This window comes from Phocoena phocoena, chromosome 7 (assembly GCF_963924675.1).
Source record: "Phocoena phocoena chromosome 7, mPhoPho1.1, whole genome shotgun sequence".
Taxonomy (NCBI): Eukaryota; Metazoa; Chordata; class Mammalia; order Artiodactyla; family Phocoenidae; genus Phocoena; species Phocoena phocoena.
The window spans coordinates 5,223,551-5,367,729 of NC_089225.1; the positions used below are offsets into that span (position 1 = coordinate 5,223,551).

A 144,179-nucleotide genomic window follows, 5' to 3' on the forward strand; every position below is an offset into this window, starting at 1 on the left:
CCTCAGCTATCACTCTTATTGTTATATCTGTGTATGGTTTGTCTTTTTTGTTTTCCTGACTACTTTTTAAAGATTATCTTTGGTTTTCAGCATTTGACTATGACATGCCTAGGTGTGACCTTCTTTGTATTTATCCTGCATGTGTGCGTGTGCATGTGCGTGTGTGCATGTGCGTGCACTGGTTTGGGGGGTGGGGGGTAACACACAGTGAGGCCGGACAAAGATCAAGAGAAAAGCTAGAAGAGTTTTACAGTTTTGTTATATCACAGTTCACACCATGCAGGACCCCTTGGGGGGAAGCACTAACTAGGGTTGGTCACTAGGAAGAAGGCAAGGCAGGAACTGTGGGCAAGAGCTTTAACTGTGGTTTCCCCAGGAATGAATGGGTGAGGCAGGGCAAGACTGGCTAATTTGAATATTTCAATAAGCTCTGGAGCATAGGAGATGTCCCTGCATGTCTTATATCCGGCATTGGGCGATTAGGGTGGGTATATAGTGGCCCAGAGTTGAAGAGTCCAATAAGTGAAGTGGTTGAGGGTGTGGACTAGATTGGCTGTTCAAGAGAACTGGCCTTTAGCCAGGGCCAAAACTGGGTCAAGAGAGCATTTTTAAGAAACTGTATTTCTGGAGTCACTAAGGCGCTTGGATCCATGAGTTGTTTTTCATCACACCTTGACAATTTTTGGCCAGTATTTCTCCAAACATATTTGTTAAACTGCTTGATACTGCCTCACAGGTTATTACATATATTCATTTATTATTTTTCTCAATCGTTTTTCCCTCTTTGCTTTTCAATTTGGATAATTTCCATTAACCTGTCTTCAAGTTCTCTGATCCTTTTTTTTTTTTGCAGTTTAATCTTAAGCCTACCCATGAAATTGGTTTTTAAAAATTTCATCTCTCCTATAATTACCCACATCTTCATCCTTTGTATATATCCATTCCTATTGTTTCTTTAACATATTTATAATTATTTCCTTTTTAAATAAATTTTATTTATTTTTTGGCTGCAGTTGGGTCTTCGTTGCTGTGTGCAGGCTTTCTCCAGTTGCAGCGAGCAGGGGCTACTCTTCATTGCGGCGCGTGGGCTTCTCATTGCGGTGGCTTCTCTTGTTGTGGAGCACAGGCTCCAAGCGCACAGTAGTCGTGGCTCGCAGGCTCAGTAGTTGTGACACACGGGCCTAGTTGCTCCACAGCATGTGGGATCTTCCCGGACTGGGCATCGAACCCATGTCCCCTGCATTAGCAGGGGGGTTCTTAACCACTGCACCACCAGGGAAGTCCCTGTAATTATTCTAAAATTCTTATTCAACAATTTCAACATCTTGGTTGCCTGCAGATCTCTTGACTTTTTCCCCCTTGTTTATGTGTCCTAATATTCATTCCTGTTTCTTACGTCTGATCTGTGATTGTATACTGGACATTCTGAGTGATATAGAGACTCTGGATTCATTAATTTTCCCATGAAAACTGTTGAGTTTTAGTAGGGAGTTAAGTTACTATTGGATCACCTTGATTCTTCGAAGGCTTGACTTTACACTTTACTAGAGTGGTTCTATTTTAGTTTTGCCCTTAGACCTAGGGCCTAGACCCGAGTTCAGCAGAAAGCCCCAAATATTTACTGAGCCTCTCTAACTTGGTGGGACATAAATGCCAAACTTTCCCTCCCCAGCGCCAGACATCTTCTGAGCTTTTCCAGCCTTCCAGCTGTTGCTTTGTTTGGCCCTCTTGGAATCCTGCTTTGTTCAAGCATAATTTAGGAGTCAGCCAAGGATTTGAGGGGAGTATGCACGGCAAATTCAAAGCTCTGGCTTCCTCCTTTCTGGGATTTTCCACCTTCAATTTCCAGCTGCTTGGGCAGCCTCTGAACTCTGACTTCGTTCCTCAGCCCTGTAGAACAGCCACTTTTTGTTTTATTCCCTGTGGGCCACATGAGGAATAGTTGCTTAAATGTGGATCTTATCCAGTGTGTTTCTCTGCTTTCAGGGGTTGAGTCCCCTCCAGTTTTTGCCTGTCTCTGGTCACTTTCCAGTGCATTTCAACAATGTATATATATTTACTGGTTGGTCTGATACAATGCTCTTGCCACTGATGGAAGCCAGACTATAATCCAACTTCTTTTTACCTCTTTATCTGGTTGATGGTTATACAAGTGTGTTTACTTTGAAAATCTATCAAGGTGTATGTTTGTGTACTTGTACCTTCAAATGCTATATATCAATAGTAATTTTTTTACAAGAAAAAAGAGGTTTCATGGGGGTACCCAGTTTAAAACCCCTCAGGGGCTTTCTGGTGGTTCTGGATCAACTCAGATCCCCACTCCAGCACCTCGCTCCTGGCCATGACTCCAGCCCCAGAGGTTCACTTGCAGCTCCTTAAATGAGATACACCAGCTCTCCAACCTCACTGTATCCCCACCTCCCTCATTCTACATAGATAACGCCTACTGATTCCCCAAACTTGAGTTTAAGCATCCTCTCCTTGTAGAAGCTTTTCCTGACCACCGAACCCCTCGTTCCCTCCTCCACTGTAGGTGCCCTCTGTCATGTTCTCACAGCCACAAGGTCCCTCTGCCCAACCTCCACCTCTGCAAGCGCTCCCATTACACCAGCTTGCGGTGTCCAGTGAGCACCTGAATGGCGGGAACCGTATCTTCAACCTTAAATCCAGCCCCAGTGTAGGAGCTCAGAGAATTTGCAAAATGAACAAAGTCCATGCCATCCTTCCTGTTATGGTTAGTGCTTCTGGGGCAGCTTGTCTGCCAGATCCTGCCTGGGGCAGTCCCCCAGACTTGGGGACCTCGAAGAGGCCTGGGTGCTCCCCTGAGAATCTAGAGAATTGGCTGCACCTGGACCTAGCTCCTCAGCAGACAAGGCGTTCGGGTAAAGCTCTTCCTCCTGTCCAGGCCTGCTGCTTCTGTCAGATGGAGGGATGGAAGTTCGAGCTCTAACGACTTACCTTTCCTAAGCATAAAAGCTGAATGACGGACCAGATGGTTTTAAAGAAGAGAAGGAAAAGTTTATTGTGTTGAGCAGACCTTATTTTCATTACAGTACCAGGAAATTCATTCTCAATCCATTTCAGGCGCAGAGGGCTCTGTAGACATTTACTGTCCCGGTGCTTGCTCCCGAGCAAGGGGCAGCACCTGGACCTTTGTTGCATTTAATGGAACAGGATTACAGTAAAATAGAAGAGTTACAAAGGTTTTTGGTTTTTTTTAAGTACAGTTTCTTTAAAAATTCTAATATTTTTCTTTGTTTTTTCCATGTTTACCTTATTATTAGCAAAAACAACTGGTTGGAAACCACCGTACTCGATAATCTTTCTCAAATTGCTGACCTTAATGTATTTTGCCATTTTTATTGTGAAGAGGAATTATGTCCATTTCTCTGGAAATCTAAAAGGTGACACGTAAGGCAATGCATAAGTTACAGGTGGGATGAAGGCCTTGCCTCAAACCCTAACTTGTGTCCTACTTCCGTCTGCCACATTTGGCCTCTGTGTTGCTAGGTAATTGGAAAAGACTCAGGAGATGGCCTCACTTTCAGACTGCTTCTGGGGAGCATGCAGGCGCCTGAAGCTGATTTCGTGGTTTGTTTTTATAAGCTGTCAGCACTCAGTGACACCCTGAGAGGGAGAGATCCTCTACTCAGTGCCCTGACTCACCGCCACCCAGAAGCTTCATTTCTGTATTAGATTGAGAGATCAAAGACCAAATAATGAAAGAGAAACTGGTATCCTCCAGATACTCGGAAGTACCAATAAAGACCTGAGTTAATGACGTCGAATTTGTGGAATTCAGTCAGGTTATTACCAAAGTCCTAATAAAGATCCTTCCTCACTACAGCAAGACTGGGAAAATAGGAATTTAAATTAAAAAGGTTATCCCACCAGACTAGACACAAAACAGCAATATTCAAGTTGATTAACCCTCATCATCCCACAAAAGTGTCCCCATAAAAATCAAATGCTTAAAAAACTAATTATTAAAATTACACAATGGAATATATTTAAATAACTTTGCACACAACACACCCTGCATTCATTGTTACCAAGAGAAAGCTTCACCAAAACACTTCCACTTCCATCATATTGATACCACAGCACGAACATTTTACTCAGAAAAATGCACGAGATGTCCTCTTGAAACTCTTGAGTTGAATTATTTCTTTTAATCATCCATGGCAATTTCAGGAAAAAAAGAAAACTGCTTTCAAGTAGCCAAATTTACTCCCAAGGGGGTGTCGGGGAGGAGGAACCACCTTATGCTCGCTGCTGTGAGGGCGGGGTCTGACCCGTTCCAAGTTACGAGGTCAGTAAAGTGGAACTCCCAGCCGAAGGAAACTGGGATTTTCATTTCCCTTCCAGTCTCTTCTGGAATCCGCACTGCTGTCCCTGGCCGTCAGCCCCTTCACTCAGTAATCCTGCAACCAGACAGACGTTGTTCGTTCCATCAGACCTTTCACGAGGCTCATGATATGAGGGCGTGAGGACAGTAGAGTCGATTAAGCTCCCTTCTTGGAAAGTACTACCTGATTTTTATGAAACCTTTGCTCCCCGCCGCCCCCCGAGCTGAGCTCACACAGTACGTGGGCCTACCAGATGCACGTGTGCTTGGCAGGCAGGCAAACAGCTCTCCGTTTCAATCTGAAGTGCCATTTTGACAGCTTCAGCACTCCCTCAGGCGTGTGGAAAACTGCCGCACCAGCGCTCTCAGCGTGGCAAGTATTCAGGACGCTTTTAAAAGAAACGCAGGCACGTCCCTGCAGCTCCGAGAGCAGGCCGCGTGCACCCGTTCTGACCTCCATCAAATATCACTGTTCGCAAGACATAAAAACCCACACTGTTGCGTGTCGTTCTGATGTGTCACATTATGTCACATTGCTCTGGCACTGATACAGAAAAAAAAAGTTTCCACTGTGGCATGATGAAGGGGGAAAAAATCCATTACGTATGAAAAGATGGTTGAGAACAACGTACTGTGAGTAGCTTCCAGAAGCTTGCACTTCTCGGTAAAATCAGTTCATGTTTCTTGTGAAAAATCTATCTTTCCCATCACAATTTGCTTTCATACGGTAGAGAGAACAGACAAAGCTGACCAAGGCCAAATTTTAGTGGCGGTATCATTTCCCAGGGCGCTAGAGGTTCCTTTTGCAAGTTGCTCATGCCACGCGAACCAAGATATTCCTGGCATGAGAAGGAGGGCCCTAGGCCGTTTCAGAAGCAAGCGGGGTCTCGCATGTTTAGGTTCAACTGTTAATAAGACTTAAATTTAGGGTGGTGACAAATAAGGGGCAACGAGGACACACACACACTACACAGAGAACAGATTTCACCTTCCTCATGAACGATACACGTTAAGAGCCCAGGCAGAAAGACGTGGAAAGGTGGCCTATTCCATGTCCCGAGGGAACCAGCGTTTAGAAAGCACATCCCAGTGACTTTTGTTATTTCCCGCTCAACCTCCCAGTAAATGAAGTGGGAAAACGCACAACTGCGCCCGTGGTTGTAGACAGAAGTGGCGGGGGCAGCGGCAGCCTCTCTGAAGACTTAATTAACCCTCAGATGGACCTGAGTGAATGTTTTCCACTCTCATTGATTGTATCCCTTTAGCTGCTCTGACCAGGGGAGGAGCAGCGTGGGGGGAACTCACGCTAGAGCCTTTGTCAACAGCGACACCTCTGAGGGACCTTTGCAGTCTTGGATCGATTTATCTAAAAATCTTTCGGGCTCCCTCCTCCCCAGTTTTTTAACGGACCTACAAACGCACGCTCAAAAGCTCCCTCGGACTAAGAGACTCCCGAGCTAACTTTGGCGTGTGAATATGGAAAAAATTAATTCCTCGATATTTGTCCTAAGACTTTGGAAGGAGGCACAGTCCACGGAGTGCTCTGCTGCCGTGCCCTGCAGCCTGGGCAGCCAGGGGGCAGGACCTGCAGCCTTACAGCCACACAGGCCGACAGCACCCGCAAGACTCCTCGTGGGCGCCTCCCGGCTCTGCCCACCCAGCAGGAAAGGCTGCCGCGGAAGCGCCCTTCTGGGCTGCCGAAGTGAAGACACGAAAAGCCATGACCAAAGGGCCAAACCTGCTTCAAGGTGCAACTCTGTGGAGTCAGAACGGGTGCAACACTGGCAATTTCTGCAAGTCAAAGGCAGCCCACCGCACTAAAGTAAAAGGAATACAGAACAGTGTATAGAAAAAAGTGAATTACACAAGCAGAATCTCTCCCGATCTCGGATCTGGGAGTCTTCCGTAGAGAAAAGCCAAAGCCAACTTCCCCTGGGTCTGAGAGATGAAAATCCTGCGCAGAAGAAGAGGGTAAATGATGCGGTGACCGTCCTGAGGGAGCCCTGAGCCCTTCAGGATGGATCACTACAGGGGCTTACTATGGGTGCATCCAGTAAGGAAATAACAGACTTCTTTTTTAAGAAAGTGGGAAGAGAAAAGCAAAGACTTTCACAACTTAAAAAACTGCTTATAAAACAATTACTTAAAACGTTCACTGGGGCTGGGTGGAGAATAAGGACAACGTCTTCATTTCCAATTAGTCACAATGGTGCCGACGGTCTATAAAAGAGGACGGCCGATCTCCGGTCCCCCTCGCCCTCACCCCAGCGTTCCAGAGCCTCCTACTCCTGACATTTTCCCTACCCTCAGCCCAACCGACCCCCATCCTAGCCGCAAATTAACCTGCCCCGAGCAGAGCCTGAAGACACATGATTATTGGTTGGGTTTCAATTTGACAGTGAACCTGATGCTGGGGAAGGGCACAGGGGAACGCTGGCGCAAACCCCGAGGTGCGCAGACCTTGGGCAAAGCTTCTGATGGCTGATGTGGGCGGCACCTGCCCTGCGGCCCAGGCTGCCGACTGAGCTCCGCTGCCCGTAGGCTGAGGTAAGGAAGGACACGGTGGCTCTGGCTGGTGGCTTCCCGAGACACTGTGGCACGTGTGGGCTCCTGGGTGTGAGCACCACAGGGCTCGTTTTCTTCCAGTTGCCTCTGCCATCTTCCCCTCTGGTTAGAAGCCTGCTCTTTACAGAGTCCCCCAGAGATCAGCCCCTTGTCTTCCTCTGAGGTATGAATCCAGTGGAGCCTTGACTCCAGAGATCCAGAGCCGCCAGCGTGCAGGGGTCAGAATGAACGGTGCGGCACACCTGCCCAGCCAGTTCATCAGCAGTTGTATAGACAGATTGGAAAAAACTAGCATTTAATATAAAAAGTGTTCTTCAAATGGTGTAATTCCCTATCCTCCTCTGAAGATCATAATTCTTCATGTTTCTGAGGTCCTACGGAAAAGGAGAACGATTGAAAAGAAAAGGAATTATTGTCAAGTTATAAAAGTACAGACTAGGGACTTCCCTGGTGGTCCAGTGGTGAAGAATCCACCTTCCAACGCAGGGGATGCGAGTTCGCTCCCTGGTCGGGGAACTAAGATCCCACATGCCACGGGGCAACTAAGCCCGTGCGCCTGAGCCAGCGTGCCGCCAACTACAGAGCCCATGCGCCCTGGAGCCTACGCGTCACAACTAAGAGCCCACAGGCTGAAATGAAAGATCCCGAGTGTTGCAACGAAGACCCGACACAGCCAAAAAAAAAAAAAGTACAGCCTAGGCATTTTCTGGTACGAAACCTATTATTTGTGCCCCTACCTCCGCTGTATCTCTCTTTTTAAATTTTTAGGAGCTTTGGTTTAGTGTGTTTATGTTATATTTTGAAAGCAAAAACAAAGTAAAAAAGACATTTTTAAGAACATGGAAACTACCTGCATACCCCTAACTCCATCTAAATATTGTTTTCACAAGTACAATATTTACTTCTAGGAAAAATGTACATATTTTTAGTCAGGAGTCTTCATTTTTCACTTAGTAACATATAAACATTTTCCTATGTAGCAGTGTAGCTCATTTACTATTTTCTATTTTTGGGTGTTGTTTTTTAGTGCCTTTGGTTTATAAATAATAATAAAATAAATTTCTCCATGTACATAACTTTCTTCTTGCATTGAATCATTTCTTTCAAGGTAAATTCTCGGGAGAGAAATTACTGAGGATATAAGCACTTTAATGGCTCCTGACGATCGACTGACTGCCTTCTAACAAGGACTGTTCTAGCGCACAAAGCTTCAGCAAGGTTCACCCACAACAGGTTCATCACCATCTCCCCCAACAAATGGCATTATCAATATGTACGCTTTTTTCTATGTAGCGTGTATTCATGATAGATCCCTTTAATTTGATTACTGCTTCCTCGAATTCATTTATATTTGTGTTTTCCTCTTATTTAAACAGTATGTCTACATTCTTTGCCCATTTATCTATGGAAATCCTTGAGGTTTTACTCATGAACTTAATTATTTTTATGGTGAATATCCAACCTTTTAGCTGTGATTTTAATATCATGCCATAGTCTTCAGAATCACTCAAGATCCATGTTCTATAATTGCTTTTTGAGAATTCGTTTTGAGCTGAATACATTAAAATCCAGAGCCCAGCTTATTAATGGGTTTACAAAAGGTCACTTTTGTATTCTAATGATTTTTTTAGATTGGCTACCATCCGAGATGTACATATAGTAGGGGAAACATTATATGAAGATTTAGTCCTCAGAATGCTTTTTTTCAAATCAATACGTTCTCTGTCTTGATCCTAAATGTGTTCATTCACTAGCAATCTGACAAGAGATCCCCCAAATAATGTCAGGTTTGGCTTATGTGTCACAAAACTCATGAACCTAAATAACAATAATCACAACGAAAGCAGTCTTTCTTCAAAAAAAGAAAGAAAGAAGAAAAAATGGGCAGCAACTGCATTAATAAACACTGTTTAGAACCCAACTGAGTGAGGAAAGTGAACAATATACACTAGCAGATGTCAGGATGGAAGGATTAAATAACTGTTTCTTCTAGTCCTTTCATTCATGATTCTGCTTTTGCAACAAACAGAAATTAGACAGGCCGAGAAGTGCTTGCCTAAAGCCAAGAGGCTGTACGTACCTTCCCGGCTCGGTTCTTGTGCCGGTGCGTCTTTATGGAGTGCTCCCGATTCCTTCTCCTCCTGAAAGCGTGTCTGTAGCTGTTTGATCTCCTGATCATAGCCCTGCCACTCTGGGACAATTCGAACAGCGGCCTCCAGCTTGGGCTCTTTGGTCATTGGATTATTACACTGAAAACCAAAATAACACACTTCAACTGAGCTGAAGGAAGGGTATGCTACACAGAATTCAAAGGTGTTTCTGTTCTTGGGTTACAGGTCCTTACTGGACAAAGAGAACAATACTGAGGAAGCAAACCATATTAGCAGAAGCAGTGCGGTAGTGAGTGGGCCGTACAAAGCTTCCGCAAAGAAGTTGTGGAGCGCTACTGAAAGGCAGGAAAAGAAACACTGGAAACATTACAAGGCACAGAGTGATCTGGAAGATCAGTGGTAACTTCACCAATTCTAACTAGTGAAAACAACCCCATCACACACTGGAGGATTTGGCTTCCTGCTGAGGTTGCTGTAAGAAGTTCTGCAGTCCCTGAACTACACAGTTAAAGAGAAAGACTAAATTATCTAGTCATCCATCAGACAGGACTAAGATGCAGAAAAGAGCCACCGACAACTTACCAAATCAATTGTTTTTGCCCTTTTCTTAGAGGCATCGTCACACCATGTTTCACACCAAAGCCATTCTTGAGGGAGTGATTTAATTGGCACCTGGTGGATCATGTTATTGGGCAAATCCTGTTCGGAAGAGAAGATAAAACACAACAATCTAAAGTTCTAGGGTAATAAACAACAAGGTCCTACTGTAGAGCAGAGGGAACTATATTCAATATCCTGTGATAAACCATAATGGAAAAGAATATGAAAAAGAAAAAATATACATATGTGTAACTGAATCACTTTGCATTACAGCAGAAATTACCACCACATTGTAAATCAACTATACTTCAATAAAATATAAAAGAAAATGTTTAGAAATAAACTCCTAGGGGAAATTTAAATAAATGCACAGCGAATTAGCTGTTCATTACATATCACATGTCAATCACAAATTTTTAAAACAGAAAAGAGTCCGTACCAAAAACCTTAGAGAAACTAAAATATTTATTTCCGGTGTTTTTAAAAACCACAAAGTTTAGAGGATCCATAAAACATCTACCCACAATAAGCATCTGAAAAACTTTAGCTTAAAACTCACTAACAGCCTGCACCTAGATTCCCTCCATGAGGGCAATTCTAAGAAAAACAGTACTGCCTTCTAAAAGCCAATTAAGCGTCGAGTGTGGCTCTTGTACTTCAGGGGTTTGCTTAAATTAAGGAAGCTCTGAATCCACCTTGTCTACTGAGGCTTGATCCCAAGTAGATGAAGCCCACATGTTTTCTAGCCAGCTGTACTCTATGCTTTGAAGCTTTTCTCTCAGGAAAACTTGTGCGTTTGACACAATAAAATGGTCCATTGTCCAAAGACACAAACAACCAATACGATCCAATAATTTCACTTCTGGGTATATACACAAAAGAACTGAAAGCAGAGACTCAAACGGATACTTGTACACCGATGTTCACAGAGGCATTATTCACAAGTCAAAAGATGGAAATAAGCCAAATGTCCATCAACAGATGAATATCCAAACAAAATGTATATACATACAATGAAATATTATTTGATCTTAACAGGAAGAAAAGTTAGATACATGCTACAGCATGGAGGAATCTTGAAAACATTATGCTAAGTGAAATAAAACAAACACAAAAGGAAAAAGATTGTGTGATTCCAAAAGTACCTGGAATAAGCAAATGCATACTGACAGAAAATAGAATAGAGGTTACCAGGGGCTGGGGGCAGGAGAAAAGGGGTGTTAACTGTTTAATGGGTACAGAGTTTCTGTTTGGGATGATGAAACAGTTCTGGAGATGGACAGCTGCACACTGTAAATGTACTTAATCCCACTGAACATTTAAAAATAGTTAAAATGGTAAATTTTACCACAGTAAAAGATAATCAAGGTAAAATACAGATACTTTCGGACAACAAAAACTGAATTTGTTACTAGTGAACACTAAGTAAAGGACCATCTTCAGGCAGAAGGAAAATGATCCAATATGGAAGCCCAGAAATGCAGGGAAGAATGCAGAGTAACCCAAAGGGTAACTATGTTAGTTCAAATTTAAATAGATACTGACTGTATTAAACAAGAAGAATAACTTCTGGGGTTTAAAATATAGACAGATCTAAAATACATGGCAACAAAGTACTTAGGTTGAGATAAGGATAAATGGAGTAATGAGTTCTAAGACAATGACACTCAAAATGTAGTCTGTGGACTGGCAGCACAGAGTTTGCTAGGAATGCAGATTCTAAGGCCCAACCATATACCTACTGAATCAGCCTGTGGGGGATGGGGCCCAGGGCTTAAGGCTTTAATAAGTTCTTCAGGTGATTTTTTTATATATGCTAAAATTTGAGAAGAACTGTTCTGATGTTTTTACACTGTCTGGGAGATGAGTAAAATACACTAATTAACATTAGCCTTTGCAAAGTCAGAAATGCATACTGTAATCTCTAGGCTAATCATTAAAAAATTACTTTAAGTGTATAGTTTAATAGAGGGAAAATGGAATTATGAAAAAATCCTCAATCAATCTGAAAGAAACTGACAGGAGAAAAAAGAAATACAGGACATATGGAATAAGCAGGACTATGGAGAAGCCAAACTTGTTGGTGATTACATTAACTATAAACGGACTAATGTTCAAATTAAATGACTGTCACAACCACATGAAAAAATAAACCAACATAAGCTATTTATAAGAAACAGAACTAAAACATAAGGATAAAGAATGATTGAGGGGCTTCCCTGGTGGCGCAGTGGTTGAGAGTCCACCTGCTGACGCAGGGGACACGGGTTCGTGCACCAGTCCGGGAGGATCCCACATGCCGCGAAGCGGCTGGGCCTGTGGGCCATGGCCGATGAGCCTGCACGTCCAGAGCCTGTGCTCCACAATGGAGAGGCCACAACAGTGAGAGGCCCGCATACCACAAAAAAAAAAAAAAAAAAAAAAGAATGATTGAGAACAGAAGGATAAAAAAATATACCATGTAACACTAACTAAAAGGAAAAGCAGCATAGCTGCACTAATACTAGATGAAGCACACTTTAAGCCCCTGCCCAAAAAGCATTAACAGAGATAATAAAAGGTTAATTTGTCAGACATATATATGACTTCTAAGTTTTTAGGCACTGAATGATACAGTCTCTAAGCACATCAAGCAAAATTTGACAAAACCAAAGACAAGAAAGATTTCACAATACGGAAAGAGATTGCACAATTCTCTCAGTAACTAATAGAAAAACACACAGACAAAACACACACAACAACATAGCACTAAACCTCACCTAATGGACATACATAGAAAAACATTACACCTAACATCTGCAGAATATGAAACCAGTTGAAATGTTTACCAAAACTGATCATATCTGGGTCAGCTCAACAAGCAAAGCTCAACAAACTTCAAATGGCTGAGATCATACACAATACTTTCTCAGACTAGAGCAACTGGGCTAGAACAAAAAAAAAAACCCTGGAAAATCTCCATGTACATAGTGAAAGAAACAAGAGGGGAATTAAAATATCTATTAATGAAGGCAGTAATGGAGGAACTGAGAAACACAAAAGACATATAGAAAACAAGTAGGAAATTGGCAGATGTAAATCCTACCACACTAATAATTACATTATATGTAAAGGAATTAAACTCTCTAACTGAAAGCCACATGGGCTGCCAGCTCACATCTAACAATTTAAGAGTAACAATAAGTATTACTCAAAATTACATAGAGCGTCAGGAATTCTTATGCTGCTGATGGGAGTATAAATCAGAACTACTTTGGAAAACTGTTTGGAATTATCTAGTAAAGATAAAGATGGACCAATCTGATGACCCAGCAATTCAACTTGTAGTTGTACACACAATTGAAATACGTATACATGTGCATCAACCAAGACATGTGCATAAATGATGATCACAGCAGCATTATTTGTAGAAGACAAAAATGGAAAACAACCCAAATGTACAATAAACAAAACATACTACCACTTCACACAACAATACGGATGAATCTCACTAACATAACATTAAGCAGAAGAAGTTAGACTCAAAAGAGTACATCTTGCATAATCCCACTGAGACAGGCAGAAAAAAACAGGTAAAACTAGAGTGTTTAAGGATACGTGTGTAAGTAGTAATTCAATACAGAAAAGCAATGGAGGGATTACCACAAAAGTCAGGATGCTGGATACTTCCGTTAAAGAGGGTGGCTTCTGGGATGCTAGTAATGTTGTATTTCTAAAACTGGGTGGTAGTACATGGGCATGTGCTTTGTGGTAATTCACTGATGCATATGAATATGCATATATTTATAAATTTTTGTTTTGTACACTCACTTTTCTTTATGGGTGCTATATATCACAAATGCTTAAAAACGTTTAAGGCAGACTTAAGCAAAACAAAATATGTGAAACTATGTATCTAAAACACAAACTATAATCTCACCTCTAAAAAATGTTTAGCATTAATAAACAGTGACTCATCCAAACTTCTTAAAAAACACCATGGTTGCTGATACGGGAAAAAATGGGAAATTATGATACTATATTCTATGCTGTGAATCCTGAGCTAGTTAGTTCCTAAAGAAGAGAAATACACTGACCCTAGTAGGCAGAGAAACAAATCGATCAGATTAGCTGGGTACAAAACGAAAAGATAAGGTAATGGTTCTGAGTGGCAGTGTCCTCCTTCTATCTCCCTCCCCAAACCAACCTCAGGCCCATGACATTTTTCACCATTATGTCCTCTCTTGAGGACAGATAAAAATGTCACACACACACACACACACACACACACACAAATTCCTTTCCATGGAGACATAAAACACTGTCCCAACAGAGAAGTGAGAAGCAAATACTACACTTCATTTTCCGACACAACATTGTATACCCATCACTGAAACGGTTAACCAAAACAATGGCCACTTACTTGATCAAGATTTGAAAGGCTGTTAGGATCCTGACTCAGACCTTGGTACTGTCCCCTGAGTCTGTCACCAGCAGCTATTTTCCTAAACTTCTTCAGATCCACGACATACAATGCACTGGACAGAGAAAATCCATTTGTTATAACCATGGATTATTGCAGGAAAAGTAACCACACTGATTAATGGAACAGATCACTAGGCAAACATTCTGGCTTCTCTTTGAAAAGGTAAGCTGAGGTCTACAGTGGAGCCCAGAGTCAGTCTGTGCTACTTCAAAGATGGCTAAGGAAGTTATTACAAAATCCATATTCTGGTACCACAAGCTCACTTTGTCACTGTTCTTTAAGTAACTGCCTTCCAAAGGAAATCATCTCTGACAAAAGATTCCTAGCAAGTGTCAGCAGATTTGGTAATAAAGACTGATAACCATTAGTTGAAGATATCCTGATGATGTCTTAAATGTTATAGGAAAAGAAAAAACACCCAAATGTTACAGTTCTTTTGGACCAAGAACATAAAGTACAATACTGAAATCACCACACCCCAACATTTATCTCTACACATGCTGCTTCCTACATATCCCCCTACTCTCTAAATCACACTCTGCCCAGAGAAGATAATGTAGAAAAGCAACAAATGCCCAACAGACACATTCACTGTTTAACCTAGGAGTTCTAGGAATTTGTCCTACAGATATACTTGAAATATACACAATTATGTATTTAATTATTCACTACAACATTGTACGTCATAGGGAGACCATAAATAATATATATACTGGAATAATATGTTGATGTAAAAAGGAAAAAGGTCTCTCTCCACATGTGGATATAAAGTCTACTAGAGACATCAAGTAAAAAAAGCAAGGCACAAAACTATAAATAGGATAGTATATATTTTGTGTAAAAAAGAAGTCACAGTTGTTTACCTAAGAATTAAGAAAGTCTGGAAGGACACACAGTAAATTAATAGAGGATTTTATCTGTTGTGGGAGTGGGAACTGGGAAGAAGGGAGACAGAATGGGGAAGGTTTCTTTTCACTGTGTATTGTTTATAATTTTTATTTCTGAACCACATTAATGTATTACCTATTCATAACTTTAAACATACAAAATTACTTATAAAGAACATCAAACAACAGCATTAGAAGCACTCCTTCTTTGGCACCTGATATGATACTTCCGCCCGGATAAGTGACTGGCCCAGTAGCCTGACTTCCAGAACCTGTAGCCGTCCATCTCCCTGCGGCTGTCACAGAAAGGAGTGTAACCATAGGGAGCACCGTCCAAACTGAAATCTCGCAGCTCTTTCAAATCTGTTCGCACAATCTGAAGAAGAGAGGATCACAGTCATCTGTTAAACAACCATGCAGACAACAGGGTCCAGGAGATACAGCAGGGAGCTCAGGGCTCAGCGGCACAGGCAGGAGACCCGGCTCGAGCCTCGCTTCCTCCACTGATTAGGCTGACCGCCCTCACTAGCATGTCAAGACGCTTAGCCTGGTGCTTGGCACAAAGTATTTCCAAGCATTCAAAAAAAAAAAAGCAGAAATAAAACAAATTCATAATTGATACATTGCACAGCCTCTCTGTGACTCAGTTTCCTCATCTAAAATGGAGATCTCACAGGGTTGTTGGGAGGATTACATGAACTAACGGGGAACGATGGGGAATGACGCCTGGCACACAGTAAGTGCTCAGCAAGGATTAAGTGTGATTATATTAGAACTAGGAAAGCGTGCTTCAGGTTGAGCCAGTTGCGATGTAAGTGAGCCAGAGGGGGCAGAATTCCCAAGAGCTGGATGAAGCTCTGTCCAAATGACTTGCACACATTACATCACTTCCATTCAGATGAGGAACTCAGGTTTCAGCCAGCTCAGGATAAGGAGAAAGGCTGTAGGGTAGAAGTACATTTACACTTTTTGAGTTTGTATGCTCTAAAATTTCTAAAATTAGAAATCTTAATTTTCTAAAATTAAGTGTGTTCCTTTTAATTAAGTCAAATCTTGACAGCAGGATGACCTTCTGAAGAGTTCCACATTATCAAGACTACCTACTTGCACTTCCTCTCGCTTACCCTTGTCAATAACTCCTAGCTTTTGAGCAAATAATTGGAGATGATGGCAAGCACTGTGCTAAACTGATGAATTTTCCAATTGTTAGTTTGTATGTTAAATGAACTAAATTTAAGATACAAAACCGCATACACAATGCAATCACAACTGTGTAAAAGAGGCAACAGGAACAAAGATGAAAAGGAGATATGTCGAATACAAATTTTAAAAGTGATCACATCTGGGTGATACATTTCCACATACTCTAAATAATGTAAACTAAGCATGTATTTTTCCATAATTGGAAAGATAAAATCATTTAAAAAAGGAAAGGAAGTCCAATGCCTTTAATACAAACTGCTGAAGCGCAGTCGCTAAGAGCTTACCTGATCGGCATCCACAAACAGGAACTTGTCAACAACCAGCGGGAAGAGCACATCCAGGAAGAGGATCTTGTAACCCCAGATGATGCGCTGTTTCTCAGTCTGCTGATGAAGCCACCGGGGCCATTTGTACTGAACAAGCTCATACTGAAAATTGTATTTGTTTGCCATGTAAGGTATAAACTCCTATTTTGAGATACAGGGAACAACAATCATTTACTTTGATTAAGAAAAACAAGTAAGTCAACCAAGCACGATTATGGCACAAGTAAAACACATTTACCGTATCAGTGCTCTAACGAAGAAATGTGACCCTGACTCACTCGTGACTACATAAAAGAATACATATAAACTTTTGTCAAATCCCCATTTTTTATGGCTTCTAATCACCACATGAGATGACAGAAATCTTTAAGTGAAGGCTTTTAGATAATTAATTTGTGTATGTGTGTCTGTGTGTTTAAGGGAAATGGACTTTATCTGTCGAAACTTGATTTCGGTAGAACATTTTTTTGAGCTTGATTTTAAGCCTTTCTCACCACTAGGTCTAGCCCGGGGAATGACACAGCAAACCCAAGTACTCTGAACAAGGTTGCTGCCATTAAGTCTTTCAGATTCTACATGTAAGTACTTTCAGGGGACCAGAAGTGAATCACTTCTCTCGGAGAGATATTACTGAGTACATTAAAAGCTGCTTGAAGAAGAACAACAACAAAGATGCAAATAAATCAATTTAGATGACAAATACTAACTGATATAAAGCGGAAAACTTTCCAAGCGTGTTTTTGTTTTGCACAGATGATCCTTTACTTCCACAGATCACTGGGTAGTTGTTCATGACAGAACTAACCATCCTTCTCACTGGAAACCTGTACTGTGCTTTCTAATTAAACAAGGACATGCACGCTCAGAGGAGGACTGTTACTCCATGAAAACAAAAGATACAGACTCTCCTCCTATGTTACCCAAGCTTCAAATAAGTCATAATTTTGTGTTCAGTTTTATAACAACTATTCCCCCCAAACAGACCAGTCTGGAAGAATAATCAACATTGAATTATGTGGGTCAATCAGGGTAACCAAATACAAGGAAAATTTTTAAATCATACACATAACGTAGAAGTAGCAAAAAGTATATCACACTGTACGTATGTCCTTACTAGGAATGTTTTCCTTTTCAAAGCCTGAGAAACAAACCTTAAACGTGGGGGACAAGTAATTCTTCAAGAACCAGAATTTCACAGGAGTCTTGGTATTCTTCAGTACTGATAGCATCATTATGCTGTCAAACAAAAGCAAATAATAATAACAATTGTCCAAATCTTTTCAATCTCAACAAAACCAAGGAGAGTCCATCAAGAGACCACTCAGTGTTCTTTGTGGCAGAGCTAAACTGGTGGCTCAATTAGGCAAAGAGAGACCCTGAGTAGGGGACAATGGAAAACTGCCCTTATTCATCTTTACAGTGTTATCACTGGATGGGAAAGAAGGAATACTTATTACCTATAGTAATATACCAAACTGATAGAGGCACATGTTTTGATTACGTTACAGCTTTAAATAAACTGCTTCATGAACTGACACGTTAGTTAGGGTACAAATGTATCCTGGAGGCTGTGCTTAGCTAACGACATCACCCTAAAAAGAAGGTGGAAGAGCCCGGTGGCTCTGCGTCACGGCACTGCCCCCCACGGCCTGGACGAGGCCTGCCAGGGAGGAGAGCGGGGCGAGGTAAGGGGATGGCAAGTGGTTACAGCTTCAGGATTCCCTACTTTGGAAACAAACAAAAGCAAATTTTGAGTCAAGGAATTTAATTAAATTCAGTTGTTATTGACATCTGACATTACTATTCTAGGTCAGATATTATTTCTTGGGAATATGAGGGCTTAACATGAGTAAAATGACATCTTGACTAGATTTGTAGTGGAAAATTACAAGGAAAAAGAACCCTGGCATTAGGAAAGTTACTCTCAGGCAAAGGCCTTCCTGACCACTGACAACAAGACGCCCTGAGGGCCTTCCCCCTGGCGACGGCTGTGTCAACCAGCCCAAGCCTGTGCCTCTCCTCCACTCTGGCTGTGTGACCTCAGGCGAATCCTTCCACCCTCTGAATCTCAGCCTGTCTATAAAACGGAATTAAGATCCCTCCTGGCTCTAACATCCTATGAATCTTCAGAAGGCAGGTCCATGGCCCTATTCTACCTCTAATCTCTGTGTTAACCTCCTAATTTCCGGTTTAAGCGATGCTTGGTGGACAATTAAACACCACTCCTTATGATGTGTGCACAGTGATACTGAAACATGTTTATAGCCTTGTAATAGGTACACAGATGCATTTAGCTCCCCTTCATGAGGCTGGCTGGATCAAAACAAATACAATTATATATGGTAATCTAGTCACAGTCCTTAGAGTGTGTCAAATACACAGAAGTGTAACAGGCAGAATCCCATAAAACACGTACTCCCTAAATAAGAGTCCCGTAACAAAGTCATGCATACATTCTGAAATAACCAACATGACTCACCGAAGAAATCTTTCATAGAGATGACCAGATGCGACAGAGAAAATATTAATGATGTCATCTTTCTCTTGTTTCACTTCCTCAGTCTTCTGTCCTCCCGTAAAGCCCCTGTAACAAGAAAGGTAAAAACAAGAACACTTGAAACACTGGTACAGACACACTGCCCTTTAAGCGGAGAAGGAAGGAGACGGTGCTTCCCCATCCCTGTTCCTTCCCGAGAGCGCAAGGCCCGCAAAAGCAGCCCACAGGACAAGAGGTGGGGATGGCTGCCCAACGAGAGGGAGGCTGCCCACAGGGCCTCGTGTAGCTTCAGGAGAAGACTGGACACAGGCTAGTCCACAGAATGCAAGACATACAATGGAAGGTTAACTGAGCAATTACCACTCAGCTCTCCAAATAGCAGACAAAATCCAACAGCAGTCAAGAACTAGGGCACAGAAGTAACCCCACCATGAGGGGACGATAACCTCTTTCAATTAATCAGTGGGGAACACTCATCTACTCTAAGTACAAGTGCAAGATTGCACAGAGCAGAATCTGAAAAGCCCAAACAGGATTATTATACTCAAGAGAAGGGAGGGATGGTGCTTATGTATCAGTTTTTCCTTAAAAACATTATTTCTTTATGATGCCAGTGTACCATTTGAAGGAGTCCCAAAATCCAGATTCATTCTCATTAGTTCCGTCGCTCAGCAAGTCTTCATTCACCATGTCTGCCTTCTTCTGAACCTGCAATCAGTCACACGTGATGGATCTGATTCCCCCTACTGGGTCTAATAGGCATTAGATGATCTTCACCGGACGTACACTGTGAACACTGTCAGCACTAGGGAGGGAATGATCCCGCCAGCAGGTACAATCCGCCCCGAGTCCAGACGTATTCAACAAACTGTGCTCATCATATCACATGAAAATCTTGAGTGAGGAGATAGCAACCTCTTTTAATTAGACAATAACTGTTTTCGGTTTGAAAAACGGGCAGAGAACCTTATGGTCTGAGTAAAATCAGAAGCACAATTCAGCACGCTAACCGCTAGTTCTAGGGAAAGAGGGCAGCACACACGAGCTCTAACTGTCAGGAAGGAGTCATCTCACGTGACAGCCTTGTACCAGGGCTGACTAGTACAAACAGGGGTCGAATCTTCTCGACAGCACAGGGATCATTTTTCTGCTCAACCGTGTGCCGTCTGCGTTCAGTTTTACTGTGTATAATGATTATTTATCCCATAATATCTTTTACTTGAATTTAAGGCACTAGGAACTTCAAAATTCTGAGAACAGAAAGCAGAAGTGAAAAGAAATTAAATAACGCTACCATTTATTACTGGTGTTGAAATTCTCATTGGCATTCTTTCCAGTCTTCTGAGAATAAAATCATGAATAATAATGTGAACTGTGGCTGTACAAGCAAGCAGTATCTATGAAATCATCTGATGTAAAACGAGACTTGTACTGCTCACTGAGATAACCCAAAAGGTGCAATCTCTCAGGTGAAGAAAGCCACAAACTCATATTTAAAAAAGACATTTTGCATTTCAAGCGCATTCCTATAAACGCTACAGTAAAATTCCAAAGGTGAATTAAAGTCTTGGGCTGGTTTCTTTCTTTTTCCTTCAGCTTTACTGAGATGTAATGAACAAGTAACACTTGTAAATTTAAGGTATACAACGTGATGACTTGGTATAGGTATATATTGTGAATATATAATAACAGCACAATTTCTGGAGTTAATACATTCCATCACCTCACATAGTTTGGGGCTGGTTTCAAGATACGTATTTTTACATAACAGCTACTAAATACCAAGTTACTGCTACTTTCACTAACTTTAATAGAGTGGCTGCCTTAATATACCAAACTCACCTTCACTTTAATGATTTTGCTTTTGAAGTTGCTGAGGACAACAACAACTTCAGCGGCATCAGGTGGAGAATCTGTACCGTCGTGACTTAGAAAAGGAAGGAAGGAAGGAAAGATGGATGTCACAAACCACAGGCCTCAAAATGCAGTAAATGGTCTGATATCAACCCCCCATATCTGTCCATCGTCTTTATGTGATTTCTGAACAAATTATTTTCTCACAATCTGCAGGAAACCCCTTCAAAGCTACGCAGAAGCACTTGTCAAAATCTCTATCCTTACACGTTGAGTGTGCCAATCGGTCACAGCCCAAACGTCCTTCTTGAGTCCCTCTTCGAATGACCTTCCATAGAGTGAGAGGCTCCCGGTGCTGGCAAGCACATCGTGAGCACGGAACCACTGTCTGTGTTCACGAGGTCTGAGCCAAGCACGGCGCCCTTCGATAAAGGAGCGCCTGGGGGCCTGGGTCCCCGCACCGTCCCCGGAAACGCATCACTACTGCTCTGTAATGGACAAGCAGCAAGACATGGCTCTACTTCAGAGTTCTGTAAACGCTTCTACTCTGTCCTTCCTGGAGGCACACAGCCAAGCCTAGGCCCTGCACTCAATCTGGCGCCCATCCTCTGGAGGAAGAACTCTAACGAGCTCTGTCTGCAAGCAGACAGGGCAGAGGAGGAAAAACTGAAAACAGTATTTCCCTACTAATCAACTGTAATGCCTAAAATTACCAGTCACCAAATTTTAAGGTGATAACTACAGAAAGCCACGATAGAATAAGAATTCACTGGATTCACTGTCATCCAGCAGAGAGCAAAGTTCTCAGGCAAAGGTGAGGTCCTGACAGGGAGCATGAAACATTCCAGAGCCTGGGAAGCAAAGGAGGAAGAGGGCCCGCGACTGTGAGGTGCTGGCCACCGTAGGAGGCCTGGCCAGGAAAAGGGCACACAGCAGGGACGGAGTTTAGAAAGACAACACATAAGCTTTTGGGGAAAACATTAATAGGCGAAAACCCTACTATGTACAATGAAGATTTTACTGTAATACAAAAATCTTCTACTTCCTTGGTAAGAAATATGCAGAAATCCACAAAGCTTTCATGTGGGTCAGTAAAGACTATGAAGCTACAATGAAGACACAACAGGATGATGTTTTCAAATAAACTCTAATGGAAACCATTCCCGAAATGAATTGGCAAGAAGTCTTCTCACTTAGATCACACCTTTTTAAAAGGCAGTGTAATATTTTTAAACTAAGAGTCACTTGTAGCAAATCTTAAAGCAAAAAGCAGGCTACCGACGATGCTCTGGGAGTACCTTCTGTACCACCTCAGACCTGGAAAGACAAGTGCTCGCACCAAGGTTCCATGGCCAATTACATGTCTTGTCAATCTGCAACTCACTCAGGGTAGAGAAATATACTATCCAGAGTTGAAAAGTCTGACTGTTCTTCATTTCTTTTCTCCTTTCTTGAAATGACTCACTTTCTCATCTGCCTACGGTTTTCATCACAGTGACAGAATGATTTCATCCTGGGATACTGTTAGCACGAAAGAATGACCGAAGAGTCAAACTTGACTATATATATTGTTAGTATTTACACTGCTTGTTATCCAATTATACCCTGACAAGTCTCCCACATTTAATTTCCTAGAAAAGCACCGTTTCATCACACATACAACTGCAAATTAAATTCTTATTGCCTGGGTAATTGCCAGTGTAGTATTCAATTCAAGCTGATTCTCACTGCAGAATGTTATAAAAAAAAAATGTACCTTCATCATTTAATCCTACCTGTAGATTCTATAAATGTCTTCAGAACGTCCCTTCCTTAGTCTGAGAATCCAAGCTCCTGGGTTGGCTTTTAACTGAAAATAGCCCTAGGACAAGAAGACAAGACAAATTTTAGTGCTCTTAAAAACATCAAAATGCTGTTTCTGAGGGACAGTTATTTCTTTTTCTGAAATATCAGTCCCCTTTATTTTAAATAAGATGGTTAACAAACGAATGCAACTCTCTTAAAATCTACATATTAGAAACACTAGCAAAATACTGGCCCGTCAAGCCAAGAAGCCTGCCCTTTAGCTGTACTTCAGTGAAGAAGCAACACATGATGTGTGAATAAGCTTCAAACCTCAAAAGGAAAAAAGAGAAAGAAGGGAAAAACGCTGTCGGCTCATAAGCAATACTTTTTCAGGAGCCAATCTGGTTAGAGTAGAATATTCTAGCATGTTTTCTTTTAAGTTGTCTTAAAAGAAAAAGTTTTTTAAAGTTGTCTTAAAAAGGAAAAGAAAGTTGTCTTAAAAAGACAAATTCAGTCCATGATGAATTTTAATCTCCCTCATGTTCAGAATGCTAATTGCTCTATCATAAATCGCAGTGCCCCAATTAACATGACTGAGTATCACCACCGGATGCACTGATTGTTTACCAGATTAGCCATAACAATAGTGTCCACGATGACTGGCTGGGCTGAAGTTCCTAAGGTAAACTGCAGTCCCCGTGGGGGCTGGCCGGTGGTGATGTCATAGCAGTGACCTTCCAGTAACAGGTACTCCAGCTCATACTCAGCAGCCACTACGCTGTCCACCTGCAATATCAAAATTAAATGACTTGAAGACCACTCAGCATTAAAAAGAAACAAAGTACTGATACATGCAACAACATGGATGAATCTGAAATGCATTATGCAAAGTGAATGAAACCAGACATAAAGGGCAACATACCATATGATCACATTTATGAAAAATTCAGTAAGAGGCAAAACTATAGGGATAAAAAGCAGATCACCTGTTGCCTGGGGCCAGGGGGAGGAGGAGGGGTTACCTGCAAAGGGGCATGACAGAACCTTTTGGAGTGATGGATGTGCTCTGTATCTTGATTGTGCTGGTAGTTAACAAGAGTACACAATTTTAGAAACTACGATGGGTTGGAAGGAGAGTCAGGAAAAAGGACACAGAAAAAAACAATAAGGAGAATATTCCAAAAGTACAGAGAGGATAAGATGCTAATCTACAAGAGGAGTACTGGGAAAAAAGCATGTAAGGTAAAACTGCCAAATGAATGAACAGATCTAAAAGCAAATAATGGAGAAGACAGATAAAACAATCCTACAAGGATTAGCTCATATGAGAAAAGAGAGAAAGATCAGAAAAACATCAGAGAGCAATGCAAATTCATCTTGGCCTTTGGAATATAGCTGAAAATATTGCTATTCTAAATGCAAACGTCCAAGATGAATTTAATGGCTCCATAATGGCATAAAACCATTCACGTCCTGCACCGACTGCCTAAATTATTGCTAATTTCTTGCAGAAAACAGGATACAACTACAAAGTCTTAAGGCAGCTTGGCTTTAGCTAATTGAAGAGTTTCTACCCCAGGCTAGCTCAGGCTTGGTTTTATGACCCTACCTAACCCTAACAGTGAGCTACTTGGAGCTTAACACGTTACTGCAATGCTCCACATGCTCACGAGTCTCAGGCTCTGCATTTTCAATGGAGTGCAGAGAAACTGGAGGAAGCCTAAGAAAGAGGAGCAAAAACTCTGGGAGATACGGAAAAAACCTACTTTGTTTTTGTTTTGGGTTTTTTTTTTAAATATCTATTTATTTATTTGGCTGCACCTGGTCTTAGTTGCAGCATGCAAGATCTTCGTTGCGGCGTGTGGTAACTTCAGTTGCAGCAGGCGGGATCTTTTTTTTTTTTTTAGTTGCGGCATGCAGGATCTAGTTCCCTGACCAAGGATCGAACCCGGGCCCCCTGCATTGGGAGCACGGAGTCTTAACCACTGGACCACCAGGGAAGGCCCCGGAAGAAACCTGCTTTGCATCTGATCTATACTTCTGTGCACTGTTCTTTAGTGCTTTGTGTGGTCTCTTCAACAAGAGTTGGTTCCTCCAGGGATCCCTATTTGTTAAAAATATGGTGTGTACGTATGTACACATACACACGCACGTGCACACACACTCTCTTTCTCTCTCTCTCTCTGCCACCAACTTAGTACCTAAGGGTTTCTACTTAAAGAAACTAGAATTATTCAACCTCATGATAAGAGGGCTGCTAATTCCTTTGGTAACTATCTTCAAGTTTCCAGTCTCCCAATTCCCAAGAAGACAGAACCAGAAAACAGGCTTCAATTGTAATAAGAGATATTTAAGGCAGACACAGAGACAAATGTTGTTAAAAAGGAAGGAGGCTCTAAGGCACCATAAGCTCCCTGGAAGTGAAGACCATGTCTTTTAATTCCTCTGTTAATATACTCTAAGCTAGGTGTAGAGTGAGGGCTGGGAAGAGACATCAGTGAAATGAAATTGCACTATCTTTGAAAATGGATTAGGGAAAAAGGACCACTTACCTTAGAGACTTCAAATACAGTTATATGGAAATAAATGAAACAGAGAACAGAAAAACAATAAAGAAAAACCAATGAAACCAATGGCTGGTTCTTCACAAATATCAACAAATGGACAAACTTTCAGCTAGACTGACCAGGAAAAAAAAAAGAGAAGAGCCAACTTACTGAAATCAGCAAGGATAAAGGAAACATCACTATTCAATAAAAAAGACTATAAGAAAATGCTATGAATAACTACATGCCAAAAAATTAGATAACCTAGATAGAATGGATAAATTCCTAAGAGACACAAACTTTGAAAACTGACTCAAGACAAAATAGAAAATCTAAACAGACCTACAACAAGAGATTGAATCAGTAATTAAAAAAATTTGCAGGGCTTCCCTGGTGGCGCAGTGGTTGAGGGTCCACCTGCTGATGCAGGGGACACGGGTTCGTGCCCCGGTCCGGGAAGATCCCACATGCTGCGGAGCATCTGGGCCCGTGAGCCATGGCTGCTGAGCCTACGCGTCCAGAGCCTGTGCTCCGCGGCGAGAGAGGCCACAACAGTGAGAGGCCCGCATACCACAAAAAAATAATAATAATAAAATAAATTAATTAATTAAAAAAAATTTTTTTCCAATCAGGCAAAAAAAGTATATAAAAGGCATCCAGATTGTAAAGAAAAAGTAAAACTTTATTTGCAGATGACATGATCTTATATAGGCTTGTATACTAAGAACTACAAAATATTGTTCAAAGAAATTAAAGACCTATATAAATGGAAAGACATCCCATTTTCATGGTTCAGAACACTTAATATTAAGATGGCAATCTTTCCAAATTCATCTAGGGATTTAATGCAATCCCTATTGAAATCCCAGCAGCCTCTTCTGCAGATATTAACAAGCTGATTCCAAAAGGCAAAGAACCCAGAATAGCCAAAACTATCTTGAAAAAGAAGAACACAACTGGAAAACTCACACTTCCTAATTTCAAAACTTACTACAAAGCTACAGTAAATAAGACAGTGTGGTACTGGCCTAAGGACAGACACAGAGACCAATGGAATAAAATTCAGAGCCCAGAATTAAACCTTCACATTTAGGGTTAACTGATTTCCGAAAAAGATGTAAAGACCATTCATTGGGGGAAAGAATAGGTTTTTAAAACAAATGGTGCTGGGGCAACTGGATATCTACATGCAAAGAATAAAGCTGGAACTCTGCCTCACACCATATACAAAGACTAACTCAAAATGAATCTAAGAAGTAAAATGTAAGAGTTTTAAACTGTGAAAGACCTAGAAGAAAACACTGGAGTAAATCTTTGTGACCTGGGATTAAGCAACAGTTTCTTAGATGTAACTCTGAAAGCACAAGCAACAAAAAATAGGTAAATTAGACTTCATGAAGATTAGAAACGTTTGTGCTTCAAAGGATGCCATCAAAAAACTGAAAAGACAACCTGTAAAATGGGAGAAGATATTTGTAAAGCATGTATCTGACAAGAGACTTGTAACCAGAATATATAAGGAACTCTTACAATTCAACAATTAAAAGACAAGCCAGGGCTTCCCTGGTGGTGCAGTGGTTGGGAGTCCACCTGCCGATGCAGGGGACGCAGGTTCGTGCCCCGGTCCAGGAGGATCCCGCATGCCGGCCCGTGGGCCATGACCGCTAAGCCTGTGCGTCTGGAGCCTGTGCTCCGCAGCGGGAGAGGCCACAGTGGTGAGAGGCCCATGTACCGCAAAAAAAAAAAAAAAAAAAAGACAAGCCAATTTTTAAAAATAGGCAAAGGATTTGAATAGACATTTCTCCAAAGAAGATATACAAATGGCCAATAAACACATGAAAAACTATTCAACATCATTTGTCATTAGGACAGGAATGAAAAATGATGCAGTCACTTTGGAAAACAGCTTGGTAATCCCTCAAAAAGTTAAACATAAAATTACCATATGATCCAGCAATCCCACTCCTAAGTATATACCCAAGAGAAATAAAAGCATATCTACGAAAACTTGTACACATATGCTCATAACAGCATTATTCATACTAGTAAAAAAGTAGAAACAACCCAAATGTTTATCAGTGACATATAAATAAATAAATAAATAATAAATAAAATGTGGTGTATCCATACAATGGAATACTATCTGGCAATAAAAAGGAGTGAAGTACTAATACATGCCAAAACACGAATGAACCTTGAAAATAATTTACGTGAAAGAAGCCAGTCACAAAATATATGACTCTATTTAGGTAAATGTAATAGAACAGGCAAATCCATAGAGAAAGAAAGTAGATAAGTGGTTGCCAGGGGCAAGGGGAATGGGGAGTGATTACTTATGGGTATGGAGTTTTTTTTAGGGGTGATGAAAATATTCTAAAATTAGACAGTGGTGATGGCTGCACAACTCTGTAAATATACTATAACTACTGAACTGTACACTTTACAAGGGTGAATTTTATGGTATGTGAATTAGATCTATTAGGCTGTTATTTATAAAAATACAATTATACCTGAACACTACTGTCTCAGAAGCCACCTAGACTGTGATCCAGTCTGTTCAGTCAGAGACTACCACCACTGCATCTTCAACAGGCTTTACAGTAGTGGTTAGACACTGGGAAGCAAAGATAATTCTTACCTCTTCTAAGTAAATGTTATCAAGGTCATATGGCGTTCTGACAGACTCTACCATCCAACTCTCAGGTGTGTTCAAGTTCAGAGTGAACAGAGGAGACTGTGGCATATCCAAAAATTTTGCTATTGGACCCTTAGCAAAGCTATTGTCCGAAGTAAAAGAAATCTCTGCTTCCAAGACATAACGGTAAAAGCTGAAATGGAAAAGAAAGATGTGAATTTTTTTTTCAATGCAACCACAGTCCTTGAGTTTATACGCATCCACCCAGGTAAACAACTGGCTTAAGACAAATTGGATTTGGAAGGGCTTCCTTCCAGACTGAAAAAAGTGTTTCCAAAACTACCTCTTGACCTAAATGTACATCCTGTGGTTGTTGCAGATGGGAGAGGAGAGCAGGGGAGGTGGGGCTGGGAGGGGAGGTCCTTCCTTCCTGCCCTGTTGAGGGATAGGGGGATGGAGGCAGCCGCTGCTGGAGTCACAAGCATGTCCTGAGCACTTGCCTCCCCTGAGTGCTTGCCTCCCCTTGGTGAAAGAAACTCACTTTCCTCTCTCTCAAAAACAAAGTCCTAAATGGTGGCTGAGTTCTCGGGCACGTCCTGAAAACACTGTATGCAATCATTTAAACATTGCTCTTACCCGAGGATAATGGTGAAAGCTGGAACCCTTCCGTCACTTTCAAACACGGCTTCAATTCACTCAGAATCTAACCTATAGAGGCCAGCGCATTCGCAAGGTGGCAATTTACCACAGTCCCCAGATGTGCTACACTATTACTACTGACTGCTTTCCAGGTGACCTGTTTCACAAATGACCATTCCAAAGCTCACAGACTATGCAGATAAGCCTGCCTTCCTTTCACGATACATGCAAATGAACCACATACATTCCAACTTAGAAATGACTGCTCTTCTAAGAAGAAGAAGTATATAGACAAGTGTCTTTCTACACCACAGCACATTTTAACGTAAATTTAATAGCTACATTGATTCAAATGTTTTTAGAGAATTATGTAATTCTGACCAAAACAAAAAAAAAGGAAAGAAAGCAAACCACAGGTGCAAGTGGCCTGGGTTAATTCCACTTTTTTTTTTTTTTTGATTTTTGTCTGCGTTGGGTCTTCGTTGTTGCGCACGGGCTTTCTCTAGTTGCGACGAGCAGGGGCTGCTCTTCCTTGCGGTGATCAGGCTTCTCATTGCGGTGGCTTCTCTTGTTGCGGAGCACGGGCTCTAGGCATGTGGGCTCAGTAGTTGTGGCTCACGGGCTCTAGAGCACAGGCTTAGCTGCTCCGGGGCATGTGAGATATTCCCGGACCAGGGCTCGAACCCGTGACCCCTGCGTTGGCAGGCAGATTCTTAACCACTGCGCCACTAGGGAAGTCCCTAATTCCACCTTTAAATGCTCCCACGCTCACACTAAGTTCTTAGAACTTTTGATTAGTTCTTAGAAATTTAGGAAAACTGAACTTCAAAATAAGTGATTTTTTTCAAATATGAGGTCCATATATAAACCCATTTTGATCCTTGACATTCAATTTCAGCTTTCAGATTGAGTGTGATTTTTTCCAGGGGTTGATTTCTTAACCACTTTGTTTTACCTTTTTAAAGGCATGTCGGAAAGTTTAGATTGGCAGTTCATAAATACTCTTAGATTCATGTTGATCAGCTGAGTTAAAACCTGAAAGAGCAAACCAGATGACAAAACATAAAAATTTTCCCTACAAAGTGACTGACATTTGAGATACAATATTTACACTGTCTCTTCAGAAATGTATCGACGCTAAGTTAGGAGAGAGAACATTTCTTAATATCTCAAGCAAAAATACAAAGATAATAAATGTTATAAAGTCTGCACTGGATAAATCCCTAGAAATCACAGCCCTAGTGCACAATCTAAATCACACATACATATCACGCGGACAAAAACAGGGGAAATAGGTCATTGCAAATAACTGCTCCCCACATATGTGAGGAAGCAAGACAGGCAATGGATATAGCTGTCTACATAAGGAAGAGTTTAAAGGTTCATCAATGCAGCTTACAGACTATCATAGGAAAAAACACATACAAATACCCACAAAAAAGGTTAAGTGATTATATACTTCAATAAAACTTAAAAAAAACACAACTCAAAGAAAAATTGAGGCAACTATATTTTTGGCAGAGTTCTTTTAAAATTTTTTAAGTTGCAATATCTTATAACATATCTAAAAGACATTCTGCAGGGAATTCCCTGGTGGTCCAGGGGTTAGGACTTGGTGCTTTCATTATTGCCAAGGGCCCGGGTGCAATTCCTGGTCGGGGAACTAAGATCCCACAAGCCATGCGACGCAGCCCAAAAAAAAAAGACACATTACAAAAAAAAATGCTAGCTATAAGAAAGGAAAATGATAAAGCAGAATGCTTTTACCTTTTTACTCTTCGCCAATATAAAGTATGGCAAAAATAAATTTAATTCAAAGACATTTGCTCTGAATAAAGATAAATTTTTTTTCTTAGTTACATGAAGTAATCAACCAAACTTGTACCTACTTTCAGAGGTTATTAAATTGTTTTCAGAGCCATTACTAATCTTTATGAAAACATCTGCTCTGCCCAAGATGCCCTGTAGCACTTTCCAATGCCCTTTAAAGATAACTAAGGGAAAACGATGCTCGCAGAGAATCTCAGAGTATGGGACCACTTCCGGTAAATACGATGTGACACAGATGACGGGAACTGCCTCTGCAGTTGTCCCTACCAAAAGCAACGGGGAAAGTCTCTGCGCTTCTCTGGTGACAGGGTCAACGACGGCCACGACATCAAAGTACGTCTCCCCTTCCTTTGGCCTCAGTTTAATTGCACTACAGAGATCAAAAAGATAAAACATTAATCTGGAGGCAAAGAGGAAACAGTTGATTTCTTCGGGGGGGATGGGGTGGGGAGATGACACATCCAACACAACCAATCAGCCCTCTTAACATTTCAAAAAAAACTTTAGATCTAAAACAATAAGGTTACATGGTGGTCAACTACGTGATTACGTCTGCCACAAAGTTTAAAAACCCTCTAAAAGCTTCTGATGTTTGTTTTTGACAGTTACATTATGCCAATTTTTATTTCTTGGCAAAAAGGTTATGAGGAGAGAAGAAACTGACTTTTTTTAAATAGTAAAAGGAGCATAAGAATATTACAAAAACTTGCGAAAGAGTGAAAAAGGAAATAAATAATCATAAAATCTCACCGTCCCAACTCAACCACTTTGTGGCATATTTCTACATAGTCTTCCTTAAATGCCTATGTAAAGATGAGATGCACCTACAGGATATCAGCAATTTTATAATGATTTCATTCCTTCCCCCAAAAGTTTCTTATAAAGATTTTTCCATGTTGTTATACATCAATATCCTGAATAAGAAATAATCTTCGATTTACCAAGTGAACCTGCTGTAGTTTACTCAAGCTATTCCTTATTGCTGGACATTTACTTACTTACTTACTTATTTATTTTTTAACATCTTTATTGGAGTATAATTGCTTTACAATGGTGTGTTAGTTTCTGCTGTATAACAAAGTGAATCAGCTATACATATACATATATCCCCATATCCCCTCTCTCTTGCGTCTCCCTCCCACCCTCCCTATCCCACCCCTCTAGGTGGACACAAAGCACCGAGCTGATCTCCCTGGGCTATGCGGCTGCTTCCCACTAGCTATCTGTTTTACATTTGGTAGTGTATATATGTCCATATTGCTGGACATTTAGGTGCCTTTCAACCTGTAAAGAACTTCTCACATCCAGTTTTTTTCACACTTGGAAATTTCTTGAGAATTAACATAGTCCTAGACATGAGATTACTGAGTCATAATGACACAAATATTTTTGTGGCTAGTATGTCTCATCAACCACATTTCCTGAAGAACTAAACAATTTTACAAGGCCAAGAAATGAACTTCACTACATCTTGTCAGCATTAAGTTATGCAATTTTTTGGTCTGTTCTTAGTTAAGTGAAAAAGGACAACTCCTAGGATTTCTGGGGAGAACATGCATTTCCCCACATGTAATTTCTAGTTACATGGCCTCCTTCTAAAGCCACTTTGACTTAGGTGGCTTAAGAGAAGCAGGAGCCTCTGATACATTTTAAAAAGGAATAAACTTGAAAGGATTTAAAAATACATCCAATTTTCCCAAAACATTAATTGCTTAATCAATGCTTATCTTTGTTTACTCTGAACACTATTTTAATGTGGTTTTGAAATTAATCACCACTTTTATGCAAAAACATTTACCCAGTGGGCTAAAAACAAAGTTCAAAACAGAACATAATAACTAATAAAACTGGGTAAACACAGTTTAAATGGTAATGAAGGTTATTTCAAATCTTAACTGTTTTGGAAATAACCGTCAGAATAGCTTTGTGACTGTACTGCAACACATGCTTTCAATTTGATATTGATAATTCCAGCTACCAATAATTATTCCAATACATTTTTTTCCCTCTAATACAGCTGTTCTCAAAGTGTGGCTCCAGACTAGCAGCATCAGCTTTACCTAGGAATTTGTAAAAAAAAAAAAAAAAAAAAAAAAAACAAATTGTCAGGGCCCAACCCAGACTTACTGAACCAGCAACTCTGGGGGTAGGTCCAGCAATCTGCATTTCAACAAACTCTCTAAGTAAAAGCCAAACTATAAGAGCCTCTGCCGTCAGATAACTTGGACCTCCTGTGGTACTCTTATAATCTAGAAGGAAGAGCGCATTAGAGAACAGCATTATACAAACTCTCCCAAAGGCAACGAGAAGAGGGGTCCCAAACAGTCCTCTAGAGCACAGCGTGTGGGTCAGGCCCCTAAGCCTGGCTGGTTTGGGGTAGAGCTCTGTACGGCATACCCATGTCCTGAGCCAGTGCTCTAGGTGACCCACAACAGACATCCTCAGAAACGGACCCTGTAAGGTCTTTTAACCACCCCCGCATCTCTGCAGCAAAAAAGAGGGCAATTCAAACACCAAGAAAAGAGGAATATTGGTGTGGAAATAGAGAACAATATAAACTGACAACACGATGTTTAAATACACTTGCTGTATTCATCAGAGAAAAGACCAGAATAAGGCTGAAAGTGACAGACACAGAAGCAACATTAGGGGAATCACCCACATTTTTGAGAGGTGAGTAGAGCAAACGTCAAGGAACGCAGCACTTCGCCAATCTTAAGGTATGCAGGAGTCACCTGGGGTATCCTGTTACAATGAAGATTCTGATTCGGGAGGTCTGGACTGCGGCCAGAAGACTCTGCCTTTCCAACAAGCTCACAGACAGTGCCCTGTTCCATGGACCACACTTTCAGGGAAAGTGTATACATAACCAGTAATTCAGACTTCTTGTTTCTTGCCTAAGTAAGAAACTTCTGACTTGAGTATAACAAACACGCATTTAACTAACACGACCCCAATAAAAATAACTTCTCTAATTGAAATTTGCATCATAATAGAATTTGTAACTAGGACATTTTAATTATATATGACTCATGGAGAAAACGATGTGCTAAATAGGGAAGAGGTCTAGCTCAGGTCTTGGCTATGACAGGCAAACAAGACGGCAGGTCAATTAGGAATGTTTCCTGTGGTAGCAACCAGACCATGTCACTTCCTGAAACCATATAGAGTAAAGAGAGGATGGTGCTAGTGGGTAAAATCCAACCAGGGTGATTATTAGCAAGGAGCCACAGCCAGTGAGAAAGGAGAGGATCTCCATTCTAGCCAGGAATCATTAGTTCAAATTTTATACCCACAAGGACTGGCTGTGAGAAAGCACAGGTCAATTAAACCAAAGTCCAACTTACTCCAGACTAATTAAATCAGAGTCATAGCGGAGCAGGATGCAGGCTTCTGCATCTAGAGCCTCCCTGGTGATCCTAAGGTGCAATCAGGACATACACCTTCCTGGATATATCAACTGTAGACATTCTTCCTCAAGACAAGTTAACCTTAGGTCTAATCATGAGAAAACAACCCAGACTGTGGGACATTCCACAAGACAACTGGCCTGGACTCTCAAAAAAGTTAATGTCATAAAAGACCAAAAAAACCCAAAAAACGAAAAAAAACACCCCCAAACTGTTCTAGCTTAGAAGAGACTAGGGACACAACAACTGACTGCAATGTGTGATCTGGACCAAACAAGCAAACAGCTGTAAAAAGTCATTACTGGGCATTGGAGAAATTTGAAAATGGACCGGTATTACATAATATTACTTTATCAAGGTTAAACTGCTGACGTATGCTTAACAGTACTATGGAGATACTCCTAGTACTCAGGAGACATATGCCGAAGAATTCAGGCATGATAAGTAATGATATCTGCGACGTACTTTCGAATGGTTCCCCCAAAACGTGAGTGCATGTATGTTTGGATGCAAGCATATACTATACACACACACGGATAACTGTGGCACAATGTCTACAGTTGGTGAAGCTAGATTAAAGATATTTGGGTATTCACTATAACAGACTTTCAACTATTCTCTAGGTTTGAAACTTTTCAAAATAAAAAACTGGAAAACAAAGGACAAGGACTTCCTTATAATGCTATGCTTATTTTTATTTTACTGAAAACAAGACAGTTTTCAATAAAAGATGAGACAAATGCTCTAACAACCTGTTTATTCTTTAATATCAGAAAATGACAACTGATCGGTTTCATTAAATGCTTTCTGTTTTCTTAAAGGGTATATTCAGAACGATTTCAGATTTATTTAGAAATAAATGTCAACTTTTATGCAACTGATATCTGTTACATGAGTTTTATATATGAATATATATAAAAACCACATGCCGAATTTTCCATTCCTGTAAGAGTCTGTATACACACTTTCTATGGAAAAATAAAGGAGCTGAGGTAAAGGTAAATATACACAAATTCAGCATTGATTCTATACCTGTGTCTGTCTTCGAAAAACTGGTACTCGGTTCTTGCATCTCCTTTTGGTTGAGCTGACAGGAGAGCATCCACCTTCATTACCAAGTCACTCGCCCTGAAAGATGTGGTTGGTGAAAATTTAGCATCTCTTTTACTGAAGGTTTTCCAATTGTTGCTGAACATAATATAATCAACCTAAGTACTGAATGCCAACAAGCTGGTCTGAAGAAAATAAAAGCTTTGTATCAGCTGGTATGAGAAAAAAGTACAGATTTGGTCACTGTTAAGTTTTACAGCCCTGGGGTAGTTGCTGATTTTTCCATGTGTGAAATGGAGATAATGCCTACTTTGCATGGCTCTTGTAAATACTGCACTGGCGAAACATAGAAAATAAAGCACCTAGCTCAGGGCCTGGTCCATAACTCTCCCTCACCCTCTTCTAAATAACTTTATTACTTTTTATGGTCATCAGAGTAATAATTTACCGAAAAAGCATTCAGGAAAAAAATATAAGGAGAAAATGGAGATACACACAATAATAGCATATTCAAGAAATAAGTACTGATAACATTTTAGTTCATCATTCTTCCATATTTTAAAATATATATATCTACATACACAAAAGTGGTGCTATATTATTTGGTAACCTGATTTTTCATTTAATAATATATAATAAACATTTTGTTGGATAATAAGTATAGGGGTACATCAATATTTTCAATGACTGCATAATATTATGGATACATCATAATCTATTTCACTATTACAATCAACATCACGGTAAACAACTTAGAAAAGCATTTCCGCTTTCCCCGCCCCTCCTAACTTGATTTCTAAGCAAGGAAGATCTTGAACTAAATCATGAGACTGAAAAAATGCTCTAATCTGTTGAATTGAGGACTAAATTCCAAGAATGCTAAAATATATTTGAATATATTCGTGAATATATCTGAACTGGAATCAAGCCTATACATTTTCTCATCGAACCAAACAACTATATCAAATTATATCTTTTGATACGTCTCAATACTAACTCTGAATACATATAAAACAGGCCATTAGTTTCCTGTGATGTGTCAACGTTGTCACAAAATATGTCCAGGGATCCTTGGTTCTGTGAACTGGGATGATCGCCACGATCAAGAAGCCCACAGGTGAGCTCCGCAGGGCTGACGATGGCCTCTTGGCTGCAGGTCTGGGTTACGCATGAGGGCTGTGGCTGTCATGCACGACCAAGATGGAGCAGCCCTGGCACTAATGAAAATCTTAGGCAAGCAAGGTTACTCTGAGAACCCTAGTAGTTTTAGCATCAATCTTCTGGCAGCCCCACAACTACCTTATTGCCCTAAATTCAACCAGGACAGACCCAGAGCCATCTCTGGTTGGTAAAAGGCCAAGTCTTCTATGCATAGTCTGGCAACTATATAGTCCACAAGGACTCCCAGGGCCTCCCCCGAAGCCTCCACAGAGACAGGGAGTGGTCCAAGGGACACCACACCAAACCTATGCCTATGACACAGTGGCTTCAAATCAGGGGGTACCTCCTGGCCTGCATCAGGGAAGTGTTTCCTAGGCTAAAACAAGGGGCATCACTCAACAACCAATGAGGTGGAAGGAAACCTCTTTATCTGTAGCCCCAGTTTGGGTGAGATGAAAAAAGATTCCTTTCCGTATCACACAAAACTTGGCAAAGAGATTACTTTCACAGCTATCAAAGTCAACGCTTCACTAAGACGTGCTTCTTGAACTCTGCAGCATCATGGTGTATGAAATAGATGAAGAAATAAAACACAAGAACTTTAAAACTCTATATCCTCAAACGATGCATCAAAGAACACTATCAAGAGAGTGAAAAGTCAACCCATGGAGTGGGAAAAAAATACCTGCATATCATATAGCTATAAGGATTGATATCCAGAATACAAATGAACTCCTACAACTCAACAACAACAAAACAAATAATTAAAAATGAGCAAAGGACTTGCATAGATGTTTTCCCACAGATATACAAATAGTCAATAAGCACACAAAAAGATGCTCAACATCACTAATCATTAGGGAAGTACAAATCAAACCACAAGGAGGTACCACTTCACACCCATTGGAATGGGTGTTAGCAAAAGAACAGAAAATAGTGTTGGTGAGGAAGTGGAGAAATTAGAACCCTTACGCATTTCTGATGGGAAAGTAAAACGGTGCAGCCTCTGTGGAAAAAGGTATAATGATTCCTCAAAAACTAAACATAACCATACATCCTCCAGCTACACATTCATTTGATATTTAATGCAGAAACCATGTGAATATGACTATGAGCTTCAGTTACACAGCAGGTACACAGACCAGTCAAATACTGATTTTTTTCCATTGAGGTATAACTCATTAAAATATATAGACTAATAATAACATTGAAAGAATTAAAATAACAATAAAGAACCAACAATAACCAACTCATCATCACTTTTGGAATATGCAAGAAAAAAACCTCATTATTCCATACTAGTAAATAAAGAAAAAGAAACATTTAACTTGTCTTTTTTTTCCTGAACAAAATAAAACTGAAAGGTAATTAAAGAGGTAATGAGGGAAAGTATTTCTTTACATAAGTATTCCGAGGAAATAAATAAAATCACCTCTCTACTTCTGCATATGTTCGAAATTTTCCACAATCAAAAGTTAAAAAAAAAAAAATCAAACTGGAGAGAACTAATCCAGTTCTTTAAACAGCTGGCTACAAAATAAATTAACTCATTTCAACAGAAGTATAAATAAACACCTGAATTGAAGAACATTATTATATTTTAAAGCTGGAGATAAAAACATCTTAGAATAGGTAGCATGAGGAAAGTCCAATTAATATAGCCCCTGGGACATGAACTGATTCATTTCTTCTATGGCAAAACTTACACATCTTCTTCTACCCGAAGCTGTTGAATATGAGATTTGATTTTCTGTCCTGAAGTTTTTAAGATGATATTTTCTAGGAGGTGGAAATCGTCTTGATTAAAGAGTTCACTGTCCTCCAGTGGCCCAATGATCTGTGAAGAAGAGCAGGGTGGTCAGTGCTGGAATCAGCGGGCTGCAGAGAAGTCCTTGGTTGTCCTCAGGCTACCTTACAAACCAGATCACTTTACAGACCGGAAACACGTTTACATCTAAGTCAAATCAATGAAAAAAGTGAAAATAAAACCCGAATCAACTCATACAGTTATTCACTTATCAATTCCTCAACTACACAGAGTGTATGTAGACTTGAATACTTACAATATTTTTACAGTAAGCAAAGTCTGAAATAAAATAGCAGTATCATTTTCATTAATTCTCACTGAATCTAAATAAGAAAGCCAAAATAGAAACGTAGTGGTAGAGATCAGAGATTTCCCCCTAAGGGCTAAGAGTTTAAAGTTTGGTATGTCCGCCATAGTCTCATTTCCGTGGCTGCAGATATTTATGAAATAGTCCAAGCATAAACCAATTAAGTTCATACAGACTGCACAAACCATAAACATGGTCCCCACACGGGACGAATACTTTATGAATCACAGGTCTTATGGATTTGGGTTCTGAGAACCACCACACTCTCACCACCTTACACAATGGCAGGACAAAATTAAACAGGAGGAAGGTTTCACATAAGGACGCTTATGTCAAAACGAGCAAACTTCCTTTGAAACAAGGGAGCAGAAATGACCATCAGCACTGCACAAGCCCTAATCACCTTTGGAGAAAGTGGCTCTTTCTGAAGAGTTTACTAGCTTCAGAGGAGAATGCTGCCAAGACTGTTCACTGATCTAATTTGAAGTCAACCTTGTCTCAGGACAAAGTTCTCACCCTTCCATTGCTGATCACTGCCCTCTGTCCCTTCTTCAGCTTCAGAACATCCCTGCAGTACATGGCATGAGACAAAATGAAATCCATTTTGGAAGACTCAAAGACCTCTTTAAAAAGACTGAAATCCATGCCCTAGGAAAGTAATTGTTATTAAGGAAAAGTAATTGTTATTAAGAAAACCATAAAAATGAATAATCATATGAATAAGTCATAAAATGCTCTTTTAGTGGAATGTAGTGACTAATTTTAATAATTAACACTACGATGTCTCCGTTCCCCACTCTCTCTCCCATTTTTTCCCAACCTCCCACTTATCAAGTAATGCTTATTTCCTTTTCCTGTTCCTTTATGTAATTGTTCAATTGGCAAACTACAATTCATGACACCTTTATTCTGCATTTTAAAATCTTGCTAATTTCGTCTTTTTTTTAACTGAAATATCAATACATTCATCATTTTATAAGAAATCTTAAAACTACAAAATAGTCAAAAGTATGTAACATAAGTTAATAAAATGGGCTTATGTTGGAAATACATCAAGAGCACATAAGCCTCTAACTCATTAAGTAGCTTCAATCTCTATAAACAAATATTTTTCTTTGTTCTACAAACAAATCAAATATTATCTGTCTTTTAAAACTTACAAAACCAATGGCTTTGTGCTTAAAACATATATAAGCTTATATCATGTACATCTTGAAGCCTAGCAAGTTTAAAAGTGATAAGGGGAATATGGCAGAATTGTTATTTCTTGGTAAGACCCTTCCAATTAAAAAAAAAAAAAAAATCATCTGAGCTCAGAACTAAAATCACAAATCCTGATCATCAACAGGAACAGGACACATCAGCCCATGGGAATGGACTTCTGAAATAACAATACAAGGCAGCCTCGTGCCACACACAGACTTACCCCAACGGAGAACTCCCCAATGTCAGCTCCTGCAGCCAGCGCCTCTGCAGTCTCCTCCTTGGCCATTTTTGTGATGAAGTTCTTAGCAGAGTTAGAGGTCTGTGTTTGGAGAGCTGCCCAGATTGCTCTGGAGACCTGAGTTTTCTCATAACTTATATCTTCACTAGGATTATTGATCATGCTTACTCTAACATTGTTACTGGATTTCTATTTACAAAAAGGGAAATAAGAGTTATATGGTAGATGCCTTGAATTTAAAAAGCAGCATTAACATCAGTCATATCCCATAAGTAGCAAGTAACACTTAAGTCTTTGGTAGTTCTCCTCTGCATACAGAGTAAAATTAAAATGCTATAATCAGGGCTTCCCTGGTGGCGCAGTGGTTGAGAGTCCGCCTGCCCATGCAGGGGACTCGGGTTCTTGCCCTGGTCCGGGAAGGTCCCACATGCCGCGGAGCGGCTGGGCCCGTGAGCCATGGCCGCTGAGCCTGCGTGTCCGGAGCCTGTGCTCCGCAACGGGAGAGGCCACAACAGTGAGAGGCCTGCGTACCGCAAAAAAAAAAAAAAAAAAATGCTATAATCAGGCATTCAAACCCCTGCATGAACTGGCCCCCAGCCTACCTTTTCAACTTCATTTCTTACCATCCCTGTAAATACAGCATACATTACAGACCATCAGAGTCCTGTATCTCCCCAACACATTTTGCATTCTTCTAATGCATGTTATGCCTCACATTGGTATGTGAACCCCAGCTACACCCGTCTTCATTTCCTTAAGTCCCAACCCTCTTGAAGGGCTCTGCTCAGACCCTTCATTCACATGAAAATTAATCTCTTCTTGGGTCAAAAGTCAAGAATCCATGTGGGAGAAGATATCTGGGGCCCACAAAACCAAAAAAGGGCCATGAGCAACATAAAGTCATACTTATGTGTATCTAAAAACATGTACAAGAGTATTCACTGCAGCATTCTTCTAGCCCCAATCTAAAAACAACCCAATTGTCCATCAAACAGACTAAACAAAACTTTGTGGTACAGCCATATGAAACAATACTGCACAATGAAAAAGAACTAACTACCACTACCTGTAATAACAGGGGTAAATCTCCAAAATGTTGAGTAAAGAAACCAAACACAAACAAGTACGTATTATAAGAGTCCATTTAACTAAAGTAAAAAGCAGGCAAACCTAGGATGTGAGAAGAGGGACGGGGAGGGCTAGTGATGCGGCCACAAGCAGGGGCGTGCTTTTAGGACTTCGGTAATTGTTTCTGTACCTGCGTGGTGGTCACATGGGTGTGTTGACTCTGTGACACTACATCCTATTGATTTGTGCATGTCTTTTGAACCTATATTTTACTTCAATTACTCCCTCCCTGTTCTCCCACTTTTCACCACTTGAGCATTTGTCAATTTGAGTTAGAGTGCGTTATACGTGTATCGTCCTTCGCCTGGACTACTCCTGATACAACCGACTGCACCATCCAGTCTGTTCCCTTAGACAATAAAGGCACTCAGCACATCAGTGAAGCTGAAATCACCTGGATATTTCAGTAAGCCTCCTTGGGACACAGAGTGGCAAGGGGACACAGGAGAGGTGTGAAACGTGGACGAAGATCCAATCTGAAACCGCTCAGGAAAAGGAAATGTAACATCTCTCTCTCTGACAGTGACAATCTCTAGAAGGGTTGATTATTTTTCAACCGTTCACCACTGCCCATTCACTCCACTTCTACAGTTTACATGCTGCACAACTTTCGGACCACCCATATGTGCATCCCTCTGCATGCCTACACCTACTTCTATTATACACGTGCTAATGTGCCTCTGTGGTATTTCTCCCATATCTGGACCTCTCTCAATATAAGGACCCTGTCTCTCCCATACAATATACGACACAAACTTTGCAGCATCTGCAGCAAGAACATGAACACTCATACAATAAAAACTTGTCTATGATGACGATCTTATTATTTTTTCCTCTAAAAGAATCTATTCCTGGGACTTCCCTGGCGGTCCAGTGGTTAGGATTCTGTGCTTCCACTGCAGGGAGCCCGGGTTCAATCTCTGGTCAGGTAACTAAGATCCTGCAAGCTGCACGGCACAGCCAAAAAAAAAAAAAATCTATTCCCTTACATAAAGCCAGAATATTCCAGTCTTCTCTGTTTTCTCACTAGCTGCCAGACCTCTGAAAAAACAACGCTTCTTTCCCTCAAGCACCAAAAAAGCAGGATCCAGCCTCCCCACCAGAACATTATCAGCACACATATGCCCATGAAGATAACTGCAGCCTCAAACAAAGATACGGAATGAAGCCGTAGATACTTGCCTGATGTTTAATAGCATCATACAATAATTGCCTTCCAGGAGGGCTATCAAAATCCCCAACAATCCAAAAAGTTACTGGCCTAATAAAAGAATCATCTGTAGAAAAACAAAAACAACATATTGAGTGGGAGGGGAAAAAGCACATCCTATGTTTCAATATTGCTATTAAGCCAAGTAGTTTCTGAAAACCATGCAAAAAATAAGAAAATGACAAGTTTAATAAGGATACAAAGCAAAAGTTTTGAAACTCTGATACTAGAATGAAAGCAGGGTAACCTTCCATGCGGCTTAGTTAAAAACTAAGAACATGCACTTATTAATTCTATTTTGATTTGGGAATCTGTTAGCATGTAAAATCAAAGAGTCTTTGAATGTGTGGATAACATATTATAGTCTTTAATCATATTCATTTATTAACTTTCTAAAATATAATTCTTGGCAAACATTTATACACAGAATTTATCTGCATTGATAAATTATGTTACCCACAGGTTACAGAAACATCCCAATAAAGTGTCAATAAATTCTGAATTACAGTGGTGCCTGAAACCACATAAGATAATTAATTAACAAAAGGAATAGAACATTCTGAAATTTAAAGTTACCATAGATTTCCTTGGAGGACATTCCTGGACAAAAGTAAAGGAAAAAGAGTAGAAGAAAAGAAAATGTCATTTCTCTAATTAATGCCAACTGTAAGAGTCAAATTTTAAATAATGCCCAACATCACCTATGCTTCTTTTCGCTCCTTAGTCCCATTAGGGTTACAGCACTGTTCCAGGACCCCTCAGAACCAATTTCTTTGAGGAAACAAATGGAGCAATTGCCTGTACTTAAACATATATCTGGGAAACCAGAAATTCTCTCTGGGAGAAGACCACAGTAGATAAAAATAGCTGCCTTAGGGACTTCCCTGGCGGTCCAGTGGTTAAGACTCTGCGCTCCCAATGTAGGGGGCACGGGTTTGATCCCTGGTCAGGGAACTAAGATGCCACATGGCGCAGCCAAAAAAAAAAAAAAATAGCTGCCTTACATGACAGTCAGTGCTCTGAAAGGGTAATAAGTGTGACCAGAGGGGAAAAGCACCCGTCTGCCATTAAGAGGATATCATTTTACACAATTTTAATCTGAATAAATAACTCTGCATCAAAATCAGTTTAAAAACGTGCACAAGGATTTCTTGTACCAAGCTGATCTTACAAATCCTAAAAACAATTAACCCAATATTGTCATTGAAGAGACAAGTCAAACCAATTTTCAATCCATTAACCCATTTTTACATAATTCTTTTTCCATTTTGAACCATGAAAAAATTTTTCTTTTTACCTTTAATGTCTAATATAAAATTTATAAAGACAACATCTGAATTTTCAAATATCTATAAAAAATTAAATTTTAAACAGATATCTTCTAGACTCAAATAATTATACAAAGTAATAAAAGAAATTATGGAATCTCTTTCCCAACAGACACTAAAAATTAAGGTTTTTGTAAATATTAAAAAAAAAAAGGAGAAACAAGTTGAATCCAAGGTAAGCCTAAAATGTATTACCTTTCTTGGTCAGATAATTCATACTATTGGCTATAGCAGCAGTCTTGCCTTGGGAATCCAAGACGGTAAATCTAGCATAATCGTCCACAAAAAAGTTATCTGAAATAAAAATTAAAGTAGATTTATAATTAATATGCCTAAATTCAATCTAATGTTAATATTCAATTGATAATCTCATTTGACCATGATATACATTTTAATAAAATGCATGAGCGAAATATATTGTTTCAAGTTTATTGAACAAGTTCACAACATGACCCACCCCATTAATCACATTTTAAGACACAAATAGAAAATGTACACATCTCACACATAACTCTCAGATATGTGTTTGTCAGTTTGATGGTTTAAATTTATTCTACTCCCACTCTTTTCTCTTTACACCTACAGGACGATCTTTTAAAGAGACACTCTTAACTTCATCTCTCCTTTCCATAGTCCATCCCCATAGTAAACTCTTCCCTATCCTATCTGGGGGTAAGAGGGGATGAATGGGAGAGAAAATATTTTTTAAAACTCTTGTTTTAGTTATTTCACATCTACCAAAGTAACATTTTTAACCTTAAGAGAAACAAAAGGTCATTTTTCAGATATGTTTCTTTTCTGATTAGTGCCTATGGGCAATGCTCTTATTAATCATTTCCCCCTCAGATAACTCTTGCTAAAATTCCAGTTTCATCAAGTCATTCCCTTGCTCTCAATACTTTGTAATTTCTTCCTACCTACAAACTGGTCTCCAGCCTGGTATCATAAACCCCTTCTTTATCTCCAGCAATCTTCCCAGGCCTTTGCATTATTTACTCCCCAATACAAATGCCCCGTTTCTTGCAATGTCCTCCAAGCACATCTTGCTTGCCCACTCTCCCATGTATTTGTCTGTCCACCCACTAACCCGTCTATCCTTTCATTCAACAAAGCACACCAAGGGCCTACTAACTGTTCAGTCAGTAGTCTAGCAAAGGTAAGCAATGGTAAATAAGACAGACACTGCCCATGACTTCATGTAGCAGAAGGGAGGAAGCACCATGGCCTTAAAACTGAGTCGCCAGACAGCAAAGGCCAAGAGCAGCGTAGATGATGGAGCTATGACAACTGGGTTAGGAGGATGCCAGCTGCTCTTTCACTGGGAGCTCCAAAATGCTCACCAAGCAAACTGCATCCTTGCCACTGTGGAACAGCATCATTTCACAGCTGAGGACTGTAACACTCAGTGGAGAACGATACCCAAACACAGAACTACTTTTATGGTCCTTATTCATGAGTACTGCAAAGGTAACTCTTTATAATTTAATTTAAAATGATGGCAACGACAAAAACTCAGGACAAAAATTCATAATACTGCTTGCCTTGCTCTACTAATACATCTGGTAAAAAGCACTTTCTTACTTTCTTTTTCAAATATAAGCATACATGTGCATTTTTCCTCTGCCTATATTTAAACATTTTCTTCTGCCTGAAAGGAAAGGAATTTAGTTTCAAGTAGAATAGGGGTAGTTGCAATAAAGTAACAACCATAAACAGATCTATATATTCACTATATTCAACTACAACAACAAATGCACTTGGCTTTGACTTCACCATTACACATATCCTTTCCTCCCCAGTGAGATTTCCTGAGCAAGTGGTAACTCTACTGTGTTTCCAGCAGTTTGTTAAAGCGGCCTTAAGAGTCTCCAGGAAGGCAAAAGGAACAAATTGTACCTGGGCTTAACCTCTTAAAAAGATATTCTTGGGCTTCCCTGGTGGCGCAGTGGTTGAGAGTCCGCCTGCCGATGCAGGGGACACGGGTTCATGCCCTGGTCCTGGAAGATCCCACATGCCGTGGAGCGGCTGGGCCCGTGAGCCATGGGTGCTGAGCCTGCGCGTCCGGAGCCTGTGCTCCACAACGGGAGAGGCCACAACAGTGAGAGGCCCGCGTACCGCAAAAAAAAAAAAAGGTATTCTTGTGGAAACAACCTAAAACACTCATCAACTGAGGCACAGATAAGCAAAGTGTGGCCTATCTATACAATGGAATATGAATCAGTCATAAAAAGGAATGAAGTCCTCCAGAACTGTCAGACAATGAAGTTATATTTATGTTTGTGATTTATGGTATTTATTATCTGAAAAAAAGAAAAAGGAATGAAGTTCTGAGACAGGCTACGACATGGATGAACCTTAAAAACTTTATGCTAAATGAAAGAAGCCAGTCACAAAAAACGCCCAATTATATGAAATATCCAGAATAGAAAAATCCATAGAAACAGAAACTTAATTAGTGGTTGCTGAAGGACAGGAAAAGGGGGAAATGGAGAGTGACTACATCATTTCTTCTGGGGAGGATGATAATGTTCTAAAGTTAGCGTGATGCTCACACAACTTTGAGAGTATACTAACAACTGTGCACTTTACAACTGTACACTTTGAAAGGCTGAGTTTTATGGCATGGACACCAGGGGTCACCAATCCCCAGGCCATGGACCAACACCGGTCCATGGCCTGTTAGGAGATGGGCTGCACAGCAGGAGGTGAGTGGCGGGTGAGCCAGCGAAGCTTCATCTGTATTTACAGCCACTCCCCATCGCTCGCATTACCGCCTGAGTTCCGCCTCCTGTCAGATCAGTGGTGGCATTAGATTCTCATAGGAGCGCAAACCCTACTGTGAACTGCGCGTGCGAGGGGTCTAGGTAGCGCCCTCCTCATGAGAAACTAATGCCTGATGATCTGAGGTGGAACTGAGGCGGTGATGCTAGCGCTGGGGAGCGGCCGCAAATACAGATTATCATTAGCAGAGAGGTTTGACTTGCATGGAGACCATAAATCAACTGCTTGCAGACTCATATCGAAACCCTATCAGTGAGTGGCAAGTGACAATTAAGCTGCATCTGGTGGCAGGCTTTAAGTCAGAATCCGACACTTATTTTAGTCCATGCGTAGCCCAACCCACACCTGAGCCCCAAGCTCAGGGCTTCCACTGATTCTGCATTATGGTGAGTTGTATAATTATTTCATTATATATTACAATGTAATAATAACAGAAATAAAGCGCATAATAAATGTAATGCACCTGAATCACCCCGAAACCACCCCCCACACACCCTCGGTCCATGGAAAAACTGTATTCCACGAAACTGGTCCCTGGTGCCAAAAAAGGTTGAGGACCGCTGATGTACACTCTTTCTCAATGAAGCTTTATTTGTTAAAAAGGCATTCTTAAGTTCTCAGAGTATAGCTACCTGAGATATTTGTCGACATTATCACTGACTGACTGCATAATGAGAAAGAAGATAGCTGCTTAAGAGCTTCAGGACTGTAAGAAAGTCAACAATCTAGGTCCACTCTTACCATCTAATGCCTACATTTAGTTGGCATTTAAAAGGCACTGAGTATGCACAGAAATCTCTGGCATTCCTATATACTAATGATGAAAAATCTGAAAGTGAAATCAAGAAAACACTCACATTTACCACTGCAACAAAAAGAATAAAATATCTAGGAATAAACCTACCTAAGGATACGAAAGACCTGTATGCAGAAAATTATAAGACACTGATGAAAGAAATTAAAGATGATACAAATAGATGGAGAGATATACCATGTTCTTGGATGGGAAGAATCAACATTGTGAAAATGACTCTACTACCCAAAGCAATCTACAGATTCAATGCAATCCCTATCAAACTACCACTGGCATTTTTCACAGAACTAGAACAAAAAATTTCGCAATTTGTATGGAAACACAAAAGACCCCGAATAGCCAAAGCAATCTTGAGAACGAAAAAAGGAGCTGGAGGAATAAGGCTCTCTGACTTTAGACTATATTACAAAGCAACAGTAATCAAGACAGTATGGTACTGGCACAAAAACAGAAAGATAGATCAGTGGAACAGGATAGAAAGCCCAGAGATAAACCCACGCACATATGGACACCTTATCTTTGATAAAGGAGGCAGGAATGTACAGTGGAGAAAGGACAGCCTCTTCAATAAATGGTGCTGGGAAAACTGGACAGGTACATGTAAAAGTATGAGATTAGATCACTCCCTAACACCATACACCAAAATAAGCTCAAAATGGATTAAAGACCTAAATGTAAGGCCAGAAACTATCAAACTCTTAGAAGAAAACATAGGAAGAACACTCTATGACATAAATCACAGCAAGATCCTTTCTGACCCACCTCCTAGAGTAATGGAAATAAAAACAAAAATAAACAAATGGGACCTAATGAAACTTCAAAGCTTTTGCACAGCAAAGGAAACCATAACCAAGACCAAAAGACAACCCTCAGAATGGGAGAAAACATTTGCAAATGAAGCAACTGACAAAGGATTAATCTCCAAAATTTACAAGCAGCTCATGCAGCTCAATAACAAAAAAACAAACAACCCCATCCAAAAATGGGCAGAAGACCTAAATAGACATTTCTCCAAAGAAGATATACAGAATGCCAACAAACACATGAAAGAATGCTCAACATCATTAATCATTAGAGAAATGCAAATCAAAACTACAATGAGATATCATCTCACACCAGTCAGAATGGCCATCATCAAAAAATCTAGAAACAATAAATGCTGGAGAGGGTGTGGAGAAAAGGGGACACTCTTGCACTGCTGGTGGGAATGTGAATTGGTTCAGCCACTGTGGAGAACAGTATGGAGGTTCCTTAAAAAACTACAAATAGAATTACCATATGACCCAGCAATCCCACTACTTGGCATATACCCTGAGAAAACCAAAATTCAAAAAGAGTCATGTACCAAAATGTTCATTGCAGCTCTATTTACAATAGCCAGGACATGGAAACAACCTAAGCGCCCATCATCGGATGAATGGATAAAGAAGATGTGGCACATATACACAATGGAATATTACTCAGCCTTAAAAAGAAATGAAATTGAGCTATTTGTAATGAGATGGATAGACCTAGAGTCTGTCATACAGAGTGAAGTAAGTCAGAAAGAAAAAGACAAATACCGTATGCTAACACATATATATGGAATTTAAGGGAAAAAAATGTCATGAAGAACCTAGGGGTAAGATAGGAATAAAGACGCAGACCTACTGGAGAACGGACTTGAGGATATGGGGAGGGGGAAGGGTGAGTTTTGACAGGGCGAGAGAGAGTCATGGACATATACACACTAACAAACGTAGTAAGGTAGATAGCTGGGGGGAAGCAGCCGCAAGGCACAGGGATATTAGCTCGGTGCTTTGTGACAGCCTGGAAGTGTGGGATGGGGAGAGTGGGAGGGAGGGAGATGCAAGAGGGAAGACATATGGGAACATATGTATATGTATAGCTGATTCACTTTGTTATAAAGCAGAAACTAACACACCATTGTAAAGCAATTATACCCCAATAAAGATGTTTAAAAAAAAAAAAGAGCCCAGGTAGATGGGAATGCAACAGCAATGACTAAAATATAATCCCTGAACTTGAGGTGAAAGACTGATCCCTTCATTATAAAATTTCTCTTAAACTTCTATCTTATCATTTCATCTATTGATAATTTTTGTTTGAATCATTTATTCCATTAGTTGCAAATGATGATATTCATGGTTGCGTGATCTCATGGTTGCAAATGATGACATTCAAATTCTCACATTATTTCTGTGTTTATCAGTTTAATTTCTTTTCTAAAGCAAACTTTCTCTCACCAGCCATTCAATTACTTTGAGATACAACATATATAAGAAAAGCAGAATAATGGCTTTATTTTCCCCTGTCATGGCTCTATTTTAGAATAAAAACCTAATGCTTCAATGGTGAAAAAAAAATAAATAAATAAAAGGCACTGAGTATCTTTCAAAGTTTACAAAGATTTATCCAGGAAGAATTTCTCTCCTTTTGGAGGAAATGCTTGTGAATTTAGAAGCTCATATAATGAACTCAAGGTGAAGGAAACCGTGTCACAATCTTGGGTTATCAGAAATTCTGAACATTACAATCCAATAAATGCAAAGATTCTGCAAGACAAATCAAAAAGGCCCCAAATTGTCCCTGAAATACTCCTTACTTGTTGCTGTTAAATCCAGGTATTCTCGCTCAGCTGTCAAAATCCTAGAGTTGATTCGGGGAACAACATTTGGCTGATTCATGATGTATTCTACCACATCTTGATCATGGGACAGTTCACCCTAGGGGAAAAAAAAAAGAAAACAGGGTGTGGGTGAGATGCACATTAAACAAATATGGTCAATAATAGTTTATTAGGACCTAAAAAATCATTAACTTTATAGTATCTTCTTATGTACTGATAATAGCTAAAAATAGAAGTTACCACGTTATAGGGTCCTGTCAGTGCCAAGCAAGGTACTGTATGTACGGTATCTCTAATCCATTCAACAATGTGAGGAAGATGTGGTACCTATTTAAGAAAGGTTATGAAGAACCTAGGGGTAAGACAGGTATAAAGACACAGACCTACTAGAGAATGGACTTGAGGATATGGGGAGGGGGAAGGGTAAGCTGTGACAAAGCGAGAGAGGCATGGACATATATACACTACCAAACGTAAAACAGATAGCTAGTGGGAAGCAGCTACATAGCACAGGGAGATCAGCTCGGTGCTTTGTGACCACCTAGAGGGGTGGGATAAGGAGGGTGGGAGGGAGGGAGATGCAAGAGGGAAGAGATACGGGAACATATGTATATGTATAACTGATTCACTTTGTTATTAAAAAAAAAAAAAGAAAGGTTAAATAACTTACTCAAAGTCACAGAGCTAATGAGAAGTGAATATGAAATGCAAACCCATGTTTATTTGATCTCACCACAGAAACAAGCAAGCTCTAGAAATTAGTTGAAGAGTTAATACAAGCAAAAATCCATCCTGAGATCTACTCAGTTAGCTTCTCTCTAAAGAAGAAAGCCAAATTAATTCTCTCAGGCGTTAATATACTTAAAAAAAAAAAAAATCACCCCAAGCCTTTTTCAATCTCAGGCATTTCAATCTCAAGTAATCCTACATTTCCAGAGTCACAATTACACTGGGGGAGAAGAAATCATTAACTAAAGAATTAATTAAAGAATCATTAATTCTTCCCTTTATATTTCTCATATTATAGAAATAACTTGTACTGCATGAGGGTGATCTAATGTAAACGGCTGTGGAAACTTGCAAGCTTTTCACACTTAATATATTTCATACAAAACCATATTTCAACATGATTTTCAGGGGGAATAGATGTGAATCAAATATACACAATCAAGTCTTAAAAATTCCACTCAGGCATCTTCTGTGGCTACTTATCTCAAGAGCAGTAACTCACAAATTCTCAAACTATAAGCCAATAATGAGCATATGTGCCAACCGCATAATTCAAAAGACTTACAAAGGTAATCGATGACTTGCTATAGATGTAAGCTCATGTATAAAACTTTGGTCTCTATTACAAACCTGAACTGATTCCAATAAAAAGCCTAACTCAAGGAGGAAATCTGGCAAATCTATCAAAATTTTACATGTACATACCTTCTAATGCAGCTCACCTACACACACATACACACGCACACACAGTGGTTGCTTCCAGAAAGAAAAGATGAATGGCAGGGGAACAGGAACGAATAAGTGACAGTTTCTCTTCATTTATACCTCTATACACATTTTGAATCTCACACTATATCATATGCTTTTATATACAGTGAATTTAGTGCAAAATTTTAAATGTACATTATTACCCTCTGATACAGTTCCAATAATTGGTATTTCTCAAAAAATTACAAAGTACAAAGATATACATATTAGAAGATTCACTGACCATTATTTACAAAAGTGTACATCTACAAGCAACGTCCAACATTAAGGGATAAAATAAATGATTATTCATTCTTAAAAAGGAATAGCAGCAATCTAAAAGTTTTAAGACAGAGTTATGTCCAGAAATGCAGTGCTAAGATACATTCAATTAGAAAAGTAAGCTAAAAAGCTGAAAAATGCACTTATACATATATATAAATCAATATACAGAGACATACAGAAATATTTCTCTAGGAATGAGGGTAAGAACTTTCATTTTTACGTTATATAATTGAGTATTTCCCAAATTTAGTATTTTCTAAATATGTGTGGAAGCACATATAACTTTTGTCATAATATTTAAATTCTTATCTAGCCAAACCCATTCATTTCATGTTTCATTCCTGAAGCTCCATGAAGAACAAATTCCTTAACGAAACTACTGGGACCTATTCTTATTCATGAGGAGACATGCAACCGAATTCAGCCAATATTTTTGTGCGTGTGTGTCTAAACGCATTAACAGTCAGCACAAGAAAGAGCTTCTTTCAAAAATACTGGTTTTTTGGTTTTTTTTTTTTTAACAAATGATGCTGGGAAAACTGGACATCCACATGCAAAAGAATAAAGTGAGACCATTACCTCACAGCACACACAAAAACTAACTCAAAATATATCAAAGACATCAACATAAGAGCTAAACCATGAAACTCTTAGAAGAAGACATTAGGGAAAATCTTCATGACACTGAATTTGACTATGATTTTTATGATATGACACCAAAATCACAGGCAACACAAAGAAAAAAGAGGTAAATAGGACTTCATCAAAAACTAATTTTAATACTTTAAAATTAATATTTAAAATATTATGACAAAAGTTATTTGTGTTTCTACACATATTTAGAAAATACTAAACTTTGTATATATAAATTGTATAAAGTAAAAATGAAAATTCTTCCCCTCATTCCAATCTCTAGAAAAATATTTCTGTGGTCTCCATGTATATTGATTTTTTTTTTAATTATTTGGCCACGCCATGCAGCATGCGGGATCTTAGTTCCCTGACCAAGGATCGAACCCACGCCCCCTGCAGTGGAAGCTCAGAGTCTTATCCACTGGACCGCCAGGGAAGTCCCATATTGATTTATACATAGGTATATGTGCATTTTTCAGCCTACCTTTCCAGTTGAATATACCTTAGCTCTGCATTTCTGAACATAACAACTCTATTCAATACTTTTAGAATGCTGCATAATATTCCTTTTTACAAATGAACAGTAACATTTATTTCATCCTCTAATGTTGGACGTTACTTGTAGAAACTTTCGTGAATCAAAGGACACCATCAAGAAAGTGAAAAGAGAACTGACAGAATGGAAGAAAATGTTTGCAAATCATATGTCTGATAAGGGATGAATATCCAAAATATATAAAGAACTCCTACACTTCAACATCAATTTAAAAAAAAACCCATTTTGAAAATGGGCAAAGGACCCAAGCAGACATTTCTCCAAAGAAGATATACAAATCGCTAATAAGCACCTGAAAAGATGTTCAGTCTCATTAGTCCTTAGGGAAATGCAAATCAAAACCATAATGGGATACCACTTCACACCAACCAGAATGGCTATAATCAAAATGACAGAAACTAAGAGGGCCTGGTGAGGACGTGCTATGGAAAACAGTTCGGTGGTTCCTCAAAATGTTAAACACAAAATTACTGTATGATCCAGCAATTCCACTTCCAGGTATATATCAAAAAGAATTGAAAGCAAGGACTTGCAGATAATTGTACAATTGTAGAATTGAACTAAATGTTCACAATAGCCAAAAGGGGGAAACAACCCAAATGTCCATCAGCATTTGAATGAATAAACCAAATGTGGTATATACATCATTTAATCTTAACAGGAAGGAAATTGTGATACATGCTGCAACATGTATGAACCTTAAAATAAGCAAAACACAAAAGTGACAAACACTGCATGATGCCACTTACATGAAATACCTGAAATAGGCAAACGCATAGACACAGAAAGTAGAATACTGGAATCACAGTAGGAAAAGTTACCTTTATGACATTTAACTTGCCCTATTACTATCTACTTGTCCCCAGCTATGCAGGAGCCTTGAAAACCAACAGCCCTGCAATAAAGGTGAAAACCAGCAGACTAGGAAAGTCTAGCATTCTCTTTATTTGAGCGGAATCAGACATTACTTGGTGCCAAGTACCTTTTTCCTGGAGGTGTTTGTCAAAAACAATCAGGAGTAACTGTTTAATGTCTCCGTTGTTTGAGTGGTGACAGCAGTTGGGTTAACATAAAGCTGGCTAAAAGGAACAGAAGAAAAAGCTAGGGAGTGAGATGTCTATGAGGGATTTTGAAAAGTCCTCACGTTCCTTGGAATCTAAAAGGCCACGTGCATGGTGGCCAGGGGTGTGTACACGCCCAGGAAAGATCTTTGAAGGCCCTAAACTCTTGGCCCTAACTAACCTTGACACTCGAGCAAGCAAGAGTTGAAGAGGCTAAGGCAGAGTTGTAAACCGCCTGGCTGAGGGCCGAAGTCACACTCCAGCATGTACACAGGCACACTTGGGAAAAACTGGGAGACTTTCTTGGATTCATGCATTTGAGAAAATCTCTGTTTATTCATTAGTCGGCCAATAAGCTAACAAACAGAGACTTAAGAGGCTACATGCGATGAAGAATACAGACTTTGAAGAATCAACACAGTAAACTCACTAAACAAACAACAGTTACAACAACAAACCCTGGTAGGGCAAAGACTCTGATTTATGAAGGTGTCACGTTACATTAATTAAAACGTCCAGTTATCAACAAATTTTAAAGACATGCAAAGAAACAAAAGTGTGACCCATAATCAGGAAAAGCAGCAGTTAGTACATACTGTTACCGAGAGAGTCCAAGCATTAATACAGAAAGTTTTAAAATCAGCTATTTAAATATATTCAAAGAACTAAAGGAAATTCTATCTAGCAAACTAAAGGTAAGTTTGAGACTCGTGTCTCACCAAATAGACAATATCAATAAGAAGAAAAGTTATGGAAAAGAACCAAATAGAAAAGCTGGAGTTAAAAAATATAATAACTGAAATGAAATATTCACTAGAAGGACTCAGCAGAATATTTCAGCTGACAGTAAAAAGAATCAGTGAACTTTAAGATACAACAAATGAGATTATACAGTGTAAGGAACAGAAAAAAAGAAACCTGTGGGACAGTAAACAGTATCAATATATGTATACATCAAGAAGGAGGAGAGGGGGCTTCCCTGGTGGTGCAGTGGTTGAGAGTCCGCCTGCCAATGCAGGGCACACGGGTTCGTGTCCCGGTCCGGGAACATCCCCACATGCCGCGGAGCGGCTGGGCCCGTGAGCCATGGCCGCTGAGCCTGCGCGTCCGGAGCCTGTGCTCCACAAGGGGAGAGGCCACAGCAGTGAGAGGCCTGCGTACCTCAAAAAAAAAAAAAAAAAAGGAGGAGAGGGAAAGAAAGGACAGTGTGTAATAAAGAATTTGGCTAGCTCCCTGGTTCCAGGGAGGTAACCTCTTAATCCTGAAATTTCCTGAATGATAGGAGTGGTGTCTTTGTTATTTATGCAGGGCCCCTCAGACCACACCTGACAGTTTATACTAAAAGGGTGATTTGTGGTGGTGGGCCCTCAGGTAGTTTATGCTAACAAGATGACTCAGAATGCAGGCTGCCTAGGCCAGAAAGACAAATCATGTGTTTAGAGGATTGGTGTTTTGAGCGGCAAGACCTCCAGAAACAGGACGGGGGGCTAGAGACTGAGTTTAGTCACATGGTCAATGATTCAATCAATAGTGGCTATGCAGGGATGTCCCTGATGGCTCAGTGGTTAAGAATCCGCCTGCCAATGCAGGGGACATGGGTTAGATCCCTGGTCCGGGAAGATCCCACATGACGGGGAGCAACTAAGCCCGTGCACCACAACTACTGAGCCTGGGCTCTAGAGCCTGTGAACCACAACTACTGAGCTCGTGTGCCACAACTACTGAAGCCCACTCACCTAGAGCCCGTGTTCCGCAACAAGAGAAGCCACTGAAATGAGAAGACCATGCACCGCAACAAAGAGTAGCCCCCATTCGCCACAACTAGAGAAAGCCTGTGTGCAGCAACAAAGACCCAACGCAGCCAAGAAAAAAAAAAAGAATCCACCTGCCAATTCAGGGGACATGGGTTTGAGCCCTGGCCCAGGAAGATCCCAAGTGCCGCGGAACAACTAAGCCCGTGCGCCACAACTACTGAGCCTGCGCTCTAGAGCCTGCAAGCCACAACTACTGAGCCCACATGCTGCAACTACTGAAGCCTGCGCACCTAGAGCCTATGCTCCGCAACGAGAGAAGCCACCGCAATGAGAAGCCTGCGCAACGCAACAAAGAGTAGCCCCTGCTCACTGCAACTAGAGAAAGCACGCGCACAGCAACGAACACCCAACGCAGCCAGAAACTTTAAAAATATACATATATATATGTACATATATATAGTGCCTATGAAATGAAGCCCCAATAAAAACTCTGGACACCAAAACTTGGCTGAAGTTCCCTGGTTGGCAACACGCCACATGTTATCACACATCAGTGAGCTGGGAGGATAATATATCCTGACTTCATAGGGAGAAGACACAGAATTCTCACATCTGGAACCTTCCCAAGCTTTGCTGTGTGCACCTTACTCTTTGGCTGGTTCTGATACATATTCTATGACTATAACAATGCTAATTGTAAAGATAGCACTGTCCTGAGCTCTGCAAGCCATTCTAGCAAATTATCAAAACTGAGGGAATGCCTGCATTTGTAGCCAGTTGATCGTAAGTAACAGTGGCCTGAGGATCTCTGAACTTGGGGCTGGTGTCTGAAGTGAAGACAGCCTTGAGGAGAACTATGTCCTTAATCTGTTAGGACTGTGGCCTAACTCTGAGTAGTGTGGTATCAGAAGTCATTATAGGCCAAAAGACTGTCAGAAGAAATAAAAGGTATTCCCAGATTTGATGGAAAATGTTAATTTACATACATATCTAAGAAATGTAATGAGGGTATATCCATATAACGTATGTTTTTCAATCTCAGCACTATTGACATTTTGGACTAGATAACTCTTTGGAAAGGGAGGTGCTGTCCTGCTTCTTTGGAAGGGGGAGGGACTGACCTGAGCATTTAAGAGGTTTAGCAGCATCTCTGATTCCTGCCCACTAGATGCCAGTAGCACCCCTCCCTTCCCTCAATTATGACAACCAAAAATGTCTCCGGACGTTGACAAATGTGCCGCCAAGCGGGGTAAAACTGTTCCTTCTTATTGAGACCCACTTGTGTGATGGAATACTACACAGCTGTCTTCAAAAACTGAGAATACTCTATGCACTGAATTAGAAAGACTCATAACATGCATTCTGTTAAGTGAAAAAAGCCAAGGTATAGAATAGCTATGTAATTTGCTACCACTTTTAAATAAAGGTTGGGAAGGAGTAAATATTCATTGTTAGCATACAGATACAAAAATGCTTTGGGGGCTTCCCTGGTGGCGCAGTGGTTGAGAGTCTGCCTGCCAATGCAGGGGACACGGGTTCAAGCCCTGGTCTGGGAAGATCCCACGTGCCACGGAGCAGCTGGGCCCGTGAGCTACAAATACTGAGCTCTGCGCGTCTGGAGCCTGTGCTCCGCAGCAAGAGAGGCCGCGACAGTGAGAGGCCCGCGCACCGCGATGAAGAGTGGCCCCCGCTTGCCACAACTAGAGAAAGCCCTCGCACAGAAACGAAGACCCAACACAGCCAAAAATAAATAAATGAATAAATAAATTTATAAAAAAAAAAAAAATGCTTTGGAAGAATTCAGAGGAAACTTAAAACAGCAATTACCTATTATGGGAAGGTGGGTAGATGAATGGCTATATACAGAGGGAAATTTTTAATATTATTTTTTATGATGATTTAATAATCATGGGAATTTTTTAATAATTAAATACACTGATCAAAACTGACAAATCATTTCAGTCTTTCCATTTAGCTCTGTCTTAATAATCATCACTTATAAGGGTACCAGACCTTGATCTCCCTCTCAAGCTACTGAGAATCCTCAAGCGTCCTGAGATTTTCTTTGCCTATACATTGGTTTGGGCTCCTGAAACATCTGTATAGTGAGTCATGTTTTGATGTCTTGAAAAGTGGAAAACTAAGGGAGTGGAAATACTGTAGTTTCTTGTAAAAAACAAATAAGAAAGAAATGTAAAGTACTATAAGTAAGAAAAACTCACGAGTTCCACACCTAGACATGCCCTTGTCATCTGAAAGATGACAGTATTTTCTATACAGAAAATGTTAAAGAATCCACAAAAAAACTCTTAGAGCTAATAAACAATGTCAACATGGTTATAGCATATAAGATCAATATATAAAAATCAACTGCATTTCTATTCACTATCAATGAACTATCCAAAAACTAAATTAAGGAAACAACTACATTTACAACAGCATCAAAAAGAGTAAAATGTAAAATACTAAGGAATAAATTTAACAAAAGAAGTGTAAGACTTCTTCACTGAAAACGATAAAACATCATTAAAAGAAAGTAACAAGACCTAAATAAATGGAAAAACATCCTGTGTTCATGGGTTAGAAGATTCAATATTATTAAGATGTCAATATCCCCCAAATTGATCAACAGATTCAACACAATTCCTATCAAAATCCCAATGGCCCCTTTTTTGCAGAAACTGACAAGCTGATCTTAAGATTCTTATGGAATTGAAAGGGACACAGAAGAGCCAAACCTTTTTTTTTTTAAAGGAACACCAACAGTCCAACCCAAACTTTCATTTAGACAAAAATCATTTCTCCATTACATTAAGGGCATAGTCAGGCTAAAGAATAGCCTTGCTTTCATTAGTAGCCATGTCACACTACACAGCCACGGTCATATTTATGGTGAGCTTGACATTCTCTCTCAGTATCCTAGCTAAGTCCTTTATATTTTTGTAACTAAAGAGCCCAGACTGGGACTTTTTCTAAAAACATTAGAAGTCTGCTCCAAAGGAGAAATGATGTCTCCACCTCCACAAACTAAAGGTTGTCAACACACTGCAAATATTAATATTCCAGTTACAAACTTCCACGAGGAAGGAAGCATCCCCAGCCATCACCTTATTACCAGATGTATGAGTATGTACGTATGTACGTACATGCTTGTGTGCATGTGCATGCGTTCTGTGTATGCATTGAAGACTGGTAACATGTACAGAATCACAAATGGTGGCTAAATCTAAGAGACTGTGGGCTATGTTAATTTTATTTGCTTTTTTGGGTTTCTTTTTGCTTGTATTTTTACGATTTGTCTGAAAGTGGAACAAGTACAAAGCACACATGCAAAGCTGAGCTTTAGGGGCTTTTTGTTGGTTTTAAGCCCCTAATATTTTATTTTCTTTTTCCTTGATCTTTCTCCTAAAGAACAAAGCCCCACATGTCTGATTAATTAAGGTTTCAGTTAGTCAAATTTCACTAGGGATTTCACAAATTTTATAGACAACCGTCTGTAAGCTGAGCTGATGCAAAATGGCAGATGGGGCTGTCTGACCACAGAGAAGAGCCCGGTGTAAAGAGCAGACTAAAAAGCGGAGGTGTTCATTTAAATCAACGTGATTTGGAATCAGAAGAGTTCCTTTCTAAAAACATTCATCTTAGCAAATAGTGAGTTAAAATTTGTGATGTTTATTTAAAACTACACAATGAGTTTTGAAACCGCAAGGGCACGTAATTATCTTGTCTGTAGCTCACTCTTTGAACTCAAATCTGACTTTTTAAAAATATTCATTTTAATCTTCAAACTTTAAATCAATTGTTTTTCTCTGTGCTTGCGCAGTTTCCCACCTGTGAGGTGGTAAACAGGCTAGTGCTTTTTTAAAAACTTTTTTATTTCATATTAGCAATATAATACATATTCATTGATGAAAACATAATACAGAAGAGCCCAAAGAAAAACAATCATCCATAATCTCGCCATGCTGTTCATGAAAAAGCTTCTCATTTGAGGTATTTATTTCCAGCCTAACACACACAAAGACATACACATATACACATACAGACATACTTACATATGAATACACCTACCCAGACACATTCATATATACACAGTAACAGGATCAGCCTGGCCACACTACTTTATAATCCACTTGCCAGAACTTGGCGACATGTTATATAAACATATCTTTAGATATTCTTAGTTAACATATTTTAATAGCTACATTGTGCCCCATCACACTGTTGGATATTTAAATTATTTCTAATTCTTTGCTATCATAATGACTGCTTCACTGTACATTTATATATTTCATATTCATATATGTTTATGTATTTAATATTCACAGAAGAGCCAAACATTCTTAAAAAAGAAAAGCTCAAAGTTGGAAAACTCACACTTGATTATGACAATAATCAAGACTGTGAGGTACTTACATAGAAAAAGGTATATAGGTTAATGGAAAACAAGAGACAGTCCAAAAATAAACCTATACATTAGTGGGCAATTTATTGTTGACAACGGTACCGTGACAGTTTAATGGGGAAAGACTACTCTTTTCAATAAATGGTGCTGGGGCAACTGAATATTCAAAAAGATACCCAAGGTGCACGTCTCAAACTGAACAGGGAAAAAAGAGCTGGAATCCTACCTCACTCCATATACAAAAATTAACTGAAGATGGATCAAAGAACTAAATGTTAAGAGAAAAAACTATAAAATACTCAGAAGAAAACACAGAAATCTTCATGATTAAGCAAGAGTTTCTTACATATGATACAAATAATATAAGCAACAACAACAAGTAAATTGAACTTAATCAAAATTTAAAACATTTGTGCTTTAAAAGACACTACCAAGAAAGTAAAAAGAGAAACCAGAAAATGAGAGAAAATATTTGAAAATCATAAATAATATGGAATTCATGTCCAGAATATACAAAGAACTCTTATAACTCAACAGTAATAAAACATATAACCCAATTAAACACAGGCAAATAATTTGAACAGACACTTCTCCAAAGAGAAATAAATGGTCAATAAGCATAGGAAACAATGCTCAACATCATTCATGGTTGAGTAATGCAAATCAAAACCACAATGAGATACCACTTCACACCCACTAGGCTATAATCGAAGAGACAGACAATACCAACAACTGGCTAGAATTTAGAGAAAATGGAACCTGCATACATTGCTGAGAGGAATGTATAAAGGTGCAGGTGCTTTGGAAAACAGTCTGGCAGTTCTGTTAAAAATTGAGTTACTATTAAAAACAGAATAACTACATTAGAAGGCAATTCCACTCCTAAGTGTATACCCAAGACAACTGAGAACATATGTCTACATTAAAACTTTTACATGATTGCTTATAGCAGCAGCATTATTCATAGTAGCCAAAAAAGTGGCAATAACCTAAATATGAATGGATAAACAAACTGTGGTATATCCACTGGAGGAACTATTATTTGGCCATAAAAAAGGAATGAAGTACTGACACATGCTCCAACACGGATAAACCTTGAAAAGATTATGCTAAGTCAGAGAAATCAGTCACAAAAGACCATATATTATATGAATCCCTTTTTATAAAATGTCCCAAAACAGGCAAATCCATAGAGACTGAAAACAGATTCATGGTGCCAGGGGGTGGGGTAGGGGAAAATGGAGAGTGATTGCTGCTGGGTGTCAGGTTTATTTTAGGGGTGAGGATAATGCTCTGAAATTAGACAGTGGTGACAGTTGCATAATTCTGTGTAAATACTAAAACCCACTGCATAGTCCACCTTAAAAGGCTGAGTTTTATGGCAGGTAAGTTATATCTCAACGATAACTATATATATATAAAATATCTGAACTTTTCTGAGTCAAAATTCCTTACAAGTAGAACAAATATCTCTTAGAATGGCTAAATTCTTAAGAATTTTTAAAATAAAATTTAAGCTTGAAGCCAATAAAATTAGTTATTTCAAAAACAATGTACAGGGGGCTTCCCTGGTGGCGCCGTGGTTGAGAGTCCGCCTGCCGATGCAGGGGACACGGTTTTGTGCCCCGGTCCGGGAAGATCCCACGTGCCGCGGAGCGGCTGGGTCCATGAACCATGGCCGCTGAGCCTGCGCGTCCGGAGCCCGTGCTCCGCAACGGGAGAGGCCACAACAGTGAGAGGCCCATGTACCGCAAAAAAAAAAAAAAAAAAAAAAAAAAAAAACGTACAGAAAGTCTCAGGGATATTTTCACTACAGCAGAACCTGCTGGGAGTCTGCAAATCAATTATGAGTGGTGTATAGAAAACTTTATTGTGTCCTACAGGACTACAAAAATGTAAGCAAACCATTCTCTTTCTAAATCAGCCTTGAAACAGTACTTACCAAGTACACTGCTCTTTGAAAGAAGGTTGTAGTCTCCAGGATTTTGTGCATTGTGATGGTTTCCAACTCATCAGGGTCCAGTTGCTCCTTTTCAAAGGGCATTCCATTGAACAGGACAACAGGCAGTGGACCAACTCCAGTCTGCTCATAGTAGCCTCTTGCTTCCTGAAACACATGGGACCACAAACAGCATATTTTTGTCCTTCCTGAGACAAATGGAACAAAGCATATTTTTCACACATACATGTTCTAACAAGAAAAGAAACAACAACAGAAATATGGAAACCAAGAAACAACTAAAGAAAAATTCTTTTAAAAATGTATAAAGAACTGGGGCTTCCCTGGTGGCGCAGTGGTTGAGAGTCCGCCTGCCGATGCAGGGGACACGGGTTCGTGCCCCGGTCCGGGAAGATCCCACATGCCGCGGAACGGCTGGGCCCGTGAGCCATGGCCGCTGAGCCTGCGCGTCCAGAGCCTGTGCTCCGCAACAGGAGAGGCCACAGCAGTGAGAGGCCCGCGTACCGCAAAAAAAAAAAAAGAAAAAAAATTACTGAGTTTTAATAAAACCACAAAACCTTATAAATCAGGAAGTGGTTGAAGATGGGGATGAGGGTAATTTTAAGCAGCCCAGGGTACCAGACCTGAATTACATATACTACAGCCCAAACTATACAACAGACTTTTGTGCAATGATGGAGATATTCTATCTTCACTGTCCAATGCAGTAACCACTAACCTCGTGTAGCTACTGAGCACATGAAATTAATTAACTTCCACTTTAAAAGCTCATGTGGCCAGAGGCTACTAGAATGGGCAGCACAACTATAGACTTTCATAAATTATTAGTGCTCCTGGGCAGATAACTTGAGATGAAATATTTACACCCAATTCTAAATTTAAAAGGGTCCATATCACTAAACAAGAAGTTACACCTACAGAAAACAAAACAAGGCTGGTGGGAAAACAGTGCTCAAAACTTGTTCTATAATGTACTAAGCTCAATCTTTTGCCTTCTCCAGGACAAATTTGGCAGGGAAGTACCAGGCGAACAAACATATCTGAGACTTTTCCAACAATCGACATAGGTACATTCCCCCAGATATCAACCACAGACCCAAGACTAAGATTTTAGAGTAAAAACTATATTATTACCCAAGATATAAAAATGCTCCTTAAAGCATTCTTGTTAAACATCTTGTAACTGCCATCTTCTGAAAATAGCAGAATTTTAAAATATATAACCATTTTAGATAGCACAAATAGAAAAGTACCTCAATTCGGTAACTAATACCAGTCATCAGCTTAGTTGCAGATCTAGCCACAGTGATAACTGATAGTACAGACTTATCTGATGGACTAACGTGGCACAATGAGAAAGGCCTTCAGGTTGATTTCTGCCATCTCTGTATATCATGGTTAAAACTTTTAAAATGTACACTCCCAAAACTGTTACATTAATTCTGTTCTTTGACATCTCACCTATCTCAAAGAAGTTTATAAAAACTCAATTTAAATATACTTTGAGCTTTGAAGATCAATCTCCCAGGAAAACAAAACAAAATCCACATTATAACTCTCAGTGACTATAAGAAGTAACACTGGTTTTCTCTGAACGTGGCAACTGAGTAAAAGGCAAGAGTGGGAGGGAGATGTTTTGACTATAAACTTTCCATTTTTGCAACTTGCAAGTAGATTATCAGACTAAAACTTAACAGAATGCAAGCCAATTATCAGAGTCACGCTTAAAAATTACACATGAGAATTTCTACCAACTGATCACTAAAAATGTTAATTACACATAATTTTGAAACACTGACTACAAAGTCACGAATGAGCCATTCATAAATGATAACTGAGATTAATAAAGACTCAGCGTTAATATGCCAAATGTAAAATGTTTGCATGAATAAGTTAGAACTTTTCTTACTTTGGCTTTGAAACATATAAATATGCACCTATCAGACTATATTCTCTTCAGTTCAAAAGATCTACTTTAATTGTACTACACAGTTTTAGAAATGATTACTTCTTTCAAATACCAGGCATAGAAGATAACACCGCTTCAGATCTACACAAAAGGTACAGATATTCCTAAGTGTAATAACATTTGCTAACTGCACTCATTCCTCCTTTAAAAAAAAAACTGCACTCGGGCTTCCCTGGTGGCGCAGTGGATAAGAATCTGCCTGCCAATGCAGGGGACACAGGTTCGATCCCTGGTCCAGGAAGATCCCACATGTCGAGGAGCAACTAAGCCCATGCGCCACAACTACTGAGCCTGCACTCTAGAACCTGTGAGCCACAACTACTGAGCCCGTGTGCCACAACTACTGAAGTCCATGTGCCTAGAGCCCGTGCTCCACAACAATAGAAGCCACCGCAATGAGAAGCCCGCGCACGGCAACGAAGAGTAGCCCCCGCTCACTGCAACTAGAGAAAGCCTGTGCACGGCAACAAAGACCAAACACAGCCAAAAATAAATTAATTTTTTTAAAAAATGCAGTCATTCCTCCTTTTTTAAAAAATCTGGTTTTTTTGGGCTTTTTCATATGAGGGGTACAGCTCCTGCAACTTAAAAAATCTTATTGATCATTAGATTCTTAGGACCTCTGGGAATCTCACAACATCCTTCTCTTGAGAGTATATGCCTACTTAAATAGCTAGGTAATTACGATCTGTTCATATGGGAAGGGCCTCTAACCAGTAGAGATGAGGAAAATCTGGGAAAACTATTGAGGAGTTAGGTCTGTGATACTCCCACTTGATTCTTCAGCAAAATCAAGATTTCAATGCATAAAAGACAACGTGTAAAAATACGCTTTTCCCCAATTCGTCCACTACAGTCAATGTTTTTCAAGCAAATCCTTTTGATATAGCAATCATCCACAATAAAAAAGGCAACATGTACTTTTTCTTCAATAGGATGATAGAAAACCAGAGTTAAACATCTTCCAAAAGTGAAATATAAGAAAATTCCATTAATTTTCTCAAAGATTCCCGAAGTGGCCCTTCTTTCCTTTTATTTCACCTTTTCTTTTTCTACAGAGTACTACTCAGGCTGTTTGTGGAAATGTGAAAAATCACTACATGCCCATATCAATATTATTTTATTTAAACAACAAGAAAAGGTAAGTGACTGAACAGAAGGTTGTAATACAATAATGGAAACATGTTCAGTCTAAACCGAGTAGCTCTCATGACCAGCTTCAACTCCAAACCTTAAAACAAGGAGATTTAACACTGAGGCAGGAGTGATGTCAGTATCATGGCTGAATAAGACTTCCCTCATTAGTGTCTCCCCCACAGAAAAACAACAACTTGGCATCTACCCACAGACAAAAGGGTCTTTGTGGGAGCTTTGGAATTCAGCACCATGTGCCAAGTGGCCCGGGAGAAGTGTGGCAGCAGGTAGCAGGCAGACGGACTTTGACCCTGGCTGTGGGCTCTGCACTGATACATGGGAACCCCTGGGAAAAACTATCTTAATCAATCACCCATAGACAAGACAGCCTCTGTGAAGTCCAGGTTTCCAGCAAGAAGTTCCAGGACACCACTGGAGCAAAAAAATATGAATTTGGACACACTGGAGAGGGTAAGAGAACAGTCTGACTTTACTCACATCACCCCTCTCCCAAGGCAGTACAGCTTAGGGCCACAAGAGATCTTCTGAGCCTACGATTTCTCCTACAAGGGACATAAGAGCAATGGCTGAGCACTCAACCTCCCCAGCTATGTGGAATGCTGCCAAAGAGGCTCATTTCTCTCCCGCTCCATCCAGAATACTGATTTGTGAGTGGCATCACCACGGGGGAAGAGGCTGGGAGAGCAGCAGACAGTGCACTCATAGGGCATTTAAGGAAGGCAGATCCTACTTACGGCATCAACAAGCCCACCTATGAGACACCCAGGACACCTCATCCACAGATGACCCCAGATGGCTCATGGGCACCCCGCAGTGCTCTGCACACACCTTACCACCATATACCCACACCCTGTGGCTGGCTCCCAGTGCACAATCCTGACAAGGGCAGCAAGAGTGAGCTCTGCCAGATGGATAGTGAGGACGTACAGAAAGCCAATCCACATCAGTAGGCCAGAAAGAGACAAAAGACTTGAGCTTTAGTGCCACTTTGGGGAAAACAAAAAGGAGGTGGCCTGTCAGCACCCAGCCTGGGGGCAATGTAGAATCAAGAGGAGTTAAATAAACAAGTTCAGAATTCTGCACAAGAGGGAACAACAGCATGGAGCGGGCGTACCCACAGACATTCTGAGAAAGCCTCAAAATTCCAACCTTCCTGAAATGGAAGGTATTTCTCTCCCAAAGCAGAGAGTAAAGACTGGTAGAAGTGACTGCTGCCAGTCACTTCTGGGAGCAACTTAGAATTGCAAGGAACATGAAAAATCAAGAAAGCATAACATCACCTAAGGATCGCAGTAATCTTCCAGTAACCAATCCCGAAGACATGGATATCTGCAATTTACCCAGTGCAGAATTCAAAACAGCTGTTTTTGGGAGACTCGGTGAGCTACGAGAAGACACAGAAGGACAATTCAACAAAATCAAGAAAACAGTACACAAACAAAATCAGAATTTTAACAAAGAGAGCGGGCATAAAAAAGAACCAGGCAGAAATTCTGGAGCTGAAGAATATAATGAATGAAATTTTTAAAATGGTATAGCATTAACATCAGAGTGACATCAAGCAAAAGAAAATAATCTACAAGTTAGAAGACAGGAACTTTGCAATTATCCAGTCAGGGGACAACAATAACAACAACAGCAACCGAAGAATTAAAGAAATGGTATATGGGTAATTTTCAAATTACTGGAGTTCCAGAGAAGATGAGATAGAGAAGGGGGCAGAAAGCTTATTTAAAGAAATAATGGATAAGAACTTCCCAAATCTGGAGAGAGATTTGGATATCCAAGTTCCTGAAGATCATAGGTCACCAAAGAAAATAAATTCAAAGAGAACCTCTCCAAGACACATTATAATAAAACTATCAAAAGTCAAAAACAGACACTCTTAAGAGCAGCAAGAGAAGAAGCAGCTTGTAACTTACCAGGGAAGGCTAACAGTGGACGTCTCAGTAAAAAAGTTGCAGGCAAGGAGTGAGTGGGATGATACATTCTGACTGCTAAAAGAAAAAACTGCCAACTACTCTACCTGGCAAAGTTATCGTTTAGAAATGGAGGAGAAATAAAGACATTCCCAGACAAACAAAAGCTAAGAGAGTTCATCATCACCAAACCTGCCTTACAAGAAATGCTGAAAGGAGTCCTTCAAGCTGAAATGAAAGGACGTTAATTAGTAACATGAAAACATACAACACACTAGTAAAGGTAAGTATATAGTCAAATTCAGAATACCCTAACACTGTAAATATGATGGTGTATTAACCACTTAACTCTATAAAGGTTAAAAGACAAGAGTATTCAATGAAGCAAGAGAGGGCCCTCAACTATGAATTTTGTAGCAATGCCCTCCATGCTCAAAGGGAATGCAGGATGGATGACAGTTGCCTGAATTCCCCTCTAATGATGATGCTGTTCATGCAGAAAACTCCATCTTGCTGTTTTTCAATATAAAGAATATGCTGATGAAAAGCAAAAAAAAAAAGACAAGAGTACTAAAAGTAACTATAGATACAATTTGTTATTGAATACACAATATAAAGAGTTAAGCTGTGATGTCCAAAACAAAAAAGGGGTGGGAATAAAAGGGTAGTTTTTATATTTGATCAAAGTTAAGTCATCAACATAAAAGAGATTGTTTTATCTATAAAATATTTTACGTAAGACTCATAGTAACCACAAAACAAAAATCTACAGTAGATTCACAAAAGATGAAGAGAAGGGAACCAAAGCATACCATTATGGAAAATCATCAGTTCACAAAGGGAGGCAGCAAGAGAGGAAAAAAGGAACAAGGGAAATATAAATCAGCCTCAGATAACTAATAAAATGGCATTGCTATGTCCCTTATCTATCAATAACTACTCTAAATGTTCCTGTATTAAATTCTCCAACCAAAAGGCACAGAACGGCTGGATGGATTAAAAAATAAGACCCAACTATATGAGCCTACAATTCCTTGCAGCTTTAAGGACACAGACTCAAAGTGAAGGGATAGAAAGAGATACACTTACATAAGTGGAAACCAGAAGAGAGGAGGGGTAGCTATATTTCTATCAGACAAAACAGAGTTTAAGCCAAAAACTGTAACAAGAGATAAAAAGGTCATTATATAATGACAATGGGGTCAATTCATTGAGAAGATTTAACAATTCTAAATATATATGCACCCAACATCAGAACACCTAAATATATGAAACGAATACTAACAGATCTCTAGGGAGAAAAAGACAACTATACAATGTTAATAGGGGAATTAAAGATATGGAAGCAGAAAACCATAATTCAAAAAGAGACATGTACCACAATGTTCACTGTAGCACTATTTACAACAGCCAGGACATGGAAGCAACCTAAGTGTCCATCAACAGATGAATGGATAAAGAACATGTGGCACATATATACAATGGAATATCAGTCAGTCATAAAAAGAAATGAAATTGAGTTATTTGTAGTGAGGTGGATGGACCCAGAGTCTGTCATACAGTGAAGTACATCAGAAAGAGAAAAACAAATACCGTATGCTAACACATATATATGGAACCTAGGACAGGAATAAAGACACAGAGGTAGAGAATGGACTTGAGGACATGGGGAGGGGGAAGGGTAAGCTGGGACGAAGTGAAAGAGTAACACTGACATATATACACTACCAAATGTAAAACAGATAGCTAGTGGGAAGCAGCTGCATAGCACCGGGAGATCAGCTCGGTGCTTTGTGACCACCTAGAGAGGTGGGACAGATCGGATGGTGGGAGGGAGGCGCAAGAGGGAGGGTATATGGGGATATATGTATATGCACAGCAGAAATTAACACAACACTGCAAAGCAATTATACTCCAATAAAGATGTTAAAAAATATAAAAAACAAAGATATGGAAGCAACCTAAGTGTCCATCAAGAGACGAATGGATAAAGAATATGCAGTTTACATACACAACAGACTCCTACTCAGCCATAAAAAAGAATGAAATTTTGCCATTTGCAACAACACGGATGGACTTGGAGGGCATTATGCCAAGTGAAATAAGTCTGACAGAGAAAGGCAAGTCCTTTACGATCTCATTTACATGTGGAATCTATAAAATACAGCAAACTAGTGAATATAACAACAACAACAAAAAACGGACTCACAGATATAGAGAACAAATTAGTGGTTACCAGTGGGGAGAGTGAAGGGGGGAGGGACAAGATACAGATAGAGGATTAAGATGTATATTACGGGGACTTGCCTGGTGGCGCAGTGGTTAAGAATCCGCCTGCCAATGCAGGAGATATGGGCTCAAGCCCTGGTAGAGGAGGATCCCACATGCCGTGGAGCAACTAAGCCCGTGTGCACAACTACTGAGCCTGCGCTCTAGAGCCCGCGAGCCACAACTACTGAGCCCGTGTGCCACAACGACTGAAGTCCGCATGCGTAGAGCCTTTGCTCTGCAGCAAGAGAAGCCACCACAATGAGAAGCCCGCACACTGCGAAGAAGAATAGCCCCTGCTCACCGCAACTAGAGAAAGCCCGTGGGCAGCAACAAAGACCCAATGCAGCCAAAAATAAATAAATAAATGAATTTATTTTTTTAAAAACTCTAATAAATTTTTTTAAAAGATGTATATTATATATACATAATACATATCTTCCAGGATAACCTAGAAGAAATGGATAAATTCCTAGAAACATAAAACCTACCAAGACTGAATCATGAAGAAATAGAAAATCTGGACAGACCAATAGTAAGTAAGGAGTCTGAATCAGTAATGAATATCCTCCCAATAAAGAAAAGCCTAGGACCACATGGTTTCCTTAGTGAGTGCTACAAAACATTTAAAGAGGAAGTAACACCAGTCCTTCTCAAACTCTTCCAAAAAACTGAAGCAAACAGAACATATTTTATGTGGCCAGAGTTACCCTAATAACAAAACCAAACAAAGACAACACACAAAAAAGAAAATTACAGGCCAATATCTCTGATGAACACAGATGCAAAAATCCACAACAAAATATTAGCAAACTGAATTCAACAATACATCAAAAGGATCATACAGGGACTTCCCTGGTGGCACAGTGGTTAAGAATCAGCCTGCCAGGACTGCCCTGGCAGTCCACTGGTTAAGACTTCGCCTTCCAATACAGGGGGTGCGGGTTCGATCCCTGGTCGGGGAGCTAAGATTCCACATGCCTCGCAGCCAAAAAACCAAAACAGAAGCAATACTGTAACAAATTCAATAAAGACTTTAAAAATGGTCCACATCAAAAAAAAAAAAAAAAAGAAAGAATTCGCCTGCCATTGTAGGGGACACGAGTTGGAGCCCTGGTCCGGGAAGATCCCACATGCTGCGGAGCAACTAAGCCTGTTCACCACAACTATTGAGCCCACGCTCTAGAGCCCATGAACCACAACTACTAAGCCTGCATGCCACAACTACTGAAGCCTGCGCGCCTGGAGCCCGTGCTCCACAACAAGAGAAGCCACCGCAATGAGAAGCCCACGCACCGCAATGAAGAGTAGCCCCTGCTCGCCACAACTAGAGAAAGCCCGCACACAGCAACGACGACCCAACACAGCCAAAAACAAATAAAATTTTGTGAAATGTATTCTAGGGATGAAAGGATGATTCAACATCCCCACATCAATCAATGTGATACACCACATTAACAAAATGAATGATATAAACCACATGATCATCTCAATAGATGCAGAAAAACCATTTGAGAAGATTCAACACCCATTTATGATATAAACTCTCAGTGAAGTGGGTATAGAAGGGACATACCTCAACGTAATAAAGTCCACATACAACAAATCCACAGCTAACATCATACTCAATGGTGAAAAACTGAAAGCTATCACTCTAAGATCAGGAACAAGACAAGGATGCCCACTCTTGCCACTCATTTTCAACACAATATTGAAAGTCCTAGCCAGAGCAATGAGGTAAGAAAAAGAAATAAAACATGCCCAAATTGGAAAGAAGAAGTAAAACTGTTACTATTTGCAGATGACATGATTTTATGTGCAGAAAACCCTAAGACTCCACCAAAAAATTACTGGAAGTAATAAACAAATACAATAAAGTTGCAAGATATAAAATCAACATACAAAAATCTGTTGCATTTCTATACGCTAGGCAGAAAGAGAAATTAAGAAAACAATCCCATTTATAATCACAATAAATTTAACCAGGGAGGTGAAAGATGTACCCTGAAACCCGTAAGACAGTTCAAGGAAACCAAAGAAGACACAAATAAATGGAAAGATATTTCATGCTCATGGATTGGAAAATTTAACATTGTTAAAACGTCCATATTAAGGGACTTCCCTGGCAGTCCAATGGTTAGCACTCTGCACTTTCATTGCTGTGGGCCCTGGTTCAATCACTGGTTGGGGAACAAAGATCCTGCAAGCCATGCCTCACGGCCAAGAAAAAAATAAATAAAGCCAATTTAAAAAAAAACCACACACACACAACAACAAAAAAGGTATTTCCCTGGCGGTCCAGTGGCTAAGACTCCACACTCCCACTGCAAGGGGTGCAGATTCAATCCCTGGTCAGGGATCCCACATCCTGCATGGTGCAGCCAAAAATAAATAAATAAAATGTCCATATTACCTACGACAATTTATATTACAGATTCAATGTAATCCCTATCAAAATCCCAAGGACATTTTTCACAGAAATAGAACAAAAATTCTGAAATTTATACAGAAACAGAAAAGATCCTGAATAACCAAAACAATCCTGAGAAAAAGAACAAAGCTGGAGGCATCACATTTCCTGACTTCAAACTATATTACAAAGCCATACTAATACAAACAGCAATGGTATTGGCAGGAAAACAGATACATAGATCAATGGAACAGAATGAGAGCCTAGAAATAAAATCAAACATATATGGACAATTTATGACAAAGGAGCAAAGAACATACAATGGAGAAATGATATCTCTTCAATAAATGGAGTTGGGAAAACCGGACAGCCACATGCAAAAAAAAAAAATGAAACTAGACCACTAGCTCACACCATACACAAAAATTAACTCAAAATGAATTAAAAACTTTAATGTAAGACCTGAAACCATAGAAGTCTAAGGAAAAAAAAGGCAGTATCCTCTCTGACATCCATCTCAGCAATATCTTTCTATATATGTCTCCTCAGGCAAGGAAAACAAAAGCATAAATAAACAAATGTAATTATATCAAATGAAAAAAGCTTCTGCACAGCAAAGAAAACCATCAATAAAATGAAAAGACAACCTACTCAATGAGAGAATATATCTGCAAATAACATATCCAATAAGAGGTTAATGTGCAAAATATATAAAGATCTCATACAGCTCAAGAACAACAACAACAAAAAAAACCTGATTAAAAAATGGGCAGAGGACCTGAATAGACATTTTTCCAAAGAAGACATACAGCTGGCCAACAGGCACATGAAAGGTGTTCAACATCACTACTCATCTTGGAAATGCAAATCAAAACCACATGAGATATCACCTCACACTTGCCAAAATGACTATTATCAAAAACACAGGCAATAACAACTGTTGGTAAGTATGTGGAGAAAAGAGAATCCCCTTGCACTGTTGGAATGTAAATTGGTACAGCCACTATGGAAAACAGTATGGAGATTCCTCAAAAAAAATTAAGAATAGAATATGATCCAGTAATTCCACTTCTGATTATTTATCCAAAGAACGTGAAAACACTAATCCAAAAAATTATATGCACTCCTATGTTCATCATGGCATTGTTTACAATAGGCAAGATACAGAAACAACCCAAGTGTCCATCAACAGATGAATGGATAAAGAAGATGTGAGATATATATACACACACACAGACACACATACACACAATAGAACACTTCTCAGTCATAAAAAGAAGACGAAATCTTGCCATCTGTGACAACACGGATGGACCTTGAGGGTATTATGCTAGTGAAATAAGTCAGACGGAGAAGGACAAATACCATAGGATTTCACTTACACATGGAATATAAAAAAGTAATAAACAAACAAAATAAATGAACAAACCAAACCAAACAAAAACAAACATGTAACAAAGTAGTGGATACTGGGGGCGGGGAAATGAGTAAACAGGATCAACTGTACAGTGATGAATGGAAACTAAATTTTTGGTGGTGGGCAAGCTGTAGGGGATACAGATGTAGAAATATAATGTTGTACACGTGAAACTTATATAATGTTACAAATCAATGTTACCATAATAAAATTATATTAAGTTAAAATAAGTGCAAGGAAGGAAGGAAACAAAAACAAACTGAATGACTAGAAAAAAAAAGTGAAACGCTAAAAAACAACTGGTGTTGAATTGGGTGTGGGTAAGACTTGAGAGGGAGATTATAAAATCTAGGATTCTGTACTCAGATAAAAGAGAATGTATAAACAATGCATTATCAGTATGGTTTCTAACGAAATGATAGCTCAGATCTCAAACAGATGAACCAAAGGCCTTGTCCTTCATTCAAAAACATGAAAAAAAGCTGGTAAATAAATACACTTTTTTATTGTTTTAAATTGTTTCAGAAATGTATTTTGATTCCTTGCCTTAACATTTGTTTTCAATAAACTGACCACCTTGTTCCTGCTTACAATAAAGGACCTTCACTATATTTAATGTCTCACTATTATCTTTAAATAAAGATTTTAAAATATTTCCCTATATCCTTATTATGAGACTTTGCCATTCTATTTATTACATTTCCTATTGCATTTCCATCTTTAGCCTAAACAATTAAATACATGACACACATTAGGCACACACATCATACCTGACCAGCATACATCATATACTTCCAACAGCTTTTATCCAGAACATATATCACTCAGGTACTACCAGTGCATTATAAAGAGAAATTATTTTTCAATTGTATAGTTGATAGGCCAGCTAAAAATCAACGATATCTTCACAAAATTGAAATATAAACTATATTTGCAGAGACAGAAAAGTGACCAGGTTTCTAAATTTTTAAATGCTAAGTACCTAAATATTTCACCATCACCACCTTTATTAACAGTAACCCCCAATAATAAGGATACGTAAGGAAAGTATAGTGTTGCAGTCAAATGAGAAGTGCCAGAGAATGTTTACCTTCCGATTCTGATCATAAGCAGAGTCAATCCCCAAAATGCTATTCACTTCCACATATGGATATTTCTTCTCCAGGACACTGACCACATGTTCAACTTTAACTTTTTCTCCAGTCCTTACTTTGTTATATATCTGAAGAAAGAAAAACCAAGGTAACCAACTACACTTTCACATGTAAATTTCAGAGTATTTATTACAAAAGATTTCAGAATGTAGAGGAAAAATGAAAGCAATAGCTAATTCTCTTAAAAAGAGCAAATGGGCCATATTAGCAATTCTCCCTTTTCCATATACTTCCTTATGCCTTCTTATGTTAGAAACTACATATTCTTAAAATGACTCAATCAGTTCATATTCACATAAAGTCCCAAACGCAAAAATGTGTTAATTTTGTAAAAATCTGAATACTTATAAGTAATCCTTGAAATAAGAACTCATGTCCATGAAGTTTAAGGGGAAAAAAAGTTTCAAAATACGTACGGCATAGTCCTTATTTTTAAAAGGCAGACGTAAGACAACAACAAAACCGTGTCTGTACATGTACAGTTAAGCGTCCAGAAGGATGGATGCAAGCTTTTAACAGTGGCTGCCTTTAAGAAGCAGGATTAAGGAGGGCAGAGACAGATTTTTTAATCAAAACACTTTAATATTATTTTTTTTAAGTTTTAATAATGAACATAATTTTTTTTTACTTTTGCAACTAAAAATAAAGAAAAAGAAATGAAAACTCTTTATCCTTTCCTTTATACACACAGCTGTGAGGGGAAAAAACTTTAAAAAACAGACTTTAAAACCCTTATTATCCTCAGCAACTTCATTGGAACTTATTTCATTCTTCAGAGCCTACTGCTAACTAAGGTCCACCACCATTTCTCACAGAGATCACAGCAACAGCTCACCAACTAGTATCCCTGCCACTTTCTTTACCCTTCACCAGATCCATCTCCATACATGCATCAGAATGAGGTTTTAACTGGAGTTTAACTCTGTGATCTGGACACCTATTACCCAGCCTAATGGCCTCAATGACCAATGAGGTTCCCCTCTCCACTCTGCTCTCACAATATTCTGCTCAAGTCATACTAACAACCTGGAGTCACTACTTCTGATTCGCAGCCACTGTTCAACTGACTGCTGTTTTCCCTCCTACACTCAGCTGGGACAACTTCCCACTCCACAAAAATGTCCGTGGCCATCCCTAGTGGAGCGAGGTCCTAGTGCTGCTGTAGCCAGCAGTGTTTCCCACACTGTACCAAATCATCTGTGTGGAGGCGTCCCGCACTAGACTGTAAGGTGTTTGAGGACGGGGGAAAATCTCACTCTTCTTTGTATCCCTAGCAGCTGGTACGGGCCTGGCAAAGGGTGCATCTTTAATAAAAGTTGGCCAAATAAATAAATGAATATTTCAATTAATAAAAAATGCCCCGACTGAATCTCTAAACAGTAAACATAACAAACATAATAAACAGCAGGCTGAAATCATGTTTATGGGTAAAATAAAAGTCATGAAAATAACTGCTTTAAAGATAAGTTTTTCAATAATCAACACTAATCTGTAAACAAAAGAACTATTACTAGTAAACTTTTTATACTCAAAAATAGAAAAAAAACAAGGAGAGTTCTCTGAACTTGAGCAAGTATCTTAAAATATATATATAAAAATCAGGATATTTCACAGTTTCCAATTAAAATGGAGAAAACAATTAATAAGAATTTTATGACTTGAATATTAAACTGATTCCTAACGAAAATATCATGATTGTCTTAAAAGGGAAGAAAGCGAAGTTTTTTTTTATAAACATGTAGAGAACATCACATTCACCGAAAGGCATTAATCAGTGATTTCAAATCGCCAAAAGGCAGAAAACTAAGATACATTAATGTGTTAGTATCTAAGGAATCTTAGCTGAAATCACAACAATCTATTTTTAACATTAGTGTATCAATAAAGGCAACTCTGGAAATACAAAATGCATGAAGTTTGTGTGAATAATTTACCTTTTTCTCTTTCCAGAAATATAGAATCTCCTTACCACATACTGTTTCTTAGAGTAAGTTAGATTTTTAAAAATTATTCGCCATTTTGAACGAAAACATACGTGTGTCAGAGTTTGGAAGGCATGATAATCATCCACTTCTTGGGCAACATAATTATACGCTCTCAGAATAGCCACTCCAGCATCCTGCATCCCATCAACATCTTCAGAGTCATTAACCACAAAGATTAAACCAAGTCTGGGGGAGAAAGGGAAGGGCAAAAAGAAGAAAAAGAAACATCTCGAAGAATGCAACCAGTTAAATAAGGAAAGGCATCCTCTCTTGAAAAACACAGTTCACATCATACTCTAACATGGTTGGCAAAGGCATTCATCACTTGCAGAATAAAATAGCAGGTTCCCAAAGGTGGCTTAGACTTTTTAACTATTAAAGCAAGCTGCTTCAATATCATGAAATGAGGCCATTACTGACGTTTAAGGTATTGCCATAGTTTTAGATGGAGATTTTGTTCTGTTTTTAAATAAACATTAGGGGAAGTGAAAATTCTCAGAATGTGAAAACATATAGAAGGGGGGGGTAGATTTTGAGATTTCATACCAGCAATATGGGCATCATAGGTAAATGGAAAGCATAAAAATATTTACTACTGTCCTTAGGCAAAAAGCTACACCCATGCTGAACTGGGCGATTGGGACTGACATGTATACACTGATGTGTATAAAATTGATGACTAATAATAACCTGCAATATAAAAAACAAACAAACAAACAAAGCTACACCCAAAGTTAAAGTTTATTACATTTTAAAACTTAAAGGAATAAACCACAAAGAGCTACCATTACACATCTACAGACTGGCCAAAAAAACTTGCACTGGCCATTATAGAGGCCACTAGCCTCTATCTTAGAGCAAAAGCAATAAAAAAAGGACAGTCTTTAACTCAAATGGATCACAGACATAAATGTAAAACACAAAATTGTAAAATTCCTAGAAAATAACACAGGATAAAATTAGGTGATCCCGGGTTTGGCAATAACTTCTCAGACCTAACACCAAAAGCACAACCCACAACAAAAAGAACTGATAAGCTGGACTTCGTTTAAATTAAGAACTTCTATTCTGCAAAAGAAACTGTTAACAGAAGGAAGACAAGCCAAGATGAGCAGAAAATCTGTGCAAAACACATATCTCATAAAGGACTGATATGCAAAATATGCTAAGAACTCTTAAAACTAACAATTAAAAAAAAAACAGGGCTTCCCTGGTGGTGCCGTGGTTGAGAGTCCGCCTGCCGATGCAGGGGACACGGTTTTGTGCCCCGGTCCGGGAAGATCCCACACGCCGCTGAGCGGCTGGGCCCGTGAGCCATGGCCGCTGAGCCTGCACGTCCGGAGCCCGTGCTCCGCAACGGGAGAGGCCACAACAGTGAGAGGCCCACGTACCGCAAAAAAAAAAAAAAAACAGTTAAAAATGGGCCAAAGATCTAAACAGGCACCTCACTGAACAAGGCATACAGCTGGCAAATAAGCACATTAAAAGATGCTCAAAATCATATGTCATTAGGGAATTTCAAATTAAAAACATAATGAGATACTACCATACACCTATGAGAATGGCTAAAATCCAAAAAGTACTGACAACATCAAACTCTGGAGAGGACGGGGAGCCATAGGCACCCTCATTCGTTGCTGGTGAGAAGATAAAACAGTACAACCACTTGGAACACAGTGTGGCACCTTCTCAAAAAACTAAACACACTTCTACCATAAGATAAAGTAATCACACTTAGCAGTATTTACTCAAATGTGCTGAAAACTTATACCATACAAAAACCTGCATACAAATGTTTGTAGCAGCTTTACTCATAACTGCCCTAATCTGGAAGCAACCAAGATGTTGTTAACAGGTGAATGAAGTAAAAAAACTATAGGACATCCATATAATGGAATTTATTCAGTGATAAAAAGAAATGAGGTATTAAGCCACAAAAAGACATGGACAAAGAGCTTAAAAGCATACTGTACTGCTAAGTGAAAGAAGCCAATCTGAAAATGTTACATACATCATGATTGTGGAAAAGACAAAAACTATGGAGACAGTAACAAGATCAGTCGTTGCCAGGAGCTGGGAGAGAGGGAGGGAGGGAGGGAGGGACAAACAGGCAGAGCACAGGGCATTTTTAGGGCAGTGAAACTAAGCTATATGATACTATAATGGTGGACACATGTCATTATACATCTGTCAAGATCCACAAAATGTACAGCACAAACAATGAACCCTAATGTAAACTATGGACTTAGTTAATAATAATGTAGCAATACCAGTTAATTAATCAACATCGCTCTAAAAAATACAAAGTCTATTAATTTTTTTTTAAAAGTACAGCCTAAAAATATATGATAAACATATATCATGCTCTCAGGAGGTATGTGTAGAATTTGTGTATGCATGGATGAGGTAGTTGCATGGATGAGGTAGTTGAGAGGGCTTGTTTTTAGATTATAAATTGTCTTTGTCTTTTCAAACCCCTCTTATGACAGGAATCAAATGAGTAAGCGCCAGGCAGAAATGACCTTAATATTATTCTTATGAAAATAAAAATAAGGGCTAGAACCTAGTTATCTCCTCACAAAGTACTTCCCTTTCCCAAGTATTCAACTTTTAAAAAGCGCCAGGCAGAAATGACCTTAATATTATTCTTATGAAAATAAAAATAAGGGCTAGAACCTAGTTATCTCCTCACAAAGTACTTCCCTTTCCCAAGTATTCAACTTTTAAAAAGGGCATCAGAGTTGTTCTGTTAGCTAAGTGCCCAAATCCAGACTACTGTTTCTCCCAGGACCAGTCCCTCATCAAGTACCAGTAGGGAGGCTCTCAGATTTGTCCCCTACTCTCCTCAGTCCCTGCCAACAACTCCGTGTACCACAGCAACTCATACAAAGGAAAACAACCGCTGGTCTGCCTTGGTCTTTCCACCAACTGTTCACAACATGCCTGTGAGTTAAGTGTCTTCTTCTCACCTACCTTTGCAATCTGAAGAGCCCATGCCCTCTTCCTGTCCCTCAATGCCATTCAGTAAATCTTTAATTAATGCCCACTGTGTACCATGAGCCAAGTTCTTTTGCGTTCTTATATTCCCTTTTCATCAAAACATAGCTCTGGCTGTAATCCTCCACCTAACCATGTGGTATTCAGGTTTACATTAAATATTTCATTAAACTCAAAATCTCTGCTTTTCCATCAATGAAAACTCGCTATTTTCTTCAAAGTCTATCTTAAATCCAACTTTGCCATGAAACCTTTGTCCTTCCCAAATATCTGTCTATAATCTTTTTTTTCCCTGAAATTCTAAAGCACTTAGAACTAGCAAGGACATAACCTAGCACTTGACTGAGTATCTTACTGGAAGTAGGCACAGTATTTTTTCCAAGAGGGTAGAAATGTGGTTTATGTTCCACTCACAGCACTTAGCTCAGTGCTGAGTATGGAACACACAATAATGTTAATTAGCTAAAGAGCTCTTTTCTTCTTTATTTTCATGTTTTCTAAGAATTCAAATTTTATCAACATGTAAAATTACCACATTCTATTCAGAATGTGGGAATATCTTAATCCTTATATGTAAAACCTTCAAACATTGTTCTGAGGAGGTACAGTGGAAACCCCAGCCATTTAAGTACCCCGTTGGCAGATTTAGTAACACAAATGAAATAAATGTGCCTGTTTGCATCTATAAAAAGCTGTGTATACATTTAGTCCTTGACAGTCTGACAAAAGTTCTTGGCAAAGCTCCTTATCTCTGCTGAAGGTAGGCTTTGTGAGGTGAACACTTACTTAGGAAAATTCCCTGAGCAAGTTGAGATCGCATGCTATTTTTACACAGGCTATTTATTAATAACTCAATGACGGTAAGATTCTATTCATTGAGAATCAAATTCTCTCCCCCAAAAGATACCGGCTTCATACTGAGCAAAAGATAAAACTGCCCTTAACGACCCCCACGATTAATTATCCTACAATTCAGTAACACCAGACTTGTTAAGAATGACAAACAAAACCTCAGCTAAACGAGATATACCATCCGACTGATAACGGTGTTACCTTAGTGGTATGTGATTACTGAGGAACATCTCAGCTGTGTTAATCAACTCTGCCGTGCTCTCATGAGCAGGATCAACTATGAAAACCTGTAGGGAAGGGAAAGGAAAACATGAAACGACATTTATTCAAATGTTGCTGGGCCAATAAAAATGCCTTAGTCTTTACACTTGAAGGCCACCTTTTTCCAGCTACTTTCGAACCACATAAAAAAGAAGTTATACAAAGAGCAGTTACCCTCCCTCTGTATTCAAAGAATGTGGTACTGAAAGGCTAAGTGATTTTCTCATGATCTTACGCTAACAACATGGGAATTGTATCCAGCTGGCTAATACATGTCCTTTGCTACACCTAACAAGACCCAAAGTTTATTAACTCTGCCGCCTTAGAAAATGGAGATTAGCTTCCTGTGTATTCAACTCGAAGGATCTCTGAATGAAGAATTCATTTAGAACCCAAGTTTTAGACAATAGTAGCTATCATGTATTAAGTTCTCATGATGTACTTTAAAAAATAGTAATTACCCCATTTAATCTCATTTAATCAAATAAAGTTCTCATTTAATAAAGTTTAATAAATTATCTCATCTGGTAAGAGTAAAAGAGATTGAAATTTTGACTGGGAAGGAAAAAAGTGGTTTCAAGAGTGAGGCAAGTATAGAGGATCATTTCCCTTGAAACTTCTGAGGAAGCCAACCTTGGCCATAACCTGCCCCGTCTCTTTAGGAACTACATGAGGTAAAAGAAAGACATGAGAGGGGAAAAGACCGTCAACTGAAACCCCTTTTCCTCTAACTCTCTAAAGCAGTGGAATAAGGATTAAAAAGCAGGAGCTGACGAAGATTTATTTAAGGGAATAAATTGAACTATTAAATTTTAGGGATTAAGATATTCAAGAAAAACGGTAGTAATATATTCATCTTCTGAGTAAAAAAGAACAACTGTCTTAAAACTTAACACAGTCTAAACCGTGAGATTAAGGATGAGGAGCGTTTCCTCATACACTGACACTGCACAGCCCTACAAACGATCAGTACACTTCCCAACCCTTCCACTTTGAACATGGAGCTAGAAAAAGAGCATATCTAGGGGTGGTGGTGGGGAGAAGCAGCTAGTAAAGGAGAGAAGTGAACGTTCCAGATATGACAGAAAGCAGGGGAGAAGGCAAGGAAGAAAGATCACAGCCCAGCAATAAGGAGTTTTACTTACCATGTTGTGCAAGTTCTTCCTGATCTGTCGGATAACACCAGGAAAAGTGGGGCGAAGCAACTCCTGTAGACTAGAAGGCCATGAATTATATCTGCTATCAACCTCCAGGTTGTTGATCCACTACAAAAAAAAAAAGAACACAACATTGTGCATACACTTTAGTCACCATTAGTGAAATTTGCAGAAATAACAGTAAGACTTTAAATTATTTCAAGAAGAATCACATGGGAAAGACCATTTTTGAAAATATAAAGATCAAGTAGAAAAACGAATGACTAAAACACAAGCCACAGAACAGGACAAGGTATTTGCGACCTACTAAATCAATAAAGGACTAGTGTCAAGAATGTCTATAGAAATCTAATATATCAATTTAAAAAAAGGCAAGCAACATGAGAAATGGAAATGAGTCAAGAATATAAATAAGAAATTTACAGAGGAAATTTAAATGGGCAATTAACACAAGGAAAAATGTACACCTTTACTAGCAATCCAAGAAATATAAACTAAAAGCACAATGAAATTTCACACTGATTAAACTGAAAAAAAAAAGTTTTAAGTTTGTCAATATCCATGAATAGGCAAAAATATAGAACAATGGGAATTCTCACCCAATTCTGGCATCTGGAAGTCACTTTAGAGAAGATGACCTAATAAAGTTGAAGCCTTTATTACTACCCTACCACTAAGTACTACAGCTCTAGGTGTCTACCCCAAATATATTCTCACATGTATGCACGAAGAGAGAGGTACAAAAAGAGCCGTTAACAGTACTGCTTATTAACAGCAAAACATTAGAAACAACTAAATCTCCAAAAAAAGGAATGGATAAATAGTATACAATATTTGTACAAAAAGAGCAGGGTGGGGCTTCCCTGGTGGCGCAGTGGTTGACAGTCCGCCTGCTGATGCAGGGGACACGGTTTCATGCCCCAGTCCGGGAAGATCCCACATGCTGCGGAGCGGCTGGGCCCGTGAGCCACAGCCGCTGAGCCTGCGCGTCCGGAGCCTGCGCTCTGCAATGGGACAGGCCGCAACAGCGAGAGGCCCGCGTATCACAAAAAAAAGAAAAAAAAAAAAAGAGCAGGGTGGGAAAGTATGTGTATATTACCTTGCTTATGTAAATAGAGTATTTCTGGAAGGATATACAACGAATTGACAATGCCTGTTGCTTCCAGGGACAGCTGGGTGAAGAGTTTTTTCAATACACACTCTTTTGTATGTCTTAAATTCTAAACTGTGAATTTATAAAAGATATTTTTAAAAATAAGTAAAATATAAAACGTGATAAACTAGATCTATATGTATCAAACTACATAAGCCTTCAAAAAATTACTGAGTAATAAAAATTGTTGAAGGATACTGTTATGGCATTTTTCAAAATTTTAAAACATACAATAGGGAAGAAAATGATCAAGTAAGGTACAGGAGGGATACACGCCCACTTCAGAAGAGGAATTACCTGCAAGGAGGAGAGGGGTGGAACTGGGAAGAGATATAAAGAGGGCTTTGACTGAAACATTTTTTTTCTTCCAAGAAAACATGAAATGATTAAATGGTAGCATTTAGTAAGTATGGTGATGGGTCCTACAGTTGCTAATTATGTTAGTCTCTTTACTCTTCGTAATGAAAAAATTTTTAACAGGAAAAAAATGACATAACAGTATTCATCGAAATAACGGTTACACCACCAAGTGAGAAGTCAAGCAGTGAACATCTACATTCTATATTATTCCCCTTTCCAAACACTTTCCCTAAAATCAGTGCAGGACAGACACCAAGAAAAGGGGACTGGAGAGCTGAGGGTGCCAGGCATGTCTCCATCACCGACCTCACTTCCACCACGACTGCCCGAGACAGCTCTGCTCCCTCTGGTCTCTTTACAGACGAGGAGACAAAGGCCCAGAGACATCACAGAGCGATATTAATCTACATAAATCCTTCAATATAAAATATCAAAGGCCTGTTAAAGGAGGTTGGTAGCTAAAAACTGGTATTTTTAAACAAAATCACACAAGACTTGCGTGCAACTGAGAATATACAAACTAAACACTCTCCCAAGAGATGCTCAGCCAAATTCCTAAAGAGATACAAAAGTGGAAAAATCACGGTCTTAACCACAGTAAACCTAATAGCTCAACTTTCTGGAGCATTTAAGAGCCTACTTTACTATATACACATAGCCGCATATATGCAGTTGTTGTAAAACTTTGATGCCGACGAAAGAGATAAGAGGAATAACTTACCTCTCCTAAAAGACAAATGCGAAAACCATAATAAAATACTTGGCCAGACCACTCCCTGGACACACTCACAGAATACCTACCGAAATAGCAGGGCTCCTGATGTCTACAGCATAGTCGGCCTCAGAGGGCTGGATGTTCAGTTTCAAAACATTATGCAGAGAAACGCCTTCTATTCCCAATCTATGCAGACCCTCCATCACCCGAGCTTCATTCCTCAATATATCAAACAGACTGAAAAAAAAACAAATAGGTATTTAGGAGAAAGGGCTTTAAAAAAAAATTCTCACCATGAGAAAAATATATCAGTTCAAACTCAATGCCCTATCAAACGAGTTGAGAAATCAAAAGAGGGAGCTCTTCCCTTGCTTCCTTTTGTCCAAATATGCGGAACCAAGTAGGCAGGAGTTGCTTCTTGGCTGATGTTTATTTATACTTATCTACGTATACACTGTGTATAGAAATTACCTCTAAGTATAAACACACAATTTGAGGATGAAATAATCCTAAATGTGGATTTTACATTGCATGTTTTTAAAAACACTGAAGTAATCTCCCTGTGATATTTCTTACAACTGCACATGAATCTAAAATTATCTGAAAAGCTTACTAAAAAAACACCAAAAAATATACTAAATAATATATGTTTAATATATGTTTCAATATCAGCATCAATTCCCACAGGCACACACACAGATGATCACAGAAAATGGTCTGGAGGAATTCACACCCAACTTAAGAGGTTTGCTGGGTAAGGAAGAAGACATAAGAAGACTGTTCCTTTATCTCTGCATTATTTAAAACTGTTTACAATAAGCAAGTACACAGTTTGCAATACTCTGGAAAATTAAAGAGATTTTTTTAATAAAAAATAAAAACATGGGCAATCTTTTAATGTGTCCTTTACTAATTTTTTACTAGCTCTGAAAGCAGTATATGGACATAAAAGCTCAATTAACATAATGTGAAAAGTATCTTACTGTGGAAACTGCTTCTTTTAAAGCATTAACCAACCACAGCTTTTGTTTTCACTATTATGAAGCCGCAGTATCAACTGTGTCAATTTTAATATCAAAGATAAAATCAGAATTCTACCTGTCTTCTGCACCCAACCCCCAAAATTCATAAGGAAAATTTAGAGCAACTTAGCCCTAAACCACATTTTAACAAAACAAAAAGGTATCAAATAATATATGTAAGACAGATCACCTTCTGAGACACCAGAGGCTGCATTTTGCATAAACCTACTTCATACTGTTCTCAGAAACTAAAGAACCTGCTCTCTTCTGTTTCTATGGTTAACAGGAAAACTAAGGCTCTGAAAGGGCACCCTCAAAAGACACCTGGGCCTTAAATGTCCAAGGCATCAGATGTACATTAGGATAAAACATGGCCAAGTATCATCCTGCCCATCCCAGCCAGAACATGGGCCTACCTAAATGCACACACTGGGCCTGATAAGTCATCAGGCTTTGCAACCTGTCACATCAAGGAGCAACAACAGTCTGGACATGTCATAAGGAGCCACACGTTATAAAAACTTTTCAGGGTGAAAAATATTATCCATACCTGAATATATCCTGCGTCTCTAAATCAATATGAAGCCCATTGATGAACAGTGCTGAATCTCCAGGCTGTAACCCTAAAGTTCCCTTGAAATACTGAAATATTAAAAACTTATTAAGGAGCAGGAAGAGAATACTTAATAAAAATTTCCACGTTTCTGGTTTTATTATACGTACAAATGTTGACAATGATTAATACAACTGTTTCCTACAATACTGGGGATAGGGAGAGTGTTAAATAAGCCAAGCACGGAGAGTTACTTTTTGGCTGCCCTTCCCTGTCTGTGATGCCAGCCAAGGTTGTGCTAGCAGTCACTGACAGCTGGGCCTCCTGGATGAAGTCCAGGCATGCGATCTAAAAGGGTTTCAAAACCCCACACCTCCCTTAAACTTTCAAACTAAGGCACACCAAGAAACTTTGAGTTGCTGAGCTAAGGACAGCACGTACATACACCCGAGCTCTCCAAGACCACCTCCACGGGGCCCTTCAACTGCTGCTCTCTGACGCGGTGGAATGCATGTGACCATGCAGCCCCTGCAGCCCTCAGACCCGCCTGACCCACTGGAAACAGTGCTTTGATGCCATATCATACACAGCTTCTGTTGGCTTATATCCTTTCCAATCAATTCCTCTTTCTCTGCAAGGAAACTGGAACGGTTGATCACATATTCAACACCACACAGTAGAGAAGAGAAGAAACGTACCAGATACTAGGGACAGAACATGGATCCCTTAGCTCTCCCAGGGCTGGGGGAGAGGGGCAGGGATCGCTGAGCTCCCTTCACTCCCCCTCACTCAGCGGACAGAGAGAAATGAACTCTAAGATCTAGGACTGCATGGGAAAAACACAAAACAATGCAGAAGCCACGGCTTTTGCTTCTCTGCCCTGCCAGGATAAAATGGCAAGGAAGATTAGGGGATAACAGAAATTTGCATCAACAAGAATCAGAATTTCTTACAAGGGAAAGAAAAACTCCACGTCCACTCATGCCCAGGCTGCGAATACAGCACCCTGTGACTGTGGGAAAGACTGACTGGGAACTATGTGAAATGAAACACAACAGAGGATGGGGATCCCATTCTGAAAACAGGGGACTGCACGGAAGTTACCAAATGCTCTGTCCTACTGGGCTTCTACAACTCCAGCAGCCAGACCTCACCCTCCCGGCAGAAGATCAGAAGATCCTTTTCGGGAGACTAAACAGCTCAAGAGGAAAGGTTTAAAGATTCTGTCACTGGAGTTCCCTGGGAAACGACCATACCACCACAGCCTACAGTCACAAAGACGCATCCTTCAGGCTTTCAATCAGTTTTTTATTGCCTCACTGTCTAATATGAGTCGTTAGTGAGAGATCACCAGACATCTAAGGAAAGCCTCTAACATTAAAGACAAGAGAACAAGACAAAAAGAAAGGCAACTTAAGAGGGAACAACAGACCATGCAGAGAAAAGAAAACACATACATGAACCATCGATATCTTCAGAAGGATAAGACAACACCATAAAAAGAATTCAAAAATAACCCTTGTAAATTAAAAATTTGACAACTAAAGAAAGAAATCTCAACAAGTGGTCTGAAAATCCTTCCCAGAAAGTTTAAAAATAAAAGACAAAAGAACTGGAAAACAGGAAATAAAAGATTTTTAATTAGGCCAAACTAGTCAGGGAGATATAACATCTTAAGAATAAACTGGAATTCTAGGAAAACAGAAAAGAGAAACCAAAAAGAAGAAGAAATGCAAAGAAATATGTCCAGAAAATTTCCCAATACTAAAGGAAAGGATTTTCCAGATTTAAAGGGCCCACCAACCACCCAAGAGTACAAAGACTTTTTAAAAAGGCATTATCACTATGGAATTTCAGATTACTAGGGTCAAAGAAAAGACCCTACATGATTCCAGAAAGAAAAGCCAGATCTCATACAAAGGCTTCAGACTTCTCAAAAGCCATAACGGAAACCAAAATTCCAAGGAGCAGTAACTTCAAACTTCTAAATGACTTCCAACCTAGAATTCTATACCCAGCCACGCTGTCAATAAAAACAGAAATGGAAGGGACTTCCCTGGCAGTCCAGTGGTTAAGACTCCACGCTTCCATTGCAGAGGGCGTGGGTTCGATCCCCAGTTGGGGAATTAAGATCCTTCTTGCCGCTCAGCGCAGCCAAAAACAAACAAACAAACAAAAAAACAAAACGGAAAACTGATTTCTCAGAGTCTGAAATTTACCTCACATGCAACCTTTCCCATGAAGAATGATTTGCTGCACCAAAATAAGGGAGTAAACCAAAAACAAAGAAGACATGGAATGCAAGAAATAGGAGATCCAAAAAAAAGAGGTTAAAGGAAGGTCTCAGGATAACTGGTATGTACTAGACATAAAGAAAAACCAGTCCATAGTGAAGCAGATCAAAAATTGATAAAACCATGACAAAAACACAGGGATGGTAGAAAGATGGGTAAAGTGCCAATATGGAGTACTGGTAGACAGTGGGAGAAGTGGGGAGAGCAGTGAAAGAAAGTCAGACCTCATCCTTGTAACAGAAGGCCAATACATAAGATTGGAAACTGAAAAAGTACCAATTTAAGTTTGCTGGAATCTGGAGATAAATATCCAAAGAATCAACTAGGAGTTAAAAGCAGATGCTTCTGGGAAGGGGGTCACACAGGGAGTGAGACATGTTGGCGGGGGTGCTTTTTTCTAAAGAAACAGGTAGCACCATTTGATGCTCTGAATTATATATTCATATTCAACTTTGATTAACTACTGAAAGTATAAAAAGGATTACAGAAATGAATCAAAACACCATCATCTTTAATAAGAGAAGAGTAAAACTATTCAATGTCACTGATTTAACTCACATTTCCGCATCTTTAAAGATATAATACAAAACAGAAAGGCCACTATTTTCCATTGGTTAATACCTTCTGATTCTCTTCCACTTCGGTTCTAAGTTCTGAACTCACGGCTGTTTTTGTTATTGCTCTAAGGAAATAAAAACATTATCAGTGCTTAGTTTAGTATTTGATATAAAAGACTTCAATTTCCCTATACGAAATAACACATTGCTCCATAAATTACAAAAAACTAAATGGAAAAAACCTTAAACCTTTACAATTGATAAATATATTCCTCCTCTCAGATGTGTGTATTTGTTTATTATGTATTTGTTTATTATCACAAGATATAAAACCAAGGAGAAGTAACAGTAATAATTGCACTTTGATGCGAGTGCAATTATTTCCAAGATCTTAGTTAAATATATGTAACTCTATTCCTGTGTATGATCTCTACAGCTCACAGGCTAAGGATACTGTTCAATAAGTTAAGGCGGCAGACTGCTCAAGCTATTTAAGCACATGTATATCTTCAATAGCACGCTTGGTTAAATGATAATGTACTATATGATTCTTAAGTCCTGTCTAAGAAGTATTCTCCCAAGACTAATCGAATAAAAAAATTTACAAAACATCTCATATCAGAAGTCAAAACACCTCATTCAGTGACTCAAGAAAAGGACTGACAATTATTTAAGTTTCTGAAAATGTGGCTTTTAAAACAGGTTTGCCTTGTATTTATGAGATGTGGAGGACCATTATACAATTGAAAGCAATAGCAGAAAAGCAGCATTCAAAATCTTAATCTGTCACTATGAACAAGTCAGTCTCTACGATTCATTTCCTTCATCAAGAATGAGTAAGATGATTGCTTCCCTGGTGGCACAGTGGTTGAGAGTCTGCCTGCCAATGCAGGGGACACGGGTTTGAGCCCTGGTCTGGGAAGATCCCACATGCCGCGGAGCAGCTGGGCCCGTGAGCCACAATTACTGAGCCTGCGTGTCTGGAGCCTGTGCTCCGCAACAAGAGAGGCCGCGATAGTGAGAAGCCCGCGCACCGCGATGAAGGGTGGCCCCCGCTTGCCACAACTAGAGAAAGCCCTGGTGCAGAAACGAAGACCCAACACAGCCATAAATTAATTAATTAATTAATTTTTTTTTAAAAAATGAGTAAGATGATATATAAGAAACTCTTCAGGAAGAAAAACACCAGAGTCCATGCCAGACCCTAAGTTAGTTACATCTACATACATTAAATTTTGTTAACTCATCTAATCCTGAAAGGCAGGTGTTGTTATTTCTGTTTTCCTGCTGAGGAACGTGATTATTTACTAAGTTCACACAACTAGCAAGAGGCAGTGCCAGGAACACAACCTAGACTGCTCTCTTCAACCACACAACACAGGGGCTTGTCGCCTTCTCGGGAAGATGGGCCATTAACGGTACAGTGCTGGTAGTAAGAAAACTTTAATTTCCTAAGCATTTTCATATTTTAATGGCTTCATTTTATGCATAAACATGAAGATAATTAGGCATATGTTAAAAAGAAGAATGTCTCAAAGCCTTATTACTCTATGTTACCTGGCTTTGGTAGGAAAATTTTGACTAAGATCCTTCATAATCACCAGAGCTAACTCAATAGGAGCAGCCAAGATTCGGGCAGCAGTCTGAAAACTTAGATCTGCAACAACATCAAACGCAAGTTAAAGTGTATTCATCTACAGCAATGAGAAAGAAATAGGAAAAAAGCACATTTATTTCCCACTATTTTCTTGGTAACTAAGAATGCCCTAGAATGCCATTTCAAAGCATGCCCATGGTTGAATTGAAGGTTTTACTCACTTCATAGGCCCCTAGAGTGTTTACTGTAGCCGTTCCTCGATCTGCCTGCATAAACACTAAGGCATATACCAACACATTTAGCACAGGATTAATCCACCCCAAATTCTTTTCCTTCTTCTGGATTTACAACATAACACAAAGTACAGCAGAAGACTTTAGTAAATTATGCTGGGAAAGAAAACCTTGATACATAGTTCTCTGGACCAGAAAAGCACACATACATCCTGCCATACTGACGTCCCTTTAACATCCAACTGTGTAATAAATGTATACATATAGAAACACAAAGATTAAAACAAACTTGTTACAAGCTTATGCACCTGGTCACACAAAGAAAGATCTGGTAACTCATCTACAAATATATACTACTCTGCAGAGTGTTATTTGTCTACAAAAGGACTTTCTTCCTTTCTTTTCTAATATATCAGGATTAATCACATGATCCTTAAAATTTGTGAATAAATACAATTAAATTCAAATTCTGTTTTTTTAAATACCATAAAATTTAGAATGATTCCTCTACGTTTTTATTACCTTGCAATTGCCAAACTTTTAAAGGTGCCATTTCATTGGTGCTCTCAACGAGATGCTTTCTCAGTTCTTTCAACTGTCCCTTCAGGTCAGGGTGCAGGTCTCTGAAAGAAACATAAAATCAATCCTTTTCAGGTGTCTTTTCTTTCCCAAAGCACATTTAGAAGTTGACCCCAAATTTATCTTCACAACTCTCCCCACTTAGTAACAGGAAAATTTTTCTTAAGAACCAAGTTAATATAGAAAAGTATAAGTTAATTTAAAAACCATAAAATTTACAGATTAAAAAATGAAATCACTACAACAGCAACTCTCTATGTTGGGGGAGGGAGAGGAGTGGGACTGAGAGTAGGGAACAGAGGGAACCTCAACTCTACCTGCTGTGTTTTACTCACCTTGGTTCTTTCTTTCTTCAAGTAAAAGAAGGTGTTATGTTGCAGGAAAAAAAACCTTGATAAACAATTCTTTGGTACAGAAAAACAAGTACGATAGAAACAGTCAATTCTGGGTGGTGAGTACAGGGCTATGTTATATTATTCTCCATCCTTTCCAGAACCTTTTTAATTTCTCAAAATAAAATTGGAAATACCTTGCTTCCAATCCCAAAATGAGTTTCTTTCAGCTACATGCTCATAAATCCTTTAGTCACATGAATATAATTCAAGCTAACCAAGATTACTGCGTTTTGCTTAGTTTTATCTTGAAATACAGTGCATTCTATTTAAAGTTAGTAAAACAGAAGTTTTCAGAGGCAGAGATAGATCATTTAGATCAGACAGACAGACCGATGGAACAGAGTAATCCTGTTTTTAACACTAAAAACTCCAAATTTCTTAAATGCAACCTGCCAAAAGTAAAATATTTACACAGATCCTTCACCATCCCACCAATCCACTCCAGTTACTACACTTTTCTTCATGATAAAAATACCTTAAAATGGGTCACTTACTTTAGGTAGTTAAATAACTATTCTGAGTGTCCAAAAAGGAAATTGTCTCCAATATTCTACATATTGCTTTGTGCTATAAACACATGAAATCATAATGCTATCCAAAAAACAAACATATAAAACATGAATATGAAAAGGGATGCTGGAAACCTGGATGCAGTAAAAATGGAACCTGACTGCATAGTAATAAGGCCATAACTGATGTTCAATACAAAGAAATGTGCATGTGTACAGGATGAACTCAACATATGCACAGTCACTCCACATCGACAAAGTCATCTCTACTAAACTGTTAGTCTAGCTGTCATTTTACTGGGTCAAATGTTAAAGCTAAAATATATGAAACTGCACCTACACGTACTATTTCTATTAAAAAAAAAAAAAAGCACACCATAGATGTCCTAATTAAGATTTCCAGATAAAGCAGAATTCAGGGCTCTGAACAATGCTCAAATCATAACAGAAATAACTGCAACATTTAAAATAACAGCTAAGAACATTTTTCAGCTATAAAATTCTATTATGCTTTCATAAAATAGTTATGGAATTTTCTTCAGAAAGCCACTTCCTATCCTCTTTCATATAAAGCAAATTGTAATAAAATGTATTTTAACTGAACATACATAAAATCTACCACACCTCCTACTACAACTCTTTTGCAATTTTTCAAACTATGTTTAGTATAAGTAAATAGCTATAAATACAACATTGTAAATCAACTATAATTCAATAAAATAAATTTTTTTTTAAAAAGAGATAAGAAACAAACAAGCAAAACAATAAATAAATAATAGCTGTGCCCTCTCTAACGTAAAATACATTTGATTTTCCTCTGGAAAAGAATGCATAAAACAATTACATTTCTCCTATTATGTGAATCAAAAAATGGCATGTGACTTTATGCTATCAACTGCAAGGTCCAGAAAATAAATCAATGTAAGCCGTAAGCAGGCAGCCATAGTATCATGTAAGAATAATGTGCTTCAGAATTACCAGAAATCATAAACTGTACTACAAACTAACTGGTCATCTCCTCATATCAGATTACATACATAAAGTATTGTTGAGAGATCCGTAACTCAGGCAGTAAAGAGAAAGATGATGCTTACAATGTGAAGAAGGCTGGAGGTTTCAACAGAATAAGACCCTTTCCCAAAAGAATAAACATACCTTAACCTTCCAAAGAGAAATCCTTGAACTTCATCAATAGGATCATTTTCACCAATCACTGTGGTGTTAACTTCAGTTCCTGCAAAAGCACAGCAAATACATGTCTAATCACTCAGATTAGAAAGAAAAGTATTAACTTCACAGAATTTGAAAAAAATTTGAAACACCTGAAACTATAATAGCTTTAAAATGTTGAATACCTCAGCTGACATAGTGGCTAACAAACACACACAATAAATGAGTTTTTGATATATCCTGTGTTCCTGGATAAAGAAAGAATGTGTCTTTCCTTAAACTGTGGAAATTTTTACATGTTAAATATTTCAAAATTAATACCTTTAAAATTATGAATAACGGATTTTTCAATATCAAAATTCTGAGGAATTTGCAACTAGGCAACTTAATCCTAAATATAATGATTGAGGACAGGATAATGAAGTACTAGGCTATCTTCCATGTACCAAAACCAATCATTTTTACCTTTAAAACAAGCTCAAAAGACATAAAAAGATTACGCATAAAACTTGTTGAAATAATGAACTCAAAACCCTAGAATATTACAACAGGAAGTATCCACAGTAAACTGTTCCAAGTGCAGAAAATAATATAAAAACAAACTGTTTGTTAATTATATGATAGCTTAAGATTTCACATTGGGTCACAAATTAATTACTATTTGTGAACTACCTATCATCAATAACAATAGCTACTACTCACTGAACTCTTTTGTGAAAAAAATTCATTGAATTCTTTACCTCTACATCTTATTTTCTCCTCAAAAATACTTCAAGAGGCATATATCATTATCTGAACTCTACAGAGGAAAAAATTAAGACCTAAAGAATTTGTCACCCAACTCAGATATAGCAGAACCAAGATTCAAACACAGGTTCATAATACTCCTAAATCTATTCTTTTTCATTAAAGAAACAAATTCCCCTTTAACTCATATTTAAAGAAAAGAAAACACATTGGTCTTAATTTACAAATTCACCTTTCACCTGAGTATCATCCTTGGCCTTGTACTCAGTGCTCTTAATGGCCAACTCCACACCATAGCCAGAGAGGTAAACAGGCTCCTTCCTGGGATTCTGCAAGCAGAGCAAGTATTCCACCATCACCACTCAGCTCTCCACGCATTCCCACCTAGCTCTTTATGCATCACAGCATACAGAGCCTGACCATGTTAATGTCACATAGCCATCACCTAGGATTACACACTCAAAACATGCTTGAACTTCCATGGGAATCCTTAGATTGTGGATCCTGCCACAAGTGTGAGAACAGGAATTCCAAGGTAGAAACAAAACCAGATGAAGGGGGGGCTTCCCTGGTGGCGCAGTGGTTAAGAATCCGCCTGCCAATGCAGGGGACACGGGTTCGATCCCTGGTCTGGGAAGATACCACAAGCCGCAGAGCAGCTAAGCCCGTGCGCCACAACTACTGAGCCTGCGCTCTAGAGCCTGCAAGCCACAACTACTGAAGCCCACGTGCCCTAGGGCCAGCGCTCCGCAACAAGACATCAAAATGAGAAGCCCACGCACCGCAACAAAGAGTAGCCCCCACTCATCACAACTAGAGAAAGCCCGCCCGCAGCAACAAAGACCCAAGGCAGCCAAAAGTAAATTTTAAAAAAAATTTAAAAAAAAACAAAAAACAGATGAAGGGATAGCGGAAAGGGCAAAGGTCACCAAACCATGTGAAGAAATGGAGAAAACAAAAAAGCAGTTCCGGAACCTACGCAGGGTTGAAAACTGGTGAGGTTTCAAACCCAGAAGTGCTTTGTTGAGACCGTGTGTGTAAATGTGTGTGTGTGTGTGTGTGTGTGTGTGTGTGTGTACATTTTTTTACTGACTTTAAATATCTTCAGGCAGGGTTTGGGCTGACCTAATGTCACAGGCTTACCACCATCCTGAATAAGGATGGCCCTTTAAATACCAGCAATAGGGACTTCCCTGGTGGTCCAGTGGTTAAGAATCCACCTTCCAATGCAGGGGACGCAGGTTTGATCCGTGGTTGGGCAACTGTGCGGCGGGGCAACTAAGCCCGCGCACTCTAGAGCCCACACGCCACAACTAGAGAGAAGCCCACATGCCCCAACGAAGAGCCCGCGTGCTGCAACAAAAGATCCTGCATGCCGCAACTAAGACCTGACACAGCCAAATAAATAAATAAATATTGTTTAAAAAAACAGCAATAGAGCAAGGTGGGGGGGGGTGTCCAAAACTCGATATTGATAAATCTGTTTCTGCTCACATAAATTTTCATTTAAAATTTTTATTTCTTTCCCATGGACTTAACATCCGATATTTCCTGAGCTTAATATGACACAGAAACTTTAAAGGCCAACGATCTTTACATATAAATATTTTAAATGCTAAATGCCACACAAGGTTTCGAAAGCTTAATTTTAAATCAATTCTGCCTGAGTTTACCTCTTTAGAAATCCTTTTTCTATCAAATAAAAAGATGCCAAAAAGAGAAAAAAAGGGTTTGGAAAGGAAGTGAATTCAAGAATCAGTTCCATAGTATGATGACCATATTAAATCTGGACCAAATTAAATATAATTTACATGGTTCATTTTGAAATAGAACGTAGGGAATTCCCTGGCAGTCCAGTAGTTAGGACTCTGTGCTTTCACTGCCCAGGGCCCCGGGTTCAATCCCTGGTCGGGGAACTAGGATCCCAGGAGCCGCATGGCATGGCCAGGAAAAAAAAAAAAAAAAAAAATCAAAGCTGAAATAGAATGTCAATTTTATACAGCCATTTTTTAGGCATTTTGTTTTACATTTCTTCAGAAAGGCAAGCAAAGTACCTCCTATTTGCAAATAACAGATTTGATGAAAGTACTACACTTCCCAAAAAAGTAGTTCAAATCATTTTATAAAGGGGGAAATTATTAGCTGAAGTGCTAAGGTTGTGGTGAGCAAACTAATATTTAAAACAGTTATAAAATAAGTCAATACTTACAGATATATAATGTCTGAATACGTAATTGATTTTGCCTGCACTGCTTTTTGATACAAGTTGTCGGTGAAACTTATAAAACTCCTCAGAGCCAATCTCAGAGTAGAAAATAACCACTGAGCTTTCAGGATTAGATGAAGGATATCTGTGATCTCCTTTGAACAATAAAGGTTTTGGTCTGAAAATAAATATTAAAAGCTTAAAATTGTTAACTTAAAAAAGCTTTTAAACATTAAAAACAGTACAAAATAAAGCTACAGCAATGATAATTTAAGCAAACATTATAAGCATCTTAGTTTTCAGTTAGTAAGAATACTGAAAACAAAACAGGTATGAGTCTTATTTGTTCATAATTAAAATTAACGAATGTACATTATATAAATACTAACCTTAAAATGTAGACTTTGACTAATAATTGCTACCAATTTCCAGAGCAGGGGGTAAAAAAGCCAGAAAAAGGATACACATCCAGCCCTCATAGTACTAAAACTTTAGTAAATTATTCTACCATATAAATAGAATGTAATTACCTTTTTATTTGAAGACTTAAGTGCAAATAATGCAAAAAAGCAGAGGATAAATGTAAGCGTATAACTTCCCAATTACAGCATCTCCCTCCTCTATCATTTTTACTATTATGATCGTCCTATTACTGCATCTGAAATTTAGGTTATCCTCATAAATTTTAAAACTCCCCCCTCAAGAAAACTTCTCTAAGAATGACATCAAGATATTAGCAGATCTTAATGCACAGACTTTATGACCTACCAATCCTTCTTAAGGAGGTATACCTACACGTACTAAGTGGAAAATGCCCCTTATAAAAATAAACCTACCTACCTGTATAAATTTATAACCACAGAAAAAAGTATAAAAGGATATATGCCAATCCATTAAAAATAGTTACCACCTCTCAGAAGAGGAGACATTATCACTCTTTTCTTTATAAAGGTCTGCATTATTGTAACAAATTAAAGAAAGAATTTTTCAAGTCAGCCAATTTTGTTTTCCCCAAGGAAACAGCACTTCACCATGCAGCCAATTTCGAATGTCCATACCTCACCCCAGACAGCTGAGTGCGCACTGAGTTTCTGGTCATCACCCCGAGGAAAAAGCACTCATACCATATGGTGGGCAGAGGACAGGCGCTGAGCAGATAATCTCACTAAAGAAGAGTTTCCCCACCTAAAACACCGCCCGGCACTTCCAGTAGAGCAGGGCAATATCAGAGAGAGAGATCACTGTTATACAATTTCTAACAGCATTGGAGGATGTACAGAGGGGTTACTGCCCTAGGCAGACAGCAAGAGGTACCTATTGTTATTTGTCCACCACAGGAAACCTACCTTTAAGCAAAAAAATTAGCCCACTGATTACCAATTTAATATTCAAATTAAGCTTGCAATTATCTTAAATAGTCTCCTTTGTCTGAAACTAATACTATCCTGAGAGATCATTATCATTAATATCATTACTCCAGGCACTGGCTTTAATACACAGAATATTCTTTACTAAGCTGATGACAAAGCCTAGGTAAATCTCTCCGATACAGTCATTAGTTACTAAGTAACAATAACAGTAAGTATTCTTATTATCTCTATTTCGAAACAAGATGAGGAAAGAAAGGTTATGTAATTTGCCTAAATTCACAAAACTATTTTAAGTGATGGAGCTGGGATTTAAATCTAGTTGGTTCTGGTTCCAGAATTCACATTCTAAACCACTATACCTACGGACTAAAAAACCCGTAAGAAAAATCAGACAGTGGACCTGATACAGAAGAAAGCACAATGAATGCATGACATTTAAATAAAGAAACACACAATCTACCTTTCAGAAGCTGTTAGTAGAAGAGTCTCAAGGGTATCAAAATCACAAGTCCTCTTTCCATGCACTGAAAAAAATGAACTACATCCTTCTGGTGGAGGTTCATCAGCTGCTATCTGTCATTTAAGACACAGACATTTTTAAAAATAATCTCTAACCAAAAACAAGATAAAAACATGAATATTCTAAATAGGTAATAAAATAATAATAAAACAACATCAGTAAAAGCAGAAATTAACATCTACCGAACACCCATTATGTGACAGAAAGAGCTTTACGTTTCACTGCTTTCTTTGTATTATTTCACCTAGTTCCTCCCAATATCATTCCATGAGGTAGGTGTTATTATTATCCCCAAAACAGAACTTTAAAATTCTATCTCAGAAGATATCAAAAGATATCCAGGGGGGGACTTCCCTGGTGGCGCAGTGGTTAAGCATCCGCCTGCCAATGCAGGGGACACGGGTCTGAGCCCTGGTCCAGGAAGATCCCACATGCCGCGGAGCAACTAAGCCCCTGCGCCACATCTACTGAGCCCGTGCACCTAGAGCCCGTGCTCCGCCACAAGAAAAGCCACCGCAATGAGAAGCCCGTGCACCACAACGAAGGGTAGCCCCCGCTCGCTGCAACTACAGAAAAGCCTGTGCGCACGCAGCAACGAAGACCCAATGCAGCCAAAAATAAATAATTATTTTTTTTTAAATGTTACAAAAAAAAAAAAGATATCCAGGGAACACAGTATGTACCTTGTAGAAAACTAAGCCTACAAATGTCAATTGTAAGTGTCAAAGTATAACAATGCAGTCCTAATTAAGTATAATACGCAGATTAATGTGAAGCCCCTCCCTGAAACAGGAAGAATGACACTGAATCTAAAAAACCAACGGGGCCTAAAAAAAGAGTACAGATGGAAAGGTACAATTATCCAAGGAGCACACTAACATATTCAAAGGAAAGGCTGAATGAGACGTGGGGTATGTTTAGAGTGAAATGCACTAACGCCCAGGCACAATGAGATAAGTCCACCTGCAACTTAAACAAGAGGCACACTGAAAAGCATGAGTGTATAGAGATGGGGAAAGGAAAGGACATACTGACAAGGTCTGGGTACACACTAATGTCATTTATGTAACACATTCCTACTGAATGTCCTTTTCTACTGCTGGAATACAAATAATTAAGAACAGATGGGGAGAAATGGAAAGCTTGCTATGAAAAATCAATATTAAAACTTTCCATTACATTTTTCTTCTTTTCTGTAAATTATTACAAAACTTACAAACTTGTGTTTGTAAGTAGAAAGAACAGTACAATAAACCCCTATGTACCCTTGACCCAGCTTCAGTAATTATCAATTCATGGCCAATCTCATTTCTTCCACCTTCCTACCACACTCCACTGGATCATTTGGACACAAGCTCCAAATAGCACTTCATTTATAATGTTTCACTATGTCTCAATAAAACACAGAAGTGTTTTGTTGGGTTTTTTTTTCTGGCCGGCCACACGGCTTGCAGGATCTCAGTTCCCCGACCAGGGTTTGAATCCAGGCCATGGCAGTGAAAGCCCAGAATCCTAACCACTAGGCCACCTGGGAACTCCCAAAACACAGAGATTTTTTTTTTAAAAAACATACTACCATTATCACACTTTTAAAAAAAAGTAATACAGGGCTTCCCTGGTGGCGCAGTGGTTGAGAGTCCGCCTGCCGATGCAGGGGACACGGGTTCATGCCCCGGTCCAGGAAGATCCCACATGCCAAGGAGCGGCTGGACCTGTGAGACATGGCCGCTGAGCCTGTGCTCCGCAACGGGAGAGGCCACAGCAGTGAGAGACCCACGTACCGCAAAAAAAAAAAAGTAATACAATTCTGTATTGATGTCCACCGGCAGCATAGTTTTTCAATCTTCCCAAGTTCTCCCATAAAAACAAAGCAAAAATGAAAACAAAAACCAGTGGACCACATTTATGACAAAACTAGGTGGAAGGAAATCCCCATGATACAAAACACAAAAATGACCTGCGGTTATCAGAGGCCACAGAAGTAGAGGGAAACTGCAGAGATTCTGATGATCCTGAAAACAAGAAAACCCCAAAACAGCCAAAAGGTTTTCACTGTCAAGTATGGTGGGCCGACGGGTTTTGTTTCACCTCGTACAGGTAAGCACAAGGCAGTCTGACCACTGTGAACTCATAACTCACAGGCTAGGACTCCCTTCTAGGAAAGCGCCCCACCTCTAAGGAGAAACTGTTGAGGGCAGAATAAAACTCAAGCAGGACAGAGATAAAAGCCAATAAAAGAAAAAGTCCAAATATAAAAGTGAAAGAGGGGAACAGAGTCAGGAAATTTCAAAAAGCAAAAGCTACCTTTTTTTTAAAAACACCCTATTTTAACACAACATAAAATCAACAGAATAGGGAACCATGCCGACCTCCAAAAGTTAAGGAAAACTAATTTCACATCAAATTGAGCAGAAAAAGTCTCAGTGTCAAATCCCATACAAAGCTATTGCAAGAAAAGGGGAGAGGGGAAAAACAGAGTAACACCCTTATTCTTATAGACGAGTACTGTACAAGAGAAATTTCTGCAATGATAGCAATCTATTGGGAATTCCCTGGTGGTCCAGTGGTTAGGACTCAGCGCTTTCACTGCCGGGGCCCTGGGTTCAATCCCTGGCTGGGGAACTAAGATCCAGCAAGGGCCTTGCTGGGGCCAAAGGAAAAAAAAAAATGTATAGGGCAAACAGTATAAGTTATTCAACAGAAAAGAAAGGGATAGAGGGAGAACCTATAAATTAAGAGACCACTCACCCCCCAAAAAATTAATAATTTTTTTAAAACTGGGCAAGATTAAACTCTATTGTTTGGTGATGAACTCTTGGGCAATGAAATGTTTTTTTAAAAAAAAACAAAACAGCAAATGATTCCAACACAAGAAAGTGATTCCTTTTGAAGGGCAAAAGTCAGCTGTGATGGGGACACAGCACATCAAGGGCTTCCATGGTACCTGGCTAAATTCAATTTCCTGACCGGGGTGAAAATTACAAGAGTGTTCACTTCGTTATAATTCTTTATACTATATATTTCTTGAGAGTCATTTTCTATGCTGGTTTTATTTCAGAATTTAAAAAGAGGTTTTAAAATTAACAATTCTTTTATACCAAACATATAATCAGCATACACACCTTTGATTCTCTTGCTACTTTTTACGAGTTTGTTCAACTCAAAATCCAATAAGGGGCTTCCCTGGTGGCGCAGTGGTTAAGAATCCGCCTGCCAATGCAGGGGACACGGGTTCAAGCCCTGGTCCAGGAGGATCCCACATGCCGCGGAGCAACTGGGCCTGCGCACCACAACTGCTGAGCCTATGCTCTAGAGCCTGCAAACCACAACTGCTGAGCCCAAGTGCCACAGCTGCTGAGGCCCACGCACCTAGAGCCCGTGCTCTGCAACAAGAGAAGCCACCCAACGAGAGGCCCGCGCACCGCAACGAAGAGTAGCCCCTGCTCACCACCACTGGGGAAGAACCCGCGCGGAGCAACAAAGACCCAACACAGCCAAAAATAAAAATAAATTTTTTTTAAAAATCCAACAAGATCCACACGTTGAATTGACACCTTTTTTAATTAATTAATTTATTTATTTCTGGCTGTGTTGGGCCTTCATTTCTGTGCGAGGGCTTTCTCTAGTTGCGGCAAGCGGGGGCCACTCTTCATCGCAGTGCGTGGGCCTCTCACTGTCGCGGCCTCTCTTGTTGCGGAGCACAGGCTCCAGACGCGCAGGCTCGGTAGTTGTGGCTCACGGGCCCAGTTGCTCCGGAGCGTGTGGGATCTTCCCAGACCAGAGCTCAACCCCGTGTCCCCTGCATTGGCAGGCAGATTCTCAACCACTGGGCCACCAGGGAAGCCCCAGTTGACACCTTTTTAAAGTCTCTCTTGAAGCTCCTCCTTCCCTCTTTTCTTTTCCTTTTAACTTGCTTTGTTGACAAAATCAGATTATTTTACTAAAAAGCTTTCCTCATCCTAGCTTTTCCTGACTGTATTCCTGTGATATTGTTTCACATTTCCTATCTGCTGTATTTCCCGTGAACTGCTTTTAGATCTACAGGCTATGATCACACTCAGGGTTAACTGGTTTAGCAAAAACTATATCGCCTCTCTCTTCACCTGTGCTGTATAAATAAAGTCTGGTAGGCAGTTTTTTGTGTAGATATTTTATTTTTCCTTAAATGAAAATAAGTGCAAATTATATTTTTTATAATATGTTATTTGAAGATTTAACATCATCAATTTTGCTTATTATTTATAAACAAATTGTAAATCCTAGACAATTTCAGGTAGAAAAGGTATAGTCCTGTAATACAATGCCAGGACAACTGCAATACAGCCGATCAAGATATGTAACCACTAAAGAATACTGTCACGTGTAAGCACTGAACTCACCTGCTGGAAGGCTTGAATTGTCGCTGAGTAGGAGTGAAGAGACAGACAAAATTTCAACAGATTCTGCTGTAGTCGTGACAGAAACTGAAATGCAACTTCCAGTATTGCATGATAATAGGAATAATCAGTACCTGTCAGGAAGAACATTAACCAAAATAATTCTATATGACTAGAGGTATCCAAATAAGATAGTTCATAAAGTACAAAGCTATGTGTTACAAAAGCATACTGATTGCAAAATGTTACCCCTATACTGTCCTGAACTGCTGTCAAATGCTTAGAATTCCTTGAAGTACACCATGCAATTGGACTTTTCTTCCCTTTGTTCAGACTATTCCCTCTCCCTAGACTGCAATTGTCCCACTTACCGGGATGACTAACTCCTACTTTCTTCCTCAGGAAGAACTCAGCTGTGAGAGCACCTATTCCAGGGAGGTACCGCCTATCCCTACCCCATGCCTCACTGGACCAAGTTCATCTCTTCTTTGCTCCCATAATATTTCTTCGCTCACCTCTTTCACTTAGCACATCACTTACTCATTTATCTACTTACTAACTGCCCCTCCCAAAGAGCCTTTGGGGCCCCAAACCCCGAAACTATGACTTGTCTTTGTAACCACAGTGTCTGCATATGTTATCTATTCAAATAACCCAACAAGACGGAGCAGTGTGATGAGGAAGTACAAGATATTAAAGAATACTAATGAAACTGTAGTTTGGGGAGAAGCATTAAAACAATTGGAACACATTATCTGAGGGGAAAAAAAAACACATGTACCAGTATGAAACAATCCCCAGGATACATTAAACGAAAAGCACAAGGTACAAAACAATGTATATAGTATGCAATTTTTTCTTACTCTTACAAAGAATAAGAAATAGGAATACATACTTATGTATTTATTGTAAAAAAGAAAAAAACACTGAAGACTAAACAATTTAAATGGTTATAAAAAGCCAAGAGAAACAGCAGGAACAAGATTTTTCTGTGTAGAGCCTTTTGTATAGCTTTGACTTTTAAACCACTATTATCTATTCCAAAAAGAAATTTAAGAAAAATATTTCACATTTTAAAAAGCAAAATGGGGCTTCCCTGGTGGCGCAGTGGTTGAGAGTCCGCCTGCCGATGCAGGGGACACGGGTTCGTGCCCCGGTCCGGGAATATCCCACATGCCGCGGAGCGGCTGGGCCCGTGAGCCATGGCCGCTGAGCCTGCGTGTCCGGAGCCTGTGCTCCACAACGGGAGAGGCCACAGCGGTGAGAGGCCCCCGTACAGCAAAAAAAAAAAAAAAAGCAAAATGTAAAAGGTTCTATATGGCATTAGCACCTTCTAAGCAGAAAAAGAGATCAGAAAGAAATATCTTAAAATGTTGCCAGAATGTTAATGGTGACTCTCTTTGGGTGGCGGGACTATGACTAGTATTTCAAATAAAATGTTTAACGTACTTTTATGGTCACTTCCAAGAATTCATACTCCCCTAATTTTAACCAGGAACACATCAGCATTTATATTGAAGAAATTTCATTTTAAACGTCAGAATTCAAAATTCATTACAAAACTCACTTTGATAAATTTGTTTTATCTAAAATTTGTTTTATCTAAACTAAAATGATTTTTTTGATAACTCAAACAACTCTAGCTGACTCCAAATTATGTAACTAAAGCTTACAAATTATGTAACTAAAGCTTACAAATTATGTAACCAAAGCTTGTTCAAAACTTTTATGCACTTAAATCACGAAAAAAGATTGACTTGACTTTTTAAAGATGTATTAATTTTTAAATATCATAAAGTTAAAAATCAATTAGTCAAATATTAACAGCAGTCACATAATTTTTACACATTTTCTCTTCAACAAGGACTTACGCCTGTCAATGTAATACTCAAGGTTTTAACTACTCATGTATCAGCATCTTTGACTATTAATGTTCATACACTATGTAGCTTATATTGAATTGGAAAATGTTTGTGAAAGCTCATCAGAAACTGTAAACAAGTGATACAGTTTACCTTGTCATTAATTTGACACCTTGACACTCCAGTTGTGTGTGGCTGGCATGCATAATGGAAAACATTCTGGGATGGCACTAACTTAATGATAACAAACTTAACAGATAATAGATCAGTTGTATAATTAGTTCATAACTAAAGAAAGTGAATCAAATCTGATGGTTATTAAGTAAATGCTAAATGATTTTAAAAGAATTTGACTCCCACAAAATATTCATGTAGCACTTTCAATAAAAGAACACAAAAGAACAAAAACAAGGGGAGAAACAAAAAAAAAAAAAAAAAATCAAAGGTAGCTCTTATGACCAAAGTTATAAACTTTTTCAAAAATAATTACTAGTCTGTGTTGATTCTGCTGGCTACCATCACAACTCTAGTCATTAAAGATAAAAATGTATTCCATTAACTGCCATGCCACACATACTCTGAAAGAGATCAATTTTTCTAATATATTCCCAGACACCGAAGTCAAAGAAGCATTTGCTTCAATTTTACCGTGATGATCTGATGATCCAATATTTTGACTGGCTTCTACAAAATTCCAAAATTTCTCTTGACTGTCTTCTGCTAAAAACTCACTGAGAGAAAAGGGGGAAATATCAGAAATAAAACAACTTAATGAAATCTTCTAATATAAGCTATATTACTAAGGAGAGTAAAAATAGATTTTTAAGTTACCAAATGTCCAAAGCTTGGCTTCTATTTGATAATATATATTATACACGAACATGTATAACATATATTTTCTAATGATAAGCAAGTCTTACTAGCTTATTAGCTATTAATAATTAGCTTAGTAGTTTATTCACTTAATAGCTTAATAGGTATCCCTAAAGAAACCTAGAATAATAGAAATGTTGTAACAACAGGCAAGTCCCAATATAAAGAAAGGTTATGAAATCTCATTTGTGAAAATGCTGTCAGTAGTAGAAGCAGAATTAGGAAATTGATAATTCTAGTACTAGTTCTGCTCACTCATTTTCTGAAATACCTTGCAAAGAACAAAAAAATATGTTTTCGCCTAAGTTTCTCCCAAGGAAAACATGAACCCTAGAAAAATTTCTAGGAGACTAAAGGCAGCATGTCGTAATCTTTTTACATCCACAAATCCAAATTTTCAAAATCACCAAATATTAGTTTAAAGTTAGCACTGATTTAATAAAATCAGGTCTTAGAACTTAATGCCACCTTAACTTTTTCCTTGACTTTACACTACTGTACTGACCTAAAATAAAATGGCTATTCTACATTTCCCTGCATTCAAGAGCCTAAAATCCCTTAAAAGAAAATGCATGTACTAATTGAATGATTCATGTAAATCGGTAATCTTCTCCTCCAAGGCATACCAATGTAGTGGTGGTCTTTCCCTGTCTGAAAGCAAACTACAGATCTGGATCTCAGCTTACCTAGCCAAAGGAAGACTTTCCCATTACTTGTCAACACTGGGCTCTACAACTCTCTCTCTACTCCACAGCTAGACACGGAAATATGGCAACATAAGAAACATTTCCTGGTAATGCACAGCTTCTCTAAAAATAGGTTTCTGAAAATACCCATCATCATAATGTATTAAATTATTTAGTGCCTCCTTGAGTGTGGCATTTTATAGGCTTTCAAGTAACTGACATAGACATCATACCAACCTTATAACAGCTTATAGTCTAAGAAAACAGGTAGTAAAACAGATAGATTATGATATGCAAGTAAATGCTTTGTATTCTTTGTAAGAATACAAAGTGAGTCTTAGCTTAGATTCCTACAGAGGCCATATGCACATAAATATATACTTTTCATATAATTACAAGAAAACTTCTTAAACGTACATTCTCTTTCACCCCACTGCATAAGTAAGTCTTAAAACGTCTAAGTGTCAAACAGCCTTAAGAAAATTAATTACCAGATCCACTGCAGTAATCCATGGAAGACAGGAACAATACAAGGTATTATTAAAAGGAACACTGCCATTTGTTTATAGTATGCTTAAGTTTGTTTGCTTTTTGTTTTAAGTTGTTTTTTAGCTTCTGATACCTGAGTAAAATATCGATAAAACTTCCAGAGTAAAATATTGATAGTTTTACAGATGACATTATACGATGTCTGGGATTTGCTTTAAAATATTCTAGCGGGAGAAGGTAGGAGGGTGGCGGTGGTGACGGTTATTGGACTTGAATTGACAATCACTAAAACCGGGTGACAGGTAGAGGGAGAGCACATTATATATATATATATACCATTCTCTCCACTTACAAACTTGTTAACTTTCTTAAGGGCACAGAGTTAGTAAATCAAAAATCTGGAATTTACATTCCAATCTCAATCACTCAAATCTATCATACTGCATTCTCAGGCCATTATAATATCTCAAAAAATGATTGTATAAGCACTCAATAGATGATTGTTTCAACTTTAATAATAGAACTTTATTTACACAATATTTCTGTTAGTAAGTACAGCTGCTCAAAACATACTCAGAGCTCTACTTCAATTAAATATATATCACTTTATGGACAACCAGAAAGCTACAAACCCTTCATTAGCATCAGGTCCAACCTAAAAATACACACAAGGGACTTCCCTGGTGGCGCAGTGGTTAAGAATTCACCTGCCAATGCAGGGGACAAGGGTTCGATCCCTAGTCCGGGAAGATCCCACATGCCGCGGAGCAACTAAGCCCATGTGCCACAACTACTGAGCCTGCGCTCTAGAGCCCACAAGCCACAACTACTGAGCCCACGAGCCACAACTACTGAGCCCGCGAGCCACAACTACTGAAGCCCGTGCGCCTAGAGCCCGTGCTCCGCAACAAGAGAAGCCACCACAATGAGAAGCCCGCGCACCGCAATGAAGAGTAGCCCCCGCTCGCCACAACTAGAGAAAGCCCACGTGCAGCAACAAAGACCCAACACAGCCAAAAGTCAAATAAATAAATTTATTAAAATTTTTAAAAATAAAAATACACACAAGAATAGTTTTAGTCCCTAAGGGCCAGAAGCAAGGAAGACAAAATGTCTGTATTAGCTACATGCCTCGATGTGTGGAAAAAGATTCTGTCCCTTCACCCTCCCCCCAATGGACAGTGCTGTGACCCACCATCAATGTCTGCCATGGACCCAGGAGGGAAGGAGAGTGGCCTCAGCTAGCTCTGGAGGTGAATATAGAGTAGTTTCAAAAAAGCACAGCAGTGTTTTTGAGTTGCCTACACGTCCCATTTCCTTGGCAAACTGTTCGCAAATAGCCACAGAAGAGAAGTAAAAATAATGAACCAAAATGGCAAATAGCCAGGATATCATGAAAAGGCGCTATGTTTGTTATGGGTAAGTTGCAGTGAAGGAAACAGTTTACAATAGTCACTTCAACAGAGATCAAAGAAACAGAAAAAAACTGATCAACTAAGGCTGACAATTTTAGCATACGTTCTCAAAAGTCCACAAGTATAGGCCATAAGACTCTTCTAAGACAATACACAAACACCAAGAAATCTGTTAGTGTAAGTGAGAGTAGTGGGGTGTAATCCAGTGAAGAACGTTACGCAGAATATCGTAAAACATCCGTTACGGTTAGTTACACAAAATTATTTAGAAAGTGATAGTAAATCTCAATGACTTAGGTTGACACCAGATGAATCATCCCAAATAAGATTAGCAGAAAGGGAGAAAAAATGTTCAGCTACAAGAGTCCTGGCTCAGGCAGTCCAGGACCTCACACGACCTTCAGACACTTCACTGTTACAACCACCAAGATCTAACAAAGCGCGGACATTTGAGGGGCTCGACCTATTTATCAAATTAGTTATTGTGACATCACTATGAAATACATGCAGTGGAGTCTGGGGGTTTCTGGGGGTGAGACGGGGTTGTTGGAGTTTTGTGGGGGGAGGGGGGTTGCCATTTTATTGCTGAGGAAAGGGAGGCACAGAGAAGTGATGGGAGAAAGTCTGTTCAGCAGAAAGTCGGGGAGGCTCCTCAGCAAGTCCAGACGGGCTCCTACACGTCCCACGTTCCCAATGGCCTCTCCTCAATCCTGTACCAAAGGAGGCTCTGCCTTAGAAGGCACAACTATCCGTATACACTACCAACACAACACTCTTCATTCACATCTTCCTAGGGATCAAGGGGAAGATGTCAGAAGATAAAATTAGACCACAAAGTTAACTGATATAACACAACAGTTCAAATTTCCAGCTATATCAAATTCTGAAAGTTACCAAATGCTCATGGCTCACCTACCTAAATGTATGCTTTGGAAAGATTCTCTACAGGTCCTAGCTATATGTTATTTGAGATACAATAAAAATAAGTTTCCCTCTATAAACAAAAAACTAACTAAAAGAGAGGTATCTGGTTATATTTATATTACAAACACTAAATAAAACATACACTTGGGTTAAAATCTCCCAAGAAATCATTGACTATATTGCATTTTATCAATTTTAAGACACTGTCAATTCTTTTTTCCAAGTTTGGGAGATCTTTTTTTTTTTTTGGCCACACTACATGGCATGCGGGATCTTAGTTCCCTGACCAGAGATCAAACCAGCACCCCCTGCGTCGAAGGCACAGAGTCTTAACCACTGGATTGCCAGGGAAGTCCCTGGGAGATCTTCTTTATTGAGAAACTGAGATGTATGTTTTCTTTTTTCCTAAAAACATATGTGTGGTTTCTACGATCCATCTACTAACTCCTTCTTAGGGTTCACTTGAGCTGTTATTAAGTTTCCTTCAACTTTTATTTTCTTCTGTACTCCCCAGACCAGGGAATCTCTTCTAGCTTGAGAGATAACAGTGGGAAGCTTGATGTGATTTACTGCATATTTGCTATGCTCTAAATCCCTTCAAGGCCTAGGCCTTTGAAACTCATTTTCTGCACCAAGACCCTAGGAACAAAGCAGGATAGAAATGGCTATGTAGGGGATCAGGCAGACAGGCACAAATCGTCTTCTAGAGTTTCCTGTAGCCCCAGATGGTACAGTCTCAGCAAAGGAGCACTAAGGCAGAGATGGGGTAGGAGACTGGGGTCCAGTATGTTTCAGGAATAGCAGGATGAAATGCTGCCCAAAGACACTGTCAATTTTAAGACATATCATTGTTTTATGAAACATTGAGTGAAAGATGCCACCAATTTTAAGATAATATATTGATTTGATTAAATGCATCCTGATTTTGGAGATGCTACAATCGGATAAAATGTGGCCACTTTCTTAGCTTGGCCCTGCACTCTCTTATGTTGGGGTCTCCTTCCAAGTTCTTGGGAGGGGCATGTCCTCTTCCCCCACCTCTCTTCTCTTCCCTTTATTAAACACCTCTTAACACCTTCTTCAAATAAATAGAAAATTTCTTTTAAGTACAACTCTCTCTTCCATTATTACCACATTTACACTTTTCCTGGAAGATAACATAATAATTTAACCAATTCAATGTATTTGTCTAAAGAAATCCCTAAAGAGCTCTATAATCATTTCAGTCCTAGCCTGCTGACAGATAGAGTCTGTGTCCTAACAGCCTGTGAACAGCACACAAGCCCAGTGCACACTGAAAGAAGCTCTTACTAAATGCATATGATGAGAATCTCACTCCCTAAAAAGCTCCTGAATATTCACTAGCAGAGCCTACATTTTCACTCAAACATGTGAAAGAAAAAAAATGTCTTCTTACCTGGTTTCTAACAACAACGGAGTGGAAAACCATTTTGTTGTAAGAGAGGTTGTAATGGCTTTTGAATCTGCCTTTACTGAGGAAAACAGCCATAGTCCAGTGAGTACAGTCAGAAGGCCCATTTTATGGCAAACCCCTAAAAAGGGAAGAAAAAAAAGTTTCGCTACAAGGCAATGTTTAAACCTGAATCTTAATAATTAGAGATAAAAAATAACATGACTATCACAGAAATAAAAATGCTTCCAAAATATAACAGCACCTACTATCTAGATAATTCAGCAGATGTTTGCTGATGACTGACACACAACTAAAGGTGTGTCGTTCATTACACTCTCTCCTACAAAGGCTGCACTTCATCTCCTGTTTGTCTATACCATACAGAGATATAAAAGTCAGCTGGTGGCCCAGCAGGTTGCACACAATCATACTTTATGAAGCAGGAGAGTAAATAAAGCTTAGACAGGTGAAAACACAAATGAAAGGTGTTACAGATTGAACTGTATTCCCCCAAAAAGATAGAGTTAAGTCCTACCCCACCCCAGTACCTCAGAATGTGAACTTGTTTGGAAATATGGTCTTTACAGAGGTAATCATGTTAAAATGAGGTCATCAGGGTAGGCCCTGGTCCAATGACTGGTGTTATTAAAAGAAAGGGGCGGGGCGGGGGGGGCAGGAATGTGGGCAGAGAGACAGGCATGCAGAGGGAAGACTACATGTAGAGACACAGGGAGAATGCCCAGTAAAAACGGGGGCAGACACTGGAATTACACTGCAAGCCACGAACACCCAGGGCTACCAGACGCTGGAAAAGGCAAAGAAAGATCCTCCTCTACATATTTCAGAAGGAACATGGTCCTGTGACACCTTAATTTAGAACTTCTAGCCTCCCAAAATTCGTGAGACAATAAAGTGCTGTTCTAAGCCACCCCGTTTGTGGTACTTTGTTATGGCAGCCTCAGGAAGCTAATAGGGTGGGTCGCGAATGTAAAATCAAATACAGGTTCTGGAATGAGGAAATGTAAGAACTCAATAGATCCCCATCTATAAAATAAGAAAGGTGGGGTCACTGGTGAATCAGCAGGGCCACAGAATGCAGGCCTCCTAAATCCCCAGCAGCAGCCTCAGCGAGCATGCCGAGATCCTTGGTGTCCACATGATTTCACAAAAGGTCTCCGGCTTCAGGCTTCTTTGATCTGTGTTTTCATCCCTGGAAGTCTGCCTAACACAACCTAATCAGACTTCCACTGTGATATAAAAAGTCAGCCTCCAAGTTCCACCCATTTGAATGGGAACCCAAAGGGGACATGAATATGTGGGAAACACTAAACCAGACTTGTGCTTCTGAATGTTAAGGTCTGGTAAAGCTCACCCCAATTCCTCGATGCTAGTTATAATATACACTGTTGGGGAGAGACAGCCCACATACTGGAGCAACCAGTCAGTATCTTCCTTTTACAAAAAGCTTTATCATTTGTGCCAACATCTTGCTTCCTATGACACACAATATCTCTAAAGAACAATGGTCCGAAGAGAAATGAATTCTACCAAATAGAAAAGTTGCTTTTAAAAGAGTCTGAAGTTCAGGCACTGCCAGCTTCTTTGGAAACAAAAAAAAAATTAATATGAACATCCCATTTATAAACACACACTAAAAAAAGAAATCAACATCGATAAAGACTAGGACTAAGCAAACTAGACCTCTGACAATGAAACCTGCTGGCTTGGGGGTGGGGGAGGAGAGGCCGAAGTCGATGCAGGCCCCTCTCGGAATGTAGCAAAAGTTACCGACATTTCCCGCAGAGGAAGGACCCAAACTTTTACATACAACTTCAGCCCACTCAACTCTCTCCGACACTCTAGCCTCAGAAACCTGCTCCTCGTGATAGAACAAACACGGGTTAGCAAGAAGAGAAAGCCTTCAGAGTCAGGCACCTGTGATCAATTCCTGAGTTCGCTACTCACTGGCAGTTTAACCACAGGCACCTTACCTGGTAACTCCCTCGCCCTTAGTCTCCCACTCTCTCAAATAGGACTAACAGTATCTGCCGCAACACGCGCCACGAGCGAACTGAGAAGGCAACGTGAAAGTCACTTTGTAAAGCGTCAAGTACTACACCAGAACTAACTGCTCCAGTTGAAATATGTAAGGAAGAGAAACTAGAAACTGTCTTCTAAGTTACAGAATAATAACTCATCGTTATTACAAGGCCTGGAAATAAATATGCTTTGGAAATATATCCTCTGTGGCTAGGAAAAAAAAATCAACAAAATCCTCCCCCAAAGTCACTAAGTTTCTAAAGCGGAGACAGCGCATATGAACTATGTTCAAGCAGTATTAATGCTACAGCTATGTTCACCATTTTTCCTGAAGGGACCTAGACGTGTAATCCCCCAACAGTGGTGATTCCAGATGAGAAATCAGATGCCTCTGCACAGTACTCCCAGGCCGAGGGCATGCACAGAGTGGGGAGGGGACAGGGAGGGACCGAAGGCCCCAGGAAACACCCGCACTTACAGAGCAATTACTCCGGGCGAATCACTCTGGACAGCGCCACTGCCAAGCGCTCTGCAAACTCGTTACCCAGCCCTTCCACACAAGGCCCCAGGAGACTGCAGCTCCCGAGGGGGGCAGCCTCGTCCACTTTGTCCACCACAGCCAACAGCGCAGGGCCTGGCAAACAGCAGGTAGTCCATAAATACGCTGCATGATGCGTGAAACACTATCATCCCTACTTGAAAAATAAGAAAATGGCAGCTTGGAGAGGCTAAGTAACTTGCCAGACTAATAAATGGCAGTGTTTGGAACCCACATCTGCCTGTTTTCAAAAGTCCCACAATACCATGCTCTCTGCCCTGGTCCTCTGGCTTTAAGAAGGGGTAAGAATTCATACTGTGTAGACCCAGAATGAGCAAAGGACTTTATTACAAGACCCAAGGCAAGTCCAGAGATTTTCTAGAGGCAGAGTCCTTGGGACGCAGGTGGCTGAGAGAGGTAGAGCTTCAACTTGAAACCAAGGGTGTGAGCCTGAAGCTGGGAGCAAACCAAACCAAGCAACCAGCCTGAACAGATCCATACTTGGGCTGGCTCTGGGGACTGAACGTGAGCTCCTCAAGCACAGGGAGTTTTGTCGGTCACAGTCACATGCCTAGCATAATGCCCGGAACACAGGAGGCACTCAAAATAAAATAAACACAGACTTTGTTCATTAAGGGATGAATGAAAGCCACTGGCTAGGAAAGGGATGTGGCAACGAGAGTAAAGGCACTACAAAAAGCCTAAGCCTTAAGAAGGGTGAAAATGAAAACTCTACGTACCATGACTCACCCAGAGATCCCCCTGCCCTGTTTTAAAGAGACAGAGAGTTTCTGGGGCACAGTACAGCATCAGTAGAGATGGGAAAGAGAGGAAAGCTACACATTAAAGAAGAGCTTTCCCACCCCCAGACCCCACATCCTTGATACCACAGGTAACACCAGAGGAAAAGGTTGTCCAGAGAAGTAGAAATAAGAACGTCACTGAGTGGCCTTTTGTTTGAGGATGGCTTCTTTCCATGAGATCCCTTATCACTCTGACCCTCTGACCTTAAAAGGAACCCTTAAAAGCTGTGAAATAACAGCTGTCAGAATCTGCAGCATGGCACTGCATGACTATAGGCATCACGCTTCCAGCATGATGGATAAATTAAAAACAGTCTTTAATAGGTTCTACACCCAAAAGATTCATCTAGTAAGATCTAGTGTGTGGCCCGGTTTCTTTAGTTTAAAGACACTATCTCTTGCTCATTTATCAAAAATAGTAATCAAAATTATATTATGGCAAATGTTTTTCACTTTTGGAAAACAGAAGAGGCATAAAATTATAAATCATCATCAACTTTTTCTTTTTCCGTTTTTAAACTGAAGAAAATAGCTTACAAACTCAAAAAAACCTTGCAGGGTGCAAGTTAATAAGTAGCCATCCGAGTTTCAACATATATGATAACAGCAAGGAAAAATAACAGGAAGTACTCTTCTTGAGAAATAAATTTACTTCTGAAAAATTTAAACTTAATATACACTTATACCTGTTAGCAAAACCCATTTGCTGTGAACCACATACATGCAATTTCAGGTTAAAATTAGATACTATACATGTAATATGAAAATGATCGCAAGTAACTGGAGAAAAAGTCTAATAGTATTTTCTCCATAGTTCAATTTATTCTCCTCAAGTTAAATATGCACTGTGAAGATGCCCTACTACTGTACAAAGCAACGTTTATTTCCTTCAATAAAAATGAGTTTCAGCTAAGTTTAACAAAAGCAAGTCAAATGGAAAGGCTACAATCAACCCAAATTTTGTGTTGCTGTCATATAGCTATTTAAAATGTCTTCAAACATCACACCGTAAAGTTGGCTGGCCAAGTACACGATGAATGAATGTTTCCAATACAGTGTAACACAGTAAGGCATAAGACCCCAGGACTTTGAATGAGCAAAATATGCTAGTTCTCAAATCGGGCAAGAAATGCAAAACGATCTAGAGATTCTGGCCAAGGAACACGAAGAGCTCCCACCCATAACTTATTGGCGATGTACGCAGATCCTTCTCTTCTGGCAGGTCCCACGCTAAAAGTGAAACCGGATCATCCAATTTTCAGCCACCAGATCCTCGTATTAAATGAAAACGGAACCAATATTCATCACCCGAATTCATTTTAGGGAAAAAAGAAATCTATAAAAAGATCCATTCGTTCTCCAACCGGAGTCCTGCAAACTGCTGGTTCTCAGCCTACTTGGGGTCAGGCTTGGACGCAATTCACGTTAGGGCACTTCCCCCACCTCCGTCTGCACTTGGGCACACGGGTCTCGAAGCTCTTCAATGAAGGTTCAAAACGGCTAAACAGAGCCCGCGACCACCCTCGCAGAGACGGTATGTGCCCAGAGGACACCGAGGGACAACTCGGGGGACTCGCAAAGAAGGGGAGGGCTGGGATACAGGAGGGGAAACTGAGTCAGGGAAGAAACGGAAGCTCAAGGTGACCGGGACACAAGGTGGCCTCGCTCCCCAGACCCTCTCTCCCCCCGCGAGAACTCCCCACGCCCCCCACTAGGGGTACCTGTCACCGGCCGCGCAGCGGCAGCACACGCGCCGCCCGCAGACCCTTTCCAGTCCATGCCGGGGCCGCGCTTCGTCCACGACTGCCCCTGCGACAACGCCGGGGCGGGGCGGCGCAGCGGCGGGGAGGCAGCAGCTGCGCCAGTGAGCGGCCTACACGCGCCTTTCCCGTGGCTCCGCTCGCAAGCCGGCCTTGCAAAGATAGAGCTCTGCCGCCGACCGCCCTTTACTTCCGCTTCCTACTGGCTAGAGACGGAGGACTTCCGGCTACCGAGTCGCGGCCGGAGCCGCCCAGAGCGTCACTCGGCCGCCATCTTACATCCGGTGAGGCCCCGCCTGTCCGCTTGCTGTCTGCGGTTCAGTGTGGTTAGGGAGGCGTCGGTCTTCGAGGGCGTGGGGTCTCGTAAAGGGGGACAGCGGAGACCCAGAAGCTTCTTTTACATAGAAAGTGTAAAATTTTAACTGACTTTTGATTATATGACACAAACAGTCCTTCGCTTGAGAATGGCAGAGCAAGGACTAAAAACACTCGCCTTAATCTGATAGCTATATGCCTCTACCGTGCTTAAGAACTTCTGTAGCTGACTACTGGGCTTTCTGTTCCTTGCTGGACTAAAAGGATTTCAAATAATTTTAAGGAATGGAAATGACTGTTTTAAAATTTATTTCTTGAGGGAGATTTTGTGTTAGTAGATTTCTGTTGTGTGTTTTTAAAATCACTTCAGGTGATGCTTCCATAAAAAAGGAATTGTTTAATTCACTGAATTACAGAGTTAGTTTTTTGCTCTCTGTTTTAACTTGGTCTTCTACTATTGATGCATGAATAACACCAATATTTGCTTAGTTATAGCATACAATCAAGTGACAGTGCAGAACTTCTAGGAAAGTTGGGTTTCTCTTTTTCTAAAATTTTCTCAGAAAATTCAGTGCTATTTTGTTTGACTTAAACGCAGATTTTTTTATTGTTTTAACTTTTTATTTTGAAATAATTACAGAATCACAGGAAGTTGCAAACATAGTACAGTGAGGTCCCATGTACCTGGTTCTCCCAATAGTTACATCTCAAATAAGTATATTACAGTCTCAAAACCAGAAAATTGACATTGGTACAATGTGTTTGTATAGTTTTGTCATTTTATCACTTGTGTAGATTTGTGGAACCACCACCAAAATCAAGAACTATTCCAGCACCACAAATATTTCCAGTGGGTTAGGGGGAAGGAAGGACAAGTAGGTGGAACACAGAGAATTTTTAGGGCTGTGAAACTATTCTTTATGATATTCTAGTAATGGATACATGTAGTTATACACTTGTCAAACCCACAGAATGTACACCAGGAACCCTAATGTAAACTATGGACTTTGAGTGGTAAGGACGTGCCAATGTAGGTTCATCAATTGTAGCAAATGTACCACTGTGGATGTTAATAGCAGAAGCGGCTGGGCATGTGTGGCGTTGGGGGTATATGAGAACTCTCTGCACTTTCTGCTCATTTTGCTATGGCTCTAAAACTGCTCCAAAGTCCAAAAAATGAAGTCTTTTTAAAAGTGAAAATCATAAATGTTAAAGGTGGAAGGAATATAAGAAATAAACTAATCCTCTATTCTCATTGAAAAAATAAGTAAAAGTAAGACTCAAACTTTCAAAAATAATTGATAGACTTTATATTTTTAGTAGTTTTATATATATATTTTAATTTTATAGGAGTATAGTTGATTTACAATGTTGTGTTAGTTTCAGGTGTACGACACAGTGATTCAGTTATACATATACGTATATTTATTCCTTTTTAGATTCTTTTCTCATATAGGTTATCACAGAATATTGATCAGAGTTCCCTGTGTTATACAGTAGGTCCCTGTTGGTTATCTATCTTATATATAGCAGTGGGTGTATGTTCATCCCAAGCTCCTTTAGCACAGTTTTAATTTTACAGAATAATTGAGCAGATAGTACATACAGTTCCATATAACCATCCCACCCCAACACCTAACAAACACCCAATACCAGTTTCCCCTAATATTAACATCTTGCACTAGTGTGGTACATTAGGGTTACGTATATATAATGGAATATATGGAATAATTTTCAAACGGAATAATTTCCAAGCCACATATCTGAAAAAGGACTTGAATCTAAAATATATAGAGGACTCTCAAAACTCAATATTGTGGAAATAATACTGATACATTATTATTAACTAAGGTCTATAGTTTACATCACAGTTCACTCTTAGCATTGTACAGTTTTATGGGTTTTCACAAATGCATACATAATTATCATTACAGCTTCATGCAGGATAGTTTCACCCCTCTAATAATCCCCTGTGCTTCACCTATTCACCTCTCCCCTGAAATCCTGGCAACCACTGATCTTATCACCATCTGCTATAGACTGAATGTTTCTGTCACATCCCTAAATTCATATGTTGAATCCTCCAATGTGATAATATTTGGAGGTGGAGCTTTTGGAAGGTGCTAGATCATGACGGTGGAGCCCTCATGAATGGGGTTAGTGCCCTTATAGAAAAGACCCCAGAGAGCTCCCTTGCCTTTCTCCCATCTGAGGACACAAAGGGAAGTTCTTGCCTGTGGTCCACTTTGTCCATTAAAGTCTTTAGCATATTACACAAAGTTACTTTGAAATTCTAGTCTGATATTTCCAAAATCTCAGCCATATTTGAGTCTGATCTGATGCTTTATCTCTTCAGATTATATTTTTTCTTGAATTTCAGGATGGCTCTAATTTTTGCTTGAAACCCAGACATGATGTACTGGGTAAAAGGAACTGAGGTAAATAGACCATAGTATGAAGTTTTATGTTTTTTTGGCTAGGAGTTAGGCTGTGTTTACAGTTTGCTGTAGCTGTATATGTCAGAGACCTAAATTTCTTCCACTGTCCTTGTTTTTCTCTCCTCTTTTGTATTGGGTTTCCCTAGAAGCTGCTTCTTAAATAGAGTCTGGACATTGTAGTCCTTTCAGCTGTAATCCACCTTATTATACAGGAGCCCTGTTGATATGATGGTGAGGTTGATGAGAGGGAAAGCTCTGCAACCCTGTGATTAGCTCTCAGCGTTTAGGAGGCCTGTGCCCCTGGGCTGTGACCTTCATAAGTGCTATTCCCATTTGTATGAGATAGGGTAGCCAGAGGGGGCTGGAGTTGGGTAATTTCTTCCCCTCCAAGTCAGAAAAAGCTATGGTAATGGCTTTTTCCTTGCTGGGTAGGACGTTTTTCTGGAGAATTCTCTGGGCTTGTTTCAAAATGATTACTTTTCCCCTCCCCCAGACCAAGCATGAAGGGATTTTTCTAGGGTACCCACTGTGAGAACCTGGTAAGTCTCCTGAGGCAAACCCCACAAAAGTGTGGGAGCCCTCTCACCTTATTCTGGTCCTCAGGAATATTTAACTCTCAAATTAGTCTAGACGCAGCCTCTAGAAATTCACCCAAATTGCCTGTTCAGTGTTCCTACCAGTTAGTTACTAGTTGCAGCCGCTCCTACTGCAGGTAAGCTGCTCTGTATTCTCTGTGTTTGTCCATCTCTCCAGTTTGGGGGATGGCAGTTTGTCCTCTGACTTAATTCTCTCTTGATTTTCAGCTCATTCAGTTTTTTCTTGTTGGGAGGACAGGAAAGATGACTCTCAAACACTACTCATAGAGCAGAAACCAGAAGTCCCAGACAGACCACTTGCAAGGAGTTGGTGACAGAACCCAGGTCTCTAGATCAGTGCTGTCTGATAGAAATAAAATGTGAACCACATATGTGGTTTAAAATTTTCTAGTAACCACATTAAAAAAGTACAAAGGGCCTTCCCTGGTGGCGCAGTTGTTGAGAGTCCGCCTGCCAATGCAGGGGACACGGGTTCGTGCCCTGGTCCGGGAGGATCCCACATGCCGCGGAGCGACTGGGCCCGTGAGCCATGGCCACTGAGCCTGCGCGTCCAGAGCCTGTGCTCCGCAACGGGAGAGGCCACAACAGTGAGAGGCCCGTGTACTGCAAAAAAAAAAAAAGAAAAGAAACATGCAGCCAAATAAAATAGAGGGAAAGGGGAAGAGGCGGAAAGAATACACAGATGGAGGTTCCAAGGGAAAGAGCAGGCAACACCTAAAACCTCTCCCCCGCTGTGGACAGGAGCACTGGCTTGACTGGTTTGCGAGTCAGTGATGTGAGAGCAATGAGTTTCACGTATTCCACAAGTTATACTTTCTCCCCTGAACAAGAAGCCCTAATTCCACAGACCAACTAGCCATGGACCCCTTAGGCCTTATAAGCCTGACCTTTAGGCTACTCATGGCTCGGGGATGGGCCAGCTGTACCATTTCTCAGGCGTCTCTACATGCAGGTTAGCTAATGTATTACAATGAGTGTATAATGAGGCTCAAGTTGTACTGGAAGTCGAATCTTCTGCCATCTTGGACCTACTTGGTTCTAACCAGTTTTTGTTCTGTCCTCAACGGCTGTGTCATTCTTCTATAGGTTGTGCCCTGCCCTCTTCCTTCCTATCTCAGTTGAATGCTACCCAAACTGAGGAGACACTACTGATTCCCCGGGAGACTGCCTGCCCTTGGTCCATCTTGGCCAAACCACCTCTTTCATGTGGACACATGTACAAGAGTTAGACTCAGAGGTCATCACTTGATGTTTTATCAGATGGCAACTGGAGACATAATTCCCAACTATCACCCCCTAAAACTTCCTCGTTTGGAATGGAGGGGTGGTTTCCAAGTCTTGATTTTCTCTAAGCACTTCTATACCCCAGGATTCTTTGTTTAATAAGGTGTTCACATCACAATAATTTCTTACTGTTCTTTTAATGTAGATTCTGTTTAATATGGGTGCATCCTCTCATTCCTGGGCTGCTTTCAATTATATTCTTAAAGAAACTTGAATAATCACCTCTTGGTGACTATAATTTAGATATTAATTCTGCTAAAATAAAGTAAAACATACCTTTTTTAGGCTATTTTTTTAAGATTGCTTCAGGAGGTTGTGGGGAGGTTTGAAGATGGCCTCCAAAGATTCTTGCCTCCTAGTATTCACAACCTTGCATGGTCCTGCAATATTGTAATTTATGATAAATATATAGGGACTTCCCTGGTGGCCCAATGGGTAAGACTCCGTGTTCTCAATGCAGGGGGCCTGGGTTCAATCCCTGGTCAGGGAACTAGATCCCACATTGCATGCTGCAACTAAGAACTGGCGCAGCCTAAATAAATAAATATTTTTTTAAAAAAAGAAAGAAAAGAAATATATGTATTTGGTCATTCAGATGACCAAAATATATCTCTCATATATATTTGGTCATCATCTACAGTTCCTGGCTCACAGCTCCAAAATGCTTCGAATTTCCTGAGTGATGAGAGCTTAAAGATGTCTCTTAGGTTACATTAATGAGATGACTTTTGAAAAGCACCTAAAGGTGAGGGCTAGTTGCCAGAACCAACCGTATGATTAGAAGGTTGGAACTTTCAGTCCCCTCACACACACCTCCAAGGAGGTGAGAGAGGCTGGAGGTTGAATCAATTACCAGTGGCTAATGATTGAATCAATTATGCCTATATAATGAAGCCTACAAAAAACCCAGAAGCGGGGGGTTTGGAGAGTTTCCATGTTGGTGAATACATGGAGATTTGGGGGAAATGGCACTCTCTGAGAGGGCATGGAAGCTCTGTGTCCCTTTCCATATACCTTGCCCTATGCATCTCTTCCATCTGGCCCTTCATGAGTTATATCCTTTTATAATAAAAAGGTAATCTAGTAAATAAAATGTTTCTCTGAATTCTGTGAGCTGTTCTAGCAAATTACTTGAACCCAAATAGGAGGTCGGGGGAACTTTTGATATATAGCCAATAGTCTTGCAACTGGCATCTGAAATCCAGGGTAGGGGTTATGGGAACCTCCAATCTGTAGTCCATCTGACAGTACCACTGGTAACAACCTGGTTGTGTGATTAGTGTTTGAAGAGGGGGTGGGGAGTCAGTCTTGTAGGACTGAACCTTTAACCTGTAGGGTCTGACACTATCTCCATGTAGAATTGAGTTGAATTCTAGGACACCCAGCTACTATCCGAGAATTGCTTGCTGTTGTGTAGCAAATCACTCCCCACCACAAACTGGAATTGGGATCTGGACAATTTTAGGTCCCCTCCCACAGTGAACATGGATGACCTAGGTAACCAACAGATTATTGTGGAAATTATGGAGTATGTCTTTCGAGATTAAGTCATAAAAGACATTGGTACTTCCCTCTTGCTCTCTCTTGCATCACTTGCTCTGGAATAAGCCAACTGCCGTGTTGGTGTTGAGACTCAAGCAGCCCCAGGGAGAGGTCTACGTGAGCAGGAGATAAGCCCCCAGCTAACTGCCGACATCAGCTTTCTGGCCGTGTATGTGAGTTGTCTTGGAGTTGCATGTTCCCACTGTGGCTGCAATCTCTGCCCATAATCTTAATTGCACCTAGAGAAAGACACCAAGGCAGAACCACTCAGTTAAGCCAATCGCTGGCCCCAACTCACAGGAACTATGTGAGATAATGGTTCTTGTTTTTTAATGCCACTATGTTTCGGTATAATTTGTTACATATCTCAAAGCCACAAAGCAGTGTGGCCCTGTGCCAGTGCACACAGAATGGCCTGGGGCACATCAGCCCAGGCAGAACTGAAGTTGGATGGGCAAGGGGTACCCATGCTGGGAGCAAAGGCAGCAGCTGTAAATTGTATCCTCATTACTCTGACCAGATATAGAGTTTTGGTAGGGAGTAGTCCATGCTTGTTTCATGCAGTTTCTGAGGAATCCCTGCTCCACGTCGTATCCTGTGGCATGTAGCTCAATGATGCCTCGAAAAGAAACCCTGTATTCACTGGGAATCATTTTTTTCTCAATATTGTGTCTTTGTAAACAGTCTTGAAGGAAAAAAAAAGTCCAACACCCCAGATTGTTTGAACTTGAGATGAGGTTTATCCATAGCGGCTGCATATTAATGATAAATCTAGAACAGTGTTTAGACTGCAACTAACAGTAACATATTTCATATTGTGATGTAATGCTCATAAACATATCTATAAAACTGAAAAACATTTTATGAGACTATACTTTATACATTTGATCATGTAAAAACATTACAAAGTTGATATCAAATATTATTCTATTCATATATATATATAACGCAGGAAAAAATAAACAATACAAAAACAAAAAAATTGGAAGGACTTGGTTCAATGACTGTTCTTGAGTGTATTTCAACCCAGAACACTCAAGGACAAAGCTATTATGCACATATCTGGTTGAGACTTATGTGAACGTTCATAATAAAAACTCAGTGGTAAGTCTCATACTTGCTAACTATAGATAAAATTCTCCTACATTTCACAGATGTGAATTATGTTATGTTAAAATTAAACGCTACATAATACAAAAGAAAACAATCAAACTAAAAAAGAAAAAAACAAAAAAGAAAGGAAAGAAATACAAAGTCAACTGGAAAACATGATTTAAAATGGCAATGAAAGGACTTCCCTGGAGGTGCAGTGGTTAAGAATCTGCTTGCCAATGCAGGGGACATGGGTTCAATCCCTGGTCTGGGAAGATCCTACATGCTGTGGAGCAACTAAGCCCACGAGCCACAACTACTGAGCCCGTGTCCTGCAACTACTGAAGCCCGTGTGCCTAGAGCCCCTGTTCCACAACAAGAGAAGCCACCACAATGAGAAGCCTATGTACCACAACAAACAGTAGGCCTCACTCACAGCAACTAGAGAAAGCCCACATGCAGCAACGAAGAACCAATGCAGCCAAAAATAAATAAATAAATAAATTTATTTTTTAAAATGGCAATGAATACATATCTATCAATAATTACCTTAAATGTCAATAGACTAAATGCTCTGATCAAGAGAAATAGAGTGGCAAACTGGATAATAAAAGAGCCTACAATATGCTGCTGATAAGAGACCCACTTCAGGGCAAAGGACACACATATATTGAAAGTGAGGGAATGGAAAAAGATATTTTGCGCAAACAGAGGTAACAAGAAAGCAGGGTGGTAATACTCACATCAGACAAAAGAGACTTTAAAACAAAACCCATAAAGAAAGATAAATAAGGATACTATATAATGATAAAAGGATCAATACAAGAAGTGGATGCTACACTCATTAAAATATATGTACCCCGTATAGGAACACCTTAATACATAAAACAAATATTAACAGATATAAAGGGAGAACTTGATGGGGATACAATAATAGTAGGAGACTGTAACACCCCACTGACATCAATAGATAGATCTTCCAGATAGAAATTCAATAAGGCAAGAGAGATCCTAGATGACACAATAGAAGAGTTAGACTTCATTGATATTTTCAGGACATTACATCCAAAAAAATAAAACAACCCAAGAAACAGAATACACATTCTTTTCAAGTGCACATGGAATATTCTCTAGGATAGACCACACTCTAGGACACAAGAGAAGCCTCAACAAATTTAAGAGGATAGAAATTATTTCAAGCATCTCTTCTGACCACAACAGCATGAAACTAGAAATCAGCCACAGAAAGAGAAATGAGAAAAAAATGATTACATGGAGATTAAACAACATGGTACTAAAAAACCAATGGATTAATGATTAAATCAAAGAGAATAATTAAAACTACGTTGAGACAAGTGACAATGAAAACACAACCATACAAAATCTATGGGATGCAACAAAAGCAGTCCTTAGAGGGAAGTTCATAGCAATACAGGCCTTCCTCAAAAAAACAAGAAAAATCTCAAACAACCTAACCTACCACTTTAAAAATTAGAAAAAGAAGAACAAACAAAACCTAAAGTCAGCAGAAGGAAGGAAATAATAAATATCAGAGAGGAAATAAGTAAAATAGAGATTAAAAACAATAGAAAAAATCAATAAAATCAAGAGCTGGTTTTTTTGAAACAATAAACAAAGTCAACAGATTTCTGGCCAGGCTCACCAGGAAGAAAAGGGAGTGGACCCAAGTAAACAAAGTAAGATATGATAGAAGAGAGATAACAATGGATACTGCAGAAATACAAAAATCCATAAGAGAATACTATGAACAATTATATGCCAACAAATTGGACAATCTAAAGGAAATGCACAACTTTCTAGAAACATACAGCCTGCCAAGAAGAAATAGATAAGAAGAAATAGATAATTTGAACAAACCAATCACTAGAAGTGAAATAGAATCTTTAATTAAAAAACAACAGAAGGGGGCTTCCCTGGTGGTGCAGTGGTTGGGAGTCCGCCTGCCGATGCAGGGGACACGGGTTCGTGCCCCGGTCTGGGAGGATCCCACGTACTGCGGAGCGGCTGGGCCCGTGAGCCATGGCGGCCGGGCCTGCGCGTCCGGAGCCTGTGCTCCGCGGCGGGAGAGGCCACAGCAGTGAGAGGCCCGCGTACCGCAAAAAAATAAATAAATAAATAAAAAACAACAGAAGGGGGCTTCCCTGGTGGCACAGTGGTTTGGAGTCTGCCTGCCAGTGCAGGGGACATGGGTTTGAGCCCTGGTCGGGGAGGATCCCGCATGCCGTGGAGCAACTAAGCCCATAAGGCCACAACTGGAGAAAGCCCACACGCAGCAACGAAGACCCAATGCAGCCATGGATAAATAAATAAATTAATTTATTTTAAAAAAAAAACAAAAAACAGAAGGGCTTCCCTGGTGGCGCAGTGGTTGGGAGTCCGCCTGCTGATGCAGGGGACATGGGCTCATGCCATGGTCCAGGAGGATCCCACATGCCGCAGAGTGGCTGGGCCCATGAGCCATGGCCACTGAGCCTGTGCGTCTGGAGCCTGTGCTCCACAACGGGAGAGGCCACAACAGTGAGAGGCCCGCGTACTGCAAAAAAAAAAAAAACAACAACCAGAAAACAAAAAAACTCCCTGCAAACAAAAGTTCAGGACCAGATACCTTCACATGGGAATTCTACCAAACATACAAAGAACTTATCCTGACCCTTCTCAAACTCTTCCAAAAGACTGAAGGGAAGAGAACAGTTCCAAAGACATTCTATGGGACTTCCCTGGTGGACCAGTGGTTAAGACTTAGTACTCCCAATGCAGGGGGCCCAGGTTCAATCCCTGGTCAAAGAACTAGATCCTGCATGCGGCAACTGAGAGCCCACATGCCACAACTAAAAGATCCCGCTTGCTGCAACTAAGACCTGGTGCAGCCAAATAAATAAATAATTTTTTTTAAGAATAAATTAACCAAAAACATTCTATGAAGCTACCATATTAGCAAACCATATCCAACAGCACATAAAAATGATCATACAGGGAATTCCCTGGTGGTCCAGTAGTTAGGATTCCACACTTCCACTGTGGAGGGCCCAGGTTCAACCCCAGTCAGGGAACTAAGATCTCACAAGACACATGGCATGGCAAAAAAAGAAAAAAAAAGATCATACACCATGATCAAGTTGGATTCATCCCAGGGTCACAAGGATGGTTTAACACATGCAAGTCAATTAATGTGATATACCACATCAACGAAAGAAAAGACAAAAACCACATATCACCTTGATAGATGCAGAGAAAACATTGATAAAATTCATTCATGATTAAAAACTCTTTCCAAAATGGGCATAGAGAGAACATGTCTCTATATAATAAAATCTATTTATGAAAAACCCACAGACAACATAATACTCAATGGTAAAAAGCTGAAAGCCTTCCTGCTACAATCTGGAAGGATGCCCATCCTCACCACACCTATTCAACATAGTATTGGAAGTCCTAGCCACAGCAATCAGACAAGAAAAAGAAATAAAAAGTATCCAGATTGGAAGGAAAGAGGTAAAATTGTCATTATAAGCAGATGACATGATACTATGTATAGAAATCCCTGAAGACTCCACACAAAAGCTACTAGAACTTATAAATGAATTCAGGAAGGTAGCAGAATACAAGGTTAACATACAGAAATCTGTTGCATTCCTTCACACTGGCAAAAAAATATCAGAAAGGGAAAGTTTTTTTTAAAATCCCTTATAAAATCACATCCAAAAAATGTACTTAGGAATAAAGCTCACCAAGGAGATGAAAGACTTATATGCTGAGAACTGTAAAACATTGATAAAGGAAATTGAAGATGATTCAAAGCAATGGAGAGATATCCCATGCTCTTGGATTGGAAGAATTAATATTGTTAAAATGACCATACTACCCAAAACAATCTACAAATTTAATGTGATCCCTATCAAATTGCCCATGAGATTTTTCACAGAATTAGAACATATAATGCTAAAATTTATATGAAACCATAAACAAGCAGAAGTACCAAATCAATCCTGAGGGAAAAAAACAAAGCTGGAAGCATAACCCTCCTAGACTTCATACTACAAAGCTACAGTAATCAAAACAGTATGGTATTGGCACAAAAACAGACATATGGATCAATGGAACAGAACAGAGAGCCCAGAAATAAACCCATATACTTTTGGTCAATTAACTTTCAACAAAGGAGGCAAGAATATACAATGGAGAAAAGGCAGTTTCCTCAGAAAGTGGTGTTGGGAAAGCTGGACATGCACATGTAAATTGATGAAGTTAGAATACACCCTCATACCATATGCAAAAATGAACTCAAAATGGCATAAATACTTAAATATAAAACATGACATCATAAAACTTCTAAAAGAGAACATAAGCAGAACATTCTCTGACATAAATCATAGCAATGTTTTCTTAGGTTTCCCAAGGCAATAGAAAGAAAAGCAAAAATAAACAAATGGGATGTAATCAAACTTATAAGCTTTTGCACAGCAAAGGAAACCATAAACAAAGCAAAAAGACAACCTAAGACTGGGAGGAAACATTTGCAAATGATGCGACAAACAAGGCCTATTTTCCAAATTAAACAAACTACACATACAACTCAGCAACAAAAAAACAAACGACCCAATCAAAAAATGAGCAGAAGACCTAAATAGATATTTCTCCAAAGAAGACATACAGACAATAGGCACATGAAAAGATGCACAACATTGCTAATTATTAGAGAAATGCAAATCAAAACTACAATGATGTATCACCTCAATCCAGTCAGAATGGCCATCATTTAAAAAGTCTACAAATAATAAATGCTGGAGAGAGTGTGGAGAAAAGGGGACCTTCCTACACTGTTGGTGGGAATGTAAACTGGTGCAGCCACTATGGAAAACAGTATGGGGGTTCCTCAAAAAACTAAAAATAGTACTGCCATATGATCCAGCAATCCCACTCTGGGTCATATATCCAGACAAATCTGTAATTCAAAAAGATACATGCACCCCTACATTCATAGTAGCACTATTTACAATAGCCAAGACATGGAAGCAACCTAAATGTCCAGTGACAGATGAATGGATAAAGAAGATGTGGTATATACATATATACAATGGAATATTACTCAAGCCATAAAAAAGAAGGAAATACTGCCATTTGCGGCAACATGGATGGACCTAGATTTTATCATACTAAGTAAAGTAAGTCAGACAGAGAAAGGCAAGTATCATATGATATCACTTATATGTGGAATTTAAAAATAGATACAAATGAACTTATTCACAAAACAGAAACAGACTCAGGGACGTAGAAAACAAACATGGTTACCAAAGAGGAAGGCGGGGGAGGGATAAGGAAAGTTTGGGATTAGCAAATACAAACTAGTTTATATAAAATAGATAAACAACAAGGTCCTACTGTATAGCTCAGGGAACTATATTCAATATCTTGTAATAAACCATAATAGAAAAGAATATGAAATAGAATATATATATGCATCAGTATAACTGAATCACTTTGCTGTACACCAGAAACTAACACAACATTGTAAATCAACTATACTTTAATAAATTAAATAAAATAACATATTTAAAAATTAGGGGCTTCCCTGGTGGTGCAATGGTTAAGAATCCGCCTGCCAATGCAGGGGACACGGGTTCAAGCCCTTCTCTGGGAAGATCCCACATGCTGCGGAGCAACTAAGCCCGTGCACCACGACTTCTGAGCCTGCCTTCTAGAGCCCGTGAGCCACAACTACTGAGCGCAGGCACCGCAACTACTGAAACCTGCACGTTCTAGGGCCCAAGTGCCACAACTACTGAATCCCACGTACCTTGAGCCCGTGCTCTGCGACAAGAGAAGACACCACAATGGGAAGTCCGCACACCGCAATGAAGAGTAGTCCCCACTTGCTGCAACTAGAGAAAGCCCATGCGCAGCAACGAAGACCCAATGCAGCCAAAAATAAATTTTTTAAAGTTTTAATTAAATGCTATAAATCCACCCCCTGCCTCTTGGTAATGGTCAAACTGATCATTTACCAGTGAATCAAATGTCACCTATAGACAAAAGCTTGAGACACCAATAGCAACAAATGCACATCCCTTGTACCATCTCACTCACAAACTTGTCAAAACTGGCATTAGCATTTGTCACAATGGGTGTAGTTTCGGAGTAAGAAACTGTGAAATGCAGTGTGACATTTTCTGTTCTTTTTTTTTACTTGTCATAGCCCACAGATTTTTGGGTAGCTGGTCCACAGATTTGAAAACACTGGCTTAGAAGCTTTAACCTTTTAAATAGATACAGTATATGGTTCCCTGCCTGTATTAGCTTTCTATTGCTGCTCTTACAAACTATAACAAAATTAATGACTTATAGCTACACACTTGTATTTTCTTACAGTTCTATAGGTCAGGAATACGACATGGATCTCGCCGGGCTGCATTGCCCTCTGGAGGCTCTAGGGAAGGACCCACTTCCTTGCTCATTCAGGCTCTCACAGAATTCAGTTCCCTGGGGTTGTTTGACTGAGGTCCCCATTTCCTTGCTGACTGTCATCTGGGGCTACCTTTAGCTCCTAGAGGCCTCTCTCTGGTCCATGCACATAGCTCCCTGCAGCTCAGAGCCAGTAACAGGACACTGAACACTTCTCTTCTGTTCTTGCATCTCTCCCACTGCAAGTCAGAAAGGTTCTCTGCTTCTAAAGACTCGTGTGATTAGATTGTGCCCACTTAGGTAATCTCCCCATCTCAACCTCCATATCCTTAGTCACATCAGTGAAGTTGCTTTTGCCATGTCAGGTACCATTTATAGATTCCAGGGATTAGAACATAGAAAACCTTGGGACTCTTATTCTGCCAACCATGCTAACACATAGGTGCGTGCTTACATACGTACATTTTATTGATAACAAAGCTTAGGATTGTCAAATGAAATTATTTCTTTATCATACTTGAGTATGTTGAAGACGCAGTGTTTTGGGGAGCTTCATAAGCTTCCATCTGGTGCTTTCTCTGTAGACTTCAAAGTGCCATTTGCTTTTCCAGATGGTGTTTTAACATTTATACATAAATCTGGGTACACACAATAGCACACAGAAGTCACGTTTAGGTGTAAACTCAGAAGAATACTAAAGATAAAAAAGAGGCAAATCTCAGCCAGTCTTTACTTGTAATTTGTTAGATGTGAAAAGGAAAACCTGAATTTTTCAGGTTTTCCTTAAAGTATCCTGAATGGAACAGTTGGTTCTTTACCCAGTATCCAAAGAATCTTCCTTTAGGCTGCAAACCATCTTGTGTCAGCTGTGGTGGTACCTACTATATACTTTCTAGTGTCCATGGCTCAAGACTCCAGAATCTTGAGATCAAACTAGTCATTGGCCAGTTGTTGTGAGGTAGATTAAGTTTGGCATTCACATAGTCTCTGGTCTCTATGACCACCACTGACTTCCAGCAGCCATACCTCTGGTCCCTATTCCAAAGCCCTCGTGTCACAGAACGCCCCACACATTTCCTTGATGTAAGAGGGATGGTATATCTAGCAAACGTTCTTTCATTCATTCAGTTAATTAATACTCACTCTGTGCCAGAAACAATCGTTGGCCCTCAAGGAGCCCAGGCTATGGGGAGAGAGACAAAGACACAGATGATTATAAAACAGGTGAAAGGGAAAGACAAAGGCCATTTTAGGCTATGGTTGTGTGCAGAGGAAGGGCACTAAGCCAGCAAAGAGAATCAGGGAAGGCTGCCTGTAAGCTGTTAACAAGTTTGATTACTTCTCTCTTTTATATGATAATGCTTTTCATTATTAAAAAAATATAACCCATTGGACAAAGAAAATTTGGGAAACTCACATGTAGAAAAATTAACCTATACCTCTATCTTCCAAACATGTCTTCATTTTAAAATTTCCATCTATTTCCTTCTATTATTTTTTCTATTCGTAGAAATAGAGGGAGATTTTATTTTAATATATAAACTTTCACATGCAAGCAGCATTTTCTAAACTTTGAAAATTTAGGGACATCCCTGGTGGTCCAGTGATTAAGACTCCGCACTTCCACTGCCGAGGATGCAGGTTCAATCCCTGGCTGGGGAACTAAGACCCCGCATGCTGCACAACGCGGCCAAAAAAAATAAAACAAGGAAAGAAAAAAAATTTAGCTGATCACTATCACATAGATTTGGAAATCCACTTGACATTACTATTTCACACAAATTCCTGGTGTAATTTAATTTTCAAATATTTGGGGATTTTCCACATATTTTTCTGTTATTACTTGGTAATTTAATTCTGTTATGGTCAGAAAACACGCTTTCTATAATTTCAAATTATTAAAATTAATTATAATGTGTGACAGATAAGAATACGGTCCATCACAGTGAATGTTCTGTGTGTACTTGAAAAGAATAATTTGCTCATGTTGGATGAAATGCTCTAAAATATCAATTAAGTCAATTTGGTTGATAGTGTTATTCAAGTCTTCTTTAATCTCACTTATTTTCTGGCTTATTTTCCTTTCTTTGTTATCCAAAAGGTAACATATTTTAGATATTCTTTTGCACTTTACTTTTTTCAACTTATACCCTGGAAATTATCTACATGTTCATGGAAAACTTCCTCTCAAATTTTTTTCTTTTTTTTTTTGCGGTACACGGGCCTCTCAATGTTGTGGCCTCTCCTGTTGAGGAGCACAAGCTCCGGACGCGCAGGCTCAGCGGCCATGGCTCACGGGCCCAGCCGCTCGGTGGCATGTGGGATCTTCCCGGACTGGGGCGCGAACCCGTGTTCCCTGCATCGGCAGGCGGACTCTCAACCACTGTGCCACCAGGGAAGCCCCAATTTTTTTCTTTTTATTGTTATAATTTAAATATGAACAGTTTAATGAACAGTTGTTTGTGTTTTAACAAATACATTCAGTTGTGTAATGATGACTACAATCATGATGTACAAAAATTACATCACCTCCCAAAATTTTCCCATGCCCCTTTGTAATCAAACTTCTCCCACGATCCCAGGCCCTGGCAACTACTTGTCTGTCTCTATCGCTGTAATTTTGCCATTTCCAGAATATCATAGAAATGAAATCACTGTGTAGCCTTTCGAATCTGACTTCTTTCACTTAGCATAATCTGTGTAAGATTCATATATGTTGAATGAAACAATAGTTCAGGGACTTCCCTGGTGGTCCAGTGGGTAAGACTCTGCACTCCCAATGCAGGGGGCCCGCGTTCGATCCCTGGTCGGGGAAATAGATCCCGCATGCACGCTGCAACTAAGTCTGCATGTCGCAACTGGAAAAAAAAAAAAAGATCCCACATGCTGCAACTAAGACATGGCACAGCCTAAATAAATAAATATTTTTTAAAAAAGAAAGAAAGAAAAAAACAGTAGTTCATTCCTTTTTGTTACTGAGTAGTATTCCATTGAATGGCTGTACCACAATTTTTTAGCCATTCACCAGTCTTTGAACATTTGTGTTGCTTGGTAATTATGAATAGAGCTACTATAAGCATTCATATATGCATTTAATGTGAGCACTTTTTTCATTTCTTTTGTGTAAGGCAGAGTAACACTTGCTGGATAATAATGTAAATGTAAAATTAACTCTATAAAAAATTGACAAGCTGTTTTCCAGAGTGACACAAGATTTAAAAGCATTCACTTTCTATAATTAGGAAGATCCTGAAAGTAAGTACCTCTTTATGTTTGGTACCCTCACTTTGCCTCACTTGCCTCACCTAGCCCCAGCCCTGTCTCTAATACATATAGGACTATTCAGGTTATCTGTTTCTTCTTGTGTGAACATTGGTAACTTGTGTCTTTCAAAGAATTTGTCTATTTCATCTAAGGAATTAGGAAACTTTTTCTATAAGTGACCAGATAGTAAGTATTCATAGGCTTTGTAGGTCACATATATTCTTTGTCACATCTTTTCTCTTTATCCTTCTCCTCCTCCTTTTTTTTTTCTTTTGCAAGCTTTTAAAAGTATAAAAACCATTCTAGGTTCATGAGCTCATTGGACCCAAGAGCCATAATCTGCTCCTGGCTTAAGTTATCAAATTTAGGGGCATAAAATTCATAATATCCTTGCTTCTCCTTTTTTTTTTTTTTTTTTTTTTGGTCATGCCACATGGCTTGTGGGATCTTAATTCTCAAACCAGGGATTGAACCCGGGCCATGGCAGTGAAAACACCAAGTCCTAACCACTGGACCACCAGGGACCTCCCCGTTTGTTTCTCCTTTTAATAACTGTAGAATCTGTAAAGATATTTCCTTTCTTATTTCTGGCATTGGTAATTTGTGTAGTCTTTTTCTTAATCAGTCTAATTAGAGATTTATTTATTTTAATTGCTCTTCTCAAAGAAGCAGTGTTGCTTTCTTTGGCCCTTTTTCATTTATTTTCTCTTTTCATTTTCAATGAAATTTGCTCTTTATTTCCTTCTTTCTGCATGATTTGGGTTTAATTTCCTTCTCTTTTTCTAGTTTATTAAGGAGAAAACCTAGATCATTGATGTGAGACTTTCTTCTTAAAGCTGTAAATTTCCCTCTAACTACTTAGCTGTGCTCCACAAATTTTTGTTTTGTATTTTTATTTTCACTAGATTCAAAATGTTTTCTATATTCCCTGCTTCCTCTTTGACTCATGGATTATTTATAAATGTGTTGTTTAATTCCTAAAATTTTAGGGATTTTCCAAAGCTCTTTCTGTTTCTCTCTAATTGTGGTTTGCAAACATGATTTATATAATTTCAATTATTTCAAATTTGCTAAATTTTGCATTGTGGTGCAGAATTTGATCTAGTGTGGTGAATGTTTGATGTGCAATTGAAAAGAATGTGTGTTCGGCTCTTGTTGGATGGAGTATTCTATACATGTCAATTGACTCATCTTGGTTTGTGGTGTCATTCAAGTCTTCTATATTCTTACTGATTTTCTGTCTACTTTTTCTAGCAATGACTGAAACAGAAGTGTTGAAGTTTCCAATTATAATTGTGTTTTTGTCTATTCCCTGTTTTTAGTTTTTTCACTATTTAATACATGTCTTTTAAAGCCCTTTATGGCAATATATATTTACCATTGTTATGTCTTCTTGGTGAATTGACCACTTTATCATAATGGAATGGCTCTATCTTTGTTAATATTCTTTGCCCTGGAGTATATTTTTTGACTGTAATATGCCCAATACAGCTGGGTATTTTTAGTTCTTAATATTTGCACTTATATCTTTTATTTTTAACCTATCTACTTTGCCTTTATCTTTAAGGTGGGTTTCCCTCTTTAAAGTGGCAAAAAATAAGTCTTGAGAAATTTAAGAAGTTTGAAATAATATCAACCATTTTTCTAACCACAGTGGTATAAAACTAGAAACAAATTACAAGAAGAAAAATGGAAATTCATAAATATGTGGAGATTAAGCAACATGCTACTGAGCAACCAATAAGTCAAAGAAGAAACCAAAACATAATTTTTTTTAAACTTGAGACAAATGAAAATACAACATACCAAAACTTATAGGATGCAGCAAAAGCCCTTCTAAGAGGAAGGTTCATAGCAATAAATGCCTACATTAAGAAACAAGAAAGATCTCAAATAAGCAACCTAACTTTATACCTCAAAGAACTAGAAGAAAAGAACAAGCAAAGCACAAAACTAGTTGAAGGAAGGAAATAACAAAGATCAGGGTGGAAATAAATATGATAGAGACTAAAAAGACAATAGAAAAGATCAATGAAACCAAGACCTGGTTCTTAAAAATATAAGCAAAATAGACAAAACTTTAGTTAGACTCACCAAGAAAAAAAGGAGAGGACTGAAATAAATAAAATTAGAAATAAAAGAGGGGAATTCCCTGGTGGTCCAGTGGTTAAGACTTGATGCTTTCACTGCTGGGGTCCTAGGTTCAGTCCCTGGTTGGGGAACTAAGATCCTGCAAGCTGGGGGGGAAAAAAAGCCACTTACAAAGGATCATAATAAACTGTTATGAACAAATATACATCAACAAACTGGACAACCTAGAAGAAAAGGATAAATTCCTAGAAATATAAAACCTACCAAGAATGAATCATGAAGAAATAGAAAATCTGAACAGACAAATTTCTAATAAGAAGATTGAAAGAGTAACCATACCTCGAATAAACAAAAGTCCAGGACCAGATGGCTTCATTGGTAAATTCCACCAAACATTTAAAGAAGAGTAAATACCAATCCTTCTACAGCTCTTCCAAAAAATAGAAGAGGAAGGAACACTTCCAAATTCATTTTACAAGGCCAGCATTACTCTGATACCAAAAGCAGACAAAAACACTACAAGAAAAGAAAACTACAGGTCAATATCCCTGGTGAACATAGATGAAAAAAATCCTCAACAAAATATTAGCAAATCGAATTTGACAATACATTAAAAGGAACATACACCATGACCAAATGGGATTTATCCCTCGAATGTAAGGATTTGCAGATGTCAACATCTGCGAATCAATGTGATACACCACATTAACAAAATGAAGGATAAAAAATATATAATAATCCCAATAAATACAGAAAAAGCATTTGACAAAATTCAACATCCATTTATGATAAAAAAAAAAAAAGCTCTCCAGAAAGTGGGCATAGAGGGAATGTACCTGAACATAAAGGCCATATGTGACAAACCCACAACCTACATCATACTCACAATGAACATCTGAAATTTTCTCTTTTCTCCTAAGATCAGGAAAAAGATGAGAATGACCACTCTTGTCACTTTTATTCAAGGTAATATCTGAAGTTGTAGCATGAGCAATTAGGCAAGATAAAGAAATAAACATCATTCAAATCAGAAAGGAAGAAATAAAAAGTATTTACAGATGACATAATATTATATATAGGAAACTGTGAAGACTCCACCAAAAAACTGTTAGAACAAACGAAATCAGTAAAGTTGCAGGGTATGAGATCAATATACAAAAGCCAGTTGCATTTCTATACACTAACAATAAACTACTAAAAAGAGAAATTAAGAAAACAATACCATTTACAATTGCATCAAAAAGAATAAAAAAACTAGGAATAAATTTAGCCAAAGAGGTGAAAGACATACTCTGAAAACTATACTACATTCATGAAAGAAATTGAAGACACAAATAAATGGAAAGATATTCTGTGCTCATGGATTAAAATTAATATTGTTAAAACGTCCATACTATCCAAAACAATCTGCAGATTCATTTGAATGTCTATCAAAATTCCAATGGCATTTTTTACAGAAATAGAACAAGCAATCCTAAAATTTGTATGGAACCACAAAAGACCCCAAATAGCCAAAATGGTCTTCAGAAAGAAGTTCAAAGCAGGAGGTATCACACTTCCTGCTTTCAAACTATACCACAAATCTACAAAAATCAAAACAGTATGGTATTGGCACAAAAACAGACATATAAATCAATGGAACAGGATAGAAAGCCCAGAAATAAATTCACATATTTATGGTCAATTAATCTATGACAAAGGAGGCAAGAATATACAATAGAAAAAAGACAGTCTCTTCAGCAAGTGGCTCTGGAAAAGCTGGACAGCTACATGTAAAAAAATGAAATTAGAACATTTTCTAACACCATATACAAAAAAAATAAACTCAGAATAGTTTAGAGACCTAAATACAAGACCAAAAACCATAAAATTCCTAGAAGAGAACGTAAGTGTAACACTCTTTGAGATAAAAGTAGCAGTATTGTTTTGGTTCTGTCTCCTAAGGCAAAGGAAACAAAAGCAAAAATAAATAAATGAGACCTAATTAAACTTAAAAGATTTTGCACAGCAAAGGAAACCATGGACAAAACGAACAGACAACCTACCAAATGAGAGAAAATATTTGCAAATGAAATGACTGATATCAGGTTAATATCCAAAATATATAAACAGCTCATACAATTCAATATCAAAGAAACAAACAACCTGGTTAAAAAATGGGCAGAAGACCTGAATAGACATTTTTCCAAAGAAAACCTATAAATGGCCAACAAGCACATGAAAAAATGTGCTTAACATTGCTAATCATCAGAGAAATGCAAATCAAAACCACAATGAGATATCACCTCACATCTGTCAGAATAACTAACTATCATCAAAAAGACCACAGATAACAAATGTTGGTGGGGGTGTGGAGAAAAAGGAACCTTTGAATACTGTTGGTGGGAACCTAAATGGGTGCAGCCACACTGTGGAAAACCAGTATGGAGGTTCCTCAAAAAACTAAAAATAGAACCACAGTATGATCCAGCAATTTAACTCCTGGGTATACATCTGAAAAAAACACAAAAACACTAATTTGAAAAGATGCATGCACCCCAATGGTCATGGCAGCATTATTTACAGTTGCCAAGATATGGAAGCAACCTAAGTGACTATCGATAGCTGAATGGATAAAGAAGATATGATGTGTACATACAATGGAACATTACTCAGCCATAAAAAGAATGAAATTTTGCCATTTGAAACAATGTGGATGGACCTGGAGGGTATTACCCTTACTGAAATAAGTCAGACAGAGAAATACAAATACTCTATGTTATCACTTATATGTGGAATCTAAAAAATAAAACAACCTAATGAATGTAACAAAACAGAGACAGACTCACAGATACAGAAAACAAACTAGTGGTTACAAGTAGGGAGGGGCAAGATAGGAGTAAGGGATAAAGATATTTTGTATAAAATATTATGTATAAAATAAATAAGCTACAAGGATATAGTGTACAGCACACAAAATATAGTGAATATTTTATAATAACTATAAATGAAGTATAATCTTTAAAAACTGTGAATCATTATGTTGTATACCTGAAATTTACGTAATATTGTAAATCAATTATACCTCAACAAAAAAGGAAAAAGAAAGAAAGAAAGATTTCAAAAAAGGCAATCTATGGAATGGGAGAAAATATTTGCAAACCATAAATCTGATAAGGGGTTAATATCTAAAATATATAAAGAACTCATACAATATAATAGCAAAAAAAATCTTATTTACAAAGATGATTTAAAGAAATGGAGAGATATACCACACTCTTGGATTGGAATAATTAATATTTGTTAAAATGGCCATACTGGAGACACAAAAGACCCCAAATAGCCAAAGCAGTCTTGAGGGAAAAAAATGGAGCTGGAGGAATCAGACTCCCTGACTTCAGACTACACTTCAAAGCTACAGTAATCAAAACAATATGGTACTGGCACAAAAAATATATATAGATCAATGGAACAGGATAGAAAGCCCAGAGATAAACCCACACGCCTGTGGTCAACTAATCTATGACAAAGGAGGCAAGGATATACAATGGAGAAAAGACAGCCCCTTCAATAAGTGGTGCTGGGAAAACTGGACAGCTACATGGAAAAGAATGATATTAGAACATTCCTTAACACCATACACAAAAATAAACTCAAAATGGATTACAGACCTAAATGTAAGAGTGGACACTATAAAACATTTAGAGGAAAATATAGGACGAACACTCTTTGACATAAATCACAGCAAGATCTTTTTTGATCCACCTCCTAGAATAATGGAAATAAAAACAAAAATAAACAAATGGGACCTAATGAAACTTAAAAGCTTTTGTAAAGCAAAGGAACCATAAACAAGACAAAAAGACAACCCTCAGGATGGGAGAAAATATTTGCAAACAAATGAACAGACAAAGGATTAATCTCCAAAATATATAAACAGCTCAGGCAGCTCAATATTAAAAAAACAAACAACCCAATCCAAAAAATGGGCAGAAGACCTAAATAGACATTTCTTCAAAGAAGACATACGGATGGCCATGAGGCACATGAAAAGCTGCTCAATGTCACTAATTATTAGAGAAATGCAAATCAAAACTACAATGAGGTATCACCTCACACCAGTTAGAATGGGCATCATCAGAAAATCTACAAACAACAAATGCTGGAGAGGGTGTGGAGAGAAGGGAACCCTCTTGCACTGTTGGGGTGAATGTAAATTGATACAGCCACTATGGAGAACAGTATGGAGGTTCCTTAAAAAACTAAAAATAGAATTACCATATGACCCAGCAATCCCAGTACTAGCCATATAACCAGAGAAAACCATAATTCAAAAAGACACATGCACCCCAATGTTCATTGCAGCACTATTTACAATAGCCAGGTCATGGAAGCAGCCTAAATGCCCATCAACAGACAAATGGATAAAGAAGATGTGGTACATATATACAATGGAATATTACTCAGCCATAAAAAGGAGCAAATTGGGTCATTTGTAGTGATGTGGATGGATCTAGAGACTGTCATACAGAGTGAAATAAGTTAGAAAGAGAAAAACAAATATCGTATATTAATGCATATATGTGGAACCTAGGAAAATGGAACAGATGAACCAGTTTGCAGGGCAGAAATAGAGACACAGATGTAGAGAACAAATGTATGGACACCAAGGGGGGAAAGGGACGGGGGTGTGTGTGATGAATTGGGAGATTGGGATTGACATATATACACTAATATGTATTAAATGGATAACCAATAAGAACCTGCTGTATAAAAAAATGAATTAAATTAAATTTTAAAAAATAGCCATACTACCCAAAGAAATCTACAGATTTAATGTGATCCCTATCTAATCACCCGTGACATTTTTCACAGAACTAGAACAAATAATGCTAAAATTTATGTGGAACCATAAAAGACCCAGCATTGCCAAAACAATCCTGAGGAAAAAAAACAAAGCTGGAGGCATAACCCTCCCAGACAAAACTGCAAAGCTACAATAAACAAAATAATGTGGTACTGGCACAAAACCAGACATATGGATCAGTGCAGCAGAATAGAGAACCCAGAAGTAAACCCACACACCTATGGTCAACTAACTTTTGACAAAGGAGGCAAGAATATACAACGGAGAAAAGACTGTCTCTTCAGCAAGTGGTGCTGGGAAATCTGGACAGCCACATGTAAATCAATGAAGTTAGAATATTCCTCACACCATAGACATAAATAAATTCAAAATGGCATAAAGACTTAAATATAACACACCATAAAACTCCTAGAAGAGAACATAGACAAAGCATTCTCTGACATAAATCGTGGCAATGTTTTCTTAGGTCAGTCTCCCAAGGCAATAGAAATAAAAGCAAAAATAAACAAATGGGACCTAATCAAACGTATAAGCTTTTGCACAGCAAAAGAAAGCATTAAAAAACAAAAAAACGAAAAGACAACCTACAGAATGGGAGAAGATATTTGCAAGTGATGCAACCAACAAGGGCTTAATTTCCAAAATATACAAACAGTTCATATAATTCAATATCAAAAAAATGAACAACCCAATCAAAAAATGGGCAGAAGATCTAAACAGATATTTCTCCAAAGAAGACACACAGATGCAATAGGCATATGAAAAGATGCTCATCATCGCTAATTTTTAGAGAAATGCAAATCAAAACTACAGTGAGGTACCACCTCAAGGCGGTCAGAATGGCAATCATTAAAAAATCTACGCACAATAAATGATGGAGGGGGTGTGGAGAAAAGGGAAACCTCCTACACTGTTGGTGGGAATGTGAATTGATGCAGCCACTATGGAAAACAGCATGGAGGTTCCTCAAAAAACTAAAAAACAATGAAATAATGACATTTGCAGCAACCGTGGATGGACCTAGAGATTATCATAAGTGAAGTAAGTCAGACAGAGAAAGAGAAATATCATATGATATTATATGATATTTATATGATATTTACACTTATATGTGTAATCTAAAATATGATACAAATGAACTTATTTACAAAACAGAAGCAGACTCACAGACATAGAAAACAAATATATGCTTACCAAAGGGGAAGGGGTGGAGGAGGGTTAAATTAGGAGCTTGGGATTAGCAGATACAAACTACTATAGATAAAATAGATAAACAACAAGGTCCTACTCTATAGCACAGGGGACTATTCAATATTTTGTAATAATCTATAATGGAATAGAACATGAAAAAGAATACACATATGTGTGTACATATATGTATATGTATGCATATGTATGTGAATCACTTTGCTGTACACCAGAAACTAACACAACATTGTAAATCAACTATACTTCAATTTAAAAAAAATAACAGGCAGAGGATCTGAATAGACATTTTTCCAAAGGTGATATATAGATGGCCAACAGGTACGTGAAAAAGTACTCAGTATCACTATAAGGGAAATGCAAATCAACCCACAATGACATATGACCTCACACCTATTAGAATGGCTATTATGAAAAAGACAGGACATGGTAAAAGGTGTAAAAAAAAGATGTAGAATAAAGGGAATGGTTGGTGGGAATGTAAATTGGTGCAGCTTCTATAGAAAATGATATGGACATTCCTCAAAAAACTAATAGAACTACCCTATGATCTAGCAATCCACTTCCAGGTATTCATCTGAAGGAAATGAAAACACTAACTCAGGTAGATATCTGCACCCTTATGTCCATTGCAGCATTATTTACAATAGCCAAGACATGGGAACAACCTAAGTGTCCATCAATGGATGAATGGATAAAGAAAATGTGATAGAGATAGAGATATATTTCTGCCAAAAAAAAAAGGAAAGAGCGAAATCCTGACACATGCAACAACATGGATGGACCTCGAGGGCATTATGCTAAGTGAAATAAGTCAGACAAAGCAAAAAAATACCATGTGATCTCACTTATATATGGATATAAATTTAAAAACCAAAGAACAAAAAACTAACTGATAGGTACAAGAGAACAGATTGGTGGATGCCGGAGGCAGGGGTAAGGGATGGGCAAAATGGGGGAAGGTGGTCAAAAGGTACAAACTTCCAGTTATAAAATAAGTAAGTCCTAGAGAACAAATATATGTATACCAAGGGGAAAAGGAGGGGTGGAGTGGGAGGAATTGGGAGACCGGGACTGACACATGAACACTATTGATACTATGTATAAAATAGACAACTAATGAGAACATACTGCATAGCACAGGGAACTCTGCTTAATGCACTGTGGTGACCTAAATGGGAAGGAAATACAAAAAAGAGGGGCTGGGACTTCCCTGGTGGTCCAGTGGGTAAGACTCCATGCACCCAGTGCAGGGGGCCTTGTTTGATCCCTGGTGGGGGAACTAGATCCCACATGCATGCCACAACTAAGAGTTTGCATGCCACAACTAAAGGTCCCACATGCCACAACTAAGGTCCAGTGCAGCCTAAATAAATAAATTCTTTAAAAAGAGGAGATATATTTATAGGCATAGCTGATTCATTTTGCTATACAGTAGAAACCAACATGACATTGTAAAGTAACTGTACTCCAATAAAAATTAATTTAAATAAATAAATAAAATATGTCCTGGAAATGTAATGTTATAAAGTAATTGGGTTTCTTCTAGACAGCATATATTTGTCTCCACCTGCTCTCTCTAAGAATTTAAATTCCCTGAGCACAAGGATTTTGTTGTTTTGTTTATAGCTATATTCCCTGTGCCCAGAAAACTGTTTGGCCTGAAGCAGATATAAAATTTTTATTGAATGAACATCCAGCTTAAATATACTTTACTAGAAAGATTTCATTTAAAGGCATGATATGGTTCTTCTTATCATTCCTCTGGTATTCATGTTGAGAGTCCTCATTTTTCTTTCCGATTTGAAAAATGTAATGTCTTCATTTACTTAGTCTTTTTTTTTTCCCTCTGTTCTTTTCTTATGAGAGTAACTTGCCAACTGAATCTTTGTCTTTTTGCCTTTCAAAGTGATGATTGTTTAGTTCAAATGAATTTCCCTGACTTTTATTTCCCTCTCCTTGAAAGTTTTGTGGTCACAGTATATTTTATTGTACTTCAATGTAAATAAGAATCCTTACCTATAAAAATTTTATTTGAACATTAAAAAAAGAAAAGAATTATCAGGCCTGGTGAGGGTTTCCCAAGATTTGCCTAACAGAAGGCAAATACACGGTATTTTTAATATGAATAAATTTCATTAACATTAGACTCTATTAACTTTTTATTTTTTGAATTCCAAAGGCATTTATTGAGCACCTACTATTTGGAGGCCCTGGGCTAGATACTTGGGACACAACAGTGAATGAAACAGGTAATGTATTTACCCTCCTGGAGCATAAAAACTGATAATAAATCAGTAAAGATGTAAATAAATAGAATATAGGAGGGTGGTAAGTATTTTTTAAATTTTACTGGAGTATCGCTGATTTACAATGTTGTGTTAGTTCCAGGTGTACAGCAAAATGATTCAGATATATACATACATATATTCATTCTTTTTTAGATTTTAACCATGTAGGTTATTACAGTGTATTGAGTAGAGTTCCCTGTGCTATACAGTAGGTACTTGTTGGTTATCTACATTATATACAGTAAAGTGTGTAGGTTAATCCCAAACTCCTAATTTATCCCTCCCCCCATGTTTCCCCTTTGGTAATAAGTTTGTTTTCAAAATCTGTGAGTTTGTTTCTGTTTTGTAAATAAGTTCATTTGTATCATTTTTTAAAATTAGATTCCACATATGAGTGATATCATATGATATTTGTCTCTCTCTGTCTGATTTACTTCACTTAGGATGATAATCTCTAGGTCCATCCATGCTGCTGCCAATGGCATTATTTTGTTCTTTTTATGGTGAGTAATAGTCCATAGTATATATATGTACCACATCTTCTTTATCCATTCTGCTGTCGATGGACATTTAGGTTGCTTCCATGTCCTTGCTATCGTAGATAATGCTGCAGTGAATATTGGGTGCATGTATCTTTTCGAAGTACGGTTTTCTCTGGATATATCCTCAGGAGTGGGAGTGCTGGATCACATGGTAGCTCTATTTTTAGTTTTTTAAGGAACTTCCATACTGTTTTCTATAGTGGCTTCACCAATTTACATTCCCACCAACAGTGTAGGAGGAGTCCCTTTTCTCCACATCCTCTCTAGAGTTTATTGTTTGCAGGCTTTTTGATGATGACCATTCTGACAGGTGTGAGGTGATACCTCATTGTAGTTTTGAATAGCATTTCTCTGATAATCAGTGATGTTGAGCATCTTTTTATGTGTTTTTTTGGCCATCTGTATTCTTTTGGGAAGTGTCTGTTTAGATCTTATGCCCAATTTTTGATTGGGCTGTTTGTGGTTTTTTTGTTGTTTTGTTTTGGGTTTTTTTTGTTTTTTACATAGAGCTGCATGGGCTGTAGACTCTTAACTTTTAATTCAGTGGTCATTGTACGCAGTTTTCAGACTCTGTCTCTGAGCAGCCCATCTCTCTACTGCACTTCTTCCAGAGCAAAAGCTGAAACTGTGGGAGTGCCCCCATAAAGGTACAAGCCAGACCTCAGCAGCTGGCTTGCACTCATGTGCATGTCCCACAGGTCCTGGGGCACCCACAGGCAGCTGTGTAAATTGTTAACCAGATGTGTGCTGGCATCTCATAGCTCTGCGACCCCAATCTCCCATGCAAAACACTTGTAGGCTTCACCAGGAATAAAAATATCTTTGTCCCTTCCTTACAGACAGCCAAATGGCACATAAAAAGATGCTCAGCATGTCTAATTATTAGAGAAATGCAAATCAAAACCACAATGAGCTACCACCTCACACCAGTCAGAATGGCCATCATTAAAAAGTCTAAAATAATAAATATTTACATATTACTCAGCCATAAAAAAGAATGAAATAATGCCATTTGCAGCAACATGGATGGACCAAGAGGTTATCAACTATCATACTAAGTGAAGTAGGTCAGAAAGAGAAAGACAAATACCATATGATGTCATTTATATGTGGAATCTAAAATATGACACAAATGAACCTATCTACAAAACAGAAACAGATTCACAGACATAGGCAACAGACTTGTGGCTGCCAAGGTGCAGGGGGTGGGGGAGGGATGGATTGGGAGTTTGGGATTAGCAGATGCAAACTAGTATATAAAGAATGGATAAACAGCAAAGTCCTACTGTATAGCACAGGGAACTATATTCAATATACTGTGATAAATCATAATGGAAAAGAATATGAAAAAGAATATATATATATGCATAACTGAATCCCTTTGCTATATGGCAGAAATTAACACAACATTGTAAATCAAATATACTTCAATAAAATAAATTTTTAAAAATCTTTGTGGGCTTCCCTGGTGGTTCAGTGGTTGAGAGTCCGCCTGCCGATGCAGGGGACACAGGTTTGTGCCCGGGTCCAGGAGGATCCCACCTGCCGTGGAGCCGCTGGGCGGGTGAGCCATGGCCGCTGAGCCTGTGCGTCCGGAGCCTGTGCTCCGCAACGGGAGAGGCCACGACAGTGAGAGGCCCGCGTACCGCAAAAAAAAAAAAATTTGTCCTTTCCTTTGCAGTCACTACTTTTACTTTCCAATTTTTTTATTGTGGTAAAATGCACATAACATAAAATTTACCATGCTAACCATTTTCAAGCAATTAAGCATTTTTCACTATTTAACCAATCTCTCACAAATTCTTATACATGAAGATATAGCCGAAGAGTTCCTTTAATCTGCACTCTGCTCGTAGTGTCTCGTATTGAAACTGGCTTCAGCAAACGCCTGAGTCTAATCTTCCAGCACCACTTAGAGTTGAATAATATCAGAGTGGAGAGCATGTCCAAACAGCCTGGTCTGTTGGCGAAGATTATTTGGGTGCATAAAGATGGGAGCCACAGGATTTTACAGTCTCCGTGGTTTTGATTCGACCAGAGAGCAGTCACCTAAGTCAC

The 144,179-nt window shown here is 39.1% G+C and overlaps 1 protein-coding gene across 1 annotated transcript; it reads right to left on the reverse strand.

The window, feature by feature from the left end:
• Window positions 1-7,261: 7,261 nt before the first annotated feature.
• UGGT1 (UDP-glucose glycoprotein glucosyltransferase 1) lies at window positions 7,262-114,213 on the reverse strand. Its single transcript, XM_065880282.1, has 41 exons — window positions 114,156-114,213; window positions 109,057-109,192; window positions 103,901-103,983; window positions 101,394-101,524; window positions 96,955-97,067; window positions 95,128-95,302; window positions 93,151-93,247; window positions 92,157-92,235; window positions 90,041-90,141; window positions 89,246-89,345; window positions 87,753-87,813; window positions 84,835-84,926; window positions 83,349-83,499; window positions 81,023-81,142; window positions 79,818-79,903; window positions 75,818-75,953; window positions 73,719-73,850; window positions 61,473-61,637; window positions 49,337-49,457; window positions 43,332-43,430; window positions 42,385-42,408; window positions 41,781-41,875; window positions 39,453-39,659; window positions 38,543-38,674; window positions 37,619-37,749; window positions 34,734-34,829; window positions 30,559-30,661; window positions 29,417-29,496; window positions 27,826-28,015; window positions 23,269-23,427; window positions 22,632-22,717; window positions 20,845-20,929; window positions 19,622-19,710; window positions 18,985-19,089; window positions 17,657-17,741; window positions 16,464-16,646; window positions 15,192-15,352; window positions 14,027-14,141; window positions 9,607-9,723; window positions 8,994-9,162; window positions 7,262-7,287 (listed from the first exon to the last, which is right to left on the reverse strand). The coding sequence occupies exons 1-41, from the start codon at window positions 114,211-114,213 to the stop codon at window positions 7,262-7,264; spliced, it is 4,674 nt and encodes a 1,557-aa protein (XP_065736354.1).
• Between the last annotated feature and the right edge of the window lie 29,966 nt (window positions 114,214-144,179).

Bases quoted from the DNA above. Each gene is read 5' to 3' on its own strand.
- UGGT1 (XM_065880282.1), bottom strand. From the start codon at position 114,213: ATGGACTGGAAAGGGTCTGCGGGCGGCGCGTGTGCTGCCGCTGCGCGG. The intron at 79,904-81,022 runs GTAAGTAAAACT...CCTTCCCTACAG, and splicing joins GGAAGAACTTGCACAACATG to GTTTTCATAGTTGATCCTGC. The intron at 42,409-43,331 runs GTAATACATTTT...ACTTTTGTCCAG, and splicing joins GAATTATCTGACCAAGAAAG to GAATGTCCTCCAAGGAAATC.